The sequence below is a fragment of the Anas platyrhynchos genome, chromosome 5 (genome assembly GCF_047663525.1).
Source record: "Anas platyrhynchos isolate ZD024472 breed Pekin duck chromosome 5, IASCAAS_PekinDuck_T2T, whole genome shotgun sequence".
NCBI classification, from domain to species: Eukaryota; Metazoa; Chordata; class Aves; order Anseriformes; family Anatidae; genus Anas; species Anas platyrhynchos.
The window spans coordinates 50,807,437-50,951,615 of record NC_092591.1 but is presented as its reverse complement, the minus strand read 5'-3'; the positions used below and the strand labels follow the sequence as shown (position 1 = coordinate 50,951,615).

At 35.5% G+C, this 144,179-nt stretch overlaps 1 long non-coding RNA gene across 1 annotated transcript; it reads right to left on the bottom strand.

Moving 5' to 3' along the window:
• Positions 1–40,284: 40,284 nt before the first annotated feature.
• On the bottom strand, positions 40,285–100,847 carry LOC119717187 (uncharacterized). The gene is made up of 3 exons (XR_005266333.2): positions 100,713–100,847; positions 47,070–47,214; positions 40,285–43,601 (listed from the first exon to the last, which is right to left on the bottom strand). It is a non-coding gene; the product is annotated as an uncharacterized lncRNA (long non-coding RNA).
• Between the last annotated feature and the right edge of the window lie 43,332 nt (positions 100,848–144,179).

Below are 144,179 nucleotides of genomic sequence, written 5' to 3'. Positions count from 1 at the left end.
TGGGTCATGAGCAATTGCAATGTGCATCACATGTTTTGTACAAATTATTATTATTGTTGTTGTTATTGTTATTATTATTTCTCTTTCTTTTCTGTCCTATTAAACTGTCTTTTTCTCAACCCACAAGCTTTTACTTTTTTTTTTTTTTTTTTTTTTTTCTCCCCAGTTCTCTGCCCCATGCCACTGGAGGGGTGTGTGAGAGAATGGCTGAGTGGTGCTGAGCTGCAGGCTGGGTTAAACCACAGCAGTCCTTTTTGGCGCCCAACATGGGACTTGAAAGGTTGAGATAACAACAGATCTGACCAGAACATGTTAAAACAAAATTGTAATAAGCATTAGATCTGTTTGATAGTTGCTAATCACAATGTTGATTTTTTTGATCTCTGGTCTGCAGTGCTTGTTTTCTCAATTGAGTTATATAGCATATTACTAACTGTATGCATTTCCTGTCACGTTGTTTATCATTTCTGGGGGCTGGTTTAAGGTTACTATTTTGCAGTACTGTGTAACACTAACTTATGATATGATAAAATTGCTAGTCATGAGCACTCAGAGCATTGTTCTCATTTCCATACTTAAGAAACCATATCTCAGAAACTATTAATAACTACGCCATCTACCTTTTCTCCTCAGGGAGTAAATCTGTGGAGGAAACAGGGGAATACTTTGAGTTTGACAGTCTTTTCAGTCTCAAAATGATGGCTGTGGGTTAATAGATTGTGCCATTCAATTTCATGTAGCTAAATTTCAAAAACATTTATTATACAATTGTTTTTTCTTCATTTTTTTCTAGTTTCTACTGTTTATTATCCTTACTGAACTACAAAGCTGAAGCAAAATCCTACTTGTTTTGACTAATTTTGTATTCAGTTTCTTTCCCTATATCCCTGTCAATTGGTATTTGTATTTCCATATTATTGTAACACTTAATGAACTTTACTGAGGTACAAGTTACTGAGGTGTGATAGAACATTCACTCAGAATTAGGTATATAAAAAACAATGATATTATTAATTGTTCTTTCCAGAAAGAAGAACCAGAATGGGATTCTAAAAGGTAAGAGTTGCATTTTTCTAGAGGAAAAAAAAAAAATCATGCTGGTTTAAAGCTTTACAAATTTAAATTCACAAATAGATAGGGCTTGATTCAAGGTATCTGTTTCTATTCTAAAGACTGAACACTGTAAATACTGCAGCCACTTAATTGAAGAACTCTGCATCTTCAGTTCTTGGAAAAGGCAATGAATCAATGTCAATATGAGTCAATATACTTGTTGACAAGACAAGCAGGTCCTGTTTCCTGAACAACCACAGTATGGTCACTTGATAGAACAGGAACAAGAAAGACTGTGTCATTGTAACCTAAGGAGTCATATCAGGTTTTATGTTTGTTTTATTTCTTTACAATGGAGAGTTAGAATTCCTCTGGTTTAAACTAAAGCACAGGCTAGGTGGAAGGAAAGGTAGAAAAACTGGCTTTTATTGATGGCATCTTGAAACACATTGAAGGTTTTATTGACTGTTTTCTGCTGGGCCTCCAACCTGTCACTTGTGTTGCTGTGCTCTGATGAAATGCCACTGAGGCTGCAGTGGCAAACACCCTTTGCTGCCAGAACTCCAGAAGTGCATTTTTTCTTGGCCTATAGTCATGCTTGAAAAGTGTGTAGTCTTGCCTTTTGACTTTTTAATGCTTTTCAGGTGTTCATAGTAACCCTACATTCATCCTCAGTACCCAGAATGTTCTCAGTGCTGCAATATTATTAATGATTTACAAAAATATATAGTGTCATCATCTGCTACTAAGGACTTTTGGTTTATTTAGAGCAGTAAGAACTGACTGAAAGAGTCATTAAGAATACCCTGCCAATTGTTTCAGGCCTGTTTAGAGTTATAATAAACAATAGATTGTAATTTATATCTACATTCACTCTGCAAGTATGAATATGTCAGCAATGTGTTCAAAAAAAAAAAAAAAGTTAATTTTGAAACATATCCTCAGCATCTTTCACATGATACATAGAACCTCAGTCATAAAGCTATCCTAGTGGAAAGCACTGTACAGTTAAATACCCTTAAAGAATGTAGAAATTGAAAGTGGCTTTTCAAGATTAAGATTCCAGCATAAACTGAAGAGACTGAAATTCACTAAAAGTAAGAGGGAAATAATAACAACAACAATAATAATAGGATGAGTACGAGTATGTTAAAGATGTGTTTTTTTCAGTCATTGAAGTAAAGGAATATGTTTAAGGCAATTGCAAAGAAAGAAAATTGCAAACAAGGGGAAAATCCACATACAGAGAAGAAATGAAAAAGCAGTAACACTTAACTACACCTATGATTTCTTCAGGCTGGGTTCTCATTTGTTTGGAAAAGTTAATACATTCCTACATTAAATCAATGTTAATTTTATTGATTTGATTACATAAAATTTAAATTTTCATTGTAGAACTAGAGTGTGACAGTTGTTCCCAAACCTACGGTAAAGATTTCTCATTGACCCTTTTGTTTATCAAGGAAAAAAGATGTGTTGTTTGCACACAAAATTGAAAAACACATGGCAATGTGACTGACTAATTGATTTATTCCTCTAAATCCAAAATAGTGGAAATTCCATCTCTCACTACAGACAAAACTTTCATGTCTTCTGTTTTGAGTCTTAACTGAATGAGAAAACGTCTGTCCCCCTACTGAAAATGAAATATTTCTACACAGTACAATTATGTCTTTAGGAAATAATTTTCTGTTAGATCCCTTAAACATTGCAGTCAAGATGACAGAGATGTAACACAGGGTTCAAAACAATGTCTTTCTGTACACTTTTTGTGCATCCTATGAGGGCAGCTATTAAAATTGTATTGGGAAATACCATGTTAAGTAGCGCACTGTCACTTTGTTACATTGGTTGGTACACACTGAAAAATGATTTTGTTCCTATAAACGTAATTATCAAAAAGCCCACTTCTTGAAACAATTATTCTATTTCAATTACTGGTTCACCCATTGTTGACTGAATCAAAACACTGACAGTTTAATTTAGAGTAAGAAAGGGATAGAAGAAATTGGCTGAAGCTGAAACAGGAAGACAAACAGTCATATACAGCAGGGACTAACATACAACCTCAGTTGTGGTACTTCATGAAGGATCTTTTGGGAGGGTTGAGATTTGAACTTATAAACATCCATGTATCCAGAGATCGCTGTTTATGAAAGTATTTGTTTTCTTGATTTCATTACATCTTTTGAAATGACACATAGAGTTCATGTAAGTAACGGGAAAGGCATTGCTTTTTCTGGGCTCTCAGGAGAGCCTGCCTATATACTTAAATAGGTGGATTGGGTAGTATAGTTATGTGGAGTTCAGAACTGGATTACCAGTTGTTTTGAATCATGAATTTTCTATTGTCAAAGCATGTTGCATTGAAAGTTCACATTTTCAACCCACCCAAAACAGTCTTACCAGTTACTGTCTAGTATGCACTAAATTTATTCTTTCATGCATGTATAAAAATATGATTAGGCTTTACAGACCCAGAACAAAGAGTCTTAAGCACTGACATTGCAAGCAGGGCCTTGGCTGATGTGATGGATAACGTTTTGACCAGCTCAAGACTTATTTTGCATTGTTATCATCCTTTTTTAATCTTGAAAGGTCAGCTGTCAGGAAGAGCTGAAGTTTATTGTCTTCTTTCCTCCCATCAGGTTTTTAGTTGGTAAAAAATTATGATTAATTTCTACTGCTGCTGTTTCAAATCTCTCAGAAGAATGAATGAATGCATATACTTGTTCTCAGGTACAAGTCTACAGTGGTCTTGTCAATAGTAAGTAACAGATTTAAAAGAGGAGTGTCAAACACAACCCCACTCTAATGCATAATCTTGCAGAGGAACCATTGGAATATCAGGCTGAACTCTTTAATTCTTACAGAATTCTCAGTACAGATGCTCATTTGAGTGCAGACTTAAATATCTACTCTAATTGAGGAGTTTCCACAGTCATATTCCAACATACAGAGACTTTAACTGTTACAAGTCATTTATAAGTTAGCATCCAAATTGCTGTCGAAGGTAGAGAGCAGGAATTCATCCTACTTTGGCTGAAATATTGACTCTGGATGAAGATCCTGATTTGCTGCGGCCACTGATGATGTGCTGACCACAATATTTGATGGCCTCCTCTATCTAGTTTCTAGGTGTTTCTTTGTTGCTTCACTATATGAAAAAGTGAGACTCTCCAAAGCAAAGATATTAAATTAAACTAGTACAGTTTAATGCAGTAATGCATGCATGATCCCTTTATTTTGTGGGTTTATATATATATACATATACACATATATATATATATATATATACATATATATATACACACACACACATATCTATTAATGATTTATTTATTTATTTATTTTCTGTTGCCTGGGAGGCTGTTTCAGCTAAACGTGAGTAGTTACTTGCATTCCAAGAAGAGGGTAGTAACTAAGAGGATATACAAAGGAATATAATTGATAAATGTCCCATGTTGATGAGGAATTAAATGGTTGGCTTTCAGATAGAGAGGGGTTATCTTTTTGTTATGTATTTACAACTGCTATCACAAATATGGCTCTAAGCTTGAGACATCTTTGCCCACTACAGTACTATATGCAATAAACAGAGCAACTTACATTTATCAGCATGTAAGTGATGATCACTGAAAGCAGTTCTGTTCTGCTCTCATTTATTTCTGTTAGCACAGCAGCTAGGAAAAACAATGAATGTACAAGTCAATTTATAAAACCTAATCTTCTTCTGAAACAAAATATGGAAAAAATCAAGACAATCATTCATTCCTAGCTCATCCATGTAGCATAATCATTTTTATATGATCTTCATTCGCATACATGGCATATTCTGTGAACCTGAGCTTTCATTCATTAATAATTTGTACAGTCATTTCCGTATAAACAAGTATTAAACTTTCTGAACTGGGCAGTATTTCACACAGGTAGAAATCCTGGTACAAGCTACAAGCAACAAAAACCCCAGACCCTAATTATCCATTCAGAGCCTTTTTTTCCTTTGTACCCCTTAAACATGAGTCACTCTTGGCAGGAACAATCAGACCTTCACATGCACACAAATGCTATTCTGTTTTGACTGGCAATGCTTCAGTGAATGATTTATATATTAACAAAGAGTCAATATCAACCTGATTTGGGATCTGGAGCACTGGACTGGTCATTGGAGATTCTGGCACTGATGATTCTCAATTTTTCAAGGTTCACAGCAGCAGCATTAGCATTGGTACTTTAAATAAGTTTACTTACTTATTTGAATAAGTTTACTTATTTCTGTCTTTCAAACTGCTGCCTTTAAAATGGGGGAAAAACTAAGTCAAATTAACAGAAAAATCTTTCTGTTCACTTTCTACATGGTTAAAACATGAGACTCACTATTGATCTTAGAACCAACAGAAGACCAATTTACGTTATTTACATTATAATTCTAAATTAAGGATGTAGGTGAATTGTAATAGATAGTTCATAGCTTTATGCTTCATATCTATGCAGACATGAATCTCACTTTGGAATAAAAGGTTTTCTGGAAAAAAGGCCTACATATTTGAGGACCAAATCTAAACAGTAATGAAGAGACTTTTTGGATTATTTTTTATCTGCTACACAAGACACTTCATATTATATTATTGAAAAGTAAAACCTTTACATAACATCTTTGATAGTATCTGTAACTTACTATTATTTTTTTCATTAGTGCCTGAGCTGAAACTTGCATAGTCTCTGTATAAAAGTTCAGCTCTTGTTTGAGTGAGTTGTTCGAGCAATATATTATGTATGTTGATGTTCAAATAGTAAGAACAGCAACAAATAGATGATAGCTTAACTAAGGACAGCATCTAATAGATCAAATATTTAGATCTACAAAAATATTTCACAACACTGAGTACTATAGCACCTACTTTTTAGGCACTTTTTTTGTATCAATACACTAATAACACTGAAGTCACATGTGTTAAAGTAGTTATCTAAGCATAAGAATCACCAAAATCATAGTCAGTAGAAGGAAATAACATACATCAGGAGCTGTATGTGTGGAATACTCATGAGTAGGTAAAAAAACAACCAAACAAACAAAAAAAACCACCACATTTTCTGCTCCCTGTCTGAATGTAATTGAACTTCCAGCTTTCAATAGTCAGCTGTAAGGAAATCTAATGCAGAAGCTATTGTAGAAGATGATGCACTCTGCATGTACTATTTATGTATTGTGTAATGGCAAGAACCCTTGGGTGAGAGAGGTACAAATTGCCAAGCACTTAATACAGAAGAGCAAGCAATTATATTGAAACTTGGGTTTCTCAAGCTCCTATACTGGTGCCATTTATATTTAATGAAATGATGGATAATATGAATTACAGACACGTGCTCTGCTTTGAGAACCTTGGAAACTTGCAAGATTTGGAGCAATCACCTGAGCTGTGAGTTGGTAACTTCTGGCAGGCAAAGCAGTATCTCCTCTGTCCTGAGAAAATACTTTTCCTGTGCTATCACAGGAAAATCCTGTTTCATCCTTTTGGTGCAGAGACCAGTCTATTTAATGCTACACCTCAGTGCAACTGTCCTTCATATCTGTATTTTCTTTATTTTGGTGTTCTAGTCCTTCAACTGTCTACACAGTTTACATATTGGCCGAAATCCTGAGATTCTCCCTTACACATTGTTAGTTCCTTTTGTGACAGGTATAGAAGAGCTGATGTGAACTTGCTGATGTGAACTTGAGTGCCCTAGAGAACATATGTTTAATCCAGAATTTAATCTATCCAAAGAAGACATACGGGGTAGATAAAACTTGTTTTCCCTATCTAATTCAAAACTAAGGTATGCAGATATGGCTTCTTCCACAGTTAGTATTGGTGGAGCTAAGACCTCTAAGAGCTAGCTCTGGAGAAGAAGAAGACTTATTTAAAAGGTTACCCAAAAAAACAGATACAAAGGTATGTCACATCAGCCTAGAATGTCAACTAAACAAATTTAATACTGGAAATGAAAGAATGTCTATACTATCCAAGCAAATACTATACCAATTTCTCAATGCTAATGAAGATTTGAGTCACTAAATTCACATGATGGAGCTCTGTACTAGATCTTGTTTAGATATGGAGGAGATGTAGTCATCTAACTTAATAACCCTTATATCTCCAATGGGCATATATAAGACCACTGAGAAATCCCTGGCTCCTGGGGAAGAAAGAGGTGGTGTTTAACTCACTTTAACTAACAATTTCCTGACATCAGGGAAAAATAAGTAAGAATTCTGTTATTTACATGTCCTACAATATGTGATGAAATTGAAGAGAAGTACATATGCTCTCTCAATATCTTAATTTCAGTAAGTAATTACTACATGAAAGCTCACTGTCACAAGCTTTTTTTTTTTTTTTTTTTTTTTTTTTCAAATCGAAGTCATTTCCCATATCAATTGATTGTAATTTTTACAGACACACTGAACTGCTCATTGGCATTGACCAAGAAGATGCATCCAAAATTGTACAGGTATATCAAGATACGGTATTTTTGCAAATGAAGAAAAAAAATCATATCCTTTTTTTCCCAGCATGGATAGAGAATTCTTTGTGAGAGCTCTCTGAAAATGTAGATTTCCCAATTAGTCTAGTGTGAACTGAAGCTAATATTTTTCAGAGCATCAGTGATCCCCTTGACTTTACAACTCCAGTTGATTTCAAAACTATAGCAGGCCCTTGGCTTTCTCACCTATAGTGCAAATCTGGCCTGCACATTTGGCCTAGGACTGGCTGTTCTAGACATTCCATCTGTCCCATCTCTGACACCAGTCAGTATACCATCTGTGGGAAATTGTGGCTTTGATATTCTAGGTGCTAGGACATGTCAACTAGATAATCAAAGCAGGATTGCTTCGTTGAAGATGGCAATAAAATAAAATAAATAAAATATCCTATAAAGTTCTATCTGGGCATTTGAAACCTGTTCTGTCAAAAGCATTGTTATTACCTTTTAATATTGTTGTTAAAAGGAAAAAAGGGTGCAATGGGAGCAAGAGATTTGCCAAATATCACTTTGCCAGCCAGAGTCAGAGCCCTTAGTAGTATACTAGTAAAGGAAAGTGTTTTGCTTTGTAAGATGGATGTCTTAATACTAGGAGTTGTCTACCATATTACTACTACTACTCTTCACAAAGCATAAATTCTTAATAAATTAATCATCGAGCTCTAAAGTTATCTTATGGAAATAACAGATCTCAGAAAACTGTAATATTATCCTTCTAATTATTATTCACATTTCCTCCTCACAGGGGCTGTGGACCTTTAGGAAGCGTAGCTATCTGTAATCGCTATAAAAATCTACATTTAGTGTCTCCACATTGGACAGGTTGTGACATTTCAGTGTGTAAGATGGCTATGCTGATTGACAGTGATGTTTTGATCCTAGAAATCAATCTGTGTTACAAAAGTTAAAATGAGTATAGTCTATTGACTATGAGTCTATTTTAGGTTATAGATTGTTTTTAAAAAAATAATAATAATCTGATCCCCACATTGAGAAAAAGGTTTTCTTTGCCACTGTTTTTTTCTTTCATTTTTTTAGTATTTCCAGATCTACATATTGTTTTGCCAGTAGAGCAGAAGACTCAAATACTGAAGCAGACTTTGAAGTAGTCTGGTAAATGTAGGAGTAAAGGATGGAAAAGGGATGGCATTACCTGGAAGAGAAGTATTTTGTAGTAAATCATTTTTATAACTTTTTATTCCAGTTAGCTCAATGTTATATCTGAGCCACCACTGAAATGATAAAAGCCTCAATCATAAATTTGCAAAAGAAGTTGAATGTTTTCAGGGTGAAAACTAATTCAACATCTGTTTGTCTTGGTCTAAGACTGAAGAAGGTAACAGAACTCTGAGCATAAATAGCAAGAATTCTTAGGGTCTTAAATCATTTTTTTGCTCCCTTTAGCAAAGGTAACTGAAAGGACTATGGTTTTGTTTGTTTGTTTCCTTTTCAAACTAGAAAGAAGTGAAATAAGAGTCTAAGAGTTGACGCATCTTATCAAAGGATTAGTAATTTTTATGGGGGATGTTTCTCATGCCTTAAAGGTAGCTAGTGGAAAGAATTGTGGAGGTGTTTCTGTAAGCATCAGAATTCTCCCACAAGGTTATTTAAAGCCATTTGTATATTTTAAAAGGGTAACAGGGTAACAGTGTTAGCCCCAGTGTCATACATAGCTAGACTCTCTCTGTAGCTTTAGCTGGTTGTGATTTTTTTTTTTTAACATCTTGCCCTAAAATGTGCTTTAGAAGAGCTAGAGGAATAACTGTTTTCCACCTTACATCAGACTTTATTTCACTTGAGGGTAAACTGAATCTTGAATGTTTATAAAGTGTTTAGGAATCTTTCAGGGTGAAATATGTTATGTCAATGTAAAATGGAGTGAGACTCTGAAACTCTGCCTCATAAGGTCAAAGAAAACGTTTTAGAAACTGAACAGCAACAGAAATCTTTGGGAATTTTTTTCTGAGCACTAGACATCTGTGACATGAAATCAGAAATGGTTCGTAAAATTAAGTACAGAATTTCTTTAATGGTGTTTGGTGTTCTCAGTGGTTACTAATTCAATGTTAACTATCTCATGCAGTTCAATGGAAACCCGTTCACTGAGCTGACCCTGCATCACCTTAATGTTTGTTTTTTCTATTTGTTTTTTGTTTTTAATTTTAGTAAGGAGTAGAGAAAAACTTAGATTGTTATCAGTGAGGTGCCTTAATGGTAAGGAAAAAAAAAGTAGATTCCACGTTTATAATTTCTTTTTTTTTTTTTCTTAAGGTAATACAAACTTATAGCCACAGCGTCAGCGAAAACAAAGTGCACAGTGTTTCTCAGATCTTTCTTAAAAAAAACCTACTCCATTGGTTAGTTGTTCTACTTCTTGTTATTAGATCTTTCTATAAGTTTTTGCTTTCTCAGTTCAATGGGTTTCTTCTGTAAACTTCACACTTTTTTTTTTTTTTTTTTTTTTTTTTTTTTTACCAAGAATATTTCAAATGTTTGCAACCAGAAAACTTGTGTGTAAATATTTGTGTAGACTCTTGAAAGATCAAATGGAACTTGCAAGGGAGGACTAACGTGACTCAAATTTGTGTAAACCCGAAGAAAATCTTACAGGGATTGCTTATTGTACTTGCATGTAACTGATATCAGAGTATCCAGAAGAAAAATATCAATTTTTCTTTTGAAACTAACCAACAGCAAGATCACATTATCTGGAAAACAAAAGCCATCTTTCAAATTAAACAGGAAAAATCTATAGTTACTAATATTTGGTAACGCTGCTTATGTGCCACACAAGAAAGTGTAATGTCTTTTGTGATGCCTGTGCAATGTATCAATGCATCAAGCAACTTGGTTTTCCACAGTTCTCTGTTTGGATTGGCTTTGTCTAGCAATATATTCTTGAGGTTTGAGTACAAAAAGAAGAGTAGTAGGATTATTATGTGCTTTTCAAGGTGAGTGCATCACCCCAAAGAGTTGATTTTGCTACTTCCAAATGTGAAAGGGCTGAGAAGATGCCTCCTGGCAACTAGTGGTATTTGTAGCTTGTGTTGGAATAAGTCCAATTCCAATCAATCCTTAGTTTTCTACAGCTCTACTGAAAAACAACTCCTTACTTGGATGCCTCTGAAAAACACTTAAAGGATTCAGTAGTTCATCTCTTAAACAGAAGAGACTACGCAAGAAGCCTGTTTTCATTAAGTTTGGTAACTTCTAGCTTGATTTAAAGTATGTGTGTGTGTGCGCATATCAACCATTTCATAATCTAGCCTATACATGTCTTGTCAGATTTTTGTTTTTATTTTTATTTATTTTTTAATGTTATCTCTTTTGGAGTTGTTGAATATTTTGCAATATACATCTGCTTCTCTGGGTTTTGTTATTCTGACATAATACAAATGTTGCAAGCTGCAAGATATGGGATGAGCCCTATTTCTCCAAGTGTTTGAATGAAATTCAGTGAGTATGCAAAAGTACTTTTTGATGATAGCTGGGACTTCCTATCATGTGGTAAATAAGAAAAAAAAAAAAAAAAATCAAAATCCCTAACCTAAGTGAGTGGTGATTCCAGTTCCCACTAGCGCTTTCACAGTTCAAGTAATATATGTGACTTTGTTATAAAGCTTATTGAAGATGAAGGAATTGTATTCTATTTCTAGAACAAGGGCTTTGAAGTTGATTTCTTATTGCTTTTAGGAAATTGAAGCTATGAATAGCTATAATGTGAAAATTCAAATACTGGAGTTTCACTCTTGTGTTGTCATCACCTAAAGCCACAATAAACTGTTAATTCTCATCTAAATTCCCCGAAGAGATTTCCTAAGCAATTTCCTGGCAAGACTAGCCATGCTTCTATTCCAGTCCAGTGCAGTATGGGAAGCGCTCTAAGGCAAGAACTTTCTTATTCCTGGAAAGAACTGAATCAAAATTCAAAATCAAACGGTCGCTCACTGAGGCGATCAGCCGTGAGAGGGGTTTCCGGCCCCAGCCCGCGGCTGACCAGGCTTGGGAGCAGCGCCCGTTGCCGCCCTCGCGCACAAAGGCAGCCCCTAGGGAGCGCCAGCGCCTCAGAGCGCGGCGAACAAGGCGGGCAGCAGGGTCGTGGCGCGGCCCCTTTGCGCGAAGGGCAGAAAATGGCTGCCCAGTTCTCGTAGCGACGAGGAGCAGGCTGATACTGAGGCAAAAATGGCGTCTACCCACCGCACCTGCAGGGCTGAGGGCAAAACCCAGACGGAGGGGCCGTGACCCCCCATGGCAGATGCCTGCACGCTGACAGAGCCCCTGAGGACCGAAGGAGCTTCCCAGACTCTCAGTTGCGGGGGACTGTGGAGTCTGGAAGCCCCCTAGGGCCCAAAGGCAGAATTGGGTGTCCTGGGTGCAGTCGTTCCCAGCTGAATGAGTTTTTGAGCAAGCCGCTGTCTGTGAGAGGAGCTAAACAGGCTGCAAAGCATCTCAGAGCCTGAGCAAGAGATTGTTGTGTCGTATCAAGGGCTGGCACCAGTGGCTTCCAATACTCTAGAAGACAACAGGGGGGCACCTGTGAATCATCCCATAAGAATTGGGAATAACTCCTCTAAAAAGGTAATGTGGCCCATAGCCCAGCTGAAGTGCCTCCACTGTAATGCAGCATGGGGAATAAGCAGGAGGAGTTAGAAGCCCTGAAGCAATTAGAAAACTACGATCTAACTGCTAACACGGAGACATAGTAGGACGAATCACACAACTGGAATGCTGGAATGGAGGGCTACAAGCTTTACAGGAGAGAGAGGCAGGGAAGGAAGGGTGGGGATGTTGACCTCTATGTTAAGAAGTGGATAGATTGTGAAGAGTTGCTGCTGATGAGAAATGGCCACAACCAGGTTGAGAGCCTGTGGGTAAAAATTAAGCATCAGACCAACAAATGCCACCTTGTTGTTAGGGTCTAGTACAGGCCACCCGATCAAGGGGAGCCTGTTGATGAAGCCTTGCTCCAACTACAAGAAGCGTTGCACTCACAAGCACTCGTCCTGTTGGGCGATTTCAACCACCCGGATGTCTGCTGGGAAAGCTACGTGGCAGGAAGTAAGCAATCCAGGAGACTCCTGGAGTGCATTGAAGACAATTTCCTCATCCATGTATTAGACAAACCAACCAGAGGAGAAGCGTTTCTGGACCTGGTGCTCACCAATGTGGATGATCTCATTAAGAGATTAAGATTGGAGGCAGTCTGGGTTGCAGTGACCATGCCCTGGCTGAGTTTGTAATCTCAAGAGATGTGGGCCTGGCAAAGAGCCAGGACCCTCAAATTTAGAAGAGCAAACATTCAGTTGTTCAAGGAATTAGTGGATGAGATTCCATGGGACACTGTCCTTAGGGACAGAGGATCTGATCAGAACTGGCAACTCTTTGAGGATATTTTCCTTAGAGCACAAGAGCTCTCCATCCCCATGTGCAATAAATCAAGCAGAGAAGGCAGGAAACCGGTATGGCTGAGCAATGACCTCCTGGTCAAATTTAGGCAAAAGAAGGAACTGTACAGGCAGTGGAAACAGGGCTGTGTGCCCTGGGAAGAGTATAGAAATGCTGTCTAGACATGCAGGGGTAGGATCAGGAAAGCCAAGGCACTGACAGATCTAAACTTGGCGAGGGATGCAAAAAAGTACAAGAAGGGATTCTACAGGTACATTTGTCCAGAAAAGAAAGACTAAGGAGAGTGTACAGTCTCTGAAAAATGTAGCTGGAGGACTGGTAACAACAGACATGGGGAAAGCTGAGGTACTTAACTTTTTTGCCTCAGTCTTCAGTGGCAGTCAGGCTTCCCACATCTATTGAGTCTCTGAACCTCTAGGTGGGGGCTGGGGGAGCAGAGTCCTTCCCACTGTAAGCAAAGAGCAGGTTTGGGACCACCTGATGCAACTGAGCAGCTACAAGTCTATGGGGCCTGATGGCATCCATCCCAGGGTCCTGAGGGAACTGGCTGATGTAGCTGCCAAGCCACTCTCCATCATATTTGGAAAGTCATGGCAGTCAGGCGAACTCCCTGGTGACTGGATAAAAGGGAAACAACATTCCCATTTTTAAAAAGGGTAGAAAGGAAGACCTGGAGAACTACAGACCAGTGAGCCTCATCTCTGTGCCTGGCAAGATCATGGAACAGATCCTCTTAGGAGCAATGTTAAGGCATGTGCAAGACCAGGAGGTGATCTGAGACAGCCAACATGGCTTCACCAAGGGCAAATCATACCTGACCAGTCTGGTGGCCTTCTATGACTGAGTGACTGCATCAGTTGACAAGGGAAGACCAACTGATGTCATCTACCTGGACTTCTGTAAGGCTTTTGACGTGGTCCCACATGACATCCTGATTTCTAAATTGGAGCAGTATGGATTTGAAGGGTGGACCATTTGGTGAGACCATAAGGAGTTGGCGTGATGGACACACCCAGAGAGTATTGGTAAATGGTTCTATGTCCAGGTGGAGGCCGGTGATGAGCGGTGTCCCTCAGAAGCTGTCTTGGGACCTTTGCTTTTCAATATCTTCATCTATGACATAGATGATGGGATTGAGTGCACTCTCAGCAAGTTTGCAGATGACACCAAGCTGAGTGGTACAATTGATACAACAGAAGGAAGGGATACCATCCAAAGGGACCGGGTAAGCTTGAGAAGTGGGCCTACATGAACCAAATGAGGTTCAACAAGTCCAAGTGCAGGGTGCTGCACCTGGGTCAGAGGAATCCCAGGCATAAGCACAGACTGGGAGAAGAATTCATAGAGAGCTGCCCTGTAGAGAGGGATTTGGGGATTCTAGTGGATGAGAAGCTCGACATGAGCCAGCAGTGTTGGCCCGGAAGGCCAACAGTATTCTGGGCTGCATCAAGAGAGGTGTGGCCAGCAGGTCAAGGTTGTTGATTGTCCCCCCTAATCTGCCCTCATGAGGCCCCACTTGGAGTACCTCATCCAGATCTGGGGCCCTCCACACAAGAAAGATGTGGACCTGTTAGAACAGGTCAAGAGGAGGGCCACAAAGGTGATCAGAGGGCTGGAGCACCTCTCCTATGAAGAAATGCTGAGAAAGCTGGGGATGTTCAGCTTGGAGAGGAGAAGGCTCTGTGGAGTGGCCTTTCAATACTTACAGGGTTAAACCTAATCTAGTGGGTGGCTTCCCTAATCTAGTGGGTGGCAGGGGGGTTGGAAATAGACGAACTTTATAATAGATGAACTTTATTATATAATAAATGAACTTTTATATAATAGATAAACTTTATTTTATAGATAAACTTTATAGATGAAATTTTTTTTAGAATAGATATTTATATAATAGATGAACTTTAAGGTCCCTTCCAACCCAAGACATTCTATGGTTCTATGAAAATTTAGATTAAACCAATATAATTTCAAGATTATTTAGAATACTTACAGCTACAGACACATTTTTCAAATCAGTTATGATATACATTAATGAAAATTTGAAAAGCATCTTAATTTGGAGAGAGAGGGAGAAAGAAAATACGTGTTTCTCTTTGAAAAAAATCAAAAAGTTGTAAAAGAATACTTCTCTATGTCACTCTGTTGTTGGGTTAAAGGCTGGCTGAATATTAGCTGCAGCCTACTTGTTTCATCTTGTTGCTGTTCTAAAATTAAGGACTAGGCTCATAAAATAAGAGAGTAATTGGTTAGTCCTCTTCTCTTGCATGCTAATAAGAAAATTGTGTGAAAATGAACGAAATCCAGAGCAAACACCAAGCATAAAAGAAACAACTCAAAAGCATTATGGAAAAATGCACTAAATAGGTCATATTCAGCAAAGTTTAAAAGGAATTGTCTAATAGCTCTCAAAGTCTACTTGCTAATGGAGGATCATTGCTTATGGGATGTTTCTATTTAAATTTCTCAGAGGTGTCTTTTTAGCTTAATTGTACTTTTTTTTTTTTTTTTTTTGGTCTCATAAGTGATCTGAAGGAAAAAATATAATCCCTCCTGAAAGGGACTTTACACATTTGGATCATATGCTGACAGATTACAATTACCACCTGTTAGGTTAATTCTTCAGTTATTCTCATTTTATTGAGACTAGAATCTTAGTGAAAATGAATAGCATTTGTCTGTCTGTAAGGTCTTGTTTAATCCTAGTGGTTTCTCCATAGGAAAACATGTACAGAGGGGAAAAAAGGGTTGACTACAGATACTGGGTACTGAAAAAACAGGAGTCTTTCATTTGAGAATTCTGATAACTTAATAGTAATTCTGAAGTCTTAGATTTTCTTCAAATTTGAATTTTCTTCAAAATGCTAATAAAATCAGTACAGGGATTTGGCCAGTTCTAGAAAGGAGCATGATACATAGAAGTGCCTGGACAGTAAAGACAAGACCGTGTAGGGCTGTTACATATTTTATTATTTTATTCAATTATTAATGGACTAGTTGATACTTCATCAGTTCTAATTTGCATATCTGGATCTTAGAGATGCCTAACACCCTTAACCTCTGTGGGTTTCAGAGAAAACAGACAAGTTTGTTTTAGTGAGGTGCAGCACTTGAATTCAGTTAAAAAAAAAAAAAAAAAAAAAAAAAAGAAAAAACATTAAAGTTGAACATTTCTACAATGCATTCAGTATACAATTTAGCATCTAGCTAATTGAGTGTCTTAATGGAGTCTCAGAAGATTTTTTTTTGTTATTCTTTCTTACTAAACACCTCATGAATTATTAAAATAACAGATCAAAATGCACAATTTCACTTCAGTTAACTCCCAAACAAAGGTAATGTTTCATATTCAGATTTTAAGTAATTTAATTTTACCTATTTCTTGAGTATCTAAGCAGATGTACAGAGGTTGTGTATCTGTCTTTCTCAAACTTACATTTTTACCCATCCAAAATCAATGTTTCATTGCTGGCATAAAATGTCATGCTGTGGGAACTGACTAAGGAATTCTTATTGCATGGAAATATTTTCAAGAGACCTACTACAGAATTCCCTCTGTACATAATGTGCTGAAACGCTGTGGTCAACAATAATCATTGCCATTTTTACTATTGAAACTAAAGTTAAGGATTTATATGTGCAGTTCAGAAGAGGTCAAATTTTCTTTCTTTTTTTTTTTTTTTTGTCAGTGCATGGCTTTTTTTTTTTTTCCAAATTGTGACTTCATATTATTTGAATAAAAGGTGGCCAGTTCAATCCTAAACATGCATGGGAATAAGAAAAATATTTTGTTCATTTCAGGGGACTTCTACCTTCACTCATTTCTTCTTGCACCAGACAAAATGTCAGATGTTTCATAAAGATCAGATATCTGTTTCTCACAGGAAAGAAATGAATGTTGGACGATGAGTTTAGATAGTTTTTGGCATGTCAAAAATATGAAGAAGCTCGTTAATCTCGTTAATCTAGCACTGTTTGGTAGAAAAGAACTGGAAAAGCTTTTTTTTTTAAAAAAAAATAAAAAATATATATATATATTTATTTATTTATGTATTTATTTTTCCCCAAATAACATGTATTTATTTGGAAGAATTTTGAAAAGCCCAGGGGAAAGAGGCTGTACTTTTAGCTGGAATATTGCTTCACTTGAGTAAGTAGAAACAAGTGTCTGCCTTTGATAACTGTGCAGACATTAGACTCTGAATATTAAAGAGGGTTGGCAGCTACAGTATAAACTGGGGCACTTGCCATTTCTGGACAAATTGTGTCATTCTTACTGGAAAGTAAGCTAGTAAATGCTCTAGCGTTTTGTCTGCTGTGTTTCATCTTTGACAAAACAGAAGATGAAGAATAAATGAACTGAATTGGGAATTCTTTAAACTAGTTATTTTCAAGAGATGAGTTTCCAATTTTGCTTTAAATGTGCTATTATTTAGTGGAATACCAGTGCTCAGAGGGAGGCGGATTTGTCAATGGTTTTCTGGGAGTATAATAAAATGTTAGATAAATCACAGGAGACTGAAAAAAAAAAAAAAAAAGAAAAAAAAAGGAAAAAATATAAAAAGAAAAAAAAAAAAAAAAAAAAACAAACGAAAAAACGTTCCGGTCATTACAAAGTAAGTCTCCAAGTATTTAGACAAGCAGAAAGGTAAAAGGTAAATCAGCCCACAGTATCTTACTATCTCTATCAAACAACCCACTGATCTGCATACTAATATAATACACTGTTTGTATGATTTCTGTTAGGATAGGCACCACTGTATTCCTGAGGAAGTTGCATGCCTGTGACTGGTGAAATCACTGACTGCTTTTCATTTAGAGGGGCAACATTTTCATCCTCAGAGATGAAAATGATGAGAGATGATGTCATTGTTTGAGGGCACTGTCTTGCTTCTGTGGATTAATGCTTGTTTGCACGGGGATGGCAAATAATTGGTACAGCTAGGACCAAAGCTTGAGCTGTTTCTTACTCATGTCAGATACAAAAGTTCAATTGACTTCGGTACTTGAGGACCTAGGCTGGTAGTCTGAAGAATCTGACAGCTCTTGCCATTAGTCCATCTCTATTAACAAAATGTATCTTTGCTTAATTTCTTGTCCTATTTGTAGAGCCACAAAGTAGTAGTTACAGCCAACCTTAGGTGGCTTACCACATTTATAGTATTGGAAGTTGGAACACCTTTATGATCTATTTTTGTGAGGTTTTTGGTATTATGCTTTTTATTTGTTCTGGCTTATACTCATGCCTCTTGTATGAGGAACCCTTTGAGGCACAAGGAGTTTCTGCAGAGCATCAAATAACCGATCCATATGACATGTTTAGTTTAATAGGAATTATATGTGAAATCTGCTTATGCCACTATCAGTTCTTTGATACATCCACTTATTTGATGTTGGAAAAAAATGTTTTATAATAGATGCATGATCTTTTTACAGTGCATGTGTTTAGAGTTATTTGAAGACATTTATTAGCATTTTAATTTGATATTTTTAGTCATTCTGACCATGTTTTCTTTCTGTCCTGGTGGATGCAATGGGTCAAAATTCTACCTCTTGAACAACATATTTCAAGACTCTTCAGTAACTTTAGATACTTTCATTCCTACTGTCACCTGCTTTTCTTTATTTATCTTTCATTCCTGTCTTCTCATTGTGCTGTGAATTTTTTAACAATCATGTTCAGAGCAATTTACACTTCTATAGGTAGGCTCTCAAAGTGCTGATCAAACATTAATAAAGCACCACAGCAGAGCTGCTCAGGAATATTTTGATCACTTTTTTATGGAACACACAGAGTCATCAAAACCAAGAACTTGTTTTGATAAATCTTCTATTTGGAAAACACCCTGACAGAGTTCTGAAGCAGACAAAATGCATATTTAAACATTTTGAAATACAACAGTTCCACATACTTTGGAAATAGCTTTTCATTTGGCTGACAGTTAATAATAAAAAATGAAACCAAATGAAGAATTTCAAAAGCATAAAAATGAAAAATTTAGTTTGAGAGTTGAAAAGATGAAACATTTAGTTCTGAAATACTTGCAAAATTTCTGTTCAATGCCCCACTTGAGATCAAGGAAAGAATTGCAGAATCACTTCCCTCACCAGGGAAACTGAGGCATATGACTACATCAGTGAATAGTGTTGCAGTATATGCCAAGGTTTGTCCTGATAAAAATGCCAAGAAAGGAGACAGTTTAAATAATAAAATAAATAATAAATAATAAAATAAATACTAAATATACATTAGGTACACAATTATTATTTAATAAAATCTTAGGTCACTTGCAGATGTTGTTTTCCTACTGTATATTCACAGGAACACACACCTTTGAAGAATAAGCAAAATCAGTCTTGAGAGCAGCATTTAGATCTCTGCTGTCTTCCTGCTTACTAGATGACATCAATGTCATCACAGATGACATTGTCTCCCAGTAATAATTGCCTTTAATTTTGTGGTAGGAATCATTAATTTTCACTGGCTAAAATAAGGTTCAAGGGGTTTTGAATTCAGTGTATTGACCTGTAGATCCTTTTTCCGTTTTACTAATTCATGTGTTAGCACTATTAAGTGTTGTTGTGCAGTGTATCGTACAGCATGTTAACATGTTATTTCAGAGGCAGTATATACGAGCCCGTAAGCTAATTTAGCCTCTGTGTACATCTACATCACAGTATACATAAACCATAGAACAGACAGTGGGACTTAAGGTAACAATCAAAAGAAAAAAAAAATACTTGCTTTGAGCTTGCTTTTGTCAGGGTTTTGGTTTTAAATTGATTTGATCTGATAAGGTTTATAGACAGATGACATCAATGCTAAATACTGAGGAAGGAGACAATATGCAGTAATTAGTCCCAAAGCTGTTTTCTAAGTCCTGAGTAAGAAGCTCTATTCTGCAGGGTCCTGGGGTCTACAGGGAGATACTGAAGGCTCTCAGCTCTCCTCAGGAAGATACAGATGATCTGTGCTTCATAGCAGCACTCAGCATCTTCCAGAATGAAGCCCCTCAAGAGCAGTCTGATCCAAGGTTTTAATTTCATTTCTTCTCCCCAGAATCAGGAAGTTCATCAGTAAGATCCGCCGTCATTTGGTGCAATAGGATTATAGGGTCAGCAATTAGATGTTGTCATGAAGACAATATACTTATCAGTGGCATTTCTTATTCCTCAATTAGAATTTATTTTTGCCTTTTAGTTGATCTCCCCCCTCCCCAGCAATTAAATGCATAGGCTTTAATAATTGGGCTTTCTTAGCTACCTCAGTGTTACAGTAATAAGCTTCATTCAGCCGTTATCTCTGGGTGGGGCCAAACTTACAGTGAAGAACTTAAGTATATATGTTGTTGTGGTAGTATACTCTGCCTGTAGCTGTGTTTGTGGTGCATTTTTTTGTTTCTTTGCTTTAATTTGATTTTTTGTTGTTTTCCTTCTGAATTGATGTAATGAAAGAGACACATTAATGGGCTTAGTCTTCACTTACAAAGATTTTGTTGGTTCTGTAAGAACCATACATTTTTCCCAAAATTAGTAAATGCTATTCCTCTTTCTTGGGTATTTCCCAATATTCACTCTCTGTGTCGTGATAAGAAAAGCAAGGTAGTATTCAAAGGGAAGATTGGCAGTAGGCAAGCTTATCTAAAGCAAACAATTTTCTTTCCTGATGAAGTGGTGTCACTTCCAGGCAAACAATTCAGCAGACAGGATGTACAAATTAAAGCTGTTGGGCTCCTATGGCTGACAAATTTATCTAAAAATGGGGAATAACAACTTTGAATAACTACTCCACAAATCCTTACGCAATTTGTTTTATGTGGAAGCAAAATACAGAATCAAACCTCATAATGAGGTCTAAAAATTAGTACTTGATTCTTTCTTCTGCTCTTCTCTCAGATTATACTCTGCACTCCAAGTATTAAGAAATATTTTCATGCATCTTTAGCTTCAAAAGACAGTGGTTTGGGGAGAGATGTCAGAATACTTTTGTCTTCTAAGGTGGCCATTGCTCAGTTTTCACTGAGCTAGCTCTAAATGTGTCTCTTTTCAATATCCTATTGCTTTTTTATTTTGTTTCAAGACATCTTGAATAATGTAGGCAGAAGTAGAAGCCTAACATAGCTTTCTGTGCTACACTTCAGAGAAACAAGAGAGTAGTGTGGGAGGGAGGGAGAAGTTCTCAAAAGCTAAAAGGATCTACCTTTACCTTTCTGAGTTCTTTATATCTTTGCCTAAGGACTAACAACAAAATCTGTGCCATGCTGAGAACTGAAATCCTTTTCAGTTACTTTTTTTTTTTTCCTGAAATGCATTTCTAATCTTCTTAACAAAGTACTGACCTAGCATAACTTAATTTATGAAATCTGATGAGACTGCAATCTTTTATGAAATAAATTTAGGCTAATTTACTTTTTATGTTACTGTAAAACTGTTAGGCAATAGTCAACATGTGATTTTGAAATCTCAGCTTTTGCAGTGAAACACATGACAGTACCTGCTGACAGAGCTGTTCCGCCATATAGAAGAACCAAACATTTAATGGCCCATTTAGTTATAGAAACTGAAGGGTGAAAACAATGATATACTAAAGTCTATCTACATATCATTTTTTTGTTTGTTCGTATGTTTGTTTTTCCATTCACTGAGCATGCAATTAATCTACTCTTGACCAAAGCTGCTGCGGAAAATAAATAAATAAATAAATAAATAAATAAATAAATAAATAAATATATTCTGACATTTGGTTACTGCTATGCAGAAAAGAGGAATATAATTTTGATTATATATATATATATATATATATATATATATTCAATAGAACATTGCAACTACTGTTTATGAAGCACTTAAAGATTCTCCAGTGTTTAATGTTTTATACTTACTGTGTTCTAGACTCAGGAGAATTCCAGCTCAGTGAAGAGCAGCTAAATGCTTGATTAAAAATAAACCACTTAAAACCAAAACAATTTTTGGCTTTTCTTCCTCCACAGTTTCCATGGAATTCTTATGGCAGTTTGCTAGAAAGTGATTTGGTTTTATGACTTTTTTAAAGTCATAGCTTAAAGTTTAAAATAACTTCACTTTAATAGCAGGAGTAGTTTTATACTTGCAAGGGGAAGAAGGTTGGGAGATTTTATGGGCTACAGCTGAAACCTTGTTGCCTGGTTCTGTTTACAAAGTAGAGAAACAGCAATCTTAAAAGGCTGCAGTCTTCTGAACACTTGCAGATTAAAAAGGGAAAGAATTCTAGAAAGACCTATATCCTGTAGCTATGTAGTTCCAAAGGACAGATTTTCTCTTTTAGATCAGACTACAGACAGCATGTTTACAACTATGGTTCCAGTTAGTTTCTCCTGAGATTTCTCAGTTGTTTTTCTTGTTGTTGTTTTCCAAAAAAAATGTCCACAGAATTAACAAGCTGAACTAGCTCATCAGTTAGCAATTTTTGATTTAAAAAAAAAAAAAAAGAAAAAAAAAAAAAAAAAAAAGAAACAGTAGCAATTGGCCTGTTCTGCCAGCTGAAAGCATGTGGTAAACAGCCAAGCTTTAGCTGTAAATTAATAACACCTATAACACCTATAGTACCAAACTTTTACTGCAAGAATGGATCTCAGCCAGTAACTCTTCTGAGGCAGTTATGCTACAGTGCATGGATTTGAAAAGATACTTGTACACAGCTTGCAATATAACATAACAGCTCTCTCTTTATTTTCTGCCTTCACTTGTATGTCCTGAAAATCTAGGTCTTTCTGTTGATTTGGGGTCTCATTTCTGTTATTCACAATGTTGTCTCATCTATGTGGATAACAGTTCCAGTAAGAAGCCAGAGCAACAGACTTAGATGTAGTAAAAATGCATAAAACCAGAAGAGTTTCATGTCAGACATAAAGAGTTCCTGAATTAAGTACATGGGGTTCTAATGATGCTTAAAATTTAAAAAATAAAGCAAACAGCTAACAGAGATTCAAATAAGAATTATCTTATCATGAAATTAAGTGAAGCTACTGAAAAGATATGTTATCTTTTCTTGATAATTTCTGTGGGATGAAAACTAGTATTGAGAAAGAACAGGTGAATTATCAAACTGAGACACAAATGTCTGGAAAACACTGCTCTGTCAGAAAAATTCTCATTTTTAAGTTATCAACTGCATCTGGGGAATGAAAAAGAGGAAGACATTGAAATATTTTTGATAGTTGTAAGACCATTAACTGCAGAACTACTAATTTATGGTTGAAAGTCTGCAACTGAGATAGGGTTTATGGAAGGTTACTGTCTCAAACTTAAAATAGCAGTCATAATTTTCCAAGCTGATGGAATGCTCTGGATGAAGAATTGAACAATCTTACAGGGAAATCACTTAGCAAGTTACATTTTATTTCCTGTTTATAAGGATATTTCCTTAACAATTTAGACCTGAAATGTTATAAAAGGTGAGAATGGCAGAACAGCCAGTATATCTTGGAGGAAGGTTAACTGGAGCAAGTTCTGATGTCTCCTATAGGACAAGGAGAATTGCTTTTTAGATTCCATTCACTGTATGATTTAGGTTTATGTTGATTTAGGTTTATGAGATATTAGACAACTGTCTTGGAGATAAAAGGTCTACCTTGAAGATATTCACATTACTGAGTGAAACTAATCTCATCCTTTGAAATTCAATGCATGAACAAAGGTGGTAAGAGGAGCATATCATCCTCACATACAGGCTTAAGTTGTATTGGAAGCAATGGGAGCAATGGAAAAGGTTTAAATATGATTTTTCTCTTCATGAAGCCTAAGCAATGTCCTGCCTTTGCACAAAGCTGGTAAGCTTGTTAGATGGAAAAAACATTTTAGAAATTGTAGAGAGAAGAAAAAGTCCAGAAGAGAAGCAAAGGGCAAAAAGAAAGCAGAAGAGGAATTATTATAACTACTAGAAATTGTTCAAATGGCAGCTTATAAGCAGAATTAGAATTATTACATATGAGTAGCACACTAGTGCATGAGATATGTTAAAAACGTAAGCTGTTATAATGAGAAAAAATAAAATAAAATTGAATGTAGAAAGAGAACAGATTTCGTACTGCAGAAAACTTTCTTTTTTTTTTTTTTTACTGTATTGTACAAATTAGGTGTTAAAGTAAAATAACATTGAATAATTTTGTTATTGTTTGAGACAACACAGGATGTAAGACAGTTGGCATGTCAGATAAGGTAGCCTTTTTGAGAGAAATGTAATGAAGAGCTCGAGCACATGAGAATATATTTTTGAAGTAGCTAGAGAATCTAAATGAAGCAGCAAAAAGCAAAACCAAGTTATTAACAGATAGACAAATATTAAAAAAAAATAATAAAAATTGAAAGCTACCACAAAGATTGTTGACTGATGCTGCATAAGTAAATAAACCTAATTGAACTGTAGGTACATGGTTACTGGTGGCTATAAATTTGTTTGCTTGTCCTGACGAAGAGTGTTTGCTCTGGATTTTTATCACACTAGACAGAAATAGCATTATTAAAGATTGCAGTTACAGGACATCTCAGATATTAAAATTGTGGGAAATCAAGTATGGTAATGATAGAGAATAGATAATCTGATTTTGTGCATTTAATATTTTTTCCCTCAAGAGTATAATTCTAAACACGATCTTTTAATCCCAGGATATCCACATTTTAATGGTCTTACACAAGATAGTTTCTCAATTATTCAAAGATCTGTTAAAATTTTGGGGGACTATAAATGACACAACTAAATTATGCAGCAATAATCTTGAGCCTGGAGTTGTCGGTAGCCAACATACCATTTGGCAGGAAGTTTAAAATGAGACTACCTGACTGTATAACTACTAAAAGATGTAAACAAGGATACTCTAAATTCTTATGAATAGTAGAAAAAAGTCAAAGAGAAAATATAGTGTGCTAAAACATCCCACGTGACCCTTTTCAACAGCAAGATAATGTGTGTGCAGTATGACTAACAGTGAAAGAAGCAGAAGATTCATGTGAAATTATTCTTTGCTCCTGGAAGATGACTGCTAAATGAGAACAGACCTAGAATAGAGCTGAAATTATCTTATACAAAAGGAAGGTCAGAGGGGAAAAAAAAAAAAAAAAGATTGAGTCCTTATGTCCTTATGCAAAACCTAAACAGAAGACAGTAGATTAAGTAACACAAAGTAAGGCCAATCTTGCAGAACAATGCAAAATCTGAGTAAAACAGAATTCTGATCCCATGAGATGATTCAGAGACCAATTGATAGACTGGTGAAAAACTATGTATTATAAATACATTTCTTTTAGAAAATAAAGGATACAGAGCACTTACCATTACCAGGCTTTGGACAAAATGTTCCATGCTCTGAACTATTCTGAGTAAGACTAATGGTATGAACAGCTTGAGTAACGGAAAAAAAAAAAAAAAAAAGGAAAGAAATATCTCTAACAAAACCCCTTGAAAATGTTTGTTAGTCTACCTGTTATGCTAAAGACTCATATGTAAAATCACATTGAATATATGTTAATGAATGCCCTGCATCCATTAACATATATTATATGAATATTGCTTGTAATCTGCTTTTTATTTTCTGCCCACTCTCTTCACTCCTTTTGTCTCTAATGTGTTTAAAAATCTGTTTGAGCACATGCAGTTTCTATTCTCATTATTGAAATTCTTTCCAAGGATTTACCTTTTCTTCAATTCCAGAAAATGTAGTCCTAATATAATTTCTGCCACGTTGTTTTAGCAGAGAATAATAAAAGTAATTAAAAGAAGCATAAAACAACTTCAAATATTCACTTCCTTTCCTGTTACATCCATCTGTTTATGCATGTTCTTTCCTGTAATATCTTAAAAGTGGAAAGAATGTCTTTACATTTTAGATAATGCTAATGTTGTTGTCACTTTAAAAAAAAATACAAAATTTAAATTAATGATTTGGAGGCAAATTTTGTAGTTTGTTGCTGCCACGCTCTTGGCACAAAGGCAGTAGTGCAACAGTCCCACCATCAATGGAATTAATTGCAGATTTAAACGGTGTGGTTGAGGGACGAATCAAATTTGGAGAATTTATAAGAATTAGCAGACTGATGAGAATCCTCTCTCATTGTTATCTACTTAGCTGCTTTTGTGAGAAACAATCTGTGAAAAACACAGACTCAGGCAAGGATCTCAGTGAAGTAGCATTTTTATTTGTGATTGCAATAGCGGGTGTCCTGCAAGCAGGAGCTTACAGCAGAAGTTTATCATAACATTATGTTCTCTATTACCTCCATTACACTTGATTCCTCCCCTGTTTCATTTGACCAACCTTTAATTTCTCCTTTTCCTTTTTTTTTTTTTTTTTTATTTTCTTTTTCCTTCTTCTCTTGTGACTGGAAGCACCTGTGACTCTTCTTTTTGCTCATTCCACAACTGCTTGTCTTGTGTTTCTTAGCCATCCTCCTTATTTTGGAACATTGTCCCCTTATCTGCTTAACTTTCCTGCCACTGTTATGGCACTCTTATGCCTGCACAATCACTTTCAAATATGTAAGGAGTTTTCCACTGCAAAACCACAATTTTAATTCTCACACTTCCAGGCGTCATTAGCAGACATCATTAATGTTTTGTGCTATCATGTGCTTGAGGTGTGCAGGAGGAACCAACCTTCCAGCATGGAAGATTACCTCACTGTCTTAGTGAAGCGTAGTTCTCATCCCCACGTTTGGATACAAGCACTGGTTCTTGCACTGCTCTTTAAACTAACACCAGTTGTAACTCTGATACACTAAAACTCTAGGAGGTAGGGGGGTTATTCAGTAAATCTCTCCGTTTAGTTTTACAACACTGGAAGCTACAGGGTAGGTTTGTTTTTTTATTTTTTTATTTGAATTGGAAACTGAAGTGGACAAAGAATAGATTTCATACCCAGAAAGATGTATATAGTTGATATTTTTGTTTATCTCATTCTTTTTTGTTGTGTTACCTTCCTGAATTATGCCATCAATCCCAGAAATCTGAATTCTTAAAATAAATTCTCACTTAAGGAGAAAGAAATTTCCTTGACACTTCTTAGAATCATAGCATCATAGAATTCTTGCTAAATGTCTGCTCTCAGCCATCAAAAAGTGTCTACCTATCACCATACCATCTTTTTCCTTTTCTTTTTTCTTCCATTCTGGAGGTTGTGTTATGCTGAGCATAAATTATTAATACATGAATTTGAAAATATAAACATATGTTTCAGACCAGTGCTGCATTGGGGAGCAGAAGATGAAACAAAAAGAAATTCATTTTGGTGATGTGAATTGTGTGTTAAAAGCTTTGCAAATTTCAGAGTACAGTGATGTTCTTGTATAGTCGCACTCCTTTTGCAGTCTGAAGCTGCCACCTTCCCTCCTGTAAGTCACAGAAATTTTAAAATCAGAGTGAGAATGCCATTTTCCACTTATGTTGAAAAGCATTTGTCCACAGGCAGATTTGAAGTCTTTTCCTAGATGATTTTTAATTTGTGTTTATTATTGAAACCAGAGGACTCCTACTTTGTAAATGAAGTAATGACACTTTGGTGACTTATGTTTTGGGCAACCAGTTAAAAACAATAAAGAAGCATTGTGTGAGAGCCATCTCTGGAAGTGTTCAAGGCTAGGTTGGATGGGGCTTTGAGCAACCTGGTCTAGTGGAAAGTGTCCCTGACAAAGGTAGGAGAGTTGGAACTAGATGATCTTTAAAGTCCCTTCCAACCCAAATGATTCTATAAGAAGTGTACTTTCCAGAAGGCAAACTTCTGTAAAATGCCCTCACATTGGAAAAGAAAGCCACAAATGGCTTTTTGTCATTGTTGTTGCTGCTGTTAATCTCTGCTCTTCTTAATACTTTGCTTGCTTACACCAGTGGAGTGTGTTATATAACTCATGGCAAATAAATAGTGGCATAATTACATGAAAAAAAAAAATAATACAAATCCCCCTAGTTTTTGGTAGTGACTAGCTTAACAAAGCAGATTAAACTAAAACTAAAAAAAAAAAAAAAAAAAAAAGGTTGGTGGCCAGTCACTATTGGGGTTCTGCAGGGCTCCATTTTAGGGCCAGTTCTGAATTTTTTCATAAATGGTTTGGATTCAGGACTTGAAGGTATACTAAGGAAGTTTGTAGATGACACTAAATATGGAGGAGCTGTTGGCTCCATGGAAGGCAGAGAGATCTCTAACATCTATGTGGAGGGTAGAGAGGATAGAGGCCTTGCAAAGAGATCTTGACTAAGTAGAGGGCTGGGCAATCACCAACAATATAAAGTTTGACAAGACCAAGTACAAGATTCTGTACCTGGAATGGGGCAGCCATGGATATATGTACAGACTGGGGGATGAGAAGCTGGAGAGCAACCCCACAGAAAGGGATCTGGGGGTTCTGGTCAATGGCAAGCTGAATGTGAGTCACCAGTGTGCCCTGGCAGCCAGAAGGGCTGACTATATCCTGGGGGGCATCAGGCACAGCTGGTTGAGAGAACTGATTGTCCTCCTCTGCTCTGTGCTGGTGCAGCCTCATCTTGAGTACTGTGTGCAGTTTTGGGCACCACAATATAAGAGGGATATAAAACGATTGGAAAGCATTCAAAGGAGGGCTACAAAGATGGTGACGGGTCTAGAGAGCATGATATATGAGGAGCAGCTTGGTTTGTTCAGCCTAGAAAAGAGGAGACTGAGAGGAGACCTAGACTAGGCCTACAGGTCTAGGTCTCTGGAAAGGGAAGGTCTACTAGGCCTTCACAAAGGGAGCAGAGGGGCAGGAGCTGATCTCTGTTCTCTGGTAACCAGTGGTAGGAACTGAGGGAATGGCATGAAGCTGTCATGAAGGGGAAGTTCAGGTTGGATATTAGGAAAAGGTTCTTCACTGAGAGGGTGTTCAAGCACTGCAACAGGCTCCCCGGGGAGGTAGTCACTGCAGGAAGCCTGTTGGAGGTCAAAAAGTGTTTTGACAACACTCTCAGACATATGGTTTGATTTTGGGGTAATCCTGTGCGAAACCAGAAGTTGGACTCGATCCTTGTGGGTCACTTCCTACTCAGGATATTCAGTCTTTCTCTGATTAACAAATAATAGTTGCTTTCATTCCACATAGTTATATATAAAACCGAGAAATGAAAAGGAACCATTTTATGCATAATATGCTAAATTAATTTGGGCAGAATACCAAAATGTGTACTGTGAAGAAAAGTGAGCAGAAATGTGAAAAAGGCATGCTCAAAATATACCCCTAGTCTTTTCTAATAGAAAAAAAAAAAAAAAAAAGTTTCTGAAATTCATGTTTCCTTTTCCAGGAGTTGAGGTGTGGTTTTCTGTTTTGACACCCTGTATAAACAATCACTCATCTCAAACAATGGCAATAGGACAAAATCCAGACATGCAAACAATCGAGGGATAAGTTGTAGAAAGAATGATCCCACCTGAGCTCTGGAAAGATCTCAAAACAATTCTTAGATTAATTTCTCCTTTCCTAATTAAAAAGCAGCAACAGAGGAAAAATTGCAAGTTCACTATTTATTCCTGCTTTGTTCTGAAATGTTGATTTTTTTAAAGGGGAAGATTTGCTGATTCATACAGCATAGAGAGCATAGATATGTCCTCAATTCCTGCAGAGTGAAAACATCAGCAATTTTTCAGCATGAGGAGACAGAAAGCTTGACTAAAAATACATAAAAGCACATTTGAAATAAGGTGAAAACAACCTAAAAATATTACTTGGATGAGCATAACCTATTTAGGTGTTGTAAAAGTGCTGCCAGATTATGTGGTTCTGTATTTCCAGGGCATTTACAAGGTCATCCACTCAGTCTACTTTCTTTTCAAAATCGCTCATACCAACTGCATTTTGGAGAATTTTTGTTTAGATGCACACACCTAGTTCCAGCTTTTCTGTTCATTTCATCCCTTGACTATAACTCTCCTATCAAGTGAAGAAAGCAGCTATGGTGATTGAAATAACCAGTCTGGGAGTAAAGTCAAACTCTGAGTAAATGTTTGAGTTAACTTCTGAGATCGTGCTAAATGGCATGGCCGATTTTTGAATCCTTTTCTTACACATAAGGAAACTGGGGACTTCTGTGTGTGAGTACTGAAAGACTGGGGCTTCTTTTCAATATCTAAGGTTAGTATTATATGTTTTTGTTGTTGTTTGTTTGTTTGTTTGTTTCATCTCTAATGCTAATAGACATCTTAGTTTATAACTATAGTTGATTTAGTGTTGGGAAGAACTGTATCTTTTTTCTTGATTTTTTCAACATTAAATGTCTACTGACAAGTGCCATCGGTAGCACTTCCAATTTCCTATTGCTTTGTAATAAGCTACACAACCTTCCTGCCTTCATAAACCTTCAAAATATTTCTGAGATATCCAGAATGATGAAGAACAAAATAAGGGAGGGATTCTGGAAATCTGGATCAGGAAGTCGTAGAAAACTAGGTGAATTTCTTCAAAGAAGCAGGAATTCTGGAAGTTCTGAGACTGTCCTTTTGAGCTGGAGGAGCAGAAAGAAGAGTACTAGGAATCTTGAAAGCAGCTGGTCAGATGCTAGCATGCAGATAGATGTATGCATTACTAGAAGCTCCCACAGAGATCAGTATTTCTAGGTGGTCTCTCAACAAGAACACTAGAAGGCCTGAACTATCCCATGCTCAAACAGCTATTACATATACTTTGTTCCTGGCACAGCTGGAGACAGTATAATCCTACCCTTCCTAGAAATTCATTGTATGAGAGGAGGCCTTGAGACTGTGAAGATTTGAAGTAGTTTTCAGAGGCAGATCATCAAACTGAAATATTTTTATCTAAAGGTTGTTGTTTATTACAATAGATTCTGATTTTTAAACATAGTGTTTTATTGCATAAATCTCAAAAGCTATCCTTTTGTCAGCCAATGCCTATGCCTGGTGCTGTGTATACAGACAATTAACAAACACTCAAGAAACAGGAATGCCAATGAATCATGATACATAAAAGCAAAACTACATCGTTTGGGGTAAATCTGCCAGTTTACTCCTCATTGACTAATCTTTTTTTATTAGGATGATAGAGCAATTTGCTTTGGGAAAGAAAAATGTAACAACAACAACAAAAAACACCATGAAAAACAAGGGAACAGACCAGATTGTCCTGTGTTCAAGAGCAGGGGTGGATTCTTGAAGGAACATTTTGACTTTAAGAAAACTATACGTTTGAGTAACACATACTTGTGGCCTGGTACTAAATTGAGAGAAAACAAAAGCAGGCATAAAAATGAATGAAACCTACTCCTTTCCCTCAGGGGATTTATTTTCTTTTTGAAGTATGAAAATGCAGAATTCTCTTCTTACCTAAGAAGGGAAAATAAAGATGCCTAAGTCATTATAGATACATGTATTTCATCCCTACTAGCATTTAATAGTTCCTGTTTTATAGTGATAGGACCAATAGTAGAGACGTGCTTTCAAACTTCACACTGTGCTAAGTGACAAAGTGCTTGATATTTTTTCAGGGAAATTGCCAGGTCCTCAGACTAAGGATTATTTTGCAGAATAGATGGGGCAAGCCACGTTCATGGTGGTAAGGTAACATTCAGAAAGTGAGAGAAATTTTGAGAATTTGCAAAGACTTGCCAGTGATATTGAGGCATGTTTGTTTTGTTTGTTTTTCCCCAAAGTGTTCAGCCACAAAATGCTATACAAGTTTCACTTAGCCTGTGTTCCACTGAGCCCCCCAGCTCTATAGTTTCCTTCTTAGGAGTACAGGACCCTTCTTAAAAGTTAGGGTCCTTATTCAATATTAGTCATAAGTTTTCTCCTAAGAAATAATAAAAGGAATTAGTTTATGCATAGAATATAATCTAGAGAAAAAGGTCTTTCACAGAGTGTGAACTGTATTAGTCCAAAGAATTAGTCCAAAGAATTGACACTTTTTTTTTTTTTTTTTCTTCCAGATTTACCATGGAAGTGACAGTATCTTAGAAAATGCAGAGACCAGTCTTCTTTCTGTGTTGCCCTCAGGCAAAATGTGAAGAAGGTGGAGAGCATCAAAAAAAGTGAGTGCTTCAGGCATTTGCCACTAGCAAATCAGTACTAAGAGAAATAATCTCAATAGTGATTAACCACATTGAATTCCAGAAAATTAAAATAAACAAACAAAAAGAACAAAAACAAAAGAAAGAACTTTTCTCCAGAGCAGGTCAGTCCTAAGAGGCTATTGCCATTAGCATTCAGTGAGATTTAAATCTCTACACATTCTTTAATAATAATAATAATAAAACACCAGAGGCAAGATATGAGGAACTGCAGCTGGTGCATGATGACCCTTCTATGCAGAGCATATACTATTATAGCCACAGTATTACTCAGGACATAGGGCTCTATACACCCCAGGGCTTTTTGAGACTGTGGGATCAAAGTTCCTCTGGCAGGTTTCTGGGTTGCTGCTATTTTCGCTAAAGAGATGTTCTCAAAGGCTTATTCATGATTCTCCAGACACAAACCAGAACATGAAAGGAGGCAAATAGAACTGATGCAAGAAACAATTGAGGTGATTAAAAAAGAAATAAATAAAAAATAAAAATAAAAAAGGAACTGTACAGTAAAAATTAGTGGCAAAATGTGATGGCTGAAATTACTGTAAATTACAAGGAAATGTGTCAGTAAAAACAAACAAAAAAACACAGTCTGATGCTTTGAATAATATGGCTGCTGTTTTTGTGGGAAATATGCTTTTTCCTACTAGCTCACAACTTTGTTCCCTGTCCTTCACAGACAGCCTGGTTTCAATAAGGGACTGGTGGGATCTCTTTCACTGAACCAGTGCTCTTCACTTGTAATCCCCAATGGCTTTTCCTGGTCTTACTGAATATATAAACTTCAACATATGAAAAACCTTTAAATAAATATTGTGCTTGGATTTATCTCTTAGAAGTATCAAGAGACATACAGTGGTTTGTAGAATATTCTCCTGCAACTACTAGATAAACTAAATAGAGTAGATCAAAAGATTATTTTCTGTACCTGCAATTCCAAAGCCAAAGATCCATATTCTAAAGCACATGTACAGACAAATGGTAATAAACAACAAAGCAGCTTTTTTTTTTTTTGATTTTGATTGCTAATAATTAATATATACTTCTAGCACACACTTTTTATCCAAAATCATGTGGTGTCTTCAAGTCACTTATACCCACTGTCCACAGTTGCTTTCTGAAGCCTGTTTCGTTGATATTTGACTTCCACTGACAAAGGAAATTCTAAAGCTGTCTGGTTTTATGCCAAACTATTAACATAAGGGATTCTTACCAGTGGCAAATTTCCTGATATTATATTTTAATTGTGGCATCTGCTAAGGATTTTCTTTAAAAAAAAAACAACAACAACAACAAAAAAATCCCTCTAGCTGTTGTTGGATAGATATTTTCAAGATTCATCTGATATGAATATTTATTGGAAATGTTAATATCCCCTACAGAGGAGTAATGAAAACATAGGAACCTTTCTTTGCTTTTAAGTCAAAATGTCATGCTGTTACATATTCACAGGTTAAAAATTATCAAATGGTCCACACGAGTTATTTTATCATTGCTCTAAAAGCATTTTTTTTTTCCTTCTTTTGGATAAAAGTAAAGGTTTTAGGTGCTTAACTGTTAATGTGTAGAATGTGTAACACAAAAGAAAAAAGCATGTGAGATTGTCAAGAACTATCTTGATGTTTTGAAATAATTATCTAAAAAAAATATCACTTAAGACCTTACATAAGTCTATTAGTAGGAAATGTTTAAACCTACTATGAGCCAAAGTTTTTGACAAGGTTTTATAGGGACAGAGTGTCTGGAAAAAGATGAGAGAGAAAGTGGGGGAGAAAGTCTGTTATTTGGAAAGTATATTATGCTTTTTCTAAAATGCTTTAGAAATATGACATCACTTTTTCCTGACTTGAACTTTGGACAGCATATTGACATGAAATCAATTTGGTAACATGAAAGGCCTTCACTTAAGGAAAGATCTGAGAAATCCAAACCAAAAGTGAATTCTTTGTAGGCCCAATCTTGCTTTATTCTCAATAGCAATTATGTCAGAAATACAATGAAGATCAAAATCCCAGGAGGAAGTAATCTTTTTTCCTTTGAAAATTTCTGTGCTTATGAAGATGTGTTCTTGGTTTCTGCTTTTGGAATGTTAACTAAGCTTTCCCTGGGAGGAAGGCCCAGGCCATGCGTGCTGGGCACAGGGAGCGACTCACCTCACTCATTGAATTTGGTCTCTGCTGCAGTGATATGTGAACTTGAGACAAAGTGGTCAAACTGAGAGGAAGGAGAAATACTGCATTCTCAAACCCTCAGCAAACATCTGACAAGTAGAAATAGTTTATGCATAAGAACTAACAGAGAATGCTTCGGTCTCTTATTTCATCTCCCTCCTGGTGTTATAAATCCACACTGTCAGGAATATCATATTTTATTTGCTAAGCCCCCTGGGGAGGAAAAATAAATAAAAATTAGCAATGGAAGAAAAGGATCGATCTGAGATCTGCATTAAATGCTGCATATTCACTATGTGATGGATATACTGCCTCTCTCTCACTGCTTAGAAGTTATTTAATGGTCCAGCTGAAATGAGTTCCATAATAAGGAATACATGAAAACAAATACTGCAAAGAGCCATTGCACTGTCTATCTATCTCTCTGACTTAAAAGAGTGAATGTATTAAAGGGAAATATGAGCAGAAGGATGCCACTGAAACACCGACAGTAGGAGTAAGAAGTGAAGGAAGAATGTCTATATATTCTTCTTAGAGAAACAATGATAGATGGAGAGGCAGAAGTACAGGCCCTTCAGGTAGACCTCTTTCTGTACAAGCAGTTTTACATACTGAGTGTGTTTTGAACTGCTGATCATTTATGCATTAAAAAAAAAAAAAAAGCAAGCTCAAATATAAGCTTAAGTCATTGGAGAGAGAAAAAAAAAAAAAAAGGAAAGGTCTCTCTTAGAATTTTAGTATTTTTATCTAAAGTCATTGCAGGCTTATTTTTTCCAGGAAGCTTCTTCACCTTCACAGCTGAAGTCCATGAAATCCATGATCTTCTTTATGATCTTCAGCTGTTATTAGAGCAACTGTAGCTATACTAGCTGAGAGATCTTCAAGAGAAAACCATTAAAGGCCTAGAGGGAAAAAGAATCTAATTGCAAGAAAGACAAATTAGGTCCTCTGTCATGTTTCCTAAAGGAAAGATGTGAAATTCCCTGGGAAGCACACAGGAAAATGCCATTACCATGGCATCTGACAGGTATATAAAGGCATATATCACTAAAAACCTCAGAAAAAAAAAAAAAGTTAGAATACGAAGTAAAACATGACAATTTATGAAACAATGAAATACTAAATGAATAATTTTCAACTTTCTTTCTACTCAGTAAGAGAAGCTTGAGGGAAGAAATAATGACAGACTGGTGGCAAACTAACCTAAATTTCAAAGTTTATTTTATAAAAATAAATTAGTAAATGAATGATGTAAATTGATACTACAAATTAAGATATAAACCATTCCCACTGAAATGGACTAAATTGATATGTCTCTACAATGAAGTCTGGGCTAGAACTAGAGAAAGATAAAATTTTCATATGTAATGGCAGGAAAATAAGGAAAGCTTGCAAAACAGGCAAGTAGAGAAGGCAAGGATTTACTGGAGTTGGAAAAGAAGGCAGTCACAGTGGTGAAGAGTAGAATTGTTCTTTGATGTGCAGGCCTGTGGGGCAACTGCTGCCCCAAACAGTCTCTCAAATTGAGAAGACTTTCTAAAGATTTTTATAATGTGTATTTAAGTAACCAGTGACAAGATCTCAGAAGTATTTCCACTCTATTTACTACTGCTACTGCTGCCATCCATCCAGTTCTTTCCACTGCTGTCCAAGACAGGGGTCAGGATCAAGATAACATTATTCTGAGAGGGTCATTGTAATTCTTTCCAGAAAATTAGGCACAAATATTATCTTTGCAGAGAATTGCATAATTGCAGAACTGAGAGGTTCACTAATTAGCATAAAAAACAAACTGTACTTTTTTAATACTGTCAAGGCTTTAGAGCTTTTCTTTAAACGAACACAGGAAAAAATGCTTTTAATCTTTTTATTTCTGTGGTAAAATTTTCAATGTGAAATTTTACTGGCCTAGATAAGATGCACAGGAAAAAAAAAAAAAAAAAAAAAAAAAAGAGAGGGAGAGAGAGAATGAAGTACCTTCGCCATTGCTATTGGAGAATTTCTTCCCAGAGGTGAATATTGACATATTGACATAGTGGTAGCCCAAATTGCTGAATGTAATGAAACAGCTGCCCTGAACAGTTTTCACAGGACACACTAGCCCACCCCATTACAGTTTCATAAGAATCTTCATCTTCCATTTTGAATTCAGTGGTCAAGATTCTGTCTGGACACTGACATAGTCTGCCCTATATAGCCTGCCTTAACAATTTTGCATTAGGCAGGAACTGTGAATCAATTTTTATTTCATGTAGGACCTTGAAATACTGTGCTGGGAATAAGATGTTAGAATCACTATTATTTAGGCATGCAAATTAACTTGTAAATAAGTTGTTTTCAAAATAAACTATATAAAATCACACTTAGTTTACAAATGTTAGTTTATAAACTTGGCACTACAAATAATCCGTAACAAAAAATCACATTAAAACGCACCCTATCATTGCAGAACCCATAGCAGACAAATAAATGTTAAAGGCGGGGGGGACACCTTTATTTTAGAAGAGAAGACAGGGTGGTTAGTTCTTATGGTATCAATGTAGTCATTTTAATCAGTGAGTTATGATCATCTCTTCATCTGCCTTGGTCATACATTATTTGGTATATGATGCTTATGAAATTATGCATTACAGCTCTACCAGCTCCAAAAGCATTTGATTGTGATTAACATGATTTCCATGGTTATCAAAGGAATTAATAGTGATTTATTACTTATTATATTGCCTTCAAAAAAACTGAACAGAGACATTACTTTAATATGAATCGCATATATTCCTGATCTGTAACTTTTGGACACTGCTTCCATTGCTTTTGTTTTTGCTGAATCTGACATTATTTTCTTTCAATTCTTTCCCTGTCACTGATTTCATTTGACTAATATCAAAGTATCTTTTGCTTGAGTACTGTATATGTGTCCTGAAATTATAATTTATTTTTTTTTCTTAATTATTTTAAAGATGTGCAAAAATGGGGGTTGATAAATATTCCAGTGAAGCTGCTCAGGCATTAAGCTGTCCTGTCCTCTTGTAACCTGTCTGGAGGCTGTGATTTCTCGGTTTCTCTAACACTTATTATTTTTCTTTCCAAGCTGACAAGCTCCATATATATCACAGAGGATATCACATTCAAATCACTTCTTTGTGATTGCTAGAAAGGGTATTACATTAGTTTTGCAACTAAAAGAAAAGCAGATTCCAAATAATTCTGCAGGAAAATATGAGAATGAAAGTGGATGTGTAGTAATTATCAGTCACTTTGGAGATCAAATAGAATTATAAAAACAAAATTCAAAGTAGGTTAAAATATGCAAAATTTTCTTCAATGGACAGTTTTCAACTGTGAGTGAACATGCCTTTATGCACTTCAGTTATTTACAGAGAGTGCCTTGAAGCCACAGGCAGATAAAAGAACACACGTGAAGGCCAAATGGGCTATGTCCTTACTATCTTGCGCTACTTTTATAAGTGTAGTGAGGACATATGCATTGAGTTATTTTTGGAAAGACTTCAGCTTTTGAGTGATAGTAATACTTGCATGACTTTTGCTGAACTGTGACACAAAATCTTATTATGGTGTTATCCTAGAGATGGATCTGTGGTTAAACTATGTTAACAGTTGTGTTTTTGTTTGCTGTTTCCCTCTATGCTGTTTCCCTTCAATTCTCATCTAGGTGTCGTTATTCGTCTTCTGTCCTTTAACTTATGCTCCCTACAGAACAGAAACAATACTTATTATGTGTTTATGTGAGTGAGACTGAACCAGGTTCTGTGACTTGATCTTGTAGCTGCTGCTTTGTTTTCAAAATATAATTATAAGGAATTAGAAATAGTAGTAATCATAATAAAAAAGCAGACTGATTAAATTGCAGTTCTACTCCGAGAAGGACAGCGAACATTTTTTATGTTGGTTGTGGCATTTCCTGAAGAAATAACAAATGTCAAATGCATATGCAGATGTGTGCATTTGTATACTAGAGACTGAAGTGAGAAAAACTGTTCCCAGAAGATTATGCAGAGAAACATTTATTGCACAAATATGCACAAGACAGTGAAGACATAAAGAGTAAGCAAGCATGTTTCAGAGCATAAATTTGTATTCCTTTTGTGTCACTTAAATTTTAAATATGACTTCAACATTACTCTCTGGTATTTGAGAATCTGTCTGTTCTCATACCTGTCACATGTCGTTTGAATATCACTCTGCACTTACAAAGTGTATTTTTTCCACAATATCTTTAAATGTTTTACAGACATTAAAGCACTGAATCTCTAAGATGCTGCATGAAGCAGGGAATCAGTGTTATTTTAATTATCCCACATGTTTATCTTACGCTTGTGCAGTTTTAACAGAAAATCTATGACATTAACACTGAAATCTAATGATGTAAACCATTAGTCTTAAACTTCTCTTTAATAAAATAAAAGAAATATATACAAGATACTACATTTTCATTCAGAGATAGTAGTAGCAAGCTCAGAGTGGTATCACTGGAAAAAAAAAGTTTGGCTAGTATACTAAGAAATCAATATGGTAATCTTTTATGTCTAAGATGCAAAGCATAGAACCATTGGCAATCATTAAAATACTGTCAGTGAAAGATTATAAAATAACACCTGTTCATCATAGTTACACTTTTTTTCCTGACTTTTCATTTCTTTATATTCTTTCTCTTTAGCAAGCAATGCATCTGCTAAAGAACATAGTTGTGCATCTGCAGGTTTTCCTCTGGGAAAACTAGAACCTGACAGTGGTGTTTGTAAAGAACAAGATCCATCGCGGATTATGGTTCAGCCTTCTAAACCTAACCAGTGCCATAAACTTCCACTCAGGACAGTTATATATTCCCCTCTACTACAATTAAAAGTCTTATATTTATCATTTGTTATCCTGTCTAAAATTTACAAGCCTTTCCCCACTCTGTTGAAGGAAATGAATCTAAAACACTTCACATGGCCTCACCACATACTGTGAGAGTAAAAAGTCATGACATTTGGTGAGCACAACTTGTGCCAGCTAATGATAGCTAAATTTAAATACTCTCTCCCTGTTTGAATACCAGTCTTAACTCCTTTACTCTGCTTGAAATCAATTAAATTCATTAACTACAGAACATTAATTTGTAATTTACTGCAATCTTCCTATAATATGAATGAAGTCTGGATTTCTCCTCACTATATAATATCCCAGTGGTAACAGTCTTGGGCTTCTGGGATACCTTGCGCCTTGACTGATGTGCTGTGCTTTGGGATTTATTGACATCTCTTTCATTTTCACGTTCAAAACTAAATGCTCAAAGGTCATGATCCTGCAATACTTACACACTTGGCCTTTAAGGATTTTAAAGGAGTGGGAATTAAGATTTGAAAATCATTTCAAGTGGGACATACAGCAGGTCACGAGCTGAAGCAGCACTATGCTGTGGTAGGGTACGCACCTTGGTATACTGGGGGACATGGGGGACATCCACTTACACAGGTTGGATGATAATTGTAATTTTTTTCAAGACAGCATGACATTTCCTGCTTATTATAGTCCAATTAGCAACATATGCAGCAGCTGGTGAAAGAATGGATGCTGAGAACCTTTTCAATAGCACAGCCATTTCATATAACCATGAATGAACATCTTGGGACTGTTTACTAACAGGTACTTCTATTCCTTCGAATGTGCTTGCTTTTTCTTCATTCTATTAACCACCATCTAGCTCCTGAGACTGGTAAGAGAGTAGACTATGAGTTATCTTAAAAATAATAAAAATAACAATAAAGGTAATATAATAATAAGGACATACAGTAACAGCATATAATAATAATATTATTAAGAATAATAGGTAACTCTTGGGGGGTTGTCTTACTTTTATATTGTCCTAAAACATTGTTCATTCATAGAATACAGTGAATAGAAAGTAATTGTGGACTACTGTAATAAAAGCTCAGTCCTTTCTGGAAAAAACTGCATTTCAGTTTGTACAGTAGGCAGATAGATGAATGTAGCAGATCTGTCACAAGGAAGATGCAAAGCTTAAAGTGTTAATATTTTTGTAGTGAGTGGAAGAGTTATGCTTTACAATACTCTTATGAGGAAATCATGTACTATGTATCATTATTTTTAATACTTTACTCTCAGAGGGAGAAAATAACAGTTTCCAAACTTGAGAATTTATTGAACAATGTCTTGTGTTTGTTCTTAAATCTATTACATTAGCAGCTAAAGGACTGGAGACTGGAATACCTATAGTGACTCTTCCTTTCATAGCTGTTGAGAAGGTTTGGTCAACATTGTTTTTGCAGATACAGTATGACTGCTGAAACACCATCAATAAGTAGGTATGGATCTCAATAAGAGTGCTATATTTACTTCCCAAAAGGCAGTTATATGCATTATTTCTAATATGGAAGGTCAACATACAGGTAGAGCAGCTTCTGGCTTTTCTGTTTGGAGGATCATCCAGACAGGTGTTTAAACATCCATTCTGACGTCTACTAACAGTAGATATCAACAGGCTCATATCCCTTAATGTAGAAAAACTATTATTTGAGATGAAAAGTTACATTACTTGGCATTAAGCATCTTCAGTTCTCTCATCCTGAAGCTTTATTGGTTTCCATCTAGCCTATATTCAATTTGGTTCTCAGGATGTTTACAGTTTTGCACAATACAGCCTAAGTTTTTGTAACTCCAAAGTTAGGGATCTTCATACTGACTTAAGTTCATACTGACTTAAGGACCATCAGTATGCGGGGTTGTCCTGCTCATACCTTCTTTGATCTGAAAACTGACTGTAATGTTATCTTGAATGAGATGCCATCACACCCAGTATCATGATCCTGTGACATCTATTGAGTCCCTGTTTCCAGTTAAGATTGGCTTGAAGTATCTTTGAGTACTCCAGCTCTTCAGCCCTGCATTACCCTACAAAGAATGTTCATGTTACAGGCCAGATGAGAATCACATTTATAAATCCAGGAAAGAAGCTCCAATATCATTTAAGCTCTTGTAGCTGTAAAACAATACATTTGAAATAGGAAGCATACTTTTGGCTAATTTCTGCAAAATATATTGATAGTTTGAGATCCATCTCCATTTCATCTTCAACAATTGTGCTACGCTCTAGTTGTAGGCACATTCATTTGTTTTAGAGACAGCAGATATTAACAAAATCCAATAACTATTTTTCACCTGAGTAATTATTAGCATGAAAATGATTAGGGAAAGACAGTAACTGATATCTGTCTGTTGTTGTATTGAGGAGACACTTGATGGAAAAAGCATGTAGTTATAAGCAGAAATATGCAACTAGATGAAGATTATTTTTTTTTTAATAATTGGTAGTTTAAACGCAGATGTTTAGAGGAGCCATGTGAAACTCTGCATAAATTCATGTAATATCATTAAAATTCTTTAGAATAGTCATTTTTTATTTTTTTTAAAGGGAAATAGTTCGTCTAAGATAATTTATTTTTTCTATATTCACATTAATAATTTTGTTTTAAACTGCATAACATTGTGGGAAATAAATAAATGCATCTGTGTAGCCTAGCAGGTTATATATAATTTAGTGTACTAAGCAAAGCTAAGGCACAGAACTGGCAAGCTATCATCCTCACCTGTTATTAGCATCTTCCCTGTTTAGTTTTGTCCTGTCTGAAGTGGTTCTCTTCAAGGCAATACTTCTGTATGGCCAAGAGGATAAAACATTCTGAACAGGCAATATGCAAAGAGCCACCACAGGTTTTGCTCACCTTTTTTAAATTATTTTTCTTACAGCATTATTCAATATTACTGTATTTTTATTTTTTTTTCTCCAGCTAACATTATAGGCCTTCATACCACAACCAGTGGCAAGCAGCGCTCACCCTGAGGTTAATGCTTTTAAAAACTTTCTAGTGCACTGTAATAAGGTCCTTATATTAATATTAGACAAGCAGGAAGCAGATAAAGTAGAACTAACAATAACCGAAACTTTTGTGAACCCAGGGCCGACCTCTGTCAAGCACAGATACAGCCTGTGTCACTTGGACTTAAAACCATCAAACACTGCCAGGCCCTGTTTTATTTGCCACTGTGAATATGCTCTCAGGTATACACAGCACATAAGTCCCATACTTAAAGGCTAAACTTGTAGACTAAAATTTTGCTGCTTTGCATAGTGCAGAAATAGGAAACATTTTTCAACTGAATCTGCAACTATTATCTCAGGGACACGGAAAGCATACTCCATCTGGTTTCTGGTATAGTCTTTTAAAAAATTACTTTATTACTTATGAAAACCATAGCAAAATATGGTCAACTGATGGAAATGAATCTGTACAGTCAGTTTTAGAAATCAGCCAAATAAGGGACTTGAATGATAACCCTGAAACACGTTAGATGAAGTCATTATCAAAACTATTGTAACTGATTTTTTTTTTCTGTGTAATTATATTTTAATGAAAAGATAAAAAAATATATATATAAATCCATTTATTTTGTATTTTTTTTGTCAAATTAAGTAACATTCTATCATTTTAAATAAAGCAAATCTGTATGTCCAAATATGTTACTGGAAAGTAACTGCAAATTTCCAAGCAGACATGTAGTAGAAAAGCTCAGTCTCTTAAAAAAATCATTTTAGCATCAGGGGTTTCATTCCACCTTAGTGATGACCTAGTTTAACCCTACTTAATCTTTGGTAGATCATGAAAAAACTGCCCAGCTTGGTATGGCTGAATACATAGAAAACAGCTGAGCTGGACCATGATTTGTAATTAAAATTATACTTAATGGAAACAAACAAGTACAGATGAAATAGATCAGAAAGAGAGGAATGAATGGATAAAACCTTTGTTACTCTCCAGCGATAACTGTTCCATCTCTTTCTCATGCTCTCTGAGCCTATAAATGAGTTTCTGACAGCTTTTAATTGCAGCAGTATTGCCTTATTCTGGAATTAGTTCCACAAAGTTGTATCTATGGTGGGAAAACATATATCAATAACCATTATAAATGTTTATTATATATGGTTACTATACTGCATATATCAGACACTACTACATTGAATCTTTTTCTACATTGAATCTTTTTTGAGATAACTTCAGCCTTCTGTTGAGCTTGCAGAAAATTTACCATAATTCCCATTATTTCTTTTCCATGGGAAAGGTTTTAACATAATGACTTAGAGTTAATTCTGCTTATCATTGTCCATTAACAGTCTACTAGACAGAGTAGAGCATTATTATCTGCATGTGTGTAAGTTTCAGATATTGTCCAGAATAGATGGGTGTGATTTGGTCCATCATATCATTATGAAACAGGTGATGGTCTTGTTGCAGTGGAGGAGAATGTGTACACACAGTTATTTTCACGGTTCCATGCATGTCTCCTGTATACCAATGAAGTGCAGGCCATGATCTCTTTTTCAAAAAAAAAAAAAAAAAAGAAAAAAGGATGTTATTTGTCACAAATAAATCAATTGGAAAGATGAGTTGAGTTATTTTTTATCAATACTCTTTAACCAATCCTGGCTTTACACGGCTCATCAAGGTCTTCCCTTTTAGCACCTTTCACGATACTGGGAGAAAGTAAAAGAAAAGCAAACAAGCAAAAAGGCTTCACACTAGCCTGAGGCTAAAGTAAATGTATTTTAAAACTGTGCCCAACCACTGTGACAAGAGCAGTGTGCTGTAAAGAGGCTGGCAGCATCCAGCTGGTGAAATTATATCTTGTTTGTATGGCAAACACTTAATAACTTTTTTGCTGTGTTGATGGAAATGATTAATGCAGGTCTGGCTGTAGGATGTCCATAACCAAGAAAGGCATATTTAGAAAGTGTCTTTTTGTCTCCAGAGCAGTAGAATATGCCTTGACTGCAAAGAAGCACAACTGCAGAGTGCAGTGAAATAAAAGCTATCTGATTTAGCCATAGAACTCACAAACTCCTAAGTAGTTCTCTGAGATATTACACAGTGCTAAAACTGGATATCTTTCACTGAGCAAAGTACTCAGGTCAGGGATCAGAATTCACACCATTGTATCCCAAGCAATTCCTCAGCAGTCATAATTATATCAGAAAAATGAAATTATTTCTGCAATCCTGAACATGTTATGTAATTTATCTTCTGCTTGTATGAGTCTTAGAGAACTCAAACAAAAATGCTCACTTATACATCATAAACCCTGAATGTGAAAAAAAAAGTTCCTCCAGCTTGTGTGATTAAGAACTTTCTTTTTAGAGCAAATGACTTTCCTAATACAGCATCATTACAAAAATCATTCTAAACACTAAAGAAATGCAGCAATACCTTAAAAACAAATAAAAAAGGAGACAACAGCAACAAAAGATTGTGAAGTATTTGTCTAGTCAGGGTTCTGTTACTTTATCACAGTGCTACTTTGCTGCAGGCACTTAATTTTAAAATAGGTGTCTTTGAATTTCTTTCTATTAGAGCTGTGAGAGTTTTGGAAAGCAAGCTTGATGAGTTGGTTATCTTTTATTATATAAATAAATACCTTAATTAATTTAATTAAATGAAGCTCATAAGCCCTAGCAGCAGTTTAATTAGAATCAATGGAGAAATTAAAAATGATTTAAAATGAGGCCAATGTGAAATAAATCAGAGGGAAGACACTACAGAAAATAGAAATAAAAAGCCCTACAAGGATCTACATTTTGGCTGAGTTTAGCTAATCACAATCAGAACTGCAAATGATAAATCACATTAAAACTCACTTTGAGCTTGAAGTTTGGAGCTCATAATGGTGATGTGGGCCCACTATGCAGCAATGAGCAATATTTATGCCGAGCTTTAGGATACGTGTTTAAACAAATGTAAACATGGATTTTTTCTTTCTTGATATATTCCTTGAAAGGGCAAATACTGTGACAAAGATTTATTACAGGCTTTATTTAGTACAGAGAATTTCACTGTAAGCTGTACCTAAATTCAAATCTAGATCTTCAGAGTAGAAAGAAGAGCTCCATTGTCCATTCTGAAGTAAAGTCCTTTAGCGAAAGTTTCACAGCCTTTCCTTTCAGACATATTATATAATTAAGTAGGAAAGTGAAAATTAGGACTACAGAGTTGCATTGCTAGATCTGATGATGGAAGAGCAAATTATTTTCTCTGAGTCTTAGTTTTCATTGAGCTTAATCGTTTGTTTTATAAAAAGTGCTTATGAAAGTTAGTGCTTATGCTTGGATGATTATATCAAGTCCTCCAATACAATTTGTAGCCTATACACTTGAGTCAGCATAACTGGGATTTTTTTATAAAGAAGATTTATGGAAAGGTCCTGGTTTAAAAAAAAATATAAAAAATTGTGTTTATTTACTTATTTCTGATCATGTTTTCAACCATTTAGTTTATACTTTTGTATCAAAACAGCCAAAGGGGTAATAAACTACTCCTGGGATAGGAGTCAGCAGCTGGGAGTAAGATTACTGGAAATTTTGGTAGTCGACTTTGCTACCAAAGATGTGTTGAGTAAATACACAGCAGCCTCTTTCAAACTCACTGGAAAGGATTTCACTATCTTCCATTCTTTCAGGTGACAGGCTGAGAATTGTAATGTTAAATTTTGTGTATTATCACCAAAAATAATTTCTTGCTTTCTGAAATCTTACCTTAAACTCTCAACATGAAGTGCTATTTGCGCATTAAGGCACGATTCAGTAGTTTTGCCTTTATCAATGCCTAATACCTCAAAAAGAAAGAAACAAACAAACAAAAATGATATTTCATTTTACCCTATATTTTGAGCTTATTTGTGTTGTTAAAAAAAAAAAAAAAGCAAGAAAAAAAAAAGCATGACTTTATTTGATTAGAGCTTTCAATGCCTCTCAAATGCATACAGTTCCATAATTGTTTGCATTTTTAAATGCATAAATAAATTGAAAAGTAAACTGTTACTCTTGAGTATGCATTTTCGTAGCAAGAGGTTTTCTCTGAGCAGATCTGTAGGGAAATAAGACTGTCAAATCATTAGATAACATTATTTTGTAATTTTGCTTCTGGATGTGATAATGTTCTGATGCAGTTTCAGCAGTCACGGAAATCCCTTAAGCTTTGCTATGAGGTTTTGCTCATTTTTTAGAATGTGATTCTTGAAACTATCAGGATTTATGCAACAGAGGGATTACCAGAGAACAACATCACTGGGATAGTGTTGTGTCATTCAGTGGAGGGGAGCAGAAAAAGAAGAATAATGGAGGGAAAATCAGGCTAAACATGGGTCAGAGGGACAGCAGACATACTGCTGGAGCTGGCATGGGACAACCAATAAAAATGTCATCCTTTGGCACCAATGCCTCAAAGGTTTTTTATCAGTGCTCTGGAAGACCAAATTGCCTAGCTGTGGTGCAGTGCTGATTCAATAAATACTAATAATGAGATACATCTGTGATGATATAAAAGAACATTGAGCTGATGACATTGCTGCCAAAAGAGACATATGGATATTAATGGTAGGCCTTCCCTTTATCCCAAGTTAGTGTGTTTTACATGGCCACCAAGAGATTTTTAAACACCTTTCTCATTAAGCATCATAGAAGGCACTCCAGGTAATACTCATGGTAGAAATTAGTTAGTCTAAGAAGATATTTCATGGAAGTCCTTTTCAAGTTTCTGTTTCTGCTACTTCCTTCCTTGTACTGTTAGCTTAAATTTCAGGCTCTCAAAGCAGAATTCCTTAGAAGCTGCATAACTGTAAGGAAGAAACCAAAAATTGCATAGTCTTCATTCTGACTGATAAATCCTTCTATACTGACCAAAGCTCAGTGCAACATGAGTGATTTGGCACATGGGGTCTGGGTGCATCCAGTATGAATGCTCAGACCAGGGTTGAGACTGGGTGTACTTGCCCCATTGCACTGAGCTTCTTACCTCTGTAGTCCTTGGGTCAGTGAAACGCTGGGATATAGGCACAACAGTAGTAGCTCAGGTGTTTGTAGGAGTGAATTGAAGTGGTGCTGTGTTGATGTATCCCAATCAAGGTTGATGACAGACATTTGCTCTTCTCTCTGTCCTTCTTCAGAGTAAAGTCAAACAAATTTGATTAAATCACATGTAATGGGTAGTGGGAAAGTATTCACATATAAGTGCATTGCCTCGTTGATAAATCATGAGACCACAGCCATCTGCACAAACAATTTTTCACCTCTGTTTCTCTTTAAAGTCAAGAATTTTAAATTAAACTATCTGTGATTTTCATTGATCTGACTAATTATACCAGAACAGAAAGGAGAACAAGGCCTCTGGCTGGGAGGCTAACATAGTAATCTTTACCTCTCCTACAAGGCAATTTGTGCCCCAATCCAGACAAAGTAAGGCTAGGTTTTAGGATCTAAATGCAACTAGCAAATCCAGATCATGCCTGTAGACATGATCTGTTGTCTAATTAAACATACATAGAAATATATAGCTATGTATTCTTTTAAAACCAATGTTCTGCTACAGTATAAACACAATAGTAGTCAAATCAGAGAATCCCAGACATTGAATACCAACTTCCCAGTTCAAAATTAAATCAAATCCACATTCTGGCTAGGTTTCAATGGTCCACCTGCATGGGGATATTTATTAACATAAAACCTAAGCTATATAACTAATGTAATACTACTGTACTTAAAAATATAAATGGATTAAACAGGTTAAAAAAAAAAAAAAAAAGTCTACACAGCAAATTACATTGTTGTAACAATAATAGTCTAACTATAACCAAATTGTAACCATATAATGCAAATGCCCAGTTCCCAGAATATTCTATTTTATGCCCAAATTGCCTGTAAACATAAAGAATAAAAGCTGAATTCAGGTTGTGTCTTTTTTTTTTTTTTCTTTCTCTGAGATGTTCCTAGTAAAACCCAGCAACAATACAGTTTTTCTTCAAAGGTTTGGGGCACAGTCATTTCACATGAAAATCAATACAAATTTTAACAATGAATTGTGAGCAGGAAAAGTCTCTTAAACCTCTGAATTCTAAGGTCTTCATCTACTTCTCATTGTAATCATCTGAATAATGATGTAGTAAGGGTGAATCCTTGAGGTCTAGACTGTGCTTTTACAGCAGTGCAAAAATTTTTGAAAGCTAATATGTCTGTGTTGCAAGCTAAGAAGCTCTGAAATTGAAAATTGAAAATTGTTGTGTCGTCCTATTCCTTTTGGTGTTAAGATCACAATGAAAAATACCTGAAATGGGACAAAAATGTAGACTGGCAGATCCAATTGAGCATGAATTGTTTGTCCAAAAAATTGGAAAGATAGCTTTTAATAACATCCTGCTTACAGTGCAATCTAATCAGAACTTTGGTTTGTGAGACCTGGAAAACAACAAATAGCTCATAGTGAATGTCACATTTCTTTACATTTGTTTATAACCAGCAAAGCGATGCTATCAACATAATATCTTTGGACTTTAAATCTACTCAGCCACTATATAAATGGATTTGGCATGTGCATAATCTGCTTCTAAGATTTATAGTAGACATTTATTAAAGGATTAGGGAGCAATGAAGCTTTTGATGGCTGAGCTAGTACATATCTTACTGCATATTTACCGAAAAATAATACATAAACATAGATTTCAGAACCTTAAATTATATATATATATATATAACACATATATATATTTACTTTGCTTTGGAAATTCTTACGTAAAGTGATTTAGAAAAAAAAAAAAAAAAGAAGAAAAAAAGGGAAAAAAAGGCACATTCCACCATATTAGATCTTAAATCTAAATATAAGTGGATTAGAATATTTGCTTTGATATGGATACTTTTCATATTTAGCATGTCTTAAACTATTCTGTGAATTAGATTTCCTGAGTGATGCCTACAAAAAGATTTAGACACCTGAGATAGTGATCAATATCCGGTTTAGTCTGAATCTGGGAAGCCTGCGGACCTGGGAAGTACCTGTAATGCAACACCATTTCATTTTTCTACTAATAAAATTCTATGAGGACCTAAAAATCTACTTCTGAAAACTCGCACAGGTGTCTCAGTCTCCACTAAAGATGAATTCATATTTACACACTTTCTAGAGCAAGAAGCTAATCATTCATTTGTGTATTTAAAGGTTAACTACTCTATCTTCAGCTGCCTGCTTGTGAGTGACTAGGACAGCCTGCAGAAGAAATTGAACAAGTGGATGTTACCATCTACTTTCCTGCAATACTTGCCAGTTCTTCAGTAATTTGAAGTTCAGAGACATCTTGAATTTAATAACATTTTGTATTCAATAGTTCTTGATGGACATTTTTTTTTCTTCCAGTCCTTTTTTTAAATCTTAGAGTGGTTTCAGTACCCAAAGCATTCACCAGTAATCTCTTCCATGTAAACTATTTAATAGATACTATCTGCATTAAAGGGTCCACCCCCCACCCACCCACCCCTATTTTTTCTTAATCTTCTGCTATGTTTCTTTGATGCTTTCTACTTTTTCTTTTGGGAGACAGAACAATTTTATCCCCTATATACTTTTTCAATGCCACTTTGAATTTTACAGGCCTTCATCATACTCCCTGCTCATCTTACTCTTTTCCAGATTGAAAACTATTAAATTACCTATTTTTGTTTTCATCATACAAAAGCCATACCATATCTTTGAACATCACTTTCAGCCTTCACTAAATCTTCTCCATTTTATCATATTCTTTGTGAAATAGAAAGGCTGGAACTGAACAAGTATTCAAGAGTACCATAGATTTAACTATGACATTACAAGGCTTCCACTTCTGATTTCTGTTCATTTTGAAATAGAACCTAAACTTCTATTTGCTTTCTTGACAACTATTAATAATTAGCTTAACATTATATAGAACTCATTATAAATCCAAACAGTCAGTTTAGATCCCTTATATATATACATATATTTAGAATATATAGAATATAAATAGAAAATAAAATATCTTTTTCCCTTTGTGCACCATTTTCAATTCATATTCAATTTAGTCTGCCTTTTTATTACCAATTTACCCAGTTTTTTGAACTCTTCTTTGGCTGCAGACCATCATCTTTCTTAAAAATAATTTATTTGTTACCATGAATAACTCATCCACCTCCCTCATTTCATCTCCTTTTATAATTCATTTGTGATTATGTGAAATGACAAATACCAATGGAGAATCACATGGGTGGGATTCTACTACTTTAATGGCTGACCTTGGTCTCCTACTATTATTTTCCTTTATGTTACAGATTTCTCTATGTGTGTAAAGTTTTCTGTCGTTCTATGACAGTTTAATTTTTTAAGAAGCTTTGGTGAAAGACTTTGTGAAATGTTTTCTGAAAATCAAAGCAGACTACATCAGCTGAATTTCTCTTGCTAATATGCCTATTGATTCCTTTCATGAATTTCACTAGATGTGTGTCACATGATTTCCTTTTAGAAAATCCCACTGGATTTTCACCAATGTATAATTTTTAACCACGTGGTTCCAAAATTCCAATTTTAGAAAAGATTTTGCTGGTAGTAGTGTATAAGTATAAATAGGAGATGGTAGGCAATGGCAACAATGGAACAAATTTCACTGAAACTTTTGAGAGATGCCAAGTTAAATCCTAGACTACATGGGTAGCTGAGAAAGTTTTGTGGCAGGGTCAGAAACTGAAGAAAGAGAAGCAATCACTGTTATGGGAATGAACTGGCAACACATTAATTGTGGATTAATTTCTTTATTTAACAGCTTCTGAGCAGAGTTCATCACATTAGCGTCTGAGCTTTTATAACCAGCAGTGGATTTATCCTCAAATCACCTCAGTTACATTAAGAAAATTATTTCCTTTGATTTATCTTGGCTCAAAAAAAAAAAAAAAAGAAAAAAAAAAAAAAAAGTAGATCTTGCTTGATTTAGCACCTACTTAAACACATATTAAACACATATTATTGAAGAATTAAGGTCTTAATAACATTTATCCCCACCAAAAAAAATAATTTAAAATGTTAAAAAATGAGCACAAAGAAGTTTCTTTGGTGAGACCAAATTATAAGGAAAATTTTTCCACTAATTTCACATCTACAGAATTTAAATGGTCTGTCTTTTACAATTTCAGTGGGGCAAGGACTGCCTTTTGAAACAGGTTATGTTCAAATAAAATTTAGTGCTTCAAGTCAGAGTAACAGGGTAGCAAAAGTTTCTATCTTTCAGAAAGCTATTTCTGACTGATTGTGATGAAATGCCAATAATGCTTTTCAAAATAAGTGAAATTCTTATATAAGGTAATTATATAATAATAAGTATGTAGAAACTTGAAAAATGGAATTCAGTGCTCGTGCATACTCATAAGAACTTTGGACTACAGATGCAATAGCACTTTCTACAGATGCAATAGCACTTTCAGTAAAACTCCTTAACAAGCCAGGTTATTATTTTCTGCACATTTCATAACAGGTGACATGCTATTCGGCATGTGTTGAAAAGTGGGAATTTCTAGAGGTAGATTATTAGAGCACAATTTCATCTTTGGAAGTAATTAGGAACTACATGCAACATGATCATTTCCCATGTGCAAGAATTAATAGAAGCATAAAAAATCTCTTTAAAAGGTACTGCTAATGTTCAACAGAGTTGTTAAGGAAGTCCATTAGAGAGAATAAAGAGGAACAACTGGGAATACACAAGGAGGGAAATTTGGAGCATTTTTCATATACAATGTTGTTTTCAGGGGTAAAGGCTGGGATAGCTAATAACTTCAGGGAAACCTAAGGGAAATACAGTATATGTAAGTGACTGAGCTTTTAATAAGACAGATGATAGTAATTCTCATACAAATAATGGTCCTCTCATTACATAAATGACATTGGAAAAATTAGAAGGCATTCCAGCAAAGCCAACTAGAGTAAGTCAATAATTAGAGAATAGAGCTTCTGGAGAAAGTGTCAAGGAACTCACTTTGAACACCAAAACTGAAATAAAACTTCTATTTTGCAATGAAACTTTTTTGCAAGCTCCTGGATTGGTCTGGACCAATATTGAATACAGTAAGGTCAAAAGAATTTCTTGTTTCATAGAATCATAGAATGGTTTGTGTTGGAAGGGACCTTGAAGAGTTCCACCACTCCTGCCATGGGACACCTTCCACCAGACCAAGTTGCTCAAAGCCCCATCCAAATTGCCCTTAAACACTTCCAGGGATGGGACAGCTTCTCTGGGAAACCTGTTCCAGTGCCTCACCACCCTCTGAGTTAAGAATTTCTTCCAAATATCTAATCTAAATCTCCCCTCTTTTATTTTAAAGCCATATATCCTTCTCCTGTCACTATACTCTCCGACAAAGAGTCCCTCCCCTATTTCTTGTAGGCCCCCTTTACATAAGGAAGGTTGCAATGAGGTCTGACTTTTTTTTTTTTTTTTTTTTTTTCTTTTCCCTAAAGCACTTGGGTGTCTAAGACTCATTGCAAAATGTAAAACTTATAATGGATAGAACCGACTGGGAATTTATCTGGGAATTTATTTTCAGAGTATTTTTTCTTTGAAAATAATACGTTCAGCAGAGTAAAAGTGGAATGTTTTGTAGAATTGAGCTGGAAGTAAGATCTGCTTCAGACTGGATTGGTGATTATAGCATTCAATTGAATTCAAAGCTATCCTTTGCCTCCTCATCTCTTCCTGACTTGGCTAATAGTCACAGCGGTCTGTGTTTCAAATCATCTCTGGCAGATGCCCTAAACCGCCACTTCCTCTTGTTCCTCCAGCCCAGGTTACCAGCAATTCTAAGACATTTTTTCTAAGATAATCAGATTTTGAAACCTAAGATTTTGCACAAATCAAACTTCTACTTGAACTTTTTGCTAACAGATCACTAGATCCATGTGAAAGTGCTGCTTCTAGGTTTACTCAGTCTCCCTCTCCAGAAGTATGCCTGACCATGAGTGCTCATCTGCAGTGTTTTCTTCAGTTATATTTGTATATAAAAGTGAGGGAGAATTCAAAACTCATTTAGGAGTGTTTATTTTTAGACAGCCACTGACACAGATGCCCGTGTAAAATAGCAGACTTCAGAAAAAATGGTGCAAAATAACAACTGGTAAAAAACACAAACCAAAAACAAAGCTCTCACCACTGTAGGAAAGAAAAGCAAAACAGAAATGATTTTTTTTTTTTTTTTTTTAACAGATCTGATGCAACAGATCATGCTTTAGAGCACTTTGTTCAGTGCCAGAACTACAAAAAAATGGATTCATGTTAATTTCAAGCCTGCAGGTTCTCACTCCTGGGGTACTACACTCACAAATGATTAATTCAGAAGATTGGCATACAGTAGTGCTTTGCTTGCAACTGTGCCAAGGGGAGTTACTCAAGCATGGAGACTAATTTCAGATGAAGAATCTGTAAGGAAAAGTCACAGACAGAAGGCAGTGTTCAATATTTGCCTTTTGGGGACATATAGGTAAATTCTTAGTTCCTGTCACTTAGCTAACACACCACAACATGAGTAAAGAACATATAGATTCACATTACATATTCACATTACCCTTTTCCTTTTTTTTTTTTTTTTTTTTGAATGTACTGTGTCTGTACTGATAAAGACTATTTCTTAAGTTATATCCTCAGCAGTGGAAATTGGCATATTCTATGGAGCTATGATCATTTACTTTTGTTCAAAGCCCACCTCTTTTTTTTTCAAGGTTGTACTCGAATAGCCAAAACAGTGTGAACATTACTCATGAGGTGTTTCCTAGCAGAGGGTAATCAGAGTTCAGGCTGATTGTGGTTCATTCATTACATTTGGAAAATGTTTCCTCTAGCTGCTCCTGCAAGAAAGAGATTGACAGAGGCAGAACTCAGCGTGAGAGGGAAGTTTTTGAATTCTCTTGCATTCTGGAGAGCATGTAGGTTAATCACCATCTTAAGATGTTGGGCAGGTAGCACAGCCAGACCGTGCAGCACTCAGATCAGAGGTGACTTCACCCCATGTGAGTTGAATATAAAGGAAAGCAGCAATAAGAGCTAAAAAGTTAGGTTAAAGTGCCTGGTTATATTTTGCATTGCTACAGTTTTAAGGAGGAAGTTAGAGAAATGGCTACAGATACTGTCTGCCTCTTCATGTATTTTCAAAGACCATATGCTCTCATTCAGTCCTTAAAAAACAACTTCCTAACAACGTTATTATCAAGGTGACTTTGATTCTTGTTGCCCTAATCCTCTGTTGGGTGCTTTCTGCAGCACTTTAAACAGATTGGGAATTGTGACTTTGTTTATTAGAGAAACTGCTGTTGTGTGGGTTCTTTTTCCCTGCTTTAGATCTTTGGGAAGATAGTTCAAAGCTGTCAATCCCTTCAAGGGAGGAACTTAGAAAGGTAAAAGAAAAAAGGCAACATAACCACAGAGTGGTAGGAAGGAAGTATATGTCAGGCCTCCTCCTTGAATTATACAAGACACAGGTAATTCAGCACACATGCTATTTACTGCAGGGTAAGACAAATAATTAGGTACATATCCATGTGTAATTATGAAACGTGACAATTCTCTCACTGCTTCTTTGTGACTTCTACAAACATAGTGAAATCTCCTTGCATTTGCTGACAGTACTCCTTCCCCCACATCAAAGGTTATTGTTTAAAGATATGTCATCAAATCAATAAGGAATAATTTGCATGTGAAATGGGACCAAAGCCTTGTTAACTCTGAGGCCTGCTAAGCAGGGATCCAGTGGAATATCTGTAATATATTGGAATATCCCATTCCCATAACACTCTGTGCTCACTTGATCCAGCTTTTAGCAAACCTCTTCTATGAGGTATAATGATATGGTCTACTTAAGTCTGCTGCCTCCCTGGGGCCAGGGTCAGGGACGTTGCCAAGAAAGTCAAGCGCCTGGTACGGCCCACTGACTACTACCCGCTACTGGTCTTTCAGACTGGTAGCGATGAAGTAGCAAAGAGAAGTCCGAAGGCGATCAAAAGAGACTTTAGGGATTTGGGGCGACAACTTAGAGGTTCGGGCGCGCAGGTTGTGTTTGCCTCTGTCCTTCCGATAGGGGGGATCGAAGCAGAAAGGTGCGCTGTTCGCATAAACTCGTGGCTTCGAGACTGGTGCGACCGGCACAACTTTGGGTTCTTTGATCACGGGAAGGTCTATGCTACACCAGGCCTGATGGCACCGGATGGGATGGGCCTCTCTCGGAGAGGGGTAAGGATCTTTGGTCAGGAGTTGGCAGGGCTGATAGATAGGGCTTTAAACTAGAGTCGAAGGGGGAAGGGGCTAAAACCAGGCACGCCGGTGAAGACCTAAGGGATGGTACGCTAGAATCAGAGGGGCTGTGTGCCAGTGAGGTCCTTCGGTTAGATCCACAAGGTGCTGAGTGTAAGGAGACGCACCTGAAATGCTTCTACACGAACGCACGCAGTATGAGGAATAAAATGGATGAGCTAGAAGTCCTGGCCCAGTCCCGCAACTACGACATCATCGGCATAAGCGAAACCTGGTGGGATGAGTCCTGTGACTGGGGTGTTGCGATAGACGGTTACAGGCTCTTCAGGAGGGACAGGCAGGGTAGGCGAGGTGGTGGGGTGGCGATGTATGTGAAGCAGGGGCTGGACTGTGTGGAACTCCAGGTCGGCGATGGCAAAGTTGAGAGCCTCTGGGTAAGGATCAAGGGACGAACGAATAAAGGGGATGTCGTTGTGGGAGTCTATTACAGACCGCCTGGCCAGGACGATAGCACCGATAACTTATTCTTTACAGAACTAAGAGAGGCCTCGAGATTAACTCCCCTTGTCCTTATGGGGGACTTCAACTTGCCAGACGTTAACTGGGAGTGCCACACGGCTGACACGAGCAAGTCCAGGAGGTTCATGAAGCACCTAGATGATAACTTCTTGGTGCAGGTGCTAACGGAGCCAACTAGGAAAGGTGCCCTCCTAGACCTGTTGCTAGAAAACAGAGAGGGTCTGGTGGGAGATGTGGTGATTGGTGGCCGCCTCGGTCATAGTGACCATGAAGTGGTTGAGTTCAAAATTTACGGTGACAGAAGGAAAAGTGCCACCAAAACCTCATCCCTAGATATGGGGAAAGCGGACTTCAGGCTGCTCGGGGAACTAGTCAGCAAGGTCCCCTGGGAAGCTGCTCTTGAAGGCCTGGATGTCCACCAGTGCTGGTCACTCTTTAAGCGATGCCTCCTAGAAGCACAAGATCAGGCAATTCCTAAATATCGCAAGTCAGGCAGGCGTGGCAGGAGGCCGGCGTGGCTGACCAGGAACATTCTTATGGAGATTAGGCAGAAACAGAGAGTGTTTCGCTACTGGAAGGAGGGCCGGGTGACGTGGAAAGAATACAGGGATGCTGTTCGTGTCTGTAGGAAGAAAATTCGTGTGGCTAAAGCACACCTAGAGTTGAAGCTGGCTGTGTCTGTGAGAGAAAATAAAAAGGGTTTTTTTAGATATGTGAATGGAAAAAGGAGAACTAAAGAATACATAGGGCCGCTCCTTGACAGGGAAGGTCTTCTCACAGACGATGACATAGGCAAAACAGAGACGCTTAACGCCTTCTTTGCCTCTGTCTTCAATGCCGATGATGGGCTTCGGGACCCAGGGTGCCCCGAGCTGGAGGACCGGGACGGTGGGGATGACAAACTCCCAACTGACCCTGAACGTGTGCGGGATCTGCTACTCCACCTGGATCCCTACAAGTCCATGGGTCCGGATGGGATTCATCCCCGGGTGCTGAAGGAGCTGGCGGATGTCATCGCGGAACCTCTTTCAATTATATTTCAACGATCCTGGGAGTCTGGAGAGGTCCCGGTAGACTGGAAGCTGGCAAATGTTGTGCCGATTTTCAAGAAGGGTCAGAAAGAAGACCCTAGCAATTACAGGCCTGTCAGTCTCACGTCAGTGCCTGGTAAAATCATGGAGAAGATGGTCCTCAAACTTATTGAGGCGCACCTGGGGGACAATGCAGTCATTGGTCCCAGCCAGCATGGGTTTGTGAAGGGTAGGTCCTGCCTAACTAACCTGATTTCCTTTTATGATAAGATCACCCGTATGGTGGACCAAGGGAAACCAGCTGATGTGATTTTTTTGGACTTCAGCAAGGCTTTTGACACGGTTTCCCATAGGATCCTACTGGACAAAATGTCCATCATACAGCTAAATAAAAACATCATACGATGGGTGAGCAATTGGCTAACGGGCAGGGCCCAAAGGGTTATGGTGAATGGGGCTGCGTCAGGCTGGCGGGCGGTCACCAGTGGGGTCCCTCAAGGCTCCATTTTAGGGCCGGTACTTTTCAATATTTTTATAAACGATCTGGATGTAGGAATAGAAGGCATTTTGAGCAAGTTTGCTGATGACACCAAACTTGGAGGAGTTGTGGACTCGAATGAGGGTGGAAAGGCCTTGCAGAGGGATCTGGATAGGTTGGAGAGCTGGGCCATCACCAACCGCATGAAGTTCAATAAGAGCAAGTGCCGGGTCCTGCACCTGGGACGGGGAAACCCTGGCTGCACGTACAGACTGGGCGATGAGACGCTGGAGAGCAGCCTAGAAGAGAGGGATCTGGGGGTCGTGGTAGACAACAAGTTGAATATGAGCCGGCAGTGTGCCCTGGCAGCCAGGAGGGCCAACCGTGTCCTGGGGTGCATCAAGCACGGCATCGCTAGTAGGTCGAGGGAGGTGATTGTCCCGCTCTACTCTGCGCTGGTGCGGCCTCACCTCGAGTACTGTGTGCAGTTCTGGGCACCACAGTATAAAAAGGACATGAAACTGTTGGAAAGTGTCCAGAGGAGGGCTACGAAGATGGTGAAAGGCCTGGAGGGGAAGACGTACGAGGAACGGCTGAGGGCACTGGGCCTGTTCAGCCTGGAGAAGAGGAGGCTGAGGGGAGACCTCATCGCAGTCTACAACTTCCTCGTAAGGGGGTGTCGAGAGGCAGGAGACCTTTTCTCCATTAACACCAGCGACAGGACCTGCGGGAACGGAGTTAAGCTGAGGCAGGGGAAGTTTAGGCTGGACATCAGGAAGGGGTTCTTCACAGAGAGAGTGGTTGCACACTGGAACAGGCTCCCCAGGGAAGTGGTCACTGCACCGAGCCTGACTGAATTTAAGAAGAGATTGGACTGTGCACTTAGTCACATGGTCTGAACTTTTGGGTAGACCTGTGCGGTGTCAAGAGTTGGACTTGATGATCCTTAAGGGTCCCTTCCAACTCAGGATATTCTATGATTCTATGACTCTATGATTTTATACAAATGTCAGAAGATCGAAGTCAGATATATTGGAAAAGTAATCAATGTCTTTTTTCTCCAGTAATATTTGACACTTCAGGGGATGGATAAAACATTTCAGCATAAAAATAGAAATTATTTTTCTAAGCATGATGTTCCCAGCTTTGCTTACTCTCTAACAGTTTCTCACTGACAAGTGCCAGTGGTCTAAGCACAATGATTCGTAACTTTTGAAGACTGTCCTTAGTCCAAACAACATTAAATGATCAAAAGTAATTTTTAAGAAATGACTTTAAAAACTATTTTTTTTTAGGATGAAAGGAAAGAGGGATAACACTCCTTGTTTCTACCTAAAATGGTTAGGATCAAAACTAATTTTCTGCATTCCTAATTATTGTAATTCAATATATAGAGACTATTTTTGGATTAACACAATTTTAAAATGCTAATAGGAGATAATTGTGGCTTTGCCAGAGATTATAAAGTGAGAGACGCTCCAGTTCTGATTCTCCATAGCACACTGAAATCCTCCTGGCATGCTTTGCTCTTTTGCATAAGCAGAAAGCCTAGCCTACAGCAGTTTTATTTCCTTTTACCATTATCACAACAGTGTAGCTATAAATATTAACTCTCATGAAGTATATTTGCTGCTGAAACATGACTGAAAAACTCTGTCATCTCATGTTAAATTAATTACTTGCATTATACATTGGATTTCTTATAGCCCTTGAGACTGTACATGTTTGGAGAGTAACATTTAGGCGTACAAGCCATCTTTTATAAAGGTGATCATAGATAGGAGTAAAATAGTGGTGGGAGAAAATATTAAAGAGTTCCATAGATGAAGAGCAAAAATATCTTCTCTCTTTTTCGAGAAATGCTTAGGTTTTTTTTTTTTTTTTTTTTTTTTTAATTCTACTTATACACTGAAGCTACTGTGGTAAGAACAGGGATGATAAATGCTTAGGTATTGATAGTAACTACTGGTTATCTTTTAAATATCACTCCATTTACATAAACCTCTCAAAAAGTTGTTTTGAAGAACATTTTCATAGGAACTTCTATTGTCTTAATTGGGGAGAGTTTCACGTTCTTCCATACAAGCTGGCTGGTCAGATTTTTAAGGCAATACTAACAATTTATGCATTGTATAACAACAGCTGTGTTGTATTAAATGAGATCTTCAAGAAACAAATGACTGTAGTGTCTCTGGTTGAGCCCAAGGTGTATCACCAGAACAATGTGAGAGCCCAGGCTCATCAGTACTGCAGAGCAAAGATGATAGTGTTAGTGCAGTTTCAAACAGCTATCTTTTTCCTGTAGCATCTTACAATTGGAATGGAATGGAATAGCCCAAGATGTAGTAGTAAGTTGGAAGCACTGAAAAGATCTGAAAGTACCAATTCCCAAATCTTTACTGCTTACCTGGGACCTTATTCTCCTTGAGTGCAAGAGTTGGACAGAAAGTAAAGGGAAACGGGACACACTTTGGGCATATTGTTTTGGGGATTTTAGCTTTCCGGGCAGCTGGATTCCACCACAACTGCCCTCTCACTCCCCCTCCTCAGAAGAAGAGGGAGAGAAGAAAGTACGTTGGAAAGAAAAAAAAAAAAAGGCTCATGGTTTGAGGTAAGGACAATTTAATTAAAGGGAAAAGGAAGGGAGAAAAAAACTAACACAGAGAGAGAAATATATTATATTATTATTAATATAATAATTATATTATTATAAAAATATTTAAATTATATTATTATAATAATATTTATTAATATAATTAATAAATATTATTCTCTACTTCCCATCAATGAGCGATGTTCAGCCACGTCTCAGGAAGCAAGGCCTCCATATGTGTAGTTGTTGTTTGGTTAGGACAGACATCTTTACCATGAAAGTCCCCCTACTGCCCTCTCCTCCCCTTTTCCTTTCCTCTTTCCCACCTTTTATTCAGTTTAAGTGTCCGTTGTTCTATTTTCACCATTAATCACCAAGAACAGACTGGGCCATCAATCACAAATATTTCATTCTGTCAGGTAACAAAAAACAGACAGCCAGGTTTTCTTGCAATAATATAAATATTACCTGAAATTTTTCATTTTGTTTGTTAATGTGGTTTGAAAAAAAAAAAAAGGAAGAAAAAAAAACAAACACACGATGACAACTTGGCACTGAAATAAATAGAATTTTATTTCTAATTAAGCAGAAATTAATAAAGAAAATCAATAAAATCAAGTAGTAACTAGGGGATTGAGTGACCTACCTTTTTCTGTTATACTATAATAATTTTATAGAGAGCCTTTCATGACCTTTTGAGCCACTTCAGAATCTAATAAACAACATCAGGCCCAACTCTGTAAGCAGCAAAGATTTTTAACAAGATAGTATGGATACTGCCACTATACAGGGCTCTTTTGTCTTTTTATGTGATTTTTGTCTAATCTAGACTTTTAAAATGTTCTAACATTTATTTTTATACCATATATTAAGCTGTTGCTTAGCGAAGTAACTGCAACATTCAATATATATATAGTGCATGGACTTGTGCCACTAACCTCATCTTGTTTCCATGGTTTTCTGTTGTTCTCCACATATCTAGTCTGTTTTTAAATTGTGTGTTATACATATCTTTGGGAGGAGTCATTATTAGGCAATCACACAGAGACACTGAGAGATCTGGGACCTTAAAATTATATTGCTCGCTGTTTTACTGGGAGCAGTCAGTTAAAACAAAAGACCAAAAATCTGGATGCTGAGAGTCTATTTCTGTTTCTGTTACCAATGCATTACATGAACTGAGGCAAATCACTTTACCTCATTATAAAATGGCTTAGAAAAAAAAATCTCAAAGCCCTTCTGCAGAGACACAGTTACAAAACAAATTTTTCATGCCTGTTTATGATTTATTTTTGTATAACCTGTTCTTTAAAATAGTTAAGTTTTTCATTCATTTGGTGAAAACAAAATCCAAATAGTCTTTGCCAAACTGTAGGCTTGAAACAGAAAAAAAAAAAAAAAAAAAAGTTGATTTTTTTTTAAGTAAAAAGGATATATTTTAGGAAAAAAAAATTATAATGTATTGAACAAACAATTTTCTGCTAGGAAAAAATGCTTTGAAGGATTTTATTTTATTTTATTTTATTTTATTTTTATCGTTCTGGTACTCTGAGATATCTCCCCAAAACAGGCAACCTAATATAAAATGGGGGCAGGCATGACCCATCCTTCTAAATGATGCCAGAAGTGAATTTGGCTGCTATTGTTACCTTCACTGCCTACAGAAAGAAAAATGTTAATGGTCAAGCTGCTCTCTAAGATACTCTCTACTGTCATTCAAAATTGTTATAATATTTCTGTTCAGCTTACACATGCATGAAAACGGCCTACAACTGTTTATAGATATTGTTAAATATTTTAAAATAAGAATTTAGATACTTGATATACTTTTGGGGAAAATTTTCCTACTATTAGAAGTATGTAATTCCACACTTAAATACCACTTAGAGAAGGTTCACACTGAGAGCATGGCAGAAAATCTGCTAAAACAGGAGACATCATATTCGTCTTACTTTTTAGTTAGTTTTAGCCACTATACTTGTGCATTTTTGTTTCATTACCTTTGATATTTCTGGATGTTGTGCATTCCATCATTGATTGCTACCTGTAATGTCACCCTTTTTTCTGAATTAAAATAATGTATCTGTTGACATTTTATATGACAAGAAAAAAATGGAAAAAAAAAAGTGTAAAGGGAAGACTTTTCAGATATTTCTATATCTCAACCTGACATCCTGGCCTACACAGTTGGGACTGATATCAGTGCATGACATCTAGTGGTAGTTGAAAGAGAGATCCATTGATCTGTGTTATCAGGGAAAGGTTCTTAAATTACTGCATGCACATGTACATAGCACAAGGGGAAAATATTCTCATCTGAAAACAGGCAATTGTGTAAAACAAATGTATTCTTTATAAATTCTTGGATAATACATCCAGACAGACTCACAGTCTAGGGGATAGGCTTTCTTTTCATCATAAAGTTCTGTTCCCATTGAAGAAATTCTGAAAAACATTTTTTATAGATATATCAAAGGTTTTTCAACTGATAATCATAGAAATATTCATCCAGAATAACATATAGAAAAGAGGTGGGTTTTTTTTGTTTGTTTTTTTTTTTTTTTTGTAAATAATAGGATTGCGTGAGAATAATAACCAAATAATATACAGGTATTCCTGGAACTTTTAGACTTAAGATTTTTTGCAAGCTGGAGTGGCTGTATACAAATTATCTGATCTGGGGAACGCATCAAGCATTTCATGTATCCAGCTTATGAAAATGCAGTTTTCAAAAACTAATAGCTCTTTCCTTGTTCAGCACATGTTTAGGCACTGTACTGTGTCAGAGCCTACTTGTTTAGCCACAGTAGCAAATCTATTTGAAGTTGTTGGTCAGTGTTCTCAGTAGTGAAAATGTTTTTGTTTTTTTTTTTTTTTTTTTTCTGTGAATTCCCTTCACTACATTTTTTGTTTCTCTCTTCCTTTGACTCCCTTCCCTGACAGTCCCCCCATCCCAACCCTCCTGGCTATCACTGTTCCTAAAAATGCTTTGATGGTTCTTTGCAGAACTGCTTTTCCCAGCAAATTGCAACTTTTTTTTTCCTTTTGAGATGTTTTTGTATTTCTTCTAAATATAAGAAGACATCCCTGATGACAAACACCACCACAACAAACTAATAAACAAAACTTTCTTATACCCACAGAGTGAGAATGAAGATATTATAGTTTCTAAGTGGGGAAGGTGGAATAGTGTTTTCATCTGGACAAAACAAAATACATTCTCATAACATACTTAGCATGTTCTTATTTGAAATGACTTTCCAGGTAAGTTCACACAATAACATCATGTTTAGTGGAAACATTTGGCCCAAATTATTGAAATCAGCAAAAGTATCAACTACTGAAAAAAAAGATCCTTGTAAAAGAAAATCTTAAGCAACTATGACTGAGTAGTGCATAATTTCCCTACCAGCTGTGCCACTCTAGGTAAGCAAGTATGCCAGCTTTCCATGTATTTCTCCAATATAAAATGTATTTAACATCATTCAGAGTTACCATATTTGGACAATGTTATATCAATAACTTAAGTTCCAAAGATGTTTTTTCCCTAGGACATCTGCACACCAATCCTGGTTTAATTTGAACTATTAACCATAAAATAGAAAATGTTTGAGAGAGAATGGCCAGCCTTGAGGTCATAACAGCTGCTTTCAATCAAGGACAATGAATGCAAGAACAAGGAAGTTTAACAAGTACAAGAGGCATGTGTCATTGTGGCCTTGTGAGTAGAAAATCGGCCCACCTCAGAAGGTGGGCTGATAGATGGAAACGATGGAATTTCTGCTGATATTCAGGTATTGGCATGAATCTGAATTACCATTCTGAACTCTACCTACAGTATAAAAGAGCAGTAATAACCATTAACCTTTTCTAAGGTCTGAATACAAAGATCGCCCCTTGGACGTAATGGCAAAGACATCACAGGGACTGAATACAGCACATAAAGTACAGAAATAGTCTGTATAAGGACAGTGCAGAAAGGAATTTCCACTCCACCTCCTTCAGCAACAATGACCTTTGCAGAGTCTTTAGTTTCACTGAGAGTTCATACAGTTGCTAAAGAAATGTTATGGAAATATTTGTTATGTAACGTAAAACAATAGAGCAGAAGGAGTTACTTTTGGTAAACACTGATATCCAATTCAGCTGCAATCATTGTCTTTTGACTTTTTTTTTTTTTCTGGTGGTTCTGCAAGACAAGGCACTAATAAGTCCTTATGGAGTCCTATTTATAAAGGGGAAAGTACAGTAAATGTAGTCAAAAGGTGGTGTTTTTTTTTTTGTACAGAGCTACTGTTGAACCCATTGCCATTACCCATTTGTGCAACGGGGCATTGCAGCATGGCTGGGTAAAGCAGAATAAAGCCATCACTCTGCTTGTAAATTAGGCCAGAAAATGCTTGTTCCTGATGTTCACCCCACTTTTCCTTCCTCAAGCCACCACCTCACACACACACACATGCACGCTTATGGTCTCTCTGGCTGTCTCCACGGTAACAGCAGCATCAGGATTTTGCTGCTGCTGCTGCAGCTGTTTTGGAAGCTGCCTGTGCTCAGGGAACTGCTCACCCAGCCCTATCAAGTCCAGCTGCTCCCTGGACACAGCAGCAACACCACCAGAGACTCACAGGTCTGAAGGCCACGGTCTGTTCATCATGCTCAGCCACAAGGCCACTAATTTCTTTTGGTTGTGGGTTGCTTATATTGACAGGTGCTAAAGAGCTTTGTGACTTTTGTACTTTAGGCTGTGGAGCAAGGTGCATGCGGGTTTATTTGTGTAGAGAGCTACCAACTCAGGACAAACAGTGCACAGCAGACCTACTTCCTAGAAACAAGAGCATCCCATTTGCAAATTCTGGGGGAAAGGTGTGCACCTACTGAAGCTCTAACTGAAGGTGCTGCAGTTTCCAGTGTCTTCAGGCAGTAGCCATACTGCTTAATACTTACTATGCTACCAGAAGTCCCCACAGGTACAAAAGTCAATTTTGGAGCACTGTGAAATTCAAGTGCACATAGAATAAGCAATAAACTTGCCCACTTTGGAGTTTAATAGAAGAGGAGAAAAACACATGCGGAGGAGGGGAAGGTCCTCTGCTCCAGCAGCTCATGGAAACCACTGAGACATCTTCTGATAGTCAGCAGAAGATGCTGGGTTGGGAAGCAGAAGGCTTGTGATAAGAGCCTACATATAAACAGCTCACGGTTAAAAACCTTCATAGAACATACAGAAAGAAAGAAACCCATTGTGTTCCATATTCTTTAATAACACTGAATAAAAATGTTTACCTGATGTAGGTCAGATTTTTTTTTCCTAGATATTCCACTTATATGGGGAATTTTTCTCAGTGGTAGTACATTACCTCTATGTTATTATTAACTATGTAATGACATATAATTAATACTAACACCGTTGTATTACCTTTAATTAATAATATCTTTCTTTTTAATATTAAACCTTCTTAAGAGGAGGACAAGCAGAATTATTGCCCAATAGGAAGTGGACCATGTACCTAGGAGTAGGAGACATTTGGATCTGTTTCCAGATAGGGTGGTTCAGGTTTATGACTTCCAGAAGCAGAGCTAGAACACTGAATTTCAAAGGCTGGGTCTTTGAACTTTTGTGTTGCTAGCTGGAATTCCAAATTCTGTGTTTATGACACAATAACAGAAATAATAATAACATTTTTAATTCCTAATTTCTGTACAACATTTCCTGTCCTACAGCTGTGTGTCTACAATCACCACTGAAATAAATTTACCTTTGCAATAGATGCTGGCAAACAAATAGACCAGGAAAAATCAGCATGCAGCACAGCAAGAGAGAGGAAGACAAATTTTGGTCAAGGACTCTGGGACAAATCCTGCTGACAGGGAAATTGCCCTAGGCTCTTTAATGTCCATGCAGCATAGAAAGAGCAATGCATAGTAAATGTCATGGCATTCCATTTATTTCCTCTTTATATACTGCTTAAATGCTTCCCATAAAACACAGCCCTTTGAATAGTGCGTCTCATTCACAGTTTTGGTGTGGAGATTCTTTTTGTGTCTGCATGTTAATTGTCCACATCAGTTTTTTGCTTATTTCCTTCATGTAGTAGTTTTAGATCTTTTTTTTTTTTAATATGTTTTTTTCTGCAAAAGATGTTCATTTCCAGTCAGCCAGCGAAAGCCACTAACTAGACTTATTTTATTTTATTTTTTTCCTCCTTATTTCTACTATGATACCTTTTACTGAAAGCAAGTTTGGAAACATTTCTCTGATAATTAAAGAGATAGATCAATATATCATCTCATCATCAATATCATCATCTCATATTCTTATGTTCAAAGTAAATTCTATCTCAAAATCTTTGAATCGTAGATGTTCTTTTAATGATATATTTCTGCTAGTGTTAAAGCACTTGCATGTTTTGTTAGCTCATTTACAATTGCAGTCTTCAGTCATGTTATCATTAGAATCATCTTCCTGAGTCAAGTGATGCCCTTCAATAAGATTATGTTCTACTGAGCCCCAAATTCAGGGAAGACATTAAGATGCAAACACATTACAAAAGTCATTCTCACAGTTAACTCAATGTATGAATAGTGAGGGATTTTTACTTTTTTTCAGTTTTTCTTTGTTTAAGTGTATTGTTTATCAATATTTTTTATTAATGAGATCATTAGAAAAGTATCACTCAAGCTTAAATTCTGTATTACAGAAACAGCTGTGTTTTGATGAAATTATTTCAGACAAAAAGCAGAGAGAGTGAGACTTCACTGGTAATGTTTGCCCATTGGGAAGTGGCTGGATTGTGAACAAGAATGCAGGGAGCCTGGATTGTGGCATGAAATAAAGTAAAATCTAAAAGAAGAAAGAGAGAGGGAGAGAGAAGCAAGAACCCCTGCAGTCACTGCATTTGACTTTCTAATAATGTCAGTCTCAGAGGAGAGCAGAGATGGAAATGAGAAAGGGTGCACTTGCAATGCAGTCATTCTTGCTGTCATTGCCTTTATGGTTTTTCAGCAGGCCACAAAAGGCCAATCCACTGGAATATGAATGAGATACAGTCATGGCCCCACCAAGTTAGTAGGAGGCACCAGATCTCCCTCTTTGGCTCCTAATAGCTTTTTCCAGCTCAGTAATTTCTTACTGTTAAGAAATAAATAAATAAATAAATAAAAAGACAAACAACAGCAAAAATAACAATCCTCCCTCCACGCAGATTTGCCCACTTCTCTTTGATTATTGTTCTGAAGGGCTTCAGACAACTAGGAAATTTAATAGTCAGCAGGGATTTGGTGAAGAAAACCTCCCTTGGAATAATTTTTACTGCCATCAGGTAGACTTCTGAGTTAAATATGCAATATTGTTATTCAGTTATGTGTTGAAATATCTGACAGACAGGCATGGGAAAAGGGTTAAAAAGACTTTGAATGTAAGGACTGGTCTTTTTTTTTTTTTTTTTTTTTTGCAGTAATTACACATCTGAAGTTCCTTAGGAGAAAGGTGAGATGCACTGGGTGGAGGTGTTTTGATTGATGTCGCTAGCGCATAGGAACAGCATCTACTCTCCCTTTCCTAACAATTGTACCAGAAATATCTTTCATTAATTTCAGCTGTGATCTAGACACATTTCCAGCCCAGTATTTAAGATGCTCATACATTATTCCACCTCTCCCAGGACCTGCGTAGGTTTCACCAAAAGTAAAGCATAACAAAAGGAAATCTAAGATGACAGAAGGAAGGCTTTGTGTTACTCAGCATAGCACTGTGCAGGGTTCCTCCAGCAGATTCACCCTGGAAACCATAGCGTAGCCACAAACTGAAATTATCTTGTTTATGTAGATTATATTATTTCGATTAAGTTAGAGTAAGGTGTTCCTGTTTCAATGTATATTGTACCATGTAAATTTGCATGTTGCAAAAAGTTCAGGGCTCCATTCTCCAAGTGTGATGAAGTACAGATGTATACAGTGTCGAATTTGTATAGACTACCAAGCCCTGTGCATCCTCTGCTGGCAGTACTAACTTGGGGAACATGGAAGCACACTGTGCGCTGGCACAAGTGCTCCTGCCAGCAGTAAGATAATCATACACGAACAACAATATTAGCTAATTCTGTCAGATAGGTAGGCACGTATTACTAGTCACATTAAGATCAAAAGAAAATTTGGACAAGGTTAGGTAATTGAACCGAGGCCATTTCAGAATGTCAGAGTTTTGTTTATAACAAAATGCATTGCTGGATTATGTTAACTCTACTGATGAAGGCCGTATGAACTAGTTAGAAGTGGCAGAGCTGCAGGCTAGACTGAATTGTATATTCAGAAACATATCTTTATTAAGAGTTTGATACATGCAGTTGAAACATTGAATATACTGCAATGATGTGTATTTCATAGAACATAAACTTTGTTCATGTGAAAGCTAATATTATTGTAAAAAAAAAAAAAAAAAAAAAAAAAAAAGCAGTTAGGATTTATATATATACAGTTTATTTCCTGTCTTTAAATTACTTGAAATAACATACATGTATAAAACATTTTGGGGGCTTTGTTTTACCTGATTGATCAAGAAAAACGTGGTGTTGGGAAAAACTTAGTCTCTGGTAACATACACTGCCCTCAGGTTTTGCTTGAGGGATTTTATATTTTGTTTGGCTTAGGGGGATGAAGTTTTTGGATAAAATACTTTTTTGGAGCTACGTGAATATTGATTAAGATGATTCCTGCAGGATGAGAGTCAAATCAGTTTAACCTATTTCTAGAGAAAATAAACTGAGGAGACATATATATTCTAATAAAAAGCAGTCTGCAGTGCTATTTCTTATGTTAACTGGCTGAAACTACAGAGACTTACTGCTATCAACCTGATAGAACCAGTTTAAAAAATATGAGGTTTGCCTTTAAAATACATGTTCCTATTAAGCCTAAAATCATGCACAGTACATATGTATTGTTTAAAATGTGAAAATCAGTTCTTTGCCATACTCTTTTTCCTATGGATCGACTTTTGGTGAGAAATGTAGTAGCATATTCATCTTTCCTGATGCACTCAATAACAAGGCAGAGCTGGGAATTTAAGCTACTAATTACCTCTTTTAACAATAATTGTCTCCCCACCAACTTTAAAGGTCATAAACTGATTTTGAGCTCATCTTTAATGTGGTTCTATATGTGTATCAACATGTTTTAGGGAAACATGTTTTGAAACACTGACTTTTCCTGTCTTTAATACTGTCCAGGCTTTCCCATATTTCTGTTTTCCTTCTTCAGTTTCATCTCTTTATTTCCGATACAAATTAGATACCAATAATCTACCTTTATCTCCTTCTTATTTTCTTTCTTCTTAGCTAGCTAAAACCACCTGTATCCTAGGTAAGAATTACAAGAGTATTTTCTTGTACAAAGTTTAGATGCCCTAATGCATCACTTAAATCTTTTATCACCTTTAATCATATTGCAAGGAACTAAACTTGTAAAAGACTGAAAAAGAAGTAATAAAATTGTAAATTATCCCTATTCTAAGTTCATATCTCCCACCCACACCAGTTCTGCTTCCATACCTGCCCTCCAGCACTCTCAGGGCAAGACTGAAGCATGGAGAAACAGTGGTCTATGATAACTCTGTGATAAAACCTTCTCCTAAGTTACTTGATTTAGCCTCTAGCAATCTTTCTTGAGTTTATAGGATGTAACAACCTCTGTTGCATGATGCTGTTGTGAAGATTCATGTACAACTTCCATTGTCAGGGTGCCCGTCTTGTTATAGTAACTTCTCGCATCTAAATCTGTCTGATTTTCTGTCATGGAGAATCTACATGTCTTTTTGTCTTGCTGAACTGTGCAATTTGTATCATTACTGTAAAGCCCATCCATTCTTTTCCAATATGTAGGAAGTAAGGCAACCTACTATATACATAATTCAGTGTATCAAAATAAATAAATAAATAAATAAAGTACATCCATCCTGGGATATGTAAGAACAAAACTTGCTCCATCAAACCACCTTCTTGACTCATGAAGGCTTTGCCTTTCGCTGAGATTCATGCAGAGTATTAGGAATGAAGAGCAAAACAGATCAAAAATTGTCAGATATATCAAATTTAATGAGAAGCAACATTCTATACTGAAGTCATTTACTTTCGAGCATAGTAGTCTAGATTTACAGCATGTTCAAATGGTCTGAAGGTATTGGTAGTAATGTACGCTTCCAGAAAAAATAAAATAAAATAAAATAAAAGCAAAAATCTTTAAAAGCCATTGTTTATAAAAAGATCCTGGGTAATTTTCAGTATACAAAAATTAGCTCTTCAATTTGATAGAAATATCAAGTATGGGCAAGTACAAGATAAACCCAGACTGTATGCTTATTTTGTCAGTTTTCTTTTAATGTTAACAGGTACAAATCATAAGTTGTCCTGTAGGGAAAAAAATGCTGAGTGAATACTTCTGAGAGTAAAACCACTATATTCAGTGACATTCTGTTCCATTTCATAACATAATTGTTATTGATGAGTGTCTGGGTAAGGTGTAGAAAAGTACATACAGCGAAACTTAGTTTGATTTTTGGATGACTTCTTTCACCTCAGAATTCCTCTAGGAAACACCATGCTTGATGTTCATCATTCAGTTTGTACTTGTTCCAAGTATCCAAAATAAAGATGCATAATACAAGTAACCAAGCACAACTAATATGGTGAGTACTACATCGCTTAATGTGTATTCAGCAAAGTATTTCAGAGATTTTGATGAACAACTTTCAGTCAACTTATTGATTACATACAGATGTCTAAGAAATGTGGGCAAAACAAGGCTGGTTTTCAAACAATATATTAATCAAAACAGAGGTGTTAAATTCACAACATTACTTATAATGAGTAGTTTTGAATAATCTTACCTGAAATACATTATTTAACATGAATAAATATTTAAAACCAATATATCTAATCAAAGATGATTTAACTGACTGCTTGTCAGGAAATTATCCATTGACAATTGTCCTTTCCTGTTGAATGAATCAACATAATGAACAAATGCTGAGGTAAAAGGAACCATCATTTATCTTTAGAGCAATATACTCTATGTGTGAGAATGATAACTTGATCTTAGAGCCATGTCAGTTTCACAACCAGTGTATTAAAGAAAATGGAAAAATAATTGAAATGATAGAAAGAATAATATTTTAATGTTATTAAAACTATGATGAATCATGGAAATATTACTACATTAATAAGTCTTTAGTCACGAGGCATTTTTTTACTCCTGTTTTTTTTTAGGCGATCAAAGACAATGCAAAACTAGATAAATAAAATAGACAAGATAGGAAATGTTTGAAAAATTCTTAAGCAGCTAAGTAAAACAAAGATTTAAGTCTTCATTTCTAAAATTCCTCTTGACACATACCAGTTAATTTCTGGCAGTTTTGTATACTCTGAGGAAGACAAAGCAAAGTCCCGCACATATATAGCTTTTGGCTTAAAAATGTGGCAATGCCTTCAAGCTTGGAGTACTGTGGGGAAAATAAATAAATAAATAAATAAAGTTAAGGAAAGGATTAGGAAACTTATTTTAGTGATTGCCATTTCTATTAAATGACATATATACATGCTAAGTATATGTATCCATGTATATATGTCATATTTTACCTATGTATACTCTCACTACATAGGTTTCTGTGTGTGTGTCTAGTATGTGTGATAGAGGTAAAAAATGTAATAAGCAACAGGTATTTGTTGTTCTTGTTTGGTTTTGGTTTTGATTTTGTCTCTGAAAGAAGTAAAAAAGTACTGAAATCAATAGTGCTGGCAAGTGCCAGCCTGTGGTAATTATTTCAAAAAATAATTGTTTTTAAGATTCAGGATTGTCCTTTCTGTTTGTTTCCCTCACTGACAATACCTGCTTTTCTCCTCTAACGTGGCTGGCAAATTTAGAGTTGAAAACCTTGCCCTGTGTTCAGTCTGTTAACATTCTTTAATTTTGTGTTAATTTGGAAAGTTAATGTGTCTGCCTTGTGACAGGCATAGCAAACATACACAGAAATTATGCCAGAGAAAAAAGCCATACTGGCTAATTAGATATCTGGAAAGGGATTTAAATATAGATGACTTGGATAGTTATACATGCAATTTATCTTTGCTATTTACCTCTTAGTTTTTTTCATTCATCCCTATGTGTGTAAAGGTTGGAGAATGGTAAAAGAAAGGCATGGAATTTACTGATGATAAAAGTTCACTGCACTATGTGTCAGTGGAATTAGAAAAAAAAAAAAAAAAAAAGACTACATCTTTAAATATTTTAAGAAAAAAGAAAAAGCCCTATAACGACCACAGTGCCTTTCCTACTTGAGGCCAAAACAAACAAACGTACAAACAAAAACACAGACAGTGATTTGACAGAAATAATATTTATTTATATTTATATTCATACCATATTCACATATAAAGTACCTAAGAAGGGTAAGAACATGAGGTGGCCTACTAGCAACTCAGTAACTACTCACCAAAAAAAAAAAAAAAAGCAGTAAGACTTTGCTGAAACAATAATATTACAACTTTAAACATTAAAAAAATATAATTAAAAAAAAAATGAAATGAAACATTAAACGCATCCCTGTTCTGTAACTGAAATGGATGTATGGATGTTGGTTACTATTCTATGTGAAAGAAGTGGGCATAGAAGATAATCCGTAGGAAAAGAGCCAGAAACAATTTAAAGAATTTAAATTCTTCATGCATGAAAAATATGTAACAGAAGATCTAAAATCAACTATTTGAAAATCCACGTGAAACTTTAATATCAATATTTAGTAAATGAGTATTGGAAAGATGGGGAAATTAACAAAAGCTAGAGGACAACCATTTCCATATTTCCTTCAATTAACAGTTAAGAAAATAATAAATAAAGTAATGCAGCTTCTGTCTGGTTAGCCTGGAAAAGTAATTGTATGGGTTATTCATCAAAACATTTTACAGTTAATTACAGTTTCAGATTGTTTTTTTCTTTCCAAACACCTTTTTGGGCACAATATCATAATAATCAAAACATGGTCCACTAGTGATACTGGGATACAATGGTATTTTTCTGGAGTTTAAAATTATAGTACAAGATAAAGCACCTATCTTATTTAAGCCTTTTTTTTTTTTTAGACTATCTTGTGCAAAAGAACACAATAATAGGTTATGTCTTGATTTACTATAAACATAGAATGGATTCTACATAAAATAAAAAAGGTTAATTGTTCAAAATTTTCTTTTTTGTCTTTTTTTTTTTTTTATTGGGTAACAACTATTATGAAATAAATGAAGTTTTATTTAGTATACGGTTGTATCACAGTGTGAAGCACCAGACACTGACCTTGGAAAATGAAACAATACCTTACAATAGACAAGTTTTTGGGTGTGGTATGAAAAACCATAAAGTGTCTGGTTGATTGGCCTTGCATACAAATTCAGATTTATATGGTTAGACAAAAATCTCCCCCTTAATTAGCTGGATAATATCTGTTGTTGTTTTTGTTGTTGTTGTTGTTTTTTACTATTAATTTATCATTTTTCTCTAAAATATAGGATATAGCAAGCTTGTTATGGTCATATATGATTATCACCTGTTATGAACACCTCATTCTTTTATTTGCTGATTTTTCCCTCCAAATCTAGTAAGAATACAAAAATGAAAGACTGATCCATAAAAAATACAGCCAACATTATGGTAAATGAAAAAGTAACAGGTTGGTGTTTTGATGACAGCTAGGTATTTTCCTTAACACCAACAAAATATAGACAGGGCATAACATCATAGCTGTTTCAGGTGCTTACGTTACATTTTGTCTTGTGAGAATCCATCTTAATTAAAAAGATATATATTTAATAAATTACAGGGTGTCTACTAAATGATTGCAAATGGTAAACTGAAGTGAATGATCTAATGGCTTCTCCTGGCCTTATGAAAATCCAAATGTAATATTTAATAAGCTGCTTGAATGAGGGAAGAATGACACATTTCTCTTTCCACATAGCACAGCCTGACTGATAAAGAAATGTCAGGTCCTTGACTTATTCTTTAAGCATCTAAGGTCTTTGTTTCTCTGCTACCTATATTCAGAATACCATGTCTAGTCATATCATTAGGAAGTTTATAAGTTTATATCTTTTGCTTGTGATTCATTTTATTACCACTAGGCTGCCTTCAAGGATCATTGAGGAGGAATAGTCACCTACCTGATCCAGCTTTGCACACAACTCAGTGACCACAGTGGTTGCCTAAAGTCAGTTCCTATGAACAGTTGCTTCTATAACTCCTTCATGAATAACAGAAATATAAAGCAGCACCAGAAATTTGGTGGGTTTAGTCAGTGGCATAAATATATATTTTCTTGCTGAAAAAAAAAAAAATAATAATAAAAAAAATATATATATATGTATATATATATATATATATATATGTATGTATATATATATATGCAAATGGTACAGATTAACTGAATTATGAGAATAAATGGAAGAAGGAAGGAATCTATTTGTTGTTAATACCTTAGGTGTTTAAATCTCTTCTGAATTTCCTAGCAGAAATCAGCTCATTCCCTAACAACCTCTCTAGTTCCTCTTTAGTCACACTTTCAATTGTAAGAATAAAAAGGGCATTTAAAAAAATAAACCTGAAATAAGTATTTCAACACCGCCTTCATACAATCACATTAAATAGGGATTGAAACAACTGTAATCCCTTTCTCCTTGGCAATTATTATAGAGTTTGCAAATTTTGATTGTTTTCATTTTTTTTTGTACAAATCTAGCAATACAGCTGAATTCTGTGTGCATGAGATTTCCTTTTGGAATACGTGAAGTCCATTGAGCCTTTACAGTACTGTGGCCACATAGCACTTGCAGTAAATACTTCCAAACAAAGCTTAGAAGTGATCCTAGAGAGAATCATCAAGAGAACTCTGCAAAAGGTAGAAAGGCAACACAGATGCTTTTTACTCTCTTTCTGATATGTACTTTTGTTCATTAAGGCAGGATTCGAAAGGCAGTAAAACTGGACCTTACAGGCAGGGCTAGAGCAGGAGGGTTCCCAGAACAAAAAGGCAAACATGCTACAGTGTCCTTTTTTCTCTCAGATCTTTAACCTCTGCCCACTAAGGTCCCTTTCAGCAATTCAGCAGCAGCAAAAAGAAAACCCTGTGATCCATTTCATCCATTTTAAAAAGGTATGGGAGATGATACAATGCTTTCTTACATGAATTAATTCGTTTTCCCAGAGGGTGATTCTTGATTTTTTTTTTTTTTTTTTGGGGGGGGGGGGGGAGGAGGGTAATATACAGGTGCTAAATAATGTATCCTGAATATCATATAATTGTACCAGTGACAAATTTTAATTACTGGGTGGCCGAACTCAGACAAGTTCTTTCTGACCTCTCTGTCAACAATCTGAAATATACTTTCATGTAGAAATTTGTACTTCTGCTTTTGATTTGGATACCAGTTGGAAAGTATCCCCAGCTCCCCCAAAGAAACAAATCTAGGTTTCTGTACTTTTATCTTATTACTAATACTGCTACCATCAACTAAAATGAGCAATTGACTAGTTCAAAATAAATATTCACTATTCAACCTGTTTCTATCATTTTAAAGTATTTGAACATAAGACCATTTAGGAAAAACGGGTTTTCTTGATCTCCATCCTATAGAACCCCACAGGTTTTTGATTTCAGGTCAGATCATAACACAATATCCTTTTTCATCGCAGTCTATACACTGCAATTAGTTTATCATTTGTGATGTTTCTATTCTATTGTGAAAATTTTACTGTGGTTGTGGGCAATTGGTCTTGGGGAAGTCTTACAACTTTAATAATCAATAACACTTTTGCCTAAATAGGAAGGATTAAAAATGCATTTACTGACAAAAGAAAATAGATAATTACGGATTTTAGACGCTTTCTCTTATTTATAAGAGCATGTAATTTTTAGCACTTTTTCAACTGAATAATTAGAGATTCCCCAGAGAAATTTAATATTCTGGATGACTTTCTTCTTCAAAGATAAGCCACAAAGTATTGGAATAAAGTATTGGCTTCCTCTTCTTTTGAGGAATGCAGGGGGTTGTAAAAAGCTGAGAGATATCAAGAGTGCTTTTTTGAAACTGTTTGGTGTAGTTTTCTTACTGTAGTTGAAAGAAAAGTGTCTATCCTCATATGGCTTTTGGTATACACAGTTTGAGCCAGAATATTCCTGGTTACTGGTCTTTACAGTCATTATCTTCCAAATTAATATACTGTGTTCCTTTTAACCAAATGTTAAAACAACATTTATTATTATTATTATTATTATTATTATTATTATTATTATTATTATTATTATTATTATTATTATTATTATTATTATTATTATTATTATTATTATTATTATTATATAGGCCTGGGAAGTACAACTAGACTTGGCTTATGAAAGTTTTAAAGGGTATATTTACATTCCTTATAAACTGAAAGAAACTGAAACTTGTAAATTTTGTTTTTAAACTTTCTGTTCATTTGCCATACATGGGAAACAAAATTTTTCAAGAGAGTGTTTATTCCCCAAAGTGCAAGTCATGTTGTATTGTTTGAAAGAGAAATGTTAAGAACTGATTTGGGAATATGACAAATGTATTTTTGACTTTTTGATTACTAGTTATACACATTGGTTTGACATATAGATAAGTAATTCAAGACATTCAAATTTCAGTGATATGGAAGCATTTCACATGATCCATAGTCAGGATTTCAAGAGCCAATAGTTACAGACAGCAAATGTGAAGAAGAGATTCACCTGTTCATAGCTAGATGATTACATGCAATTAGGCTTAAAACAAACTAAATGAATTCTTAGAGTGGATTTTTTAAATATGAAAGACTTTGGTAAAACAATCCCAGTTCCACTGAGGAGCAAAAGCACACTGGTTCATGCAGAGGTGACAGCTCTTCTCTGAAAGCGGTATCTATCCACTGACTTTGCTTTGGTCTGCAGTGGATTCTAAGATGAAAGATTTTGTCTGAAATGGAGTACTGACATGCCTTATGCATCTCCATTTTAAATATATATATATAAAGTGTACAGGTTTAAAATTATGTTTTTGGTGATTTTTTTTGTTTTTCTTTCCTGTGGTATTGAAGGCTTTAAGCCATTACCATGGAAACTGTTTGCATCAGAATACTACTTTTCCCTCTAGCTATTTCAGTATCATTAAATCCTTGCTAATACTTTATTATTCGCTATCTTTTAAGCCCATATGCATTTCAGTATCTAATTTACTTAACAAATTGTGTCTGAAAAAAGAGAAAAACTTATAGCACAATAAACAACACTATTAATTACTCTGTGGAGCAGGAAGCCTCTATATTTGTCAGCAACATTACGCCTTCAAAATAATGGCACCTGGTAATTAAGTATGAATATATTCTATTATTAGAGGATATATTCTTTTTCTTACATTTATTTATAATAAAGAAAAGTGAAGTTGCATTTATTATAGCTGTGGCCTTTATCCTGCTAAAACAAAGAGAGGAGAAAAGAAAAAGGCATTCAGCCTGGGAACATATAAGAAAAAATATGTCACTATGGCAACGAAAATGTCATTTGTTATACTTTACTCATTACAGCATTGGAAAGGACTTTATTAAAAGTAGAAAAAAAAGTCCTCTAAATTTAGGAAGGATATCAAATACAAATTATTTATTTCTGAAAGGCCAATGTGGCTGGTTAGTTTGGCATTGTGTCTTAAACTTCTTACATGATAAGTCTTCATTCATGTAAGTAGTTTTCATTCACCTTATGAAGTATTCCTGCTTAAACAATTCCTACACAAAAGGTATTAGAATCAAATTCTGGTCTTGGAAATACCAATTTAACTAAAATGTAACTCAATCATATCTTCATCACTACACCAAAATAACCTAGATGGTATGTTGACTTCTGCTGGCAAGACATGAAATTTGCTTTAACCAGAGTAGCAAAGTATTTATTTCATACCATAGAAAGAGTGTCAGTTCCTTAGCTAAGTTTCTGCAGGCTATGAAATCAACCTCTGTGAAAATACATTTGCTTTGGAACCGAGTTGGATTGTGTGTTTTGGGATCTGACTGTGTAGCTAAAGAAAGGAAGGAGATCCTTTGCAAGAAAATGAGAAAATACACCAAACTGTTCAAATATGATTTTGAGAGTCTTAAAAAACTTCTGAAATTAATGTGCCAGCTTTATTATGCATTAGCATTTATGTGAGCAATAACAGAGTCAAAAAGCAGTGACATTGGACTGACTCATATGATTGATAGCCACATGCTTCAGAATGCGGACTTGGCTTTGAATTATTGCCCTAGCTCCTCTACAAGCCAACAGGGTATACTTCTGGTTGTCCTTTATATAGCTTATAAGCTTCTTCTTGTTTGCTTCCTTCAGTCCACTCCCCCCAGTGGAAGAGAAATAACAGTTGATTGCAATTGAATACACAAGTGTATACACCGTGCGCAGTGCTGCTGTCTGTGATTCAGGCATCGTAAGAAAACCTTTTCCTTTAGACACCCTAATCTGTAGAGAGCCACCTTTAAGAAAGCCAGTTAAGTTGGCACATATGCAAGTACCTTTCCCTGGAATCTGTTGGAAGTGTCTATGGCAGAGGACAGGGCTTTGCACTTAGAATTTGCTTTTACTATCTTCCCTCTATCATCAGTCTTGTGGCAAGAGTTCTTCCTTGCGTTTGAGGAACTAGTGACCTTGGACAAGCCATATCTGCTGTACTCAGTCTTGTACTTGAAGCCTGAAAAGCCCCAACATTGAGGGTGTAGCCATGCTAGTGATCCACAGGTAAATTCCTCTAGTCCAGCTAGTATTATATGTACAAATGGAATTTCAAATAAGAATGCAGTGCTTAAAGTTCCCATAGATGGACTTAGACAGCAGTACTACTTTGGCCTAGATGCTTTTGAAGATACAAACTCTCTCTCCTCCTGGGTCCATAAAGCTACTAGAGAGACATACATAAGAGCCCTGTTGTTCAGTAACATATAGCTCACATGTTTTTAAGCAGTGCTGGACAAAATTGTCTTGAAAATTCAACACTATACTAGATGTACACATTGTTCATTCCAAATACCAGCCCTGCTCTGTAGCAGTCTGACGCACTTATATAAATACTTGCACTTTATTATGCAAGTGTCATGGGGGTTATGATATATGAGCAACTATAATGTTATTTTGAAAGAAGCAATTAATCAACTATAACAAAATGAAGACTTGCAATAACTATAATAAGCACTGGAGTGGGACCAAATTTTCATACAAAATTTTAATCAGGTCCACATAAAATACAAAGGCTTTTTTTTATAAAAATATTGAGACCAGAAAATGAATTTGTTTTTCAACTTCAGCTTTGTAAATGATACAATAACTTATTTAGAAATTGATATTTTTGAACTATGTCTACACTCAGTAAGGTAAGCATTTAAGGTGGGATTCATCACATTTAACTTTGGCGAAATAAATATTGTTTAGATATATAAAATCTGAATCAGACCTTTAGACAATATGATGAATCAGAAACTAGAATAAAAAAAATATATTAAAAAACTCTAAAAATCCCTGTGAATCAAATATAATATTGTTTAAATAAACAATATTATCTGATCTACTAACAACTCTAGGAACATTTTTTATCTATTTCTTCATCTCTAGGAACATCTCTAGCTCTGACGTCACTGAAAAGTGAAGAAGAGTGAGAGACTAGTCTAAATATTTTTCCATCTTTATATAGGTGTTTAAACCAGCTGGATGAATCATTCTTTGAATAAACGGGTTTCCACTGATTATAGATGGAGCAAATATTGCTCAGCCTAAGCATGTGACTTTTTAGAAGGTTAAACAAGAAACACTGAATTTCAGATAGAATTGTTTGACCTGAAATTTACACACATTCATGCGTACATACAAGCACACACACACTTGTTTTGTTTTGTTTGTTGAGCCAACAAAATAAGGAGGAAAAACAGAAAACAAACAAACAAACAAAAAAAGGAAAAAAAAACACACTACTTTTTTCTAAAACACTGCAAAAGTAAAATATGCTGATATCTCCTTTGCAGTAACACCAAGGGTCACAATCAATTCTAGGTCTGTTGTATAGGGCTACCTACAAATTGGTTGAGAACAACAGTACATGCCTAAACTATTATTGTCTGTTAGCTAGGACATAACTCATGGAAAAAATAAAACAAAGAATAGAAAGTAGTCAACTTCAGTAATAACAAGGGAGTCTTAGCAGTAACAGTAATCACAGAAGAAAAAAAAAATAATAATGACTGGTTGGATCTTTGTTCAACAGGACCCAGGGAATAAAAATAATAATAATAATATATTGAGTGAAAAAAAAAAAAAAAAAAGCAGAACAAATAATATAATACAAATGTAAGATGAATGATGGCACCATTTATAATTTAAAAATATGTTCATAGTGCATAAATTTTTTACAATACAAAGCTAAGATAATACAAATTCATTGAACCTATCCTCACTTAATCTCTTACTGAAACTCATGACTGTATTAGGTTTGAAATCATAAAATATAAAGAATTGTCTTTAAAAATTGCCATATTTCTTAGTTCCAGTATATTAGAGTCTTAGTGGAAAATTTCACATGAATCTAAACTGAGCCTTAGACAACATGAAGAATGAGAAGATAGTAAAAAACAAAACAAAACAAAACAAAAAACTCCTCAAAAGCCCTGTAAATCAAAAACCCTTAATTGGACACAGCTTTAGGCACAGGAGGACAAAGCAGATAATGTCATGAGTTGATCCCACTGATGGTTTGCGTGGTAGAAGTTATCAAATAAACCAAATGTCAACAGCAAAACAAACAAGAAAGTTCTCAGCCACTTATCATAAATGTGTTGACTTTTCTCCTTCTGACAGTTTAAATGGATCATTCTGTCATGCAATTTCACCTCGGGGAATTATTAAAAACACCACAGCAATAGATGCCATCTGCAAGAAAAACATGAATGATACCATGTAAGATTGCCCTTGGGATATTAAGGATATACTAGATTCCTCTGCTGGTATGTTTTTCCTCAGCCACTTTGAAACAATACAACATATAATGAATGAACCAGTCAAAATGGAATTTTAACACAAAATTTTGGTGTGAAAATAATTGCCCCCCTCCCCTTTTTCTATACAGATGCTATTTCATTTATGTCATTCCTCTTTCTTTGCACTCCATACCCAAAGGGATGTTAGGTACAACTGGAAAAAATCTAATATCCTCGCAGAATATATCTTAATCCTTGCTGAAGGATTCTGTATCAACTTGAATTTGTCTGATCACAAAATTGGCACCATTTCCTCAGGCAATTACAGATAAAATTCTGTAAAGTCTGTAAATAAAAACCTTGCTTCTTGTAACACCATACACAGCTAAATACACCCACAATAGCTGGGCTTCCCTTTCTTTGCAGATTACCAGAACTGTGAGAAGAGGAATTTTAGGTAGTTACCAGAAAGGACATTATGTTCAAGAAACTATTGCTTTTGCATAAGGTTTGTACCTCGTGGTCCAGATATTCTCAGCAATCTGAATACCAGAGAGAGATTCTATCACCATGCAAATATCTTCCTCCTAACTTCTTAAAATGCCTGTGCTCTCCACTTTCTACTGGACTTACAGAAGTGGGAACCAACAGGCTGCAGCACTGTCCTCTCACTTCTGCATCTTCTCTAATTCTAGTCTAATGACAACTTGGTCAGGTATAAACTGTAGTCTAATAAACCAATGGCTTGTCAAAGCACATGAATTTCCACAAGCTTTACAAAGTATGTAAAATTCACCAGGGGCAATTTAAATTAGAGGTTATAACTAAAATTAACAATTTTTCTTTACCATAACGGACTACGTGCAGAATATTTGCAAAATTTGAGTTGTCTTGATTTCACTGTTACTAATGTGGTAATTTGTATTTGCAGTGGTATAAGTACTGCTACAGATCACTGAATCCGTTTCATGATATTGAATTAGCACTACAAAAGAAAAAGGCACCTGGTGATTTGGATGATAGATTGGTGCTTAAGACCTTGTGGAAAGGATGAGGAGTGAGAAAACAGAGATAGTTTTTGTTTGTTTGTTTGTTTGTTTTGACATTTTGTATGTTGGTGCCTATTATCAATTAACAATTATGGAGAAATAGAGGTTATTACCTCTGCAAAAGAGGAGGACAGTTCTCAGCTCTTGTTCTACTCTTTCTGACTTATGGCCAGCTTAACAATGCACAACTCAAATAAACTAGTCAACTTTATTCTGCTTATAAACAGATACTGTTGGAAAGTATAATTGATACATCCTGTTGAGCCAATTTCATTCCAACTTTTCCATTTCCTTATAATGCTCAAACAGGCATGAGAGAAAGTTACACTAATTTTACACAAGCTAGCACGCACAGTCCACAGCTACCAATGTAAAGCCATTCTGACACACTGTTATCAGACTGAATGTCTTTATATTCAGCAGGATCTGGCTCTAAGGAAATATGAAAATAAATTAGCTATTAGCTTTATTAATTAAAAAAGTCATTCCGGTGGAAAATAGGAGGTTGTAATTTTAAGCTTTTAATTTAGTGTCTATGTTAGCCTGTTAAGCTCTGTAGGTTCCCTCATGGGAGAAAAAAATAAAAAAAACCACACACAACAAAAACACATTTCTTCAATTGTACCAGATACCTCTAAGTGTACCTGGACAAGGTGAAACAGCACAAGGTGTAAGTGAGTTTAGTATCCATGGCTCTGAAAAACAGCAAATTTCTTTCTGTATATCTTAATATTTTGTTTATGCAGCAGAAACTAAGCAGCTAAAGTTCACTGGAAGGCCATCATATTGTTGTGATTCCCACAACACACACACACACACACCAGAAGTGATATATATGCACCTTAAAACAGCAGTAACAATTTTCTGTGTATTAGCATATTATTTGCAGCTTTCAAATACAAGTATTTACCCAAGATAATGTCATTTTTATCCCACCCAAGCTTATGTGATCACACGTGACTCAAACACCTACATCTATTCTATTGGATATGGTTAGAAAATAAGGCCAATACAAACTACTGGTGTGAAGGGGTCATCATGAAAACTTCATCAGCACTGGGGCTCAGTGGCTGAGAACTGCTGGTGACCTGAATCTAGTTAGAGGTTAGCAAAAATCTTTTGCTTTGAAACAGAAAAAAATGTAATTTGAAAACTTTGATGAAGCTGTCAGGCTCTGAAAGTCAGAGACTACCCTGGGGACAAAGATAATATTACTGAGTAGAACAAGCCCTCTTCAGTAAAGAAAGAACTCATTCTCTTAGAAGCGTAGGTGGAGGATAAAAAGTCTTTTAAGTGATTTTCTGATGGAATTATGTTGGCAGAGGTTTTGTCTTTCTGGCTTTTAAAATATACACAGAACAAGGACATCATCAAGTTGACAATTTCATAAAGAACTTTTCAACCTCTGTCTTGTTCTCAGCTGAAGAGGGGTAAAGTCCTGCTGCTTAACTTCAGTTCAAAGCCATTTTAAGCTGACGTGTTAATTTTACATTGAATAGATTAATTTTTCCCCTCTGTAGATTCTAAGGGAATATAAAAGAAGATATGTAAAATCATTACAGACATTTGTTAGGTAAACAGATCAGAGAGAAAATTTTAACAAGATCAGTCATAGAAAGTAAGTTTGGAAGAAACTTTGGTAGATCATCTAGTTCAGGTCAACTTTCTAAACTTGACAAATAGGCAGTCGAAAGGCCAGCATTACCTATGTTTTGGTGCAAAACAGTATTTCCTTCTTTTTTTCAAATGCACAAGCTGTCATGTAACCCAGACACCATCAGTGATACCTTTCATTTCATGAATGTTTCTAATACTTAGAATATTTCTAATCACTTAGGGTGATTATAAATTCATCTGTATTGTAACAATTTGTTGTAACAAATAAACCCAATTGAAATCTTCTTCCCAGTTTCCCAAAATGCAATGGCTCAGATAAACTGAGGTAACATTTCAACTTTTCCTGGCTTGCATATATTTGTGTTATCTTCGAGTTGGGCAGCTTGAAAGGGCTGATATATTTTACTGAGATACTGAAGAATAGGATTTTGTAAATATCTTGCTGAAATTTTAGTAAAAACAAAGGAATTTTCAATTTACTATTTTCTAACTTCTCTATATTTTTTTTTTTCTGGAAAAAAAAAAAAAAAGGAAAAAAAATCCCCTATTCTTCTTGGAGTAGACGTCTTGTAATCAATAGATGATTAACACCATATTTTTCCTTTAGCTGATACCCCTTTTGTATAACAGAAGAGATCTGATACTGTGAAAACAAAACATTTATTAATATATTTGTCGACTATATTTAAAAAAACAAACAAAAAACTAGCAGGATTATACCTAGTATCAAGTTTTCAATATCAAAACTGAAAACTTGTCACAAACAAAACCACATAACTTTCAAATTACAGTAACATTTTTCTTAATTTTGGCCTCAGAACATTAATTACATAACATTCAGTGATGTCCACATTGGATTGCTCTATGTCTAACTTATCTAACACCTGCACCTAGAGCATGCAGTCTGAATCTGCATGCCATAGCTGTTCTTACCAGTGGGACAGATTGTGCCACTTTCATATTGCCAATCAAAATTTTCACAGCAGCCCCTCCCTCCCCTCTCAAGTTGAAGTAGGACTTCCACCTAGTTTATTGTGGTTTATGCAGCTCAGAAATTCAAACTATTCTGAGAAGTAAAATTTGATTTAAATACAGTAGAGATCCTCATACTAAAGCACACATAGAACAAATCCACTAAGACTGTTGTACCCTAAAGAGACACCAGTATCTTAAATTCTGTATCATGGTATGGATTTTAGAAACAGTGATTCAGAAATGTACTATCTGTTGGTAGTTTGGGGCCCGAGTTAGGCCTACATTTCCAAAACATGTAGCATGGCAAGACCTAGACTATGCCTACTTCATGAAGGGAGTGGAGAGGCAGGCATTGAGTGTGTCCAAAGGAGGGCAACAAAGGATATGAAGGGTCCAGAGGACAAGACATATGAGGAGCAGTTGAGGTCCCTTGGTTTGTTCAGCCCAGAGCAGAGCAGGCTGAGGGGAGGCCTCATGGCAGCCTGTAGCTCCCTCACGAGCGGAGCGGAGGGGCAGGCACTAAGCTCTGCTCTCTGGGGACAGCGACAGGACCAAAGGGGACAGCATGGAGCTGGGACAGGGGAGGGTCAGGCTGAGGGTTAGGAAAAGGTTCTTCACTGAGAGGGTGGCTGGGCACTGCATCAGGATCTCCAGGGACATGGTCATGGCAGCAAACCTGCTGGGGTTCACCAAACGTTTGGACAATGCTATCAGCCATACTGTCTGAATTTTGGGTGGTCCTGTGTGGAGCCAGGAGCTGGACTCAATTATCCATGTGGGCCCCTTTGAACTAAGGATATTCTGTAAGATTCTAGGATATACAACAGTTGATGTGAAGGTAGATTCTTTTTATTTTATTTTATTTTATTTTATTTTATTTTATTTTATTTTATTTTATTTTATTTGCATAATATGCTCAATTATTCAATATACACTAACAGGGAAAATCTCAGTTTATTACATTTGATATAGTACTGCAAAGACAATAGCCTCTTTATATCAAAATTGACATGTAGAGACTTGGCTAGAATTAAAAATTATATCTTTAAAAAATTCTTCAACAGACTCTTATGGTTTGATCAACTTTTGTTGCCATGGTAACTGTATGCAAGAGTTTCATTAAGTATTTTGTTTCTTTTTTCTTTTTTCACACGATAAAATGAAATCAGTAAGAACATTTACTTAATGACTAAATAGCAGAGGACTTTTTATTTTATGTTTTGATCTGTTCAGATGTCAAAATTTAAATGTAAGCTGAAAGTCTTTACTTTGATTCAATATGCCATACAATTAAATTAGCAGAAAGCCTAATTAACTATTTCAATCTGGCTGCTAATCAAGCAATTTGGTAACTCTAACTTTGCAGTTGAAGTTAGAGGACAGCTGTTTTCCCCACTATTTCATTAATTTGTTGCACTTTAATGGTGGTAGACCTAGTATATAATCCAAATTATGTAGGCACCAAAGAAATGTTTGTGAACCAGTAGAACTTTTACATATTGCGTGGGTGAAGACTGGGGTCTTGTTTTATTTATTCAGGTGAATAAATGGCAGCAAGCAAACATAATTACCAGCATAAGAAACCGAAAGCAAGCAAATGAACAACAACAACGACAAAAAAACACCTACCACCACCAAAAACAAACAAACAAACAAAAACACACGCTACTACTGTTACTTGTTTTCTCACTGGAAGGTGACATAAGGCAAACAATTCTAGTTGTCACTTAAAATCTGTTTATGAACATGAGGTGTGTTCAAATTAATCCTATATATATATCTATATGTGTGTGTATACACATTTGATAATACACTAACTACAAAAAGATTATGGGATCTTATCAGTTCAACAAACCCTTGATGGCTAGCTCCTATCCGTTAAAGCAATAGCTATGAAGTTGATTTATTTATGATTAAATAGAAAATAAAACTCCACATTTGAAACATCTGTGGAAAAGACAAAGGAAGAGCCACCAGATGGATTACAGTCTGGTTGTCTATAAACAATTTTTCATAATTCTTACTTCTCATACTTCTTCATGAGATCTGAGTATAAGAATCAGCTTGACCTCTACCTAATTATTTCGTTCGTACCTAAATTTGTTCATCTCCCCTCTTCTCAGCCTCTTCTCACACCTATCCATTCCATCTTGATGAAGTATCCTCATACTCTAATAGGAGCCCAGAAAACTCTGTACTAAACTCCTTGAACTTTGAGGAAGAAGTTAACTTCAATCACAATGTCCATTAGTTTTTCTCAGCATCTCACAGGTAAACAGGTTCCAGGAAGAGATATCTGATCTCTCCAGTTTAATCCCCCGAGGTCCACACTTACATGGTCCTGCTTTTCCAGTGCCTTCTAAGCGTTTTTCACAGAGACTGGCCCAAATTCATTTGCAGCATGATTAAGGTAGGAACCTGGATTGAAATCATTAGGTCCTACAATAGTAGGTTCACAACCCAATGTGAAAATAAACTACTTGTCTTTTCATACAATGTCCACTTCTGCTATTTAATACCATTATTTCTCAGTTCTGCACACTACCCTCATTTTCTAAAGAGATTAAATATTCCTGTGACTGACAAGTGGGCCATTAGTAATTTGGCATCTGGTGCTTCAGACACTGAATTTAAAAGCAGGATTTATACACTCCAACCTGCCATATTCATTCTACCATACACTTATGCCCTGAATGAAAAGACAAGGCTGAATTAATATGTCAGTTCTGTGTCCGTAGCATTTGTGTTGCTGTTTTTTTTCAAAGAGGAGAAAAAGACATATTTGGCAGCATGCATTGCAATGACAAAAAAAAAAAAAAAAAAAAAAAAAAAAAAAAAAAGTGGACATTTCTAATTCAATTATATTGTTTTAAAACATCCTTCAGAATGTTCAACTCTGTCACACTTTAACTGCATAATTTGAGGGATTCTGGATAATTTTACAAAAGTAAGAATGTGGACTGAAAATAAAACCAAAGTCTTCATGAAACTTTCAGAATGAAGAGTTAGGAGGACAGAACAAAATATGTGTATAAGAACTAAGAAAAAAGTAGAGGTTGCCCCTTATTTTTTTGGCTTCCTTCCTTTTCTAGATCTGGGTGTCCTGAGAAGCTGTCTGTGGATGTGCTGTGCTCCTAATGGCCAGCTGGCCTGGATGCCATCCAAGTCTTTTGCTGTTCTTCGTTGTGCATTTGTGCACAGCTATTCCAGCTTGTTCTCTGTTCATACTGTCCCTAGTGCTTATACTAGAAATCTCACTACAATGCGAGCTAAGACGTTAAAATTTCTACCAAAGTCTAGAATTAACACCTTACTATTTTAAGGAGGCTCTTATCACCCGGGAAGGTAGGGAAAAATCACACCACTTACTCATCAAGTACCTACTAGGTTCTGTACAATTCATGAACCAGATTCAGTGGAGACTCTCATGTACTGAGAATTTGCCATCAGTCTGGTAAAAGTGAAACAGAACAAAAACTCAGAAATGTCAAGCTGTTGGGAAGAAATGAAGAATTCTGTCCTGTTTGAAACCACAAGCTGTGTAATAGGAAATGGCAGCTTGTAATGTCTTGCTGGAGCAGCACCTAAAAATCCCCCACTTGCTCTCATCTGAGAAATCATTCAAGTTATAATCTGAAAGTCCTGTAGCCAGAAAGAGAATGAAAAGAGAAACTGCTAAGTAACTGAAGTATTACCATCCCCCTAGACGAGGAAAATTAGACACTTGCTTTTCTTCCTGACAAGGTATGCTGATAACTGAATGCAATATGAAATGCTCTATAGTCTAGAATTCTTTAGGTTTTGCAATTCAATAGCTGAGCTACAGAACTACATTATAGGGTAATAGGACCTCAAGGTTTTTCTTATTCAAATTTAAAAAAAGAACAGTAATTGCATAAATACTTCACCCTGTTATATCCTGAATCATCTGTTTTAGACTGCATTGGATACTAACTTCCCCTCACTTCTTCCCCCCTTCCCCCTTCTTTTTTTTCCCTGTAAAGAAAGAGAGAAAAAAAAAAAAAAAAAAAAAAAAAAAGCTTCTAAAAAAAGCTTCTTGGTTAAACTTGTCTACATTTTTATCATTTTCTTTAGTTTTTATTTCAAATAACTCTTACAACCTCAGCATAAAATAATTTGTTTATCTAAACTCCTTCAGTCTAGAGAATGGGTTGAAAGCCTCTCTAAGTGTAACCCACTATGCACATTTAGCAACATTTCATGTAACTCATTTAGTGAGAAAGAGCCCCTGTGCAACGTTTTGTAAATGTTTTGGTGTATCAAAGAGATCAGTACCAGTATTAACAGTGGTACTGCCAAGGCAAATAAAAAAATGAATGAGACATTTTCAAACTCTGCATTGTTGTGAGGTTCGAATCAGTATGATAGCAATTCACATTTTACCAAGTTAGCTGTCTATAGCTAGCATAAGGATTAATATGGATGCATTTTAAAGAACCTAAAAAACAACAACAACAACAAACAAACAAACAAAAAAACTATAGTTCATCTGCTTCTAGCAATAACAGAGTGTGTGATTTTTTCCATTCAAAATGCTAAATGATACAATGTATAGTTTAATTTCACATATACTTCAGTTTGCTCTGTAAAAAGAAGAAAACATTGTAAATCCCCTTTTATGGATAGTTCTGTCCTTTTTTTTTTTTTTTTTTTTTTAAATCAAATTTAGATTTTTTATTTCTTTGTCAGTAGAAGAGGTAGTTACTTGTGATGAAGCCCACCTACTCAATACATCTATTATAGGAAGAGATGAATCACTACTTGTTGTGCCTTTCTTTCTGTTGACTATGGATGAAGCATAAGGGAGTAGTCATCTAAAAATAAGACATCTGATCTAAGCTAAAGTTAGGCAAGAGGAATCCTAGGATAGATAGCTAAATATGTATTATAATTTAGTCCTTAAAATACAAAGCCATATTGGAAAATCTAAATGAGGCGCATTTTAAAAACATGTTTTTCATTGGATATTAGACATCTAAATATCTTTCAAAGTGAAAATGCATCAGGAATGTGTCCAAAGCCAGGACTTGTAATACCTATAAATCATAAGTGCATTAGGTAGCATGTCGATTTATTAGCATGCTTTGAACCCAAATATATATTGCTAATAAAAGTATTTTGCTATTTTACAACTGTGATAGCATAGCCAGTCACAATGTGTAAACTTTTAACATAACTGTGTGAGCAATAGGACCACCAAAATGGCAAAGAAAAACAGGTGTATTTGCATACAGAAGGCATCCAAGTGACCAAAGTTGTCTAAATAAGGAAAAAATAATGATAATGGACTGTGAGTTGGGGGAACATCTACCCAAAGAAACAAGAAAGTTGATGAGCAGAAGAGGAGACCCCATGTTTGTGAACAGAGATCAACAGAATAAAAATATCAGGTGTAAGTAAGGGAAGTTGAAGGAGAAAACACAAATTGCATGCCCCTCTTCTAATCAGGTGCAACCAATTGTTTTTATTTGTATTATTCTACATTACTTGGAAAGTAATATTCCCAAAACAGATTACTTCATGTTGCATAGCAAATTTACTCAGTAGAGGCAAAGCTTAAAGTGTCAATAAACTGGTAATAAGGAAGCATGTGGTAAAATGCATTTGACAGGTTGGTCATTCTGTTCAGTAACAGGTGATGAGATTCACAAAGACATACATATAGTTTGTGGGAAGATAAAGAGGCACAAAACGTAGTGCATTTTAGTTTTATACAGCCTTTTAAAGCGATTGATGACTTAGGAAGCTGAACATACAACCTCCCACTATGCTCAGTAGCTCGGACCTTTGCCGTTGAGTTGAGTTTTAAAATACTAATCAGTTTAAAAATGTGTGAGGCTTTATTAAACACATTTTTCAAACAGTTGCAGCTGTAGAGGGTGAGTATTCCACATCCCTAGTGTTTACAAAATAGCCACTTTCCTATTTATTGGCCTTCAAGCTTTGTGATCATTCATGGCTGCTAACCGAGAGGCAAGAAACAGTAATCTTCCTTACCATGCACAGTCATCACTAACAGGAATAAAAGCTCTTCATTTTCTCAAAGGTAGCCTCTCTTAAAGAAATCTGGCAGCAAAACTATCCTGACATAGATGATCTATGACACAGATGATCTGTGATGAACTATCCTTACATAGATGAACTATCTCTAACTGAAAAGTTACTAGTTAACAATTTTTTTTCTCTTTCCTATTATCATCACCAAGATAGAAAAAGATATAGGATAGAAAAGAAACTGTAATTCTTGTTGTACTTTGCCTTTAGTAGAACCTATTATTTTAGTCACCTGTGTTACTGCAAGGTAAAGAAATACCCATTTGCCATTCCTGAAGAAGAATGTGGCTAAATAAATGAAATGCGAAGGCTGGACAAAAAAGCACAGCTCTTGATCGTGCTCGCATTAATGGCACAGTGCAAGAATAAGGATAACCAATCAAAATAGCTAACTTGATTAATAGGAAGCAGGGAAAAAATGTCACTTGGCATTTTATTGCAAGTGTGCAAGAATATAAATTAAGTAATGTATGTATCAGGGAATTAGCTATCACTGTGTTGGAAGTGTTTGGAAGACTGATAAATCGCAGATGTAAATTTTAAAACATAATTTACTAAATGCATTCATTACAAAACATTTGTATGCTATATTAGTTGTGGGCATACAATATGATACAAACTGGTAGCTGGTGATCATGGTTGTGGTCCTTTATGGTTCACACCTTGATGGCAGTCACATTGCTCATACTTAAAATATTTATTCATCATGGCCATGTTGTCACAGTCTTATGAAGTACCTATATATTGCTGTTAGTAACACTTCTTTAGTATGCTCATATTTGGGTTCAAAGCGCATCAATATTAATTATACCCTGCTTAGTGAAAAAAATCTGTAGATGTCACAGGCCTCTGCTTTGGCTACACTACAGTTTGAACAGACTGTGCAGTTCAGGAGAGAATCAAAACCCAACATTTCTTAGGTACAGCAGTTTATTCCCCCAAACTGTATTTTCTGGTAGTAGTGAGGACTTGGTCTGCCAGTCACTATGGCAGATTCTGAAAGTTTAACACTGATGATATTTTTTCACTAAAGCTAGCTGCCACCTGCATATAGTAAATGTAAAACTGCAGTTTCATTGCCTTGTACTAGCAGTCCTGCATTCATGGTCACAAAAATATAATGGTACCAATTTAACTCAAACATTGCCAGAACCAATTTCCCATTAATATTTTTTTTCCATTAAATATATACAAACTATAGTCTGCGCTGCAAGGAAGGTTGCTCTATAATTGTATTTTCTACAGATACTGCTTCAGCATAATGAACTCAGCTCATAGGATTCTATGGAAAAGCAGTTTCCTGAGCCAAAAGTTAAAGATGAAAGGAAAGTTGTTCCTCATTCCTAGGTTACTGGTTCCATTCTAGTGGATGGCACCAACAGAAATTTGGTCATGAGTTAAATCTTTGTATTTGGTATCACAACTGCATGATTTCTCTTAGGACTGTCATTATGATCTGTGCGGTTTGAAGAGGGCAGATTGACTGCAGGATACTGAAGTCTGTGTCTCTAGGTCTGGAATAAACATCATGTTTCATAAATGATAATATGTTTGCTAGAGAACATATCTACATATCTACATGACTAGAGCATAGTTCTTCAGCCTTTCTACAACCAATTGCCCCCATGCAAGAAGATAAGCAAATCCTAAATCAAGCAAGAAGCCTGCCTAAGAAGTTGTATAGTGGCCCATCCTGTCATACACAAACTCCTATCATCTATACCTGGATAGTAGTTTTTCATTATACATGTACCAGTAAGTATTATAGGAGAATAAAAGAATATTGAGGAAGAGCAGTGAAACAATTACGTATGCTCTAGGGAGGAAACAGAGGAATGGGAAGTTTCAGGCCTTGTTGAGAGCAGAGACTTTGTGCTAGGCTTAGTGCAACCCTATGGACCAAACCTCCTCACAGTCTGCTTTGGGCTCCATGGTCACAGTCATTGACCATGTCTCATTTCTTCTAGGGACTGATGGTTAGACCAGATGATATTGGAGGTCTGTTCCCACCTTAATGCTTCTATGATTCTGTGATTCTGAGCTCTGCAGATTTAAAGGTCAGTTACTGCTGATTTGGATTTTCCAACTCTAGAATTGGCTTTCCATTTTATTTATTTATTTTATTATTTTATTATTATTATTATTTTTTATTTTCAAGCTGTGCTGCCCTCGAGGTTCTCCAATAAGACTAGTATTTTGTGACATACTTTTTATAAAGTATGCCTTTGTGTATGTGTAGTAGTAAGCCTTGGAAGCTAATACCCCTGGAGCAATTCTACAGCTATAAAAGAGACAGATTTGGGGTGTTCCAGACTGGGAGTTGTAAGTACTTGCCAAGAGCTTCCACTATATGTGAGTTATACTCTCAACTGATCTATGAAAGACGAGGCTTTTAGACTACTGTGGGAGTCTAGGAAAAGTATATGACTAAACTAAGTTCTCCCAGTTTTCTTATCACCATTTGTTTTACGTCAAACATGCAAACTCTTCTAACTACACTTCTGGAAACTTCATTTATTTATTTATTTATTTATTTTTTAATAAACTGTAATAATAAATTAAACAGTAAAAATAGGTCATACCTCAGGCAGAATTTGCTTGATCTCGGTTTGGCTCTGCCAGGGTCTGAAAATGTACTTATTCAGCAACGACACTGTTTTTTTCCACCACATGCCATAATAATGCTTACAGAACTCAAGGTCTGAAACATACAGTTGGTGGAAAACACATCCCTGCCATGATACAGAAAACAAACAATTCCTCCAACCCAAAGTGTCAGTCAAAACACATCCTAAAATGAAATTGATTTACATTCAAAGTACTGGAAAATATATATATATTTTTTCCTAGAGTCAGTAATTCTGCTTGTCCCAATAAGTCAAACTGAGCTGGAATAAAACACTTGATTAATTTAGTACAACATGGCAACTTTAAAGAATGGGTGTGTCATGCTATTATTCGTAAAACTTTTTGTGTGTGTGTGTGTGTGTATGTGCGTGTGCAGTCTAGATTGGAAATAGCTCTGCATCAAAGGAAGGAGAAGGTCAGCTCTTTTTTTTTTTTTTTCTTTATTTTTCTTTCCTTTTTTTTAAAAAAAATCTGTTGTATAAAGAGCTTGCTAGTTTGGCAGTGATACAATATGTGCTCTTATGATATAGAGAGGAAATCTGCCTGTTTGTCTCAGTGTTTATATTTATATAGTTGTTGCTCAGCCCTAAAGCTGTTCTTTGAGCTCATTTGAGATCTCCAGCTAAAATAAATGTCACACACTGCTGAATTATTATAAAAATAATTCTGTTTATTTACAAATATGACAACAAGCTGGTAACTTACTGAGATCCTCCAAAGGATTTTCAATCTTTACAGAAATGCATTCCAGACAGAATATTTCCAGTATCCCTGAATATCACATTCTAGATTCAGCTATTAACCACTTACCAATAGACGTGTCCAGTCTTAGTATCTCCATATTATGATGGATATAAAGGACATTATCAAATATTGAGAAAAGACTGTTTATAAAAGATAAAATCACTCTCTCCCTTTTCAGTTTTTATGACCATATTGGCAGCAACTTTTATCCCATCTTCAAGAGTGCAGTGGGATTCAAACAAGATGTGGAAATGACAATAAAAACAGAGAATGAGAGTTCAAATTAAGTAGTATATGTTAAAACAGCTATGATGACACTGAAATGCAGGACATTTTTGCTTCGTGGTAGCATTTTTATTATAAATGATGATTTCTTTTGCATACATAACAGAAAATCCCTCTCCTAACACACATACTCATATTTTTCCCTTTCAGAAACAGTAAAACCAGCAAAATGTTTATCATCAGCTCTACTATCAGTATGCAAATAAATACAAAAGCACTCTACCGCATTGAAAAAAAAATCTACTTATTCAGTATTTCTCATAGTAAACTTTTTCTTAATGATGTTAATTACCCAAGAGAGATCATGAGATTGGAAAAAAAAATACTAATGAGTAAATTATTGATTATATAAATATTTTGGAATATTCACTATGGCTTTAACCACAGATGACCTGTTCTGAGATGATTTCAGCTGATGCAATAATTTCATAAAATATTTTTTGGTGCTGATCCCATACAATATGTGGATAAAGCTAGACTAAATCAATTACAGCTATCAACCATTATTGATAATTAGTTTTTTAACTATATTCGGTATTATCCAATATTTAAGCAGTCCAACAACACAATCATATTCCAGCCTAAACAAACTGAGAACGTCTTTCAAGGCAGGTGGAATTTTCTCTTCTAAGAGTATCTCAGCATCCTAATTTTAGCCTCATTTAGATCAATATTTTAACCAAGGAGCTTTGAGTGCTTGGGCCAGGTTACAGTCTATTAGCAAATTTATGTGTAAACTATATGTTGACCACTGGTACTGCATCAAATATGAAGTATCATTTTCTCTCCAGAAAGGAAAAAAAAAAAAAAAAAAGCAAAAAAAAAAAAGTAGTATAAAAAGTAAAGGCAACACATTTAATTTACTTCAATAACTTCAATATTTGGCATGTTTCTGGGAATGACTAAACTCTTCATCTGTGATATAGGTTCTTTTGTGGTGAAAGGAGAATGAAATAAATAACCCTTATAACTATACTAGAGTACAGAAGGTCTATATATTTTTTCAAATCAGGAAAATATTACTTCATGAATGCCAGAGGTATGAGTGGAAAGCAGATTTTCTGGGATCTGCCCACGTATCAGCAAAACCATCAGGTTTTCAGCCAAATTAAATTGCAGGTTTTAGAGTACCTTGGAGGGAAAAACAAAACAAAAGAAAATAGGGCTTATCTATACTTATAAACTTCAAAGATATTCTAAGGTGGCAGAAAAAAGCATAAGCACAATGAGGCAGAGTCAGAAAGTGTAAGGATAAGTGCTTGTCTCAGTGCCTCATTAAAAGAAATATGAAGGCTACACACAACATCTCCTAGTAAGGTCAACTTCTAAACTCTGTAGTTGAAATTCTTGATGCTAACTTATCAGGACCTAAGTCTATCAAATTGTCTTTCTGGTCCTCTGGAGGACCTCTGGACTTGCTCAAACCTGTGTTAACACTGAAGGTAAAAGAAATAGAAAATATAGTGAAGAATTTATTTTTATAATAACTGGGGTCAATTGCCCTCCTGTCCGTTTTAGCTGAAAAACAAAAAACAAAACAAAACAAAACAAAACAAACAAACAAACAAAAAAACAATCAACTATGATGACATTTTATTTTTTCTTATGACGTCATAAAATGCAAAAACATTTTTAACAATTCTGTAATTTAGCAACTATGTAAAAGAGAGACATGGGGAAAAAGACAATAGTTAATCTGATTTGTATTTTAGTCCTGCCATTCCTCAACTAATTTTAAAACACAAACAATAGAAAAAAAAAAGTTATGGAAAAGTATATAAGAAATTTATGTAATGATATCCTTAAATTCATATACAGTCTACCGACAGAGAAATAGTGCTTCATGCCTAAACTGCAACAAGTGTTTTTGTTTCATTTTAGTTTTGACCGTCTGAACCCTAAAACGTTTTTCCAATTTAGAACATCTTTTATGTCTTTACAGATGAACTAAATTGGGATTTGCAAAGATTTATGAGAATTTCGAAATTAAAATTAAAAATTTCACTTCAAAGTTTGCCAAGCCTATATAGAAGTCCGTAAACTTCTCTGTGCTCTCTACATATTTCTTATATAATTTGGGGTAAAGAACATAGTGGAGCAGATTTATGATTCTCTAAACTGCAGAACAGACTTTTATCTTACAGTTAAGGAGTCAGATTGATGCTCTTACAAGTTGCTACTGTAGTTCCTTTTAATTGAAACAGACACTGCTGAAAAGAGAAACACAAAAAAGGCTGGAGTGGTGCAAGGTAATCAGAAGCTTGCAGAAATACAGGCTTTTTGAAGAGATTCACTGTTATTGCCTCAACTACTTTAAAATAAACAAGTGTACAAAGAATTAACATATGTAAAATCCTACATTAAAGTGAGATTGGCTCATTTAGAAGCAGTAATACAGCAGGAAAGCAGCCTGCAGCCAACAAAGAGCTGCACAGCGGGAGGCTTATCCCAGCAAACAACAATTCACACCTGTTAATTATGCTGAATGGGCTTGCACACAATGCTAGGCATAGCATTTATCCATTGTTTAGAAGCAATACTAATGTAATCTCTTATGTTATTGTTATAAATTAAATGAGAGCTTAACATGAATCATTTCCTTGCAAATCATCAATTAACTCATCGTAGCATTTGCCAGGGGACGCATAAAGTTCCAGTGCATCCTAAAGCTATGTAAATAATTAATATTTCATCTTTACTGACAATTATAGTGAGATTTTTGGTGGTGGTACATCAAATCAATAATTTGGGGAAATTCCTATTCAAACCATCGTATATATTTTTTTATTATTTAAAAACTAAAATATGTTTGAACTAAGAATAAAAAAGCCCTAAGCTTCTCACAGAGGTTTCACTTAAAATTCTAACACTGTCTAATTAGAAAGCATGTCAATCAAAATTGAAAGTTTTAAAGCAATATTTAAGTAATTTGAAACCCAGTCAAAATCTAACAATAACTTGATATACTTGAAAGACTGAAGACTTTCACAATTTCATTCTGCTTCATCATGTTAATGCTTGGAAGAAATACCGAAGACATGAAATGCTTTGATATTTATTCTTCTATCAAAACTATTTGATTAAAAATATTTTTCCTACCTGTACCCTTCTGTATACCTAAAACAAGCAGCATTAGAAGTCTTGTCCCTAATCTTAAACTGTAGGATACTCACTATATTGGAAACTTCCAAAAGAAGATTTCAGTACTGAAAGATTATATTTTCCCATTGTTACTTATGTTGTCCTGAAGTATTATGCCTGACTATACACCCAGTCAATTTACACATTAGATAAATATGTATACAGTTGTCTGTAATAATCATACTGAAAAACTCATTAGGACAGAATAGAAACCACACGTTAGGAAAAAACAAACAAACAAACAAAAATAACCCTCACACAGGAATCAGAGTTAAAAAAAAAAAAAAAAAAAAAAAGTTAACCAGATTATTAAGTAGATTTTTCTGTACTAGTAACTTATTGATAAACCAACATATTAAATTCATTTTATATACTCTTTAAAACAGGCCAGTGGGATTGCTAATGGTATTTTTTTCCTGTGACATATTTATTTCATAAGAATTTAAAAGCTCCAAATATGTAGGTATGTATGTATTCTACATCAAATCTCTTATGGGTCCAAGTAGATCCAATATTTCATTTCTGACACAGAGGTCATCCGTGATCTAAAACTTATTCTGAAAACATTTTATTGCGTTTTTACACTTTGAGCATGTTTCATTTCCCTTACAAGAGAAATCAGAAGTTTCTTTATGGTCCTTCTCATTTGCCTGTTTTCTATCCACTCTCGTTTTCACAATAATACAATACCAGACACCCTCATCAGAGTGCATGCAGGGCTACAAATCACAGTAAGCATACATCTGGCCCCAGATTTAAGGGATTTGTTGCTTCAGTTGATTTTGAAGAGACTTCAGCAAGATCCTTCTTAAGGTGCTATAAGATTTGAGCTATGATATATAGCCCTAATATATGGGGGAGGGGAGAGGTAATTTGTTACCCTTCAGGAAACCTTTTGTTTTCCTTTACTCACCACTGGTAATGAAAAAGTATGAATTCCATTTTCACTAGAAATGCCCTAAATGAGTTTTAGGTAAGTCTGGACAAATGAGCACTCTGGTTTGTTCTTCTCTGCCCAGTTAAGGCAATCCCTGCTCTTCCTAACAAAAAGGCAAAGGGAGTTTGAGAGTAAGGTTCACAAATTTGAATCCCAATTAAGGGGTGCCAAGCCCAGAATATGAATGTTGCAGACAGCAGTGCAGAAACAGTGTGTTTTCACTGAATTTTCGCTAATTCAGATTTATTAAAATAAACAATCTGAAAGTGCAATGACAGCAGAAAATCCCTGTTATGCAGTCACATCTCTCTACCCGATCTGGATCCCAATGGGTGTTACAGCGTGAAGAAGACTAGTATGAGTAACTGTCGAACTACAGCCTGAAAGGATGCACGTAGGAAAGAACTTACTGAGAACATGAGATGAATTTGCCTCACGTAGCTTTTGTCTAATTTTGAAGACAAGAATAATGGAAAAAATAATGCAACAGAACTAAGGAAAGAATACTAATTGAAAAATCTGATATACTGCCAGACATTTTTCAGAACCACCTGCATCAGAATAAGATATAGTAACATAAATGTTAGAATCTCTTCATTAAATCAGTCCAAGTTCAAATTCTATGTGCCCAGCCTAGCTAATATTACTGTTTTCGTTCAGTCATCCCTTAATCTAAATCTTCTGTCACTTTTACTAATGTGCCTTAGATGAAAGCCCAGTACTTTTGGGGGTTTTATTTCATATATGGCCTAAGAAAGTATCCTAGTATCTGAAAAAGCTGTGCTTGCTGAAGACCCTTCAGATGAATGAATTCTTGAAAAATGCACAATGCTCAATATCACTTGCATGTCAATAAGCAGAATGCCCTTGCAGCTTTTTTTCACTGGCAGTTCTGATATCTCTGGGCTTGGGGCATAATAGATGAGATGTACTTGTGTTGAGAGCATTGAGATCTTTATGACAGAGAGCATGAAAAAGCACAAAATCTGCCTACACTTCACCAAAGAAACCTAAGAGACTCTTGGGTTTCCTGAGGTTAAAACAGTTTAAATTAGTTTTGAGCATTTTGCAGATTGTCACTTGTTCATCTCAATAGGGTGCAGATAGAGCTGCATGGCCATCTGTCCCTTGTTTCAGCTGCCAGCAATCAGCCACTTGGCAGGGCTGCGGCAAAGAACATCTCCATTATATTTAAAGACACACTGGACATTTTGCCGTGAGATTCCTGCCAGCAGTTCTGTATTTTAGGAAGCATCTGAGCAGAAGGAAGAAAGATGCAAAACTGAAAGAAGGTGGAGAGCTTCAGACTCAACTGTGAGTCTGAAGAATAAGTTTAAAAACACATTGAAGCCTTTCAAAGATTTTAAATGGATTTGTTAATTTATTAACAACGTATTTTTGTCCTTGTGTTTTAAAAGTAAATCCAAACATATAATTAGATTATTGTTCAATGAGTGGGTTCTCCTGCCTCATCCTCAAAATAGAGCTGATGTGACAGCTATAGAAATCCTAGCCTTCTGAATCAACAAACTCCCTTTCCAAAATGAAGTTATGTCTGAACTAGATCAAAATGCAACCAGGAACTACCACTGGTATTAATTTTTGAGTTTTGTTTCCAAATCTGCAAAAGAAATAAAAGAAACAAACAAAAAAAGAACCTTCCCCATCACAAGAAGCCTCAAAACACAGCTAAATATTTCTGAATGTTCAGAGCATGACCATCAAGACATAATCCCAAAGAAGGAGCAATCTATCGCCTGTTAGAATTAGAGAAATGTACTCCCCTTTGCTCCCCTGAGTTTCAAAACATGAATAAAGTTGGGAAACTATGCATAAATGAATGACACAAATCTTTGTGGTAGCTGGGAACAAACACAGCAAAGGCATAGGACACTCACCACCTAATGAACATTTACCAGCAAAGGCTTTCAGGGACCACTATGTTGTTGGATTATAGGCATTTAAGTCTCCTTGGTCTTCAGTAAGCTTCAACACCTTTTGCCATGGTTTCTACAAATCATTTCTTAGACAAATACTCTGTGACTTGTTTAAAAAATGGCCCATCAAAGAGTTATTCTGTTGCACTTTCCACAATAATCCAACTACTTAAAACCAGTTTCCATAAAATTCCAGTCTAGTTTAAAATTCTTTCCCTGGGCACCGGTGGCAGCCGACAAGGATAACATAATTAACCTTGCAAGCAAACACACTTTTTTGAAAGAAACAAAAACATGATTTCTCAATGCTTAAATTTCCTTACCATTCCTGGAGACTTCTGGCATTTCTGAGAATTTCCTTAAAGTTCTCATGAACTTCTGTTTGCTCCCAGAATTTGCACTTTCTCTATCTGATCTGACCAAGTCTGCAGAGAGAAGAGAAGAAGGAAGAAAAAAAAAAAAAAAAAAAAAAAAAAAAGCAGCTTTAGTTTTTGTTGCTGCTTTTGGTTTTTAAACTTACAACAACCTGTGTTAGAGGCTTTCCCAGGCATGTGATTATGTGATCAGAGTTACCAAGGAGATGAACCTCTGGTTAGCTGCTAAAAGTAGTATCCTGAAGGAAACACAATTCTGCTCTCTTCTGTGAACACAAACATGTAATATATGTTCACAGACATCAAATTTACTGGTTTACTAGAATTCATTAGTTAAAATTCATAAATGCAAACTAAAATAATAATAATAATAAAAAAATCATTAAGTAATTAATTCTATTTAGGGAATAATAAAAATAACAGGCTTCCAGATGATGTTTATATTTAACAGCATCAGAATGATTATGCTGGTTGATGATCCAGAGAATACAAGACCAATGAGCAGTAAGGTTGAAGCTAAAATGGTGTCATTACTGTATAATAACAACATAACATATAATAGTAATAATAATAACATAGGATATAATCCTATGAGAAGATTTAGAAATTTGATGACAACCTGGAATCTTCAATCAAGTTTAAACTCATGGAGGCAGAAGTTAACATTTGAAGGATTTTGATTTCAGATTCTTTTGAGTGATGACTGTAACAATTAAAATATTACCACTAATATTGATGTGTAGGTAATTTCACTACAAAAACAACTATTGTTTAGCTATGAAAGCTGAATGCTAAATCTTAAATTAGGAGCCAGGACTGAAAACTTAGTTTCTGGTGACCAATAGTTTTACCAAAGTTAAAAGATTTCTATTTCTGTATCTATTTTTCTCTTCCACCAGCATAAATTAGCTGTGCAGTCTATAAACAGTAAATTATAATACCGTGCTTTGCTACCCACTTGAAATGTGCTTTATCATCATTAAAGTCTATTTAAAATATGGTTGTACACATATGCAGTATTTCAAAATACCTTAAATAATAAATACAAGCAATAAATTGGTTATAGTAAAAACAAATAGAATCATAGAATCATAGAATATCCTGAGTTGGAAGGGACCCTTAAGGATCATCAAGTCCAACTCTTGACACCGCACAGGTCTACCCAAGTTCAGACCATGTGACTAAGTGCACAGTCCAATCTCTTCTTAAATTCAGTCAGGCTCGGTGCAGTGACCACTTCCCTGGGGAGCCTGTTCCAGTGTGCAACCACCCTCTCTGTGAAGAACCCCTTCCTGATGTCCAGCCTAAACTTCCCCTGCCTCAGCTTAACTCCGTTCCCGCGGGTCCTGTCGCTGGTGTTAATGGAGAAAAGGTCTCCTGCCTCTCGACACCCCCTTACGAGGAAGTTGTAGACTGCGATGAGGTCTCCCCTCAGCCTCCTCTTCTCCAGGCTGAACAGGCCCAGTGCCCTCAGCCGTTCCTCGTACGTCTTCCCCTCCAGGCCTTTCACCATCTTCGTAGCCCTCCTCTGGACACTCTCCAACAGTTTCATGTCCTTTTTATACTGTGGTGCCCAGAACTGCACACAGTACTCGAGGTGAGGCCGCACCAGCGCAGAGTAGAGCGGGACAATCACCTCCCTCGACCTGCTAGCGATGCCGTGCTTGATGCACCCCAGGACACGGTTGGCCCTCCTGGCTGCCAGGGCACACTGCTGGCTCATATTCAACTTGCTGTCTACCACGACCCCCAGATCCCTCTCTTCTAGGCTGCTCTCCAGCGTCACATCGCCCAGTCTGTACGTGCAGCCAGGGTTTCCCCGTCCCAGGTGCAGGACCCGGCACTTGCACTTATTGAACTTCATGCGGTTGGCGATCGCCCAGCTCTCCAACCTATCCAGATCCCTCTGCAAGGCCTTTCCACCCTCATTCGAGTCCACAACTCCTCCAAGTTTGGTGTCATCAGCAAACTTGCTCAAAATACCTTCTATTCCTACATCCAGATCGTTTATAAAAATATTGAAAAGTACCGGCCCTAAAATGGAGCCTTGAGGGACCCCACTGGTGACCGCCCGCCAGCCTGACGCAGCCCCATTTACCATAACCCTTTGGGCCCTGCCCGTTAGCCAATTGCTCACCTCATAAGATTCACCCATCACTACTTAACAGCTTTGCAGCAAACAGCTTTGGTTTGTGAATTGCAGGCAACAAGAATAAGATTTAGAAAAATTGTTTGAATTATAGACATGATGTAAATAGCTTCAGCAGTTGGCATGAAAAGTTTGAATGATATTGTTTCAGATGTTACTGAAACAAATGACGTGTTACAGACCATTTATTGAACGTTTTGGGCAGAAAAGTTTCACAGCAAAGTTGAATAGATTTTGCATGAGGATTCTTAAAATCAACCAACATGAGAAAACTGAGAACTGAGAGCTTTGAAAGAAGACAGAAAATGAGACTATTTTATGATATGACAACAAGTGCACTTTTAGCAAGTTATATTTCAACAATATATGGGGAAAGAAAGAGGTTCCTTGCAGTGTATACATGTATATTCCATCCACAATTGTGCTATAGTTGTTCTATTTTATTACAATAAGAATAGCAAGAAAGAGAAATTAAAACAAAACAAAACAAACAAACAAACAAAAAAAACACATTAGATTATCCTCTGTGCTAATATACATTCTTGTGGTACTGTCAGTAAACTGATTATTGCTCTCTAGGATTTTTCCAGCTAATGCTTAGCAGTCATAAGAAACTGCATATAACCTTTGGCATATCAGAGCTTCTTGCCCTCCCTTCTTGCCCAGGCTGCTTAGCAATCTCTGTGCTGTGAATGGATTGTGGGTGAATGGCTGGTTTCATGTGGTGGGTAAATAATCCTAGCATTCACTGTGTGAATGAATAATAAGGGACAAAACCATACTTTGTGTAATTCCATTAGAATGAATATGCTAACATCAGGGATCAAAGTAGTTTGCCAGTGGATAAGTGTACACAAGAGCAGCAAATTACCATGGTACCTTCCTTGCCTGAATATGTGAAATAGAAAGAAATTCCAAGGCTAGCCCAGAAAATATGTTTGATCTATAAAGAATTAGCTAGACGTTCAGTACTTGAAAAGGTCTGGCTCTCAGTTTAGAACTGTTTTGGTCCCGCGTATGTCTTTGGCTTTTTATTTATTTATTTTTTCTTCATAAATGCATCACCAATTTCATTCTCCAAACAGCACAGGAGAAAGATAACAGGTTCATCATCACAGAGACTGTCACCATCATAAAACTATGCTCGATCCTAATCAGGTTTGCTTCTTATCAGATGATTTTGACATTAGACTTACAGAAGTTAGTTAAAGTATAACATGTAAAGTAGAATCTTAAAAAGCAAGCAAACTTCCCAGAAATTTACATCTTACAAACTCAGTTAATAATTCTACACATTGATGTGTCTTTTGACACAGTTCTCCGGTCAGATAGAGATAAGAAACACCAGGAGTGACAGTGATTTTATCTAAAATGAAACCTTGAAACAAGTTTTCCCTCCCTCACTGTTCCATATTCTTAAACACCAGAACTGTGTGTGGTATCCAGGAAGTCTGTCCTGCAGTCAGGCACAAGGGCAGGGGTGTTCAATCTGTCTGCCCACAGGCACCATAATACTTGTGTTGACATGCAGTGTCTAGGATCTGTTGCAGTGACAAAGAGGACAAGGAGGACACCAGCTGTACACATTCTGGGTACTCAGATTGATGATATGTGCGAGTTTGGGATGTGTCTTTTTCTACCATTTTGGAGCTGTCAGTGATCTGTATGTCCATCCTGTTTCAACATCATCAGACATGAGCAGTCCAAACTATTCTTTGTCTCCAGAAGCGTGTGCCTGGTAGAACTTCAGGCAGATGTGATTGTGCACTGTGGCCTCTTATCCCCTGCAGTCTCACCAATGGTTGTTTCTATATTTAACTTGATCCAAAATGTGCTGGAAACATAGAGGAATCCCATATCATTAAAGACTGATTCAGACCCACATTTACTTGTGAAAAGCTATCACTCATTACCTAACTGGGAAAAAATCAAACAAAAATTTACACTCATTACCTAACTTAGAAAAATTAGGCACCGGAGGACAGAGAGGAGAGAGGCTGATTTTCATAAGATTATAACACCAAAAGTTGGAAATAAATTGTTTTGTTTCTTTAAAAAAAAAAAAAAAGTTGAATTAAACTCACATGCAAGAAATAAAGTTTACAAAAGCTCAAAGATTATTTTTCAGAACTGTTTTTTTTTGTTTTTTTTTTTTTTTTTTGTGAGAGAAAGAGGAAGAGTTTGATGTTCAAAACATGGAAAGATCACATTTCATTGGTGTAACTGGACATATCAGTGTTTCTGTAGAGCTCTGTGTATCCATTAATAGGAGCTATGTTTCAGACACATAAAATGTGTTAACGTTTTGTTTATTTGCCTTCAATTTATCAGACTAGATGTAGTATATATTCTATACCAGCCAAAATTAATAGTGATAAAGTTTGAAGAGATACAAAGGCTACATAGCAGTAAAGGGCCATAAACATATTTTATATATTAAAGGCTGGGAAGGAGAAAAGAACTACTAGTGTACCAGCACTGCCTGAAAACTAGATTATTGTCTGTTGACAGGAAATGAAACAAGGCCATGATCTCAACTAATTCAAAGTTCCTTTTCTCTCTGTCTAATCTGCTGGTTTAAAGTTTTATACCACTCTCAGTCCTCTGGATCTGGGTTAGAAAGTTTTCAGTATCATACAACAATATGATTGTTAAATTAATTTCTAATTTATGTTCATTAGAATTGGATGAAAATTCTTACTGAAACAATTTTGGCCTGCATTTTTTTTTCTAGAAAAAAATGTAGAAATATGTAACATTGATACATATATGAATGTAATGCATAAAAAAATCTTGAAGTAGAATGATTTCTGAGAAAATAAACATTGTTTTCTGCTTTGTTCCCCCCTCCACCCTTGGTTTTGCATGCTTCATTTGCCATAAGTAGATGTGTTAGCAGATCTTATTTAGTAAAACTACTGAAATATTGAATTTATTTGAAGGATTTCCACATAACATTTTTTCTTGAACAAGACTCACTGTAAAACATAAACCTCCCAACTAATTTGAAATGAAAGGCCAATAGCATAGCATTCCCCTGCTCTACTGTACATTGGGGATAAGGAAAAATGTTAAGGGAAACATTCTCATCAGCTTTTATAATCTTTCTCTATTTTCTGGCTTATTTTCCCACTGTTGTATTATCTTTAATAAATGACAAATTTACTGAGTGCAAACCATCTGTTTCTAGATTGAAACAAGGCTAATATCTTAAATGATTCATGATCACCTGTGTCACTGTTGCTTTTCTATTCCACCATTTGAGATGGTAATATATAGTAGAACAAAAAGCAAACTAACAAAGCACTTTTTATTTAAACAAACAAACAAACAAACAAACAAAAACTATTCAGCTGAATGTACTATTCACTGTGGCAGAAGGATCCTGAAAAGCAGCTTTCATACCAGGTAGAGTAGCATGTGGCTTGTAAATAATAGGTCTTATATGGCTGAAAAGTTGTTCTTTACTATTAAACGTTACACTGTTTACTAAAAGAAATTATTTTGAAATGTAGTATTTCAGATGTAGCTTCCTTTCAAAACTTTTACCGAGAGCCATACAACATGGCTGTGTCTTTTAGCCCATTCTCATTGTTTTCTCTTCCATGTATTGCAGTTTAATAGAAATTAAAAATGAGATGTGAGAATGTGAGTTTTTATTGGCAATCCTTAATATCCTATTAGCAAGTTCTCCAGAAAGAGTTAAGAAAATTTGATAGGATGTATATTTTTTTCCCTCCATCTTCTTGCTTACTAAAAATAAACTGTACGAAGATGCACACAGTTCCATAGAAAATCACTCGGCAATAAAAAGTGCCCATTATAGAGTGTCAATGGATGTGATAACATGCATAATTTACCTCGGGGGAGTATGTAATTAGAAAATTAACCTTTTACATTTCTCTCCTTAATCAGCTGCAACAAATGACTGGAGAATAACACATTAGCAGCTGCATTTACTGTATTTACATGCTATTAAAGAGAAACTGACTATGCCTGAAGTAAGGAAAACAGAGAATTGAGCCTGTATCTGTACAGTGGTTGAGATGGCTTGGTGGTATTTTTTTATTATTATTACTTTTTTTCCTTCTTTCATTCTGGCAAGGGTCCATTACCAAGTCCAGATATCCCAAGGATATGTTAGAGCGTTACAACTTTTGCTTTTCTCAAGAACAAATGTCTTTGTTTCGTACTATATCTTACTACCATGGTGAAGAATTAAAGAAAAGAGGCTATTTAGTACCACTTGCAGTGATATTTTTTTCTTTTAAATGGAATGAGTATTTTCCTATTAAGAAATTGATAGACACCAATTTCATTATGAAAGAGCTGTCTACAAGTAATAATGAATTTTAATCGCTCTGAACTTTATCTGAAATTATTCGCATAGAAAATTAAAGACTCCATATCTGATTACCAATATCTAGAGTACTTTTATCCTGTCTTTTCAGCCATACAAAGCCTTATGCCATTGATGGTCTCAGAGGAATTTAGAATGATGACAGAAGGTATAAATGCTGGTAGTACAAGCCTGTCTTAGAGGGTGAGTTATCGTCTATTAAAAATGACAAGAGGTATGAGAGAGATGAGAACTTCTCCCTTTTTCCAAGTAATGAACAAAGTGTTTTCTGTCATTCTATGGAACATTACTGCCCTTCATCAAGAAATGTACATATTAATTTTCACAGGAAATTTTAGTTTCAACAGTAAGTGGAAAAAAAGACAAAATGAAAAGCAGCAGTCAAGCTTCAGCAGAATAATAAATTCTGGAAGATGCAGGAATCACAGCGTTACCATAGCTGAAGGACCCATGTCCCTCACACTGAGAAAAAAAATGAATAAACAGGAAAAATGCTTCTCCTGTAACTCTTCAGTATAACTGATGTCTCACAAGTGATTTTTTTTTTTTTTCTTTAGCAGACAAAGTTAGAATACAGCAAATATCAAAGGCTGTGCTCTGCTTAAGTCATGTAATCATGGACAAATCATTTGTCCTTTCTGTGCTTCAATTTCTCTGCCTATAAAGTTAGCGTAATTATAGTCTCTCACCTCACAGGGGTGTTGATTGACCGAACACTTTAACATTCATAAAATGTGCAGTTATAGTGGGGTCTGCATTATAGGCATATTAGAAATCTTACATAAATTGCAGTTCTATAGGCAGTTGGTAGTCAAGGCCTAAATGGCTGCTGCCAAGGTAAGAAATGTCATATAGAGCATCAAAACATCATATTCATTATACCCATATTAGAGCCAATCAACTACTACTGACAAATTTCCTTCAGAAACAAGATGGATGTGCTGACAGTTCTCCAAGATTACTCTATCTACCTGTCCCTTGTTCAATCTTTTACTATACAAGATTTCTCTGGTAAAATCTTTTGCAGCAATTGTCCTAATCACAGTGGGGAGAAGATATGTAACCATAAATTCTATGATTTATATCTGATATATTTCCTTTTTCTGTGTTAAATTAAAATAAATTATGACTAGAGAATGGACATGGCAAAGAACAGTTCACAATAAAGTGTCAAATATTGGACTCAGGTATATAAATACAATTAAACCTTTGACATGTGAGAATAAAGGTGGGTGTGAATGTTATGTAAAATAATTATACAAATTTAATACCTAATATTATTATACTCATTTAATACATAAAATTTTATGAGAAATACTGAAACGGTAGGATAACTCAGAAAGAGCCTGAAATTTTAGGAAGTATGTCAGTTAAACAGGATTTTTTTTTCTGGGTAATTGTACATTAGTTTTCAAGATAAATAAGAATATTAACTAAGTTAGTCCAAAATACGTAATATACTAATATAGGTTATATTTCAGCAATAGGTTTTATAGGAAGTACCTTATTCCATATCTCCAATCTGCAATAATGTTGGTACACTTTCACATAAGTACCACAAATGTACATGTAAGAATACTACATGTACACACAAGTACATGCAGAATCAGCAGGAGTAGAAGGCATATTTTATGAAGGTATAGTAGAAGACATATTTTATGGTATTACAAACACGCTTGCATTTTTTGTTATCTCCCTGAAAGCAAAACTTAAAAACAATAATCTTCCTGTGAAAACATGGGAAATATTCTACCAGATTACAGCAATTTAACATCGATCAGGATGTTGGTTTCAGCTACTTCACCTCATACACTAAATATAGTGTGATAGGCCTAAATTAAATCTATTCAGTTTGGTTGCAGATATTTTTCCTCTGCATGGGATATTTAAAGTAAATTGTTAGCATCATATTTAATAATATTCAACCTTATTTTTATTTATTTTTTTTTCTGAGGAGGTTAGAAATAGTTGAAAATAGTGCTTAAAAAGTGATATTCTAGAATGTATTTTATAATCTTCAAGGGTTTTGTTGAGTTCTGACATTTTTTCATCAATAGACTATAGATGAGTCATCCTATTTAAAATGCTCTGGATGAAGATAGAGCTTGAAGAATTTGATTTAATATACTGATATGTACTGATATGTATTTTTAAACTTAAATGCTTAAATTTAACTGTAATTATTAAAGCACTTAAGCAGATGTTGACCTGTTTTTGTTTTATAATTGCATAACAGGGAATATTATCTTCATCATATCATTTCTGAAATTGCAATGAGTCCAATCTATTTCCTACATAACTTAAAGGTCAGCCCTGCTATAAAGTTCTGTGTGCAGGGTTCTAAGAAAAATATAATAGTAAGACTTATTCTTCAGTATTTAAACAACAGAAATGCCTCCATTGAGACTTGTATCGCAAATTTGATTTTATATAATTAATCAAATCAGAGTAATGATCTGCTTCATTGAGACATTGCACTGAATAGTCATCATAGTTGATAACTTATTTAGTAGCTTGTTAATAAAAAAAAAAGAGCTGAGTGCTATTACTACCGTTCAATTAAAGTATGGAAAAATAGTTCAGTTCATACACAAGGAAACTGTTCTTAATCAGCTAATACTGTGTACATCAAGTCTCCCATCATTATATCAAAGTGCTAAGTTCTTTTACTAGTGATAAAATAAATAACCTTGTTGATAATAGATGAATGTTAAACATTTTAGAAGTTCAGACAAGCCCTGTGGTATCTTCATTTAGTTTATTCTAAGCTATCTTTCCAGAGAAAGGTGAGAAATTGATGAAAACAAGGCATATCATAGGATATTCATTTCAGAACAAAGGACAGAGATCTCAATGTAAAAAAATGACACAATAACATTACCTAGAGTTACAAAGGTTCATAAATTTTTAAAGTTTTAATATAGCTGATCTTATTCTAGTCACAATTAACTATTTTGTCATACCTAGAAATATATATTTTCTAATTTCATTCTGCAGCAGGTACAAAAATATTAAAGGTCCGTGAAAGCTTAGTGTAAAGAACATGCTCACAGAAAAAAAAAATGCAATCTAGTGAATAGTGTATTTGAAACTGCAAGGTCGTTGTGATGGACATTTTTTCCCCTTAGCTCATTCCATGATGTTCATGCAAAAGAAACACTTTCTTTTTTTAAACCACCTGTGAATCAAAAGAGAGACATTGAAGTTGACTAGTCTTCTACAGAATAAGACGATAGAATTTAGGCCATGGGTTTAGTTATATTAATGTTTAATATTACTAATACTATGTTAATACCTATTACAGGACCACCAGATAAGGCAAGTTTGACCCATAAACTGAACATATTTCTATCAAATTAGCCAAGTCATGTGACTTAGTGTTTATTTTGCCTAGAAGGAGGCAGATGATGATATTGAGTCACTAAAAAGTTACAGTAGCGCAAGCATAGGGTGGTATAAATCCTGCTAGAATAAAAGTAACTCGTCAAGAGATTTATCTTTGCTTTTATTTTTATTTTATTTTTAAACAGTATTTGCATTTCAAGTTCAGTAGCCATTTGCAACAGCTCTGTGACTTGTGCTAGTCTCCAGCATTTCCTTTATGCATCTTCAAGTGCATGTTCTTTGAGTGATACTGGTGAGCATCCTGTGAAATGTGGGCAGTGAATGAGCAACACTGTCCCAATATCGTTCATAAGGATATTTTGTCAGTGATAAGAACTTGCAAAAAATATTTAAAATTTGTAACACATGCAGAAAATAATGAATTTTGATTAATGGTTAATTCTACAGGTGTATATTAAATACAGTATTTTTGAATAGGACCAGTGTATGAAATTTAAATGCTGTATATAGCAAAGTAATTTGCAGATGACTGAAAGGTAAGATTAAGTACAAGGTAGTGGAAAATAAGCCAATAAGAGTTTTGATCTACGCAGTATTATCATAATTTTGAAACAAAAGGGGGATTAATCGTCAAGAAAAGATGAAAGTGTTAGCATTTTAGTATTTTATTTGTTTGCATATTTCATTCTCTACTGTATTGCTTTAGAACACTGAATTCAAACTTTTTGGCAAAATTTTCTTTTTCTACAGATCCATCTATATATATATATATATATTTTAAATTCTAAATGTTTCTAATCAACTTTGAAGGATCAGAGAGGATCAGAGGAAAGTAGGTCTGTCTAAGGAAATCTAGACCACTTTTGTCAGAAATCTGGCTTTGGAAGAGGTAATGCTTCAGTGCCTCATAAACCAGAGTGCTTTTGGGCACTTTTTGTAAGATCCATCTCAGTAAACATCAGACAACTAAAAGTTGTCATCCAAACTAGTCATCTACTCTTTCTTTATAGTCAGTGAAGAGAAATAAACACCTTCAGGGAGTGATTCATCTCATTGAAGATAAGCATCTAAGACAGCTTAGACAAATTGTCTGCCTACAATGTCTAGTTCTCTCAATAATGAGAGTTTATACATACAACTGGCTTAGATTGAGACAATCTTTCAGACATTTGAAATTAGACAAGATGAATTCTATGTTTTGTGCCTGTTTGGAATCAAAGAATAAAGAATTAGAGATCTACAGCGATCTATATGAGTTAATTGTGCTAAGAATAAATTAATAAACTACTTAACTAGTATTTTAAAACTTTCTTTCACATTCATATTCTTGACAGCCGAACAGAAATGGTATCCAGAAATATATTATTTAGGTGTTCTTAAACATTTTCTCAAAGATCTCATGATGTCTCAAGTTGTATTCAAGGCCACTTTTCTTCACGGAAATGAAAAAGATGTCCTTGCACTTTTGAAGGAGTTAAGTATAGAGCATACTGTATATTTTGACAAACAACAGCTGGGGGAAAGAACCTTGGGTTATTACAATACAAATCACAAAATCAAAAAGCAAAAAAAAACTCAGAAAACCTTATCTCCTCATGAATACATACGCTTTTAATATATCAAAAAACAATCACCATGGTATAAGTTTTGCAGACATAATAAAGACAGAATAAGTCTGAGATACATTAAGGAAGCAATCTGTTACAATTCAGATTAACATGTCAGGAGAGATGTTTTAATTAGAAAAGAAGTTTGAACTTCCTATAGCTTAAGGAGTTAAATAGTGGAAACAGATTTGTAGGACATCATCAGTGGTAAACCCAGAGATACTTCATGTTAAGTTTTTATTTAATTATTTTTGCAGTGGTCTTTCACTATACAGATGATACAGTGAAAGTGGTTAGCTGTTTTACTTGGTTAACATTCTTTGCATCCATATTATGTGATGTGAGGGTCAATTACTTAACTAACATTATCTAGAGGTATGCAAGAATCTATACGCTTCAGCTCCTCTTCTAAAACTTCCCCCATAATATTCAGTGCCAGAGTAATGCTAAATAATTCCTAGCAGACATAAAGCATCACTGCTGTAGGAAACACCAAAAAACATCACAAATCTACCAGACCCATGCCTTGGATGCTCCTGTTAGGAGAATCTACAAGGTTCACTAAAGAGAAAGAAAATGCAAAGACTCCAACACCATTTACCACTTTACCACTGCTATGCAATACAAGCAGGTAGGGTCTCTGTTCTACAGTGTCCTCATATGTGATGTATGACATCACAAACTGATGACAATAACTGCTCTGCAACCTAGCATTCATACTAAAAAAGTGGGAATAATAGGAAAACTAAAGTTTTTGTGTGTGTATCTGTGTTATTTGTGGTATCTGCATGTTTCAAAAAACACATTTTCTGTCCAATATGTTGGCTATATCTCTGGGTGAATTAATTACAAAACTCATTTATTTACATTCTTCTGTAGGTTCAAACCAAGCAGTTGCTTTCAACGGCTGTAACAAATTGTGTAACAAATGATGTCAGGAAAGACTGGATTATAGAAATGGTTAAAATTATCTCTTTAAGACTGATTTATTCTGCCAAAGAATATAATGGAACAGCTCTACATACTTCATTCAGCCTAGTATCTTGTTTCTGAAAATAGTCAGTTGTGAATGCTTAGCGAAAAAAGTATCGGAACAGAGAAATTTAGGATGCAGGTCTTTCCTGTGTACTCTCTCAGCTTCCAGCTATTTGGAATTCAATGTCTTCTTACATGAAAACTCTGTCTTCAGCTTTGCCTTTAATAGCTCTTGATAGACTTCTTTCAGGGGTTAGTCTATTTTATTTTAAACTGCAAAAAAGCAGTGCTTGTAAAACAAAGGTCATTTTTCATTTACTTTTTGATGTTGCATTTTATCTGTATACTTAATAGTTTGGGCATTACTTCAGTATCCATTATCTGTATTCAGTGAGTACTAACACTGCAAAATATTTTATAAGTCCAGTAATAATCACAACCTGTTAGACCTTATAGATAACTTCATTAAAATTAACAAAAAGACCAGTTATCCGGCCTTGCAAAATACACAGTCGTTGTGATACCAGAATAAGTACTAAAATAAGACAGAATACTGATATGGATTTCAGATGTGACAAAGCATTAACAGATGAAGTTTGAGTTGTGTTTCAACTTTTAAGATCCAGCTATACAAAGTGTCTCACTAACGCAAGGTGGGTGCCTCTGCACAGCTTGCTGGAACGGGATTCCTTGATCATATAAGAATGTTCTGTGATCCTGATGTTGAAAGTCTCTATGTAAATGTTACAAAATAAGGACCCATCTACTCCATTCATGTTAAAAAGGCCATGAGTACTAGAGAAAAGTCTGGAGAATTGGCTGCGTGATTTGGCCTCTCCAGTGCCTGGCCCTCAGGTCTCCCCCAGCTGTGGAGAGCTGGCTTCTGGCAGTAGTTTTTATGCCTTGCTGACAGTCTGCACAACAGCTGCAGGGAATATGATGGTAAAGCAAAGAATGATGGTCTAATAATTGGGTCATTAGATCTTCCTGACAAATGGGTAGCATATTAATTGATGGTTACAATTAGTATTTTTGTTTTGGCTTCTGGTGAAGCTAAAAATAACTGATTATCACCAATACAGAAGACTAGCATTTTGATTTAGATGTACACAATTTTGGACGGTAATCTAAAAAGTACATAAAAATCCATAACTGTGTGTGAATTTTAACAGACAGTAGTATTGTTTTTCAGGGAATCAGTGGAAGCATCATTGGTCAAAAACAGTGAGGCTCAACTGGAAAAGATTTTAGAACGTTTTTCTAAAATGACTTTCTATCATCTCTAACATTCTAGTATTGTTATTTGCTGCTCAAATGAAAAAAGTAGAGATTAAGATTTCATTTCTGCTGTGTCAGTGCAGAGGGACACCATGTGCAAAATGACATTACATATGGTTAACTGAAGAACTGGGTGCTTTCTACAGAAGTTAAAGAAAACTGAAATGCCAAAAAGATTATCAGAGTAATGACAGTTCCTTTCAGAAAAATCATCAGCAAAAATAATAGTACCTACTACTGATAAATATAGTATGGAGTCCAATCCAACCAAACTGAAGCCAATTTTTTTTTTCCAAATAACACTTTTGGAAAATGCTACAGTTGACAATGTATCCCTTATTTTCTGATTATATCTTTCCACTTCTTTAATCATACATTATTAACTTTTCTAGAAATCAATGTTTTCCTTACATGACTTGTGTTCTAATTCTGTGAAATACCCCCAAATGCCAATAAGAACTAGAATTTCCTAGCATATCTCAAAAAACATGCTCCAAGGGTAGACAGTGACTTTCCTTGCTCTATTGGCCAAGGTAAAACAGCTAGTTCCTAGCTTCACAGTAGAAAATACAACAGGTAAAGTGTACTAAAGTCCATGTTAAGCCAGTAGAATAAAACTATCCAGTACATATAATCTAATATACTGGCAATGACCTCTGTGTCTAATGTGCTAGATAGAGACTTTGGGTAAGCTTCAAGGAATAAAAACATAGAGCTGAGAATTGGACTCGTAAGGGTCTCAGTGTGTCTCTTGTAGATGTGTTGTTGTACTAAATTTTCCTCACAAAGTAGCCTAGAATCAAGGACTAAGCCCAGGTAGACTCAACCTCTTCCATCTTCTGTTGCTAGAAGAGTAATTTAAAAAACAACCAAAAAAAACAACCCACAAAACAAAAACAAACAAAAACCCACAAACATGCAGTAACATTGAGATCTGTCAGTTTTGATGCTTATGTCCCAGTCTTCCAGACTGATCTGTTACAAAAGGTATAGACCATTCCCAGTTTCAGCCCAACGAGCTCTAAGCTAGACACAAAATTACAGAAATCACAATAACCAGTTTACTATCTGAAAACGGCAGAATATTTACTAAGGATGTTGCTAACACTTTTTGTGTTTGTATTGCTTATATTATCCTTATTTCAAGCTCATATCTCATACTTATGATGATGAACTCATTTGATACCAAGATTAAAAAAAAAAAAAAAATTAACAGTACAAGAAAAAAGCACTTAGAAAGTAATCTCTTAGCATGCTTACAATTTACAATGGCTAGCTGAAAGAAATTTGAAATGCCTTTTCAAAGCAGGATGCTGGAATTTTTAAACATGACCATCAAAGAAAGCCTACCTTCTGTTATCAGCAATCACAATAACAGCTCTGTGTTTATAGAACAAATTTTAACCTTGGCCCTCTATTCATGTGCATGAGAAGTCTGGTGGCTTCACAGCGGAAATAGTGTAAATAAATTTGTGCAGAAATGTGTATCAGAATAACAAACACATACTTGAAATTATTTTATCAAAATTTGTGCTTTACTGACTTTATATTCCCTTTACAGGTTTATATCCCCCATACTACTGGGGAAGTGCTGCACTTAAAGGTGTCCATGTAGCCCAATGAGTCTGTGATTGTTGTGCAGACCTAATTATTCACTAGCAGTACTCCAGGTGTGCACACCAGTGGGTTTACAGCTCATTCTCCTCTTCTGCAAGCCATAGTAAGGGATGTTCTTGACCTCAGGGTAGGTACTTAAGATAAAGTTAACACTGAAGTGTCCTTTCTCAGCATTCTCTATCATTTAAAAATATTTACTATTGTAGAATTTACAGTATGATATATTTTAGGCATTGTATACACTGACAAAATTATATTTCAATTTTATATTAATAAAATTTAATATTAATATTAATTCAAATTTCATTTTATATTAATGAATAAATATATATTTATTTAAGCACATAATGATTATGCCTTTCCCCATGCTTTATTACTGCTGGTGGTCAGCCAGTACAGATGGATCAGTGGTTCAAAGAGGACAATGACTGAGGCAAGGTAATTCCTCATCAGTTAGAAGCGTACACAAAGAAAAACAGAATTTATCCACACTTTTATAACAGCAAATTAAGGGGCCAGTTGCAGACCTTCTTGATTTGAGATGCTGCTACCGTCTTGCAACCATCTTTTATTTAGTGTTTTTCTGTCAATTCCCTTCCATCTTTGACACTTGCTGAATTGCCATGAAGCAGTTAGTCAAATACTCTGATATCAAATGAATGTGCCTTCAATGGAATATAAACATTTGGCTCACTGATTGGAAGTAGTTGTCTTTATTTGGACTTTGATTGTTCTCCCATGCTCATAAGCCCTACAGTCAGACATGCAAATGAACCAAATGACAGGGAGGGAGAGATGTGCATGTAGATGTACGTGATGATAAACAGCCTCTTACAGGTTCTCAGCTGAGATCTTAGGTCATTTCTCAAGCTCTTTTGTATAACTAGAAATCTTTTATAATTTGAGTTCAAATATTCAGAATGTTCAAACACAGAAATTGTATTTCATTGAAAGAAGGAGAAAGTGAACAGCTTTCCAAGTCACAATAGGAGAGTTCTGCATCTTCAAAAAACTTCATTGAACAATTAAACTTAGTCACAATATTGTTTGCAGCATGTTTAGAAATCCATCTTCCCTCCCTTTTTTCCCTTGTGTCAGCCTGTCCTCCTTTTAGTAAGTAGTGCCTTGGCAGAACAATTCTATGATTGACACATGCATGAACTCAAGTTGACTGAGTCAACACTGATTTCAATTACATGAAGATATATTTTTACAAAAATATCATAACACCAGGTGTTTATTGCCATAAAAAAAATCTATTTTTATAATACCTGCAAACAAGAGTGGTATTATTATACTATGTAACAAATTTTAAGGCTGATTACTCATTTCATACCCCTACTATAGCTAGCTCCATTATTTTCTTTATTTTAAATGTTTGAGATAGATATTTTACAGAGGGAGGAAAGGCATTCTCTGAGCCATTTATATTGAGTAACAGTGCTGGTAATTCTCTTCATCATATTTGCTCCAGTGGTAGGTTGTTCTGAATTAGCCTTGTACATCCATTGCTTTCTCTGATTTTTCTAAATTTTTCATCTAAAAATAAATGAAAGTGCTCAATTTCATTAGAAGTTCTGGTGCTTTGTAATTTATTCCATACCCAACATAATGTGAAAGCAGAACACATGGCCATATGTTTGACCCTAGATTAATGGAATAAAATAGGTAATCATCTAAATATAACATATTTATATTATTTTTCATGACTATCCTCTGCAACACTGTACAATGACTACAAAGATTTTGTAGAAAAAAAGCAGAATAATCTTTTATATGTTCTTTACATCAGTATAAATTACAGCAGATGCATGCAACAGTAACATTGCACATTTGATTCTTGAAGTTAACATTTGTCTCAAACTTTGAAAACCTTAACTGAGGAAGTTTTTAGTTCTGATTTATATTATTCCATTTTACATTCAATTAAGCTAAATCTGTACAGAAGTACACACTTTAAAGTATTTTCTCCCTACCCCACCCAGTAGAGAAAGGAAAAAAAAAAAAAAAATCAGGCAGTCATCACCCTCCTTCCCCCCATCAAAATATAAGCCACTTCTTCAAAGTAGTATTTGGAAGAATAGGTAAGTCTTTCCCTGCATTGTAAGGGTCAAGAAACAGCTTCTGCCAGACTATATGGGAAAAATTAATCCCAGCATTTCTGGGTATGGAGGTCTCACTGTACTTGCAGTTCCTTTGTATTTTATTTCCATTATTTCTGTATTGTTTTATGATATGGAGAAACGTCATGCTTGATAAAAAAATATGTTCAATCATGCTTTTCATTATTGTTTGATTTACATTTCCAAAATTTTTTATTCAGATGGGCTACTTCCTCTTTACAAAAAAACAGAGGAATAACAAAGCCTTTCACAAGTGTTCTTCATTCTGTGATCTGTAGCTTATATTGTTTTTAAAAAGCCATGAGAAGGTTGCTGTTTTAAGAAAATTATTTCAGAACATTCCTAAAATTGTACAGAAGTTTGGTGTTGAGAATTTTTTTTTTTTTACATTAATTTAAGGGACTGAAAATTCAGTTCATAGAACTGTGTACATCTGTGTCATTATCCCCACTACCTCTTGCTTTTTCAAAAAGTTTTATCTTTAGGTTAGACTAAGACTTTCACAGACTGTTGATAAGACTAATGATAAATGATAATTTCTTAGACTGAGTCTGTTGATTGATTTACATGAACTACAATACATTAAAACATGGGAAGTACAAAAAAGTAGAGAAAAGGAGCTGAGAGCCCTTAAAATCAAGATCTGAAAAACTGCAAGATCAAATAAATGCTACTGGAATTCTTTATGAGAAGAGCAATGAAGTGGTTTTGATAATAAATACTTTTTAAATTTAAAACAAACAGCTTATTTAATAGTCCTCCTAGTGGGTTTCCTCCTGTAAGTGGAAAGTTAAGTTTAGAACCATCATTCTTATAGAATATTAGGGGTGCTACGTGTTAGTTGAATCAATTTGTTGCCTGTTGCACCTTTTCCACTTGTTTAGGAACACTGAATACCTACAGAAAGATCACTGTGCTTGTGGTACACAGAACCAGTCTCCAGAGACATCAACGGACTTTCATGGATCCTCTGGTTTTAACCACAGAGATTGTGGGCGGAAGGAAATGTGCAATGTTGCACGTTGTCATACATTATTTCGCATTAAATGTTTTGGGGTAAGAAGAATCTATTCAACAAACAGCTTTCTATTTAAACTTCATCCACTTTTAGAGTCTTTGAAGCTACAAGCAAAAAATTACAAGAGCAATGGATTTAGCTAATTTAATATAATACCTCTGTAAACTACCTAACAAACATTCCACATTGAATTTTACAGGGTTTTATGCACACTATTTATCTGAAAAATGCATTGTTGTAACTTAGTGAGGAAGCCCTAGAATTCATGATCTGGAGAATTATCACACACACAGAATTTCACACAGAATTTCTAGGTTGGAAGAGACCTCAAGATCATCGAGTCCAACCTCTTCCCTGGGCAGCCTGTTCCAGTGTCTAACAACCCTTTCAGTAAAGAAGTTCTTCCTAACATCTAACCTAAAACTCCCCTGGCGCAACTTAAGCCCATTCCCCCTCGTCCTGTCACCAGGCACGTGGGAGAATAGACCAACCCCCACCTCGCTACAGCCTCCTTTGAGGTATCTGTAGAGAGCAATAAGGTCGCCCCTGAGCCTCCTCTTCTCCAGGCTGAACAAGCCCAGCTCCTTCAGCTGCTCCTCGTAGGACTTGTTCTCCAGGCCCCTCACCAGCTTCGTCGCCCTTCTTTGGACCCGCTCAAGCACCTCGATGTCCTTCTTGTAGCGAGGGTCCCAAAACTGAACACAGTACTCGAGGTGCAGCCTCACCAGAGCCGAGTACAGGGGGACGATCACCTCCCTAGCCCTGCTGGTCACAGTGTTTCTGATACAAGCCAGGATGCCGTTGGCCTTCTTGGCCATCTGAGCACACTGCTGGCTCATATTCAGCCGACTGTCCACCATCACTCCCAGGTCCTTCTCTGCCTGGCAGCTCTCCAACCACTCATCTCCCAGCCTGTAGCTCTGCTTGGGGTTATTGTGCCCCGGGTGCAGGACCCGGCACTTGGCCTTGTTGAACTTCAGTTGAATTATTATTAGTTGAATTATTATTATTGTTAATTATTATTTTTAAAGATGTCCAAGATACTTGTTTGAGAAACTTGGACTAAGTGAACTTTTATTTCCCCAAATCTTTCTTTGAAGATTTGGGATCTTTTTTATTAAAAAATCTGCCTGCATCCAATACACAAGATACAAAATACTATTATTTAATATCCTGTGTACCTTATTGATTTCCTGTGTAGCACCAACTTAAATCCTGTGGTGCTTTTATATTCTGTAATTGTAATGATCACCTTATAAGTTGTATACAGCCAATATTTCTGTCAGGTACTTTTTACTTATTTCTGAGTTGCTGTTGTATCTACTAACATGAGAACAGCAAGTGTTTAAGAATAAATATTACAAAGGAAATGTTTTTAGTAGTTCAAATAGATTATCTTCTGAGGTATTTTAGCTTAGATGCACGTTGGTAGTTTAACTATCTTTCTGCCATTGATTAAAATGATTGAAGAGTTACAAGAATGTACCATAACCTGAGCAGATAGACTGCTGTTTGCACACCTGTTTCAAAGTTCTCAGCTTCAGAAGTGGTATAGTCTTCACTGACAGAAATGTATTACATATATGCATTATACATACGAACATGTATGGTCACAAATGTTAATGTGTATTTCTGAGAAATAAAGCAAAACAAAGTGAGACTTCTTAGACTTATCACAGGCAAACTAGAAGCAGATAACTCTTATTATTGGTGGGAGAGAGGCTTAAAAAAAGCTCCTAAGACCTTCTCTCACTTTAACAAGCACCATTAAGATAGGAAGTTTCTACACCCAAGATAAGTTTGAACTTTATTAGTCTATTCTGAGAAATAATAGGGGCAAAGCAAGTTTAGAATTAGACCATCGAAACTGTAGCTCTAGGTTTATTCTTTAAATGAGAAATGGCCGTAAAATTTTAATGCACCTACCTTTGAAGTTTGCTTTAGAAACAAACAAAATAATCCTCTGCAACAAATAACAAATGAATAAGTAAAAACAGAATTCATGACAGATGCAGTACAGATAGTTTTGCACAAACTTTTTTTTTATCTCCAAAAAAATTTTGTCAAGAACTTTCTGAATGCAACTTTGCAGAGCATCACGAAGTACTTTAGACCTCTGATAAACTCCACTTTACTGAGCTATAATAACAACAATGAATTTTTGGTACATACGTAATTCCCCATTAAGTGTGCTCTTCAGAATGCCTTTTATCTAGAGATATTAGTCTTTGGCACTACTCTCAACAAGAGCAAATATAACGGTGATTTGTGTTATTCGTATTTTTGAACCCAATTTAAAGCTTATTTGAACACAGACCACCAGTTTTCCATACAACAATGACTTTGTTGTTAAAGGCTTTGGAAAGTTTAAAAACTTGACTTTAATGAGGTTTAACTCATGAATGGTCCTTACAGCCAGACAGTCTTCCAAAAACCAAGGTTGCCCATGGCCTCCTTCAGCCTTTTAAAATAGTCCATGGTATTTTCATAGAAGGCTAGGGATGCACAGACTAGATTCTCAGAGCATGAGATAGTGTCAGTTACTAAAGGTTACTTCAAGCAGTAAACTATTCAAGTACTTACACCAACTAAGGGCGTGACCCACAACATCTAATACAAATCAACAAATCCATGAAAATATTAACTAGAAATAAAACAAACCAACAGCTTGTGTTGTCAAGACAATTAACAGTTAAGACCCAGACTGTTCAGAGTGCCATGTATCCCTAAAAGTACTAACATGCAGAGCATGTTCAGAGTTAGTATTTTTTATTTATCCTCACAATGACCTTGAAATGGCAGTTCTTTCATGTTAGTAGTCCACCATCATATTGCAAGAAGAGAAATAATAAGAAAAAAAAAGTACAGCAAGAAAGCAACAGCAACAACAAAATATACGTACTAAACTACCACCACCACAACAAAAACTTCATAGTCAAACTCTCAGACTTAAAACCTCTGGCCACAAGAAAATCTTATTCTACTTATTCATGCGGTTGGATTTAAACGTTTCTTTCTTACCACTGAACATTTTAAAAAATAATAGTAATTTCTCTTATATTGCCTCTAGATAAGTAAAGAAAAAAATTATCCACTTGCCACATCACTTATGCAGTGATGTGTACTATTCTTATCTACATTGGTGTGAACATGAATTACTTCTGTTCCAGAATTGCAAACAACTTCAATGAGAAAGAAAAATAATTTCAGCCTCCTAATTATATTTGAGACCTAGGGCCAGAGGCCATGCAGCCAAGCACAGAGACACAGTTCTAGTACAAGCAGTCCCTAAGAGTTTTGGCTGCCAAAGGGAATTGTCAAACATCCAGCATCACTATGATAGTTTGTCTACAGTAATGTCTGGCCTCTGTTATAGAAGGTGCTGCTGCAAGGATCAACGCTACAGAAACATTATCTTGAAGCAGTACACCATGGCCAGGTAGAGATGCATGATTTACTTCAGCCCCTGTCTGGTCCCAGGATCAGAGGATAGTGCCATGGCAGCCCAAGCAGGCAGCTCCAACAGGAAACCCAGAGTGGCAACAAGTAGAACTAACAAAGCTATAGTACCATGAGCAAGACCACTGATCCGTAGCACCTGAGCAAGCAGAGCAAGAAAGATCTGTAATCTGTTCCAGTCAATTATGGCCAAAGAAACCTATAGTGATGAAGCAGGTCCAAGATCAATCTAGCAAGCCAGGTCAGCAGGCCTGAGTCAGGACTAACAAAAGACATGCTTCTGGCAAGGATTGAGTTTAAATACTACTCCAGAGAGGAAGGAAGGGGAGGTGGTCCCTGAGGAGGCACCTCACAGCTCCCCCTCATTGACCTCATCACAGAGGCCTGATGCTGGTTACTTAGCTGTGCTGAACGGGTGCTGGGGGAGCATAGACAGCTCAATACTTGGGATGGGCAGGAACAGATGTTACAAGGACTGCTGAAGCCCCCAGTGCCCAGCCACCTGGGAAACCTGCCTTGGTCTATGCTCAGCTATGCAGCTTAAGATTTCTGTGTATACAGTGATGGCAATATCTTTCTGTTCCTTTTCCTTGCGTGAATACTTGAAGAGAAGATTCATGAGAGACTTTTAAAGATTTCTTTAAAATTAATAGAGATGGCTTCAATGCACTGAAACCTTGTCACATATCACTAGTGTTACAAATAATGAACAGAAACAGCTAAAGTGAATAGAATAAGTTTTATAACACTTTAAGTAAATTAGCCCTAGAAGAACATATTGTATGCTCACAAGAAGAAGGAGAGGTAGAAGAGTCTCCCAAAGAGTTTTTGTGCTCAGAGCTCCAGGAGTTGAACAGCAGCACTCAGAAAAATTGTATTTTTCTATTTGTTTAACAGATCTATCTTGAGTTTTCATCGACATAATACCTGAAATTTAAGCTGGAGTTCTGAATATCCAGTTAATGTCTGAAGTTACAAGGAAAGAAAGAGGAAAGTGCAAAGCATTGTGAAAAAACTTCATTGTCCCAATGTCCTGAAACATACAATATACTAACTAATAATGTCCTGTCTAACATACAATGTATGAAAGCTATTAGTAAAAGCATAGTAGGTGCTTTCTGTCTACTTACTGCAGTGTCAGCAGATGAAAATCTTTTTTCTTTTCTTTTCTTTTTTTTTTTTTTTAATCTGGAATAAAAAAGGCTCTACAGGAAGTGATTATTCTGTTATCTTCTGCATATTTCTGGCATATGGATAAATAATTAAGAAAGTGTTTTCTTTATTTAATGTCAAGAAGTTAGGAACATCTCAGAACTTTTAAGAGATTTTTATATAAGAAAGCTCGTGAAAGTGCCAGACTGAAAAGTTTCTCTCAGCAGGGAAGAAGCAAGAAATGACAAGCGAGTTTCTACTATTTATGTCCAAACTTCTTCAAGTCTACTTGAAAACAAACCCAACAAGTGAAAAGACCGCTCAGCTGCTGTTAATCATTTGTTTTTTGACCTCTTTAGAGAGGCTGCCAGCCAGGTTGCTAGTCATTTAATGTTATATCTTCTTCTATTAGCTGAATTTGAAATACCAACCTATTTTATCCTATATCTATGATAGGGAAGCAACATCTAATACTTACAGAATTTAGCCGTTATATGAATCATCAACCCTGGGCTTTTTTGTTATAGAAATTTGAAAACATGGCCATTTACAGCTCAGGTATATATCACCTTGCATAACAAAGTTACTACACACATTCCTCCTCTCTGTAAATACCATCACTGGAAGTCAAAGTAGTTATCCATTTTGGCTGGATGCTTTCTGACCTCTGTACCTTAAATTTGCATGCTGAAAATGTCATCTTAGCAAAGGCTCCCAGAATTGTGATGTGGCTGTACTACCAACAGCAACAGTACTTTTAAATGAAAAATCTCACTACACGTCTCTTCCACAAGATTTGCCCTTGAAAGCTGTTTGCCATAAATAGTTAAATCTCTTCAGTATGTTGAAAAGGCAAGTTATTTAACTTAACAATTCAGTCCTATCCTGTTGCCCAGTACAGATAAAACCTTTCCATCTGTCTAATATACACTGTTAGCCTAGAACTCTACAGTGGGTAACATGACATGCTTGCTCCAGTATAGTAGAGCTACTGACAGTACCACTGAAAAATATTGGTGCCATTCCCCTATAGAGGCCAGAACAATAGTTTTTTCCCTTAGTGTCTGAGAAGAGCACACTAAGGGTAATTCACCTGCTGGACATAGCAGCAGGTCCTTTCATGTTCACATACCATTAAAAGTTTATTTTATTATTTTATTTTTTATCTGTTAAAATCAGTTGAAACTTATAAAGAAAACTTGTGTATTTATCTTCTTTCTGTCAGACAACTGCAGACCAGTTATAATGCTTGCATCGCTTTTCATTAGAAAAAGGAAACAGATTAAAAAAATCAACAAATTATTTTCTTTTATAAGCTAATTTAACAAGCACAATGCCAGATAGCATTGGAGAACTGATTTGCAACAGACATATATATATACACACACGTATATGTTGCTTAAAAACATCCCTGGAAATAGTTGTTTGCCCCAAAGGTTGCAAAATTAGAGAAATATTTCCTTTTTGTTAATGCTTAATATCAGGTTTTAGTTCCAAATCAAAGTGATAATATTGTAACCATTTACAGAAGAATAGCATACATTCAGCATACATTCAGAAATGAGCCACCACCTGACAAAGACTCTTGGTAAAATAAACTGTAGGATCCTGAAATTCAACTTCCTCTGCAACAAGAAAAGGATGAAGTTAAAAAAATAGTCGGGAAATGGGGTATTTTATTTTTCTTCAGAAAGCTGTTATATCTTGGGAGTTAAATGTGCAAAACCAAATAAACAAAATAGTATTTGTTACTGTATTGCATGTCTATCAGTGTCTCTCATTAAAAATTCCTTACATTGTAGGCTAGGATGAAATAAGCACAAAGACACAAACACACACACACCCATCCCATTTCCCCCTGCCACCCAGACAAATATCATATGGTAAATGGTGATATTTTCCAGCCCTTTACGCTAAATTAAGGGTTTGAAATTGAAGAGCTCTTTCTTTTCTAGGTGAGCCATTTCCTTTTTTTTTTTTTTTTTTTTTTTGTTTATTCTACAGTGACAGTATCTATTATGAATACAAAGAATATTATCAGTACCATTAAATCTAACTTCTCTGCTAGTAAGATAACTAAGGTCTCTAGTATGTTCCAGTCAAATCCAGAATCGACATAATATGTTTTGTTTCCAAATGTCAACAGATGATAGTGGCAACTTTTGACATTTCCCAAAAGTTCATACAGACAGATTAAAGTTTTACAGGAAATATCCTTAAACTGTTAAGGCAACAGAACTAGTTATGGTTTTATTTTTATTAAACCCATGTGGTGTCCCACTTGATTACTTTACTACGTATATATATTTCTACAGGTATTGTATTGTATTTCCACAAATGTATTTTCATAAATAATGTATTTCCACATGTATTTCCACAAATAATGAAGTCCTATGGATTCCACATCTCACAGGGAAATAGTGGAGGCACTTTCTCTGTGTATTACCTATCTCCTTTCTGAAATCATTCTTCCTTGTTTTGTTCTTTTATTCATCCTTCCTTACTCTGCCCACATACTCTTTCTGTCTCCTGAAAACCTGTTCTTCTCTATATTTGTTAATTATGTTAATTAAATGTATATTAAGTACACTTATCCTTTTGCAATAGTATATAGAATTATTTGCTTTTTCTAGACATATGTTTAGCCCCCTGCCCCAAATCATTGATTTCATCCCAACCTACAATTGTCTATATCTATATAAACCGTCACACCCAGAAAACACATGGACCAAACATATCCATGTGCTCCATCATATTTAAAAGGAATAGTCCTAGTGACATCTATAGTGGTATGTACATAAAGTTGACTTTCACAGGCATCTGTCCACATGAGAAGGTTTGAGAATCTCAAGCTACATAAGCTCACTAGTTTTCTTCACTTCATGTTTTAAAAAGTTATTTCCACATAGGATTGGTCAGAAAAGTGACCAGTAAAACATTTAAAGACAAAGTGAAAACTATATATTTTTTAATTGCAGATATGATGATATTTTTCTGTTAGTTTCAGTTTAGCCTGCCAAAACTGGTTATTCTTTATATATATATCTTTTTTTGTTTTTAATTTATTTTCTGTGCTTTTACATGCTTTTTAAAACAAAGAAAAAAGGTGAAAGTGTTGAAAATAAAATGTAAGCAATTTAAAATACAGACTTTTTTTCACACTGCTTAATTTTCCACTGAAAATGAGGCAGTAGGCAAGAGTGCACCCAGTCTGAGCAGTCCGTAAGGGAATTGCTACATTCTTCCATGTTCAGTAATTACTCAGAGAAAAAAGGGGGATAGCAAATATTTACTTTATTCACTATGTGCACAGGAAGAATCAGCATTGTGCAGCATGACACAAAAGTTCCCACTGGTTCTTGCCCAAGCTTTTCAAAGGCACAGTTCCTTGCAACTTCAAAGGATATGTCTCAGATTGCAAGAAAACTGCAAATGAAATAATACTTTTATTGAAACAGCACTGAAACTAAAATAATGATGAAAGTGTATTGAAAATTTGGATTGATAACAGATATTGATAAATGTTAAAGATCTGACAACTCATCAGAAATTTAGTTAGACTATGTAAGCAGCCCTGTCTAACCCAGCAGAAACAATATGTTGAAATTCTCACTAATTTTCAGAATGTCAGAGGAGCTAAAGCTTAAATTCTTTCCCCTTCAGTTGCTGCCATTAAGTAATAGATGACCCTTCTCTATTTAGTAAAACAAACAAACAAAACAAAACAAAACAAAACAAAACAAAACAAAAAGCTAAAACCCAGTAGAGCTTTTCCAAACCCAACAAAATTTTTCAATGTGATGATTGTTTCTTCCTCCTTTCATACAATGGAGAAAACATACTATGCAATTTCTGAGAATGTTTACCTGGAGTTTCTACACATGAAAAAATGAGATAAAAGGACTTCATAGAGCACTTCTGAAATGAGCATTCCATTATAGTCTTTCCAATCAAAAAGAAAATTACTCTTTTTATAGTGCCATTTAAACACTGGTTATATTCAATGGACTCAGACTAAAACAACTTTTTGAGAAAGTTTTATATTGTAATTGTATTATACTGTTGATGATTTTTCAAATTCTTTATACACTGCTGAACTGAAATAATTGTCATGCACATTTTTAATTTTGAGTCAGAAGAAAAATTAACATAAAACCAGGGAGAGTTAACACTTGATATATTTTTTTTTTTGGTTTATTATAAATAGTTTTGCCACCATCTATCACTCCATTGGTTAGTCAATCCTTTCATAGAAAATTAAAATTATTAATGAAAATAAATCTTATCAATCATAGATTTAGGTTTTTTTTTTTTTTTTGGTTTGTTTGTTTTGTTTTGTTTTCCTAACAAAATCAACACAAGAAAAACAAAACATTGCAAACTTACAGCATGGCAGCTACTTTGGCTTAATTCATTTACTTCTCACTGAGCTTGTACAATGTTTGTGCAACAGTGATACAACAAGGTGTTAAAGGAGAAGAGATCAGGCCTGAAATATTGAATCAATCAAGTCAGATAGATTCAGGTCTGAATTTTACCAAATGTGTGTCAGGTGATCAGGTTCTGGTTCCCTGCTGGATCATCTGGAATGAAGATCATGAAATTCAAGTGCAGTTTTTACTCCACTTCTGCTGTCAGTTTTTTTTGTGAGAAAATGATTTTATCTTATCAAAACCTTGTCTCCAAAACATAAATAATATTGTTTACCTTTTCATTTTTATTTTTTTTTCTTGACTGTTTACACAGTATGCTCCTTGGAATAAAGACTAATATTCTTTACAGGTTTATATTCTTTTAATAGAATAATGGGATTGCATTTTAATACTTGATGTAAGAATATAGACATCTTACAAGAGACTACATGATCCTTATATTATTTGAAATCAGACATTTTTCTAAGCACGTGTTATTTTTTTCTTCTGTAAGAGGAGGAGAAGCTGCCTTTGAAATGTGTTGACTTAAGAACCATTTTTAACCACGAAAGTATGGAAGATAAAAAAACAGTCTCAAAGGGTAAACAGAAAACTAACTGTTCATGCATACCCTTCAGTATTCTGTTGCCAAAATATGCATGGTGTTAATATGTCATTTGCACTACAAAAGTAATTTAATGATGAAGAAAGAAAGTAATGAGCAGAGGAAATTTGTACAGGAATCATTTGAAGCAGTAGGAAGAAGAAACGGTTAAAGTAAGCAGCCTTAAAGATATGTATAGTAAGCAGTCAGATTCCTTGAATGGGAACATGTGTTCTTAGTTAGGGATACCTATCTCTAGTTAAAGAATAAACAAAAGTCCAAAGTAATAAAAAGATTTAGATAATAGCTCATATATTACGAAGCAGACAAACTCAATAGCGTAACTCTCCCCCCGCCCCCCCCAAAAAAATATCATGTATATCATGAAAATGATTTAGAAAATTATGCTCAAATTTAAAGATATATTTACTTTCCATAGACAAAAATGCAGGCTATGCTTATACAATTATAGTTTTTAGAGAGAAAAGGGCTTGACTTCAAGATTTTAAATGTCCCGTTTCTATTGTTCTAACATGCCTGAAGAACCATAAAAATTGTCTTACTCAAGACATTCTTATTTTTATGGCAGTATTAGATTAGACTGAAGTAGTTAAAGAAAATCACATGTATAAGAATTTCATTAATCTTCCAAAATAAAATTATTAGTGTAGTACATTTGCTGCCTTGTTCAATTTTAAAGGTCAGTAAAACTTTTCAATTTCACTTTGTGGAATAACTCAGCATATCAAAATATGTTTTTATTCCTATTTAAGATAGAAAATACTGATTCTACTTTAGTAGTGCAGGTAAAAAGGAAATTCCACAGACATGTACTTCAGGGCTTCAAACTTTCCGTTCCTAGTATGGGCTGTCTACCTTAGAGAGGTGATATAGTTTCAGAAAGTAAAATGGTAGTTCCATCTTGGTATAGTGGTCAAAGTTATATTTAGTGGATTTTATTTATAAAGTAGTCAATGACGGAGACATTAAAAATGTCCCCATTTCCCAGGCTTTTTCTTTTACAGCTGTACTAGTGCCTTAGTGGTGATCATACAAGTGGATCGGAGGTGGTGCAAGAGACCTTCATAAACCAACACTGATGCTGATGGTCATGCTGTGCATTGGGAACACTAGACTGAAGATAAGTGGAGTCCTGCCGACAAATGGCTGGCTAACCAGCCATTACCAGCCATTAGACATTGCAATACTGTAGACTCTAGACAGATAACCTCTCCTTAACTGTGCTAAAAAAAATAAAAAATGTTACTCTCCTTCTCTGAATTTGTGTGAGCACTATTAGTTTCACAACCTGCAAATTGCCTAGCACAAATATTTAACATATTCATCTTCATCCAGCCACAGCACAGCAAAGTGCTGTGGATCCAAAAACAAAAAATGGCAGAGATGTCTTTGGGAAAAGGAAGATACTGTGAAGACTGGGGAATGGTGAAAGATGCCCTGTCTGGAACTAAAATGCCTGTTACATTGCCTATTGTAGTATTCTCCAGTCATGTAAATTATAAAAACTCAGCTTTAATATTTTTACATAACTCAGTAAATAAGTCTATTTTGTCTTATAATGAAATATATAATTATTAGAAATTAAACACATGTAAACTTTCAACAAGAGATAAAAATGGAAATATTTAAAGTGACAGTCTGACCAGAGTCCTGATGCACATCTGTTAATATATTACTCTGGATATGAAATGCCATTATTTTTAGGAAATTGGGTTACATGTATATGTTCAATTGAAAATACATCTCTAGCTGCTTGGTTCTTGCCTTGAACAATATTTAACTTGTCCTGTTGCAAGCGTGAAATGTGAATCTGAAGAAAATTGAGTTAAATATTTTTACTGCAATATATGGCATTTGCAGTAACATCTTTGTCCTTCTGTGCTAGTTGTGTGTACATTGTTTTGGTCTCAGGGGCAGTGAAAAAACAGAAGCTGGCATGTTAGTTCAGTAGTGAATAGGAACTTCTCAGAGCTGTGACCCCCGTCCATGGAAGAAGAATTTGTCTACATATAAACATTGATACATATAGATTATGTATTTCTGCTCATGTGTGAGTAATTTTTACTTGTTGTTAGTGTGTGGCCTGACCTGGAACAACAACAACAACAAAAGGAAGACAAACTTTATTTGGAATTAAACTTAATTAATTATTTAATTAGCATTTGCCTCCAAGTATTCCACTCTAAATAATTTATAAGCCACCCAAATGTCTTCTTATTCATTTACTTGTGTAATTACTTTCATAATGTGCTAAATTTTATTTAAGAGGCCACTGATTACTAAGAAAAGCTGAACTATGTTGGACATCAGCACTAAGGAACTTTGTTGCAATAGCATGAAGGCTATCAAGACTGGAGTAAAATAAACATGTTACAAACTAGCCTTATGCTTCAGTCACTAAAAATATAGCATGAGTAGAGGTAGACATCAGCTTACTATTTCAGCAAAACTGTGAGAAAAAATATTATATCTACATCTGACTAACACCATGAATGTGAAGATCATCCTTACAAGGAAAAGACAAAAGAAATTTGGGCTTCTCCAGAAGATATCAGCACACATAAGATTAGCAGCCTTGTAAATATTTTGTTATGAACAGTCAGTATAAGCTTTGCTTTGAAAGTTTCTATGGATTGACTCAAGTATCTTTATGTTATATCATCACATACTGCTGTAATTCCTGCATAACAAGGCAACAAAACTTTACAAGAACAGAACTATGCTGTCATGTAGCAATACTTTCCAATGAAGAAATTTAGTGGACTGAGTAGATAGATTTAATTTTCAGGATTGTTTAAACCAGAGGTCAAGATTAAATTCACATATTTTCTAATTTCTGAATGTTTTATTTTGTTTTAGAAGTGATCTGTAATGCTATGTTCTAAAATGCACCCCAGTATCAACACCAATACCTTTGGAACTAATGGATTTGTCCATGTCTTCCCATATTTACCTGCCAGAGGACCGAGATGTAGCCAAACAGCCTGGCTGTTTGGTGTGCCAGTCCCAGACACAGGCAATTAGCTTTGCACTGAATTTGTAAGGCCTCACAACAGAGGTCTTCCAGGTCTGTTCCTTCTAAAACTTTCCTGACCTGCCTGCAGCTTTGTTTTACTTGGTTTAGCTATAGCAGCACTTTCTGTAATTGACCAGGTGTCTATGGCTAATCTGTTTTACTTTTGTTTCCCTTGGTGCCACCATAGTTCTATACAGACAGATAATTATTTATGTAGAATGTCATACATAGTCCTACTTATGACTATGACACAATAATTTAGTGCAGAGGAGTACTGACTTGCTGTGATATCATCAGTCTTGAGAAACGGAGACATGGTGCGGTGTAGAGGAGCACAGGAGCACAGGCAGAGACCGATACCAGACAGGGCACAGGCTTGGCACCAGACATCCCATGAGTATACACTGCTAACAGTCTGTTAAAAAGTGTAGACCTGGAGCTGGACAAAGCTAGTTTTAAGAACAATGAAGAGAACAAAGAAATAGTACCTAAAATATGTAAAAAGCAGCACAGATAACAAATATGCATGTAGAATGAAGGCATATATCAAGGAAGAATGAGCAACAGTGTTAAAGTTTGCTTACAAACATAAAAAAAACCTCCCATGTTGAGGCAGAGGGAGGCAGAAGAAACCATTGATATGAATATCATATTCATCCCAGCAAAGGATTCTAGTTGCTGACAACTCTTGGTAACATCTTCCACCACCAGAATAAAACCACTGACCCCAGAACCCAGAGGAGTATGGGAAGAGTGAGCAAAACATGAGAAAAAGAGGTGGAAATGAAGGGATGTGCATATAACAATTTTGACTGCATTATTAAACTTTCTTTTTCTGTAGCAATTGCATCTGGAAAATTAATTATTAGACTTCTAATATTGTCATCATACTAACAATAATTATTGTCTTTAATTATATATTAAGCGTGATTCCTCTTTGTCCATAAACAAGACTGAGTGTAACAAAGTCCAGAGTATTTGTTGGATTATGACATAAATTATACTGGAGTCTCTGAAGAGGTAAACTATTATGATTTCAGCTAAGCATCTTTTATTAACACTGGTGAAGTCTGTGGTCCCACTATCCAATGACTTCAGAAGTGGAATGCAATGCTTTGGTAAAAGCAGTCAGATGGGGAAAATATCACTCGTGTTCTTTTTAAAATTTATTATTATTATTTTTAATTTAACATATTCTCTTGCTCATTACCATGTTTCCACTAGAGCATTTCTAAATCATTTTATTTCATATTTCATGTTTCTGCAGTCAAAACTGCAGTGTGGTAAATCCTAGAACCTTACTGCTTAAAATTAAAGGTGCAAATCCTTTGGATGGGCTGAGCTGAGGCTAGAGCAAAATGTTTTAATGTTTTGATTTCACAGACAGAAGACAGGCATTCTGTGATTCATGGAGCAGCCCTGGCACTTACATATCTTTTGCTTCTGGGGAAGTAGCTTTTCTTAAGAAGATGGCAGTCTGATGGTGTCTACCCAGCCTGTTTCTTCTGCCTGCAGTGATGTGAAGTTACTGCTCCTGTACCCCTGCATGTGACTACTGGAGTGTTTGTGTAGCTGCCATCCACACCTGCTCCACCTCTTGGGAGGCTGTGGCTGCACAACTGTGTCAGTAATCACAGTATGGCTGTGATCAGTATTAGAGCCAAATTTGCTGTCACCCAAAAAGATGAGTTATTACAACTCCCAGTTCTGCAGCTTCTCAAGAGACTCCCAGTGGTTTATGACAGACATCTGCCTGCAAGCTCCTGTCAGGAGGTGCCTTATAAATAAATGGATTGTTAAAGGCAAATGGTGCCTGAAGAAGAAGAGAAATGGGTTAGGATGATTTCAAAGAGTTGGAATTACCTTAGAGAGCTGCCAAAGACTCTGATTTTAGAGAACTGTAAGTAGGTTGTTTTTTGGCTCCAAGGAACTAAAATATTGGAGAGGGGTATCTTTTCTGCTCAGCTGACTAGAGGCTATCAATTCCAGAAAGTGAGGTATTTAAAGGTAATCTTCGAAAGGGAAAGAAATAGCTACTAAAGATCCTGAAAACAGATTATGCAGTACATAGCACACCCACAGTTACTTTAATATAAGAATAATATAAAATTATCTATAATTTGTGTAAAGGAGGGCTACAAAGACGGTGAAGGGTCCAGAGAACAAGACACAAGAGGAGCAGCTGAGGCTCCTTGATTTGTTCAGCCCAGAGCAGAGCAGGCTTAGGGAAGGCCTCGTGGCAGCCTGCAGCTCCCTCACGAGGGGAGCGGAGAGGCAGGTGCTGAGCTCTGCTCTCAGAGACGGTGATAGGACCCAAGGGAACAGCATGGAGCTTGGACAGGGGAGGGTCAGGCTGGGGGTTAGGAAAAGATTCTTCACTGAGAGGGTGGCTGGGCACTGCATCAGGCTCCCCAGGGTCACAGCTCCACCCTGCCAGAGTTTAAGAACCATTTGGATCTTTCAGCCATATGGTCTGATTTTTGGGTGGTCGTGTGTGGACTCATTTATCCTTGTGGGTCCCTACCAAGATACCCTCAGGATATTTATGATTCTATGACTTATGAAAAGAGAAAAATAAAATAATTCTAGGAAATTTTCTTATCAGTCTAACCAATATTATTAAAAATTGCATTTGCCTAAAAAAATACTGAATATGGTTACATGTATAGTAACAGAGCTGTTTTCACTGAGCTTCAGCCAAAATGCCCAAATACCCAGGTTTCAACAGATCTCAAAATTCACATTGAATATTGGTATCAACTTCAGAAATTTTGTCTCTTTCAGACACAGTTTGATTTCTCATTTATTTATTTATTTATTTTTATTCTAATAAATATTATATATACCAACCCTGGAAGGAAATTATACTATGGTCAAGTTATTTTGTCAAAAGTAAAAGTAGAAAGTTAAATTCCTTGAGAATCTTCAGTTCCTCCCAAGCTTTTGATGTAGGGAAGAAGAGAATTTGGAACAGTGATTGGATTTCAACAGGCAATGGAGCAAATCTTTAACAATTGTTATATTAGGAATATGGTGACTTCAGCTTCAGGAAGGCTAGAGTGTGCTCTGAGTCTCATCAACAATTCCATTTAGAATATGAAATGGCGTAATACAAATCTCACATGATATAATACAGGAAAGATTCTCAGCCAAAAGAGCTGTATGAAATTACTGATTTGAAGCTTCTTGTATTATTCAAAACAGTATGTTTTCATATAACTGTCCCTAACACTGAAACTTACAGAATAACATCCAGGCTTGGTAAGACTTGAAAATATGTTGAATCCACTGTTTTTCTTTGCAGATATTCCAAAATTTAATCGCCATCACTGTGAAAAGTTTGTGCATTACTTCTGATTTTTCCTGTGTTGATTATCAGAATTGTTGGTTCCTGTAGTGCTTTTCTTTTCTAAGCAAACACTGATGCATGCCAGCATAGAAACATAGAAACAGCATCAATGAATGAATGAATGAATGAACAAATGAATGAACGAGCAAGTATATCCTAAGGGAAAGATGATTGTTATTCATCAGTACTTAGAGTGGTTGACTAATATTTCATGGTATCACTCAGACTACAAGAATAAGGAAAGAGTCAGTGATGCTAACATGATCTATATTAGAAATGCTGGTCAAAAATCCAGGAAAATTATTATTGAATTAGCACTTGCGTTTAATATATTTGTGTATTAGTCTGGTTCTATCAAATAGATGTATATCAGCAGATGACTTGGAACACAGTCATCCAAGTTTTGCTGGAGCTACAGTGTCCCATAGAAGGAAAATTTTGGGCCACATTCTAGCCACTCAATTCCAAAGGAATCTGTAGTAAAATATATATATATATATATATATATAGTTATGACTCCTCTACTTAATTATTTGAATTGATTTACTAAAGCTTTGATTTCAAGAGCACCATCAAAACATAGTGGGCAATGGTGCACAACATATTCAAAATCAAATCACATATTTTTGTTCTTGATTAATAATAGAAATATATAAATGAACAATTTAATCCAAGCCTTGCAACTGAGCAATTTTTCTGCCAAAAAGAAAGAAAGGAAAGTGTAAAGAGATTTTCTTTCCTTGGTGTTTTATGTTTGTTTGCTTGCTTTTTTACTTTGTTTGTTTGGTTGGTTTGGTTTTCTGTATTTATTTTATTTCGTTGTGGTTTTGGTAAAAGCATGCAATATGTTAGATTAGGAATTGAGAAGCAGGTCTTAACCTAAAGGAATACGTAGGAAGAACATTTCCTGACAGTCAAAATCCAACAAGTCTTCTTTTTCCTGCTTTATGCAAGAAAGAGAGAATAGGATGAACAGAAGGAAATTACTTTTCATCTTGTCCATTCTGTCAAGAACATCAAAATATATGAGGTTTTATGTCAGAATTACTTGAGAAGGGTTTGCATTAGGATAAGTTTTCTGAGGTAATGAGATGTATTAGTTCATTCTACAGAAAACATTAAAATTCAGAAATTTATTCACAGACTTCTTTCTTCCTATTAGTTCTCTTCCCTCCTCTACTCTCATCTTCCATGTTATTCTGCTAAATTTACAATTGAAGCTCCAGGCAATGTGGCAGTTTCCGTAGCAGCTATAGTTGGTTTCATAATTCACAACCACAAGAACTACCTGAGGTCAGAAGTTGCTTTGCTCTTCTTGATTCTGAGGAAGCATCTTGTTACCTGAGCAGAGGAAAAAGTGGCAACTACAGTACAGAAAACTCACAGGGGACTGTTAAGTTTTGAGTATTATGGTTTTTAATGAACTTCTTGTGGCATTTTCATATATGGATTTCAAGAAGAATTTCATTTTGTGAATGTTAAAAATATCCCTGAATCTATAAGTAAGCTTCTTTGATATCATATGTGGGTTTCAGGGGAAAAAAAAAAAAAAAAAACAAAAAAAAAAAACAAAAAAAAAAACAAAAAAAACACCAAAAAACAGTGTTCCCTGGGGACTGGAGAGGGAGGAAGGGAGGTGGAATCAAATCCACAAATAGTGATTTGATTTGGGGAGAATTTTGAATCCCTGGAAATCTGTTAAGTAAAAGGATTCTTGCTGATATTGCTCCATCTCTCTCCCATTATTACACAGGCATCTGCAGAAGCCAGAATAATCCTGAGAACCTGGTGGTAGTTTTTTCAAAACTGATGCTAAAGATTTATTGCTTGGGTTGGGAACTAAGTATTCTGTTCATTTTATTATTATTATTGGTATTGCAAGAAATGCTACACAGAATTAGATTGTTTGCATTATCTGTGAATTCACAGTAGACTACAGCAATGACCACCCTCAGTTACAAGCTTACCACCCAGTTACAAGCTTAATTTTATCCAGGAGATTTCACTTAAAATTATGTAGAAGGAAAGATGTTTTATCCCCACAACAGCCAAAATCCTCCAAGAGATGGTGAAAATTTGAAATAATATACAGTGTGAGATACATATATATATATATATTTGGCATGAGTTAGATTTGGGGTGAATTGCTAAGTGAACACCTTGTAGTTTGGCCTGTTAGGCCAACAGAGGGGCCTATTACTGAGATCAATTTTCTCCAAATGTGAGGGTAACAATTGGCATCAGAGGAAGATCTTACACTTTCTCATCCATTCAGGTGCTGAAAGCAACACTGTCAGGGTTACCCCTCCCAGATTCTCTACCCCTAAGCATATTTACATGAAGCCTATAGATATCCTGGAAACCTAACTAAGATGTTAGACAAATTCTCTCTCCCTTTAGTGGGATTTTTCCAATCCTATCATTTGTCAATATTCTTTTTATAGATGGGCCTATAGTAGGAAAACAGTTTCTCGACATAGCATGGGTTAACTAACATAATCTTCAGTTTTCCTCCTGCAAAGCTGACTGCCCCTAATTGATTTATTGATTTATTCATAATGAGAAAACAGTGTGCATAAAGCAGATGCTAAACATAACGAGCCATAGCTTTAAACCCAAACGGGATCAGTAGCATGGCTAACAGAAAATTATTGCTGTAATTTAATAAGTTTTTAAAGGTGCTATGGTGCTAGGAATTGGTTCTTTTGTTAATAAACTCTGCAGTGCATGAAGATAACAGGGCCAGCTTCTTTCCCTGAAGTATTCTTCAGCAGCAAGAGGAGGATTTAAGGATTTTATTTTTTATTTTTTTTATTTTTTATATCTTTGGTAAAAAAAATGAGAGTGATGAAGCCCACACAAGATTTACTATCTATTCAAAGGAAACTACTAAACTTATTGATAATACACACTGTAGCACCTCAGCAATGCATTGCTGTGGGAGTGCCCTACCGAGCATATCCTATTTCAGAATCTTTGCTCTGTAAGCAGATCTGGGTGCACTTATAGCACATGAAACTGGTCAGTAGTCACAGGAACCTCTTCTGTACCATTACAGTAAAATGTCTGTCTACCAAGAGTACCTTTTAATATGATATTGCTTCCCTGTTTGAGGGAATTATATTATTTTTCTTCTTATATATATATATATATATATATATATATATATATATATATATATATAAAGCTGATTTTATTAGAGATTGGGATAACCTCCCAGAAGGACTCAGATGCAGGGGTTCATTTGACCTTAACACAGGGATTAGATACAGAACTGGACACAGTTGATTTGCACTTAAAATATAGGAGCCAAAGCTTTGGAGTTTATTTTGGCTCATCTTTAATGCTATTGCCCTTTCATAAAAATAAATAAATAAATGAAACCATTTCCTTTCACTTCCACAGGCAGTGCACGGAAGAGATTAAAAATAGGCTACACTCTGGTAATGCTCAGCTGGGAAGTACAACACAGAGATAGGTGGGAAACCCAGGAACTACCTGCAAGACAAAGGTGTTGAACTGAGCTGGAGCTCACAGCCTGGTCACAGACAGTAAAAGCTGAAGAGTTCCTACAGTGCTGAACCAAGGCTACACAGGGCAAAAGTGAATACTAAAGAACAGTTGCAGTTTGACTCTTGAATCAGCTGCTCATTTTTATTCTTTCTTTTCGTGTTCCCCAACCTCCTATCCCTCCCCCCCCCCCCTTTTTTTTTTCTCTCTCTGTCTCTTCTGTTTAAATTTGAGAACAGAACAAGTAAAGCCCCTGCTCTATTTTCCCATCCTCCTTCTATAGGAAATATTAGTAAGTTACTAAGATGCACACATACTGTTTCTTTCTGTTCACTTTAGACATTCATTGGCTGCTGTAGAAATACAGCTGTGCCCTTGAGCCCCTGGGATTTTAAGCATATTTAAGTATGATTTTAAGAAGAAATTTAAGGAGATCTGAATTCAGCTGGGTATGTTGAATTCTTGATACTTTCTGAAATGTACAGATATAGCAAAGGATTTTTTTTTTTCAATATTTGGAATTAAAATTAAATGATTTCATTTAAAAATTACAAATTGCAGTATCTGTAGCGTTGACCTGTATAGAAGTCCTTGAGTAGTATGTATACTTCTGTACTTTTGACAGTATTTGACCTGTGTGTTAAAACAACATGTATAGACAACATCATGATCTCTATTCTATGAAATAGAACAGAGGGGAGGGGGGAGGGAAGTAAAAGCAGAAAAAAGCAGAGCCAAGAACAAGAGAAAGTCAGAAGGAAAAATATACTCTAAATAAAGATTACATTAACTATATTATTTATAGTTTATATATGTGTAATGTAATTCTACATACACCTGTATGGATTAAAGGTGCTCTGAATTATAATAATAATAATAATAACAATAACAATGGTGTGATCTGAAGGCAAGGCTAGAAATAGTGTTTGGGAAAGCTAGAAAAGAACTCAAATTTCCTATGTTTAAATGCAGCACCTTAATTGCAATAGCATCCCAAGTCTTGGAGCACTGCCATCTAATTAGAGCAGTAGTATCTACAGAAACTGGGCCATTTAACTTTTTCTTTTTAGTAGAACAGTTTTATAATAATACGGGAAAAATCTACAGATATCTAAAGATACTGTAGGATCTCTGACCACTCTGATTTTATTTTGTCAGAGAAGGATGTCACTAAAAGATCTCAGGGAATACTGTGTAGGAAGAAATGTAATTATGAGCATAGGAGCACATCATATTTTTGTGGTATAATGAGATAAACTGATTTTAGTGTTATTATCTGTTATTTGCAACTAACTCTAGACTTTACACTACCTCAGCTGACTGACATAATTGGGATCCTGCGTTCTCTATATGAAAATATATTTCTTCACATCACTGAAGCTGCAAGGAGTGGGGGAGTAACATATAACACCTTTGGGCTCAAAGGAAGAAATAACAGACTGAGATTTGAGTTGGTACTTTTAAAATCAGCTACTTCCTCTAGCACTGCATTAATTTGAACAGAAATCCAAGATGTATTGAGAGACCAGTAAAGTCTTCTTCAGTAACACCATTCTACTGACTACCATTAGAGTATGATAATCCAAGGAGAAGATATTTTCCTTACAATTGTTGCAAAGGACATAGACACTCATTTTTCTGTAAATAAAGAAAACTATTATAGTTGTGAAGGAATACGACTCTTAAGCCCTTGAAACATTTAATGTACAATCACATTTCAGTAATAGCATTTTTATGTCTTGTTTCCACTATATGTCATTGTGAAAGACAGAAATCTGGAGGTGAAAATCTATATGTCTTCTACGGAGGAAAAGTAAGACGATCATAAAAATCTCTTATGGTCTTAAAGACCTACAGAGATTGATTTGTTCCCAGAAGGCATCAATAACCTTAACACTCTGATTAATAATGAGTAGCTGTCGAAGTTCTGTTTTGAGAGAAATAATTTATATTACATCATGATCATAGTACTCTAAATATAAATATGGCTAATTTTGTTTGGGCCAGTAATTTTGCTTGGATGCCCTACTTTTAAGCTTGATCATTCTTCTTTTTATTTTTTCATAGTTTTGTTTTGTCATAACAACTTTGTATAAGTTGTTAGCTGTTAGTGTGTATTGCAGCACACTAACACAGCTGTATGCTTCCACTGTCAGTACTGCAAGAATGATCCCATGAGCTACATCAGTAATTATTACTTCACAGCAAAGTTCAGGGGTGGATCATAGATCAACAGTGTGCAGGAGGTACTGACCTAAACAATCTGACACAGTGTGATTGCCAGTGTAATGAATGCCTTGGATCAGACATTAATGGAAATAATATGTTAAGAACGATGGTTAAGACTATGATGCATAGACTGCTCTCCACTTTCTGATTATGCTGTGGGGAAACTATGCCTTGAAGAACTGCGTCAGACTAAAGAATTGAGATGAACATGAGGATACAAAGCAGTTAATTTATGATTTTAGAAATACCAGATATGAGTAACAATCTGCAGTTTCTTGAAGTCTTTCTTCTACAGGAGAATATACATTTGTGGAGGCCACATTTGAAAATTGAAATATTTCATTTTTATAAAATATTTGAAATGAAATATTTCATTTGAAAATGAAATAAACAAGAATCAGAAGACACAAAATACAAATGAGCAATATCTAATTTTACAGGGAAAAGCAACAGTATATAATAGAAGCAAATAACAGAAAGCATTTTTTTTCCTTTTTTTTGTTGTTTTTGTTTTTACTCTTAAAATGTAGCAGCTTTTTACTTCTATAAAGCCCTGTATTTATTCTGTCAACATTTATATAAAAGTAATTTAAAAAGTATAGACTGGAATTCAAAAATTGTGCTTTCACAAATCGTAATGAATACACACTGGCATTTTCTATGTAAAATGTTGGTTTAGTGAATCACTTAGTCAGGCTGTAAAATTATTTCTTAAAAAGGGTGGAATGAAAAGAAAATGTAAGTTTTTGCCTAACAATCTTCTTATTATTTTAGCTACATTTTTCTTACTTTCTTTTTAGTATGATAACATAAATTATGACATTATCTTGGTAGGCAATTAATTCAGGACCTAGAATTGTTCTCCCATAATTCTAGGCTGATAACTATTTCTTATGAACAGGGAAGCCTCCTTCCCCCTTATTTATGTCAAAATAAAATGAAACACCAGGACTGTATCTTCTGAGATATCTGTCATGAAAGGAGGGATAGACATGTAAATTCTTTTGCTCTTGCACCAGTCTGCTTATACCCAGAAGCAGGAAATTTGATTATCTTGATCTGATCATGCATAAAATACATTTTTTATTAGGCCTGGAATTATCCAATCCTATTAAACTTATTTTGTAAAAAAATGTGAACATCTGTTATTGAATCCCTCCAGCAAAGAATTCCACAGATTATGATCAGATGTTCCATACTTTTCCTTTCTTCCTAATTATTCAAATAACAACAAGAACAACAATAATAATGAAAAATCCCACTCTTATTTACTGGTTTATTTGCATTGATTCCAATTTTCTTTCTTAGATCAGAAAACACAACCACAAATACAAGAGTACACACTTCTACAGACTGCATGCTGATTGACTCTAGGTGGCATATTCGCTAAGGAACTTGTCAATGACCTTTCTCAGTGTTACCAAGGTAGGAGCAAATCATTATTTTTTTACTTTTATTTATCCTCCAGATGAAGTTTGCCATCAATTCAGTACTGCTAGGAATAAAGCTTTTCATTTGATTCTGCCACACCTACAATAAAGTCTATACAATAGCATATTTATAAATGAAATAATCCTTAGGTGCTGTCATAATTCTTTAGATGCACATATGAATAAATTCTTAAAAACAGATTACAGAAATTCTGTTACTACTTAAGGAAAAACAAACACAACTATCTCAAAGTGAATTGCATACAAAAATGGAAGATACTTATATTTGTTTACCTTTACAAAGACACTTTTGGTTAATTTTATTTATTAAGTTTCAGTCCTGACTTTTATCAGAATATGTAATTTTAATAGTGGTAAAGGATTATCAAATGACAGAAACACCATGATGTATCAGACTACCAAAATTTAAAGCTCCTCCAGGGAGACAAATGGGATCTAGACAGCAAAATGCAATTATTATTTGCAGATCTCCAATTACCTAGAAAATGACAAGTTACAGTATGCAACAGGCATGATTAATTGGTAAATTCACTTCCAATTGAGTATGACTTGAACATTACCCTCTCCAATCTGATTCATCCTTTCTAGCATTTTTTCACAGTATTCATGCCTTTGAGCATACTCTATTTAAACTGATAGGCCATGTGCCAGTTTTAGATATCTTCCTTGTCACAAAAGCAACAAAAAGTCAGAAGTTTAAGTTTGCCTTAACTATTTAAGTTATTCTAGTTCCATTTTAATCGAAGCCTAGATCTCATGGCTTATCAATCCAGTGAGCCATGCAGAACCTAAAATTCACAAGCTTAAACCTTTACTTTTTAGGTAGGAGACTGCTATTGGTCTCTTCAGTTAAACAAGTTTATTGTTATAATAACTCACGTAGCAAATTCTATTAAAATAGTTTTTTAATAAACTATTATGTAAGAAAGTCAGTTTCCTTCATTAAATCAGGTGCACATTAGTACAGCAGAGACTGCATGACTATCAGGAAGAACAACGCCCATTCAGATAACTCATTTATCTAGGAAGCAGAGTGGTTCTTTGTTTGTTTGGTTTGTTGGTTTGGTTCTTTTTTGTTTTGTTTTGTTCTTCAAATATCAATTAATTCTTCCTGCATCAAACTAATCTTTGCAAGTAATGCTTATTTGTCTCCCCTCCCCCACCCCTTTTTTTAATCTTAAAATTGAGTGAAAATTTCATGTTCAAAAGGATCTGAGAACAAAAGAACAAAAGTTAACCAAGCAATTTTTCATACATGTTTACCCACGATGTAGCCAAAATTCACTCACCCAAAGCAAGTAGTTGATCACTTGATTTAGTTCTCACTTCCTAGGGAAACATCAAGGTGAACTTAATCTAGATATTAGTTCTCTACCAAGGCAATTACAATTCTCATGAATACATCTACCACCCTCCTTCCACTGCTCCAACCTATTAAGTAAAGTAATTAAGAATACCACTGTGAATTAAGTGAAACATAATTATTTAACATCTCTGCAGAGTACTGTTTATCAAACTGGCGTCAAACTCAGGAAGTATAAAGACAAACTCATGCTCTTAAATGCAGATTCTTTTATTTGATTGTCTCACGATTTCAACTTGATCAAGATAATCAGAATCTCAGCTTTAGCCTTTAAGCTTTGTGTCAGGCTAGGTCCCCGCAGGTTTCAGGGACCCTGCTTGCCTCTGCTTGTTTCTGCTTGATTCTCCCCCTCTACTCTGCTCTTATGAGACCCCACCT